The following is a 143,789-nucleotide window of genomic DNA, read 5'->3' on the forward strand; positions in this document are numbered from 1 at the left end:
TGTACTCTCCAGTGGCAGATCTGGTGCTGGGGCCCAGGCCTCCCAATCACCCACCATTATTCTTTGCTTTGGAAATAGAGTGGAGAGATACTAGGAAGATTTTCCATGGCTAGCTAAGTAATAACACTGTGACGGAGGGTACAAGTGGTCCCTCCTCTTCCATTCTACTGGGGAGAACTCTGCTGCCCTCTGGTTGCTTCCTGAAATAGTGTCCAGTGGATTTCTTAATCCCATGGTTCCCACATTGTGTGCTGAGGCACCCCAGGGCGCTGCAGAAAACCCACAGGAGCACTTCAGGGTATTTTACATTTTTGAAGGAAACACAGTAATATCTGACGTGCGTTGCACATGCATGAGCTATTAAAGGAAATCCCCACTTCCAACATTAGATTACATCCCATTCCTTCTGATGACATCCTATCTTTTGGAGTTGGATTTTGGGGGGATACTATGTTCAAAAGAAAATTGATGGAGAAAAGAAAACGTGGGTGGTTTGTGTGTAATCTGATTCCAAGGTTTGAGAAGTTGTGCAGTGTCCCATAGGTGCACACATTTTGTTGGAAAGTGACTGTAATTTAAAATCAAAACAAAAATGTAAATTTCTCTTAATGTAAGTGTATTCTTTTTGCAAACAACTACTACATTGTTAGGACTTAAATACTTATTTAATTATTTGGACCTAACTACTTGATAAACAGACCCTTTAGGTATTTCTTTTAGTCTAGGGTCTCTATGAACCTTTGCCTTAGGTGTAAGCCTAGAGGAGATCAGTTTGTTCAACTTAAAGCAGCAGCTCTAAGATGCTGTGTCAACTGAATGTTCAGCTGGTAGACCAGAGTCTAGGATGATTTTATTTAGATGAAGAAACTAAGTCTTAGAAAGTAACTTGGTAGAGGTTGTCCAGTCTGGGCAGATCCAGGTTTTATGGGGGCTGGAAGCTTATACAATTATTGGAACCCTCTTTAAAGACAATAATGCACAATTAGGGATTCAAAAGTCTTGCCAGGAGCCCATGCAAGTGAAGGGTCCTGAAGCTTAAGGTTCATAGCTTCAGGGCAAACCCACCTCTGCCCACCAGGTAGTAAATGGTAGAAATGGAATTCAAACCCAGCTTTGTCTGCCTCTCAAGACACAAAATGGGAATTTCCTCTCGTAAAGAAAACACTAGAAAACCAGGGATCTGAAAGCACTTCTACAAACATGAGCCTAGCTGTGTCATCTCCACACCTGACTCTCCCTAAGAAGGAACCTGAGAGTGGGAACACAAGCCTGTATCTTCTCATTGGAGAGTTGTGACAGAGGCCTGGAGGATAGGGCTTTGGGGGCAAAGCTGAGCTTGAATTCTGGCACCACCACTTCCTAGGTCTGGGACCTGGGAAAGTTACCATCTCTGAGTGTTACTGGAGCAACAATATCCATACCCCACAAGACAATGAGGATTAAATGAGATATCACAGATGAAAGTGCCTGGTCTACAGCAGGTACACAAACTGTCAATTTCTCTCTCCTTCCTCTGCTCCCACGCAGCTATCATGGGTATATGGAGATGAAATAAATATAGACAAGCTAGTTGGTAGAGTTTCTTTCATGTGTAGGTAAATTAAATAAATGTACATATATGGCAAGCAACTGTCTACAAAAGATGCAAATCAGACCAGGCTGGCAGATATTTGCCTGGTGTCTTGTCTTGGTTCAATGCCTAGCTCAGTGTCTTTTTTCAGGGCTTCTCCATTATCCACAGATTAAGGTTGAAACTCCACATCCTGGTATTTGAAATTTCCCTAAATTTGGCCTCAACTTAACCTTCTAACATTTTCTCCCACTAGGATCCAACCAAAATCCTGCTGGTTTCCTCACTGACCCTTCAATTAAGCCCACCACAGCCTCAGTAGAAAGCCACTTCCCCTTCCAGGAATTCTCTCTCCTTTCCACAGTCCTGAATCCTACCCATCTTTCAGGACCAGTTTAAGCCCTCTCTGGCAGTGAGCATTTTCTGGGTGATCCCAGACCCTGGGGATTCCTGTTCTCTCAACTCCTACCACTCATCCCATTTGTACCGTGTACTCAGGTCTTACTTAACCACACACTGCCTTATTTTGTTCTGTAGCTTTTAGGGAGTTTGTTTTTCCTTCCAATTGCTTTGTAAGTTCAGTGTGGTGTCATGGAAATAATATCAGACCGAAAGCAGAGACTTGGCTTCTGTTTCTAACTTGCTGTTTAACCCCCGGCAAATAGCTTCCTCTAACTCAGAAGAGTGGGGGTTGGATGCATAAAGATTCCTTTTCTTAAAATTGGGACCCTGTTCACAAGGCCCAGCTCAGTGATATGCATACATAATATCCTTTTAAAAACATTTAAACATTTGTTGATCACTTATTCCCAAAGCATTGAGTGAGGTGCTAAAGGATGAATCAAGGTAAATAAAACAGGGCTTTTTAGCCAGGAACTTATAGGAGAACTCTAGGTGCACATAATCACTGGTAGGGTTTATTGAGTGGGGTCAAGAGCTAAATGGTCAGGAACTGGCAGGGTGTCTGTCTGACATTCTGTCTGGTGGTTGCCTTTGTCTCCCCACTTTACTGTTTGGCCCAATGGATGACTTCATTCTTTGAATCCCCTCTTTCCCCCTCTTCCAGCACCCCTTACAAGGGCAGGAGAAGCTCCTTGCCTCTGTCCTCACTATGCCACACATCCTGTTCCCCTTGGCTGAGAAGTTAGCGGTGGTGCTGTCAACATGGGGATGCTCCAGCCGACATGGCTCCCCTGCTCTCTACCCTTCCATTTACCATCTGCTGCAACCTGGCCTGATAGATGAATCTGGCTGCAATATATAGTGGGAGGCATCAGAGAAGAGGGATAGAACATCAAGAAACCCAGCAACGTGGCTAGCCCGGCGTGATTTCTTTAATGGCTTTATTACATGCCAAGTGCTGTCCTGACTACTACCTCTATTAACTCATTTAACCCTCACAACATCTCTATGAGATAATTACTATTATTATCCTTGATTTACAAATGAGGAACCCAAAGCAGAAATAAGTCAAATGACTTGCCCAAGATGGCCAGTCGCTAGAAGAGATAGGACCGGAATATAGACAGTCTGACTTCACAGTCCGCTCCCCTAACCTCCAGATGAAACTGCTGCTCTCTGCAGTACTCTGTAAAGGTTTTCTTTTGGGCCAGCTATGATCTGTTTCCTGGAGCCACCTTGAGACAGACCAAAGGCAATGGGCAGATACATTTTCCCTGGGGAGAACACCTGAGCGATGTTAACTGGGTAACCATGACTGGAGTTAAGTGTCAGAGCAGTCAGTCTGACCCTGAAATGCAGGGAGGGGTCGGTAGAGAGAAGGCCCTGACAACAGGAGGTCTGAGTTCCGCTCTTGGTTCTGAGCAAGGAAATCTTTTCACCTTTCTTAACCCAAGTTTCCCCACCTTTCAAGCAAGAGAAAGGTTAAGGAAGTCGGGCTCGGGGAGCTCCCTGGGTCCCTCTGACGTTCCGGTAACCGAGAGGTAGGTAATGGGGAGGTGTGGGAAGACCGCACAATATAGGTCTGTGTGTGCTGGAGGACGTCTCTGTGGGTGGAGGCAGGAAGGGGTATGTTTATGAAGCCAGGGGCTTGTGAATATGTAGGTTTCGGTGGAGTCAGGCAGGAAACTTAAGGAAAGAAGCTCTGCCGAGTGTGGGCTTGGGGGAGAGGCGCTGCGGGCGAGGCCCGTGGCCCGGCTGCACGAGGTGGAGCAGCAACAGTGTCAAAGTCTTCCGGAGGCCTAGCGCGGCGCTCGCCGGGCGAGGGGCCAGAGCGGGGCCCCAGCCGGGCCGGAGGAGGGGCGGGGCGGGCGGGCCAGGAGGGCTCCCGCGAGTGTGGGAGGCGAGGCCCGGCCCGCCTCCCCAGCGGCCGCCAGCGGCTCGGCCTGCGCAGGCCCCGCCCACAACACGAGTCACGTGTGCGCCACGCACCCTCCCTCAGCATGGTTTGGGGGCGCGCAGGCGGGCGGGGAGCGGGGTCCCGAGGGAAGCGGCTCCAGGCGCGGGCTGGGGACTGGGCACCGAGCCGCGGCACCGCGCCGGGGCACCGCCAGGGCAGGCGGACGCCGCATGCGGGAGGGTGGGAGGCGAGGTGGGGTGTGGGGGCGGGGCCTGTCGTGAGGGGCGGGGCCTGTTGCTGGGGATGGCGCAGGAAACGGGGAGAAGGGGCCGGTCCTACAGGCTGCCTGTTTGGGCTGCTTGTTTACTCCTGGCGGGGGAGCTTTAACCCGAAGGGCGGGAGGGCGAGAGGGAAAACGTGGACCGGACTCCTCGAGCTTCTGGAGCAGGAGTGGGGCGGAGGAGGGGCGGAGAGGACTGCAACTGAGGTGCCAAGGCCGCTGCGTTCCTGGAAGGATCCAGCTAAAGACGCCCTGGATAGTTGTTTTTGTGGGTTTGTTTGTTGTTTTTTTGGTGTGTGTGTTTTTTAAGTTTCCTAGCCTGTGGAGTGCTCCCTCCTAGTCCTGTCTCCACCCTTCACACACACACACACACACACACACACACACACACACACACTCACACACTCACACACTCACACAAGTCGGTGAAGCGTCCGCGCATGCAATCCTCTCGGCCCTGGAATTCCTTAATCCTACAGTGGGCTGTGCGTACGTGCTCACAGGGATCTCTGCCTTATGAGGTGGTTGTCTGCTTGCGTGTTGTCCCTCCGTGGGGCTCTGACACTTTTCTTAATCCAGGAAATGATTCAATTGCAGTATCGTCATATATTTTTCGTGACTGCGTGTGGCTACAGTTACACAAATAAGTTCATTTTAGTCTATATTCTAGGCATTCCAGTTTCTTGAGCTTCGTTTTCTAACTTGTATGACAGACGAAAGAGCTCTCCCTAAAATGTAAAGTGTTCCGAGAATGTATTCGCATAAAAATAGAGGACCACGGGGACTTCTGCATCGCCTTCCGCAACGAAGTGAGTTTTTCATTATCTGAAAAATCACCTGGTACCTTACGAAGATACTGCAACATATAATTTAATATTGTACTCGTAACTATTACGTAACCATTTCATACATGAGGAATTGAGGCTCAGAAAGACACAGTGGCTTGTCAGAAGTCCCACAGCGAGTAAGGGAGAACAGGAACGCAAGTCCTTTGCTTCCTAAGGGTGTCCTTCCTCCCTCCCTCTCACTGCACAGTGGACATATGTAATTTTCTCTGTCCAGCATTCATTCCTTTGGGACATCAGTCCTCTATTCCCTGTGGTTTTATTTAGGTTCAAAACCGTAGAATCCCATCCTTCTGGCAACAGTGGTCCAAATGGGTGGGCATTTTAACTAAGCAGAATCAATTAGAGTCTTTCCCTGGAACTAATACATGAATACAAGAGAGAAAATTTTGTTTTCTGCTGGTGTTCCTAAATTGGGATGTCCTCGTTGGTAGTTGCCAGCAACAGTCTTCCCAAGTATACGGAAAAACTCTTGTTTTTGGAGGGGAAAACTCTTTTTGAAGTAGGAAACAATGGGAGTAATAAGAAGGGGCAAAAAGAATTGAGAGCTTTAGAGCACAAACCCTGACAACTTTGTTTAAACCTGGGGTCCGACTGTGTCTAAGGCTAGTACAAACTTCTGGATTTCCCAGTTAAGTGAGCCAAAAAGTTCATTTTTTTTGCTTAAGCTAGCATGAATTGAGTTCCTGTCACTTGTCTCCAAAGAGAGGCCTGACTAATAAGTTTGGCACAATATTACTTATTTATCCCTCAGAAAATAATGGAAGTTGGGTGCTAGCCACAACTATCACTTCTTAAGTGTTCTAGTTCCCATGAGTCATAACAAGTGTGAGTCCCATGGGTCTGGGTAGACAAAAGAAAATATAATCCTTCCTCACTATTATTGTATGATAAACAGGTCACAATTCAACAAACTCAAATTAGAAGTTGGCTAGATAACATTTCACTTTGGGATACTGTGACAGTCTGAGTCATGAAGAGGATAAGATCAAGGTTTTTCAGATGAAATTATTAGGGTTTTTTGTTTGTTTGTTTTCTGTGAAATCGTAAAGAAAGGGGACCAATAACAACCATTCTATCAGTTGGTTAATGCCAAAGGGTGGGAAGGTAAGTGGTCACTCTTAAAGTACAATTAGAAGGACAGGACATTGAACGACAAAGAGCAGGGGCATGTGGAGTCACAGAATCTTAGAGACAGAGGGAGTCCGTGAGAGATCATTCTTCTTCCTCCTGAACAATTCTGGTGATGGACAGCCAGGTGGGTCACCAGTGGTCCAAGGAGAGCTGAGAGGGACATCCTTCACATCCTGTCAGCTATTCTAAGAGTCTAGAGATAAAATGTGGAGGCCCTGTGTGTGTTCCTTGGGAAACGACCAGAGAGCCTGGAACTGGTCTGATACTAGTCATGAGAAGGAAAAAGCAAATAAAATTTAAATATATACGAGTACAATATCAATCCCTTGCCGCTCCCTGACTTCCAGGGGGAGGGCTCTTGACTGGCTCAGTGAGCTGCTAGATCTTTGACAAAGTAAGAGGCAGAAGTCAGGAGCAGGCCATATTTTTTCACTTGAGGGAGGAGGAGAGAGGGGGGAAGGGGGAAGTAATGAAGCAAGAAGAATAAGATTAAGGAGAGAGTGAGAGAGAGAGAAAGGAGAAGGGGAGAGAAATAGCTGTCGGTGGGGGTTAGGATTTTGGAGACGGAAATTTGAAAAGAGGATTTTTGGAAGCTTAATTGTGTGTGGTGAGATGAAATTCCTCCTTTAGGAGGAATCCTAAAGAGAATGTCAACGAAGACTTACATTATTGCGAAGGCTTTTTTGAATTGAGTTTGGTTTTCTCCTGGCTGTGTCACCCAGATCTCACAGATCTACCAGCATTTTATAACCCCATCCAGCTAACTGAAGGTGCTATAGAATCTCACCCCCTGTACCTTTTCCCAATACATAGAAGAAATCAGAGTGACAATGATACTTTCTACCTACCAGGTGGTGGGTGAGCATGTTGACAATGGGGCCGGTGTATGCTAACGTACACAATAGTCATTTTGGCTCTTCCAGTCATTTTGGCTCGTAGTATTCATATCAAAGAAGCCTGGGAGGTTATTGGCTGGTGAATTTCAAACATTCTCTTTAGGGTGATTATTTTGGATTAGGAGGTAAGCCATGAAGGAAGAAGAGAAATATTAGAGTAATGACAACATAGAGTGGTCTGGGAGTGGGTAGAAATCTGGTTCCTATGTATGGCGGATCTCACTCCCACGTTTTGGTGCTAAATTGACTGAAAATCCAGTTACTAGCTATTTCTCTTGCACTCAGGAATCATTGAAAGTTTCTCAGGGGCGATCTGAGAGGCAATCAATTATACTGTCAGATGGAGAAGGTTGGGTTTTGGTGATTCCACAGTTTATAAGTGAGAAGATTGTGAGACTGGCCATGTCTAAAACAAATATTGGAAAATCAGAGTGTTCCCAGGTGGTTAGTACAAAAGGGTAATTGAACAAGATTTGATTAATTCACAATTTCTACTCCCATGTATTTTAAGGGTTATTAAAGCAGGATGTGGCCTAAAGCTGGATAGATTGTAAGTTAAGAGAATAGTATGGTGACTGCATATATTATCAAGGTAAGATTGTGTGTTTCTTGGACAGGTGTTTGATTGACTCTCTCCAGAAAATCAAACAAAGATCAAAAAGGCCCATTCTTCTCATCCTTATTAATTTAGGCAGGTCTATGAAAAGGGGAGAAACTTTTTACTAGTAAGTGACTTAAACTTGGAAAAATTAAATTTGAAGGAGCCTCTAAATTTCAGACCTTGCTATCTATACTGAAATGCAAGAGGAACTCAATAGTATATGTCAACCCCCTTTTGCTTCTAGTGCCTTACAAACTCTTGTTGTGAAGTTGGTTATCCCGCTGGGTAGTGATGGAGGCCAACCTATGCTGGCTGTAAGAAACTGTGCTGACAGCAAACACAATAAGATGTCTGGCACAAATAGGGAACAGTACCTGCTATTCAATTCAGAAGAGCCAGACATTGTCATAAAATGATTGGCAGCATTTAAAAAGCTTTTAGAAACAGGCTTTTATATTTGGGGTTTTGTCTGATTGGTTTATGGGTTTGTGGAGACTTAATTTTTTTTTTTCCATTTTGTTTGTCAAGAAGTCATTCAGTTGATCAACCTCAAATCCTCGGCAATGGTTAGTTGTCGCAATACTGGTGTGGCCCTGTGGAAGTTGTTAGCATTTGCCAATGCTCTACGATGCTGCTATTCCACAGTATGTATAGTGGGTGGAGAGCATCCTGTGCCCTTTGCTTCACTTGTCAAGAACTATAGCTTTCGCACCTGACCGTTCCCTGTGCTAGGGAGCTCTCCTACCGTGTTTCCCTGAAAATAAGACCTAACTGGAAAATAAGCCCTGGCATGATTTTTCAGGATGACATCCCCTGAGCATAAGCCCTAATGCATCTTTTGGAGCAAACCTTAATATAAGACCCAGTCTTATTTTTGGGGAAACACGGGATAGGGTCTGGGCCATTCTTGATGATCTGGCTGGTCTGGATTGTGGCAGGCACACCTGCCTTGGGCAGGAATTTGGTCCTGCAGAAGAATAAGGAAGTATGGTAGAATGCTTATGTGGGGCTGGTGAACAAATGGAATGTGTTTGAAGGGATGATGTTTAACAGCTGGGCAAAAATGAAACTGGTAAATTTACTAGAGAAAAGACCACCAGGGCCTTCTCTGGGGGGGATAGGGGATTCCACTGCTATGGGGAAGAATGTAAGAATAGAAACCTTAAGAGCAAAGTCACATGCAGAAAAGTAATAATTATGTGTTGATTGGAACCCAAGAAACAAAATAGGGGGTGGCATGGGTGGGCATTCACAATGTACGCTTTTCAGCCAATGCTTTGCTTCTTACTGGTTGTTTTGCCTTTACTAGATCTCTCCTCTCTCTATTTTCATAGCCCCTAACCTGTTTTTATAGTAACATCCGTTATCTAGGAAGTGAAATGATTTCAGGCTCCCCAATCCCACCCTGGATGTATAACCCAGTCCTCTCTTTACTTCCATAGCCTAAGTTTCCCTGTCTGGTTCCACCTTATTTAATGTTGCTTATCTCTTAAACAGCTCTGTGTTACCTCACTTATGGGTGGGGAAAGCTGTCAGTTCAGCCCATTTTAAGGACTTTCTATGAGCAGACTGTTTTTACAGAGAGTATAAGGAGAGTATAACGGAGGAGAGCTGCCAGAGAGATTGTGAGCTGCTCCCATCGTATTTGTTGAGATGAGCTGAATTGGTCTTTTCCCCACATGGTATTTTCTGTACCTGGTATGCTTCAGAGTGAGAGTCATGTCTAGATAGTCTTAAGCCTGTGCAGAAAATTTTTTCTTGGCTTTCCACTCCTCTGGTCTCAGTTACTTGCACCTCCCCTGGGGCACAATGTAGGGAGAAGCTGGAGTTGGTCCATCATCAAAATGGTACTGGATTTTATCTTCCTGCCTTGAACAGTGAGATAAACATGCTTTTAATCCCCACTTTTTTATGCGCTCACTAGAAAGCAGACAGGGTTGTTCCAGAGTGGATTTCCTGTGTCATAGAAATCACAGATGCATAAAAGGAAAAACCAGATGTGCACAGAAAGCCTGCCTGGGCTTACACATTCTTTCATACCGAGAGTCATAGGGCTTTATGGTCCATGCTCCCAAAGCCAGCTCATTTTTTCCTCTTTTTGAATATGTCCTCTTGCTCATATTCTGAGTTCCAGAGCTAGGAGGAAGTAGGCACAGATCTGGGTGTTTACGCACTGGGGTGTTTCTCTGCATATCTTCACACGTGTGGAAGCTTGTTTGCATGAAAGTGTGGCTGTGCACATCTAAGAAGGCTGCTCCAGGGATACCCTGAAGCTTCGAATACCGAAGTTGCAACCTCCCCGTCCTTTCTCCTCCATGAAATGCAAAGCCCACCTTCTCCAGGAAAGCCTTACAGACTGTATAGATCAGAGAGGGTGCATTTGTCCCAGGCATACCTACAAACTACTTTCTCTTAGAATTTCTGGATCTTGTGCCTTCTAGAGTGAAAATGCTTAAAATTGGTGCTGGGCCTGTTTTTGTGCACTAGGATACATTGTGATTTTTCTCAGTCAAAAGAAAAAAAGATGTTACAAATGCACAATTACCAGTATTATCATTTTCATTTGAAACTCATAGCCTGTTTTGAGGTTGTGGTGTGGAAGCTGTGTTTAGAACTGTGTATCATAGAGGTTATACACGTCTCTAGTCTAAGTGGACTGCTGGTATCTTGATGTCCTACTAGGAGAAAGCTAAATTCTGGAGGGATTAGTTGGGATGAAAGCAGTAGATAAACACCTGGGTAACTTTTTGGTAGTCTAACCTGACCCTTGATTTATGATTGCTTCTGAATGCCTACTGTATGCTAGATAGACACTATTGCAGAAGCTGTGGATACAGCAGTAAAAAGAAATATATAGTCTCTACTATCCTTGAACTTACAGTTGAGTGGATGGAGACAGACTGTTAGGTGGTGATAAGCGCTAAGAAGAAAAGTAATGCAGGGCCGAGGTATGGCTGGGTGGTGCTGTATTAGATAGGTCAGCAAGGGAATGTCTTTTCCGTAAGGATGCATTTGAGCAGGGACCTGCATCAAGGGATGGAGCTCGTCATGTGGATATCTGGAGGAAGGTCATTCTAGCCCAAAGGAACAGCTTTGGAAAGGCTGAGTTGGAAGTGGATCTAAGGAACAGCGAGGGGACCAATGTGGCCAGTGCTGGGTGAGCCACAGAAGAGTGGCGGGTGGTGGGGCCAGAGAGTTGCCTGGGGGCAGGACGAGGTAGGGCCTTGTAGTGAGAGAGGTGGGACGCAGTTGAAGGCTTTGAGCAAAATAGTGATATGACTTAGGTTTCAAAAGGACCACTCTGGCTGCCATGGTATTGAATATAGTACAGGGAGGCAACAGAAAAAGTGGGGAGAACACTGAGGAGCCTCTTGTGGAAGTCCCGCTTAGAGAGGTGATGGCCTGGCTAGGGAAGCGGGGCTGGAAATGGAGGGACACAACTGGATTCTGGATATATGTCATAGACGGAAGCACCAGAATTTTCTGATGGATTGGATGCAGAATATGAGACAAAGAAGGGAATGAAGGATGACTCCAAGCTTTTTGTCTGTCTGCTTGGTTCTTGTTTGTTTGTTTGTTTTTGTTTTTTGAGTAACTAGAAAAATGGACTTTCCATTTGTTGAGATGGGGAGAAGCAGATTTTGGAGGAAAATCAAAAGTGTGGTTTTGGATGTGTACACTTGAGATCTGATTTGGGACATAGTGTTGGACACAGTAGACTTGAGATCTGATTAGACATCCAAGTGGAGGTGTCAAGTAGCTACTCGGTGACAAGAATCTGGAGTTCAGGAAGACAGGTTAGGGATAACATGATGCTCTAGTGGGACCTGAGGACTTACTTCATTCCACAGGCCTCATCCTGTTCTAAATAAATGGTTAGAAAGTCTTCACCAGCCCTGGAATCCACTGAGCATCTGAGGCATGCTGGGAACCAGAGATTGCCCTGACCGTGGATGGAATAACTCTAGTCAGTCCCCTGGGTCCAACTAACAATTTATTATTAACCAGTGTTTATCAAGTGCCAACTACATGCCGGGCACTGTGCCAAATGTTGGGTGTTCAATGGAGAACGAGATATGCTCCTTGTCTGCATAGAATGTTTAGTCCTGCAGGGAGGGGAGTAAGACAAGAGAATGGGGATAGAAATCCCCAGTGGGGATTAGTGTAGTGCAGCGCAGCGGCCTAAGTGTAGAGCGCTATCGGACATAAAGGAAAGGCACCTAATCCAGTCCTGGAAGGCAGAGAAAGTGCCATCTAAGCTGACTCCTGAAGGATGAGTAGGGATAGCCAGGTAAAGAGGCGAGAGAAAGGGGTAGAGTGTTCTAGGCAGAGAAAAGAGCATGTTATCAAGCAAAGAAAAGGTCCGTGCAGGCAAAGGACGGTTCAGTTTAGCATGTCTGGAGTGCAGTGTGAAGGGGGTAGAGGCAAGCAGTGGTTGGAGAAGTAATTAGGAAGGAGATATGAAGGAGCTTAATGAGCAATGAATGCTAGGGCTTTGTTACAAAAGCCACAGGAAGTGTGTGAGGAGTTTTAAGCAGAGGAAAGGGGGATTGGAAGGAGACAAGGCTGGAAGCAGTTACACGAGGCGATTGGAGATAGTGGCCATCTCACACTCATAGTGCACCTAGAAATGTGTCTGTATAATATAAGGCAGGGCCTGGGTCTGCTTTGCTTCACCTCAAGCTGATGGGAAATGCTCTCCAAGAAGCTAATTACTTTGATGGAAAAGAAGAACAAGATGTCTATATTTTAATAGGGAGCCAGGGTGTGGGAGGAAGCAAGGTGAAGTCAAGTTCTAGGATGGAACAGCCGCCAGGGAGGGCAAACTCTTATGGGGGTGGGGGGTCATCAGGGAGCCAAGATTGGAAACCAACAAATTATAGTCTTTCTACGTACATCTTGCATTGTGTAATGTGTAGTGCTGTGCAGTGTGTGTTTGGGACAGAGCCTGGATTCTGTGTGAAGGTGCAGAGGGCTGGGTGTGTGTTTGGGAATGGATGTTTGCGGTGGGAAGTTCTCTCTGAGCCTGTGTTAATGTGCAAAACTCTGGAATGCATGCTGTGCAAGTACATACCTGCAGTAAAAAGCGATCTACGTGCAGTCTATGCTGTGAGAGAGCACATGCCTTTTGATGGCCTATGTTCTCAAGACAGTCTCAAACAGAACAAGCTATGGGTTCGGTTCAAATCTAGAGACTCTTTTGGTTCACTTTGCACACAGCAAGCACTCATGTATCTGTCAAATGAATGATTGTTTCAGTTTTATTAAAATACAATCATTTTTGGAAATCTATAGGTTTGGTTATAAGTTTAAACTAGATGTTTTAAGAAAAATAAACTTACAGCCAGACACCAACATTCATTTACAAAAGCTAGCAGTTTAAATACTGTGATGTAGTTTATACACTAGCTTGAGTCCTAGCTTGTGTAAAAACCATTCACTATTTCATTCAACAAACATTTACTGAACCCCTCAGCCACATAGGCAGCCCTGGGCTGTCGCTGTGGGAACTCACTGACCTCTTCTCTGAGCCACTGTAGCCTGAGCATTGCAATTAAAGCTTAATTATATGCTATCTTGTATTGTTTCTTAATTGTTGCGTGTGCATTAATCTACGTCCAAGGAGGCTGTATGTTCCTTGGGGGCAGAGAGACTACATTGTAAACTTCAGGATAGGTGAGGAAATTGGGAACTTAGCAGAGAACATACCGACGTGAGTAAGCACCCACTGTTTGAGGAAAAAGGGAAACAAGAACATAAAGCTATTTATGAACTGTAGTAATATACAACATATGATAAGATACCTTAAGAAAAAGGGAGCATACATTGTTGCTGAGTAAAATATTCATTGAATGATGAAAATACGAGCCTGCATTTTCATGTTAAGGGATTCACATAATTGCTTTGATCCCCACAATGCTTTCATTCTGTTGATTTTTTCAGGGCAGAACAAGAATGTTTTCTTGAGGATGAGAGTTAAAATCTTCGGTGAATTATTTGACAGCAGAGTTATCCTATAGCTGGATTTCTCAACAATGGCACTTATTGACATTTCAGACCAGGTAATTCTGTGTTGAGGGAGAGGGGGACTGTCCTGTGCATTGCAGGATATTAAGCAGCATAGTGAGCCTATACTTACTAGATGTTAGTAGCCTCCCTTAGCCCCTTTGTGACAATCAAAAATGTCACCAGACATTACCCCCAGTTGAGAACCAATGTCCTATAGAAATTTGGTTCTTTTTTGCTATTTTCTTATTAACAGATGGTGTGAGATAGGGGAAGGGAAATACTATTTATTGCTTACTTGTTCTGAGCTAGGCACTATACCTGTGCTGTTTTTTTTTTTTAATTTTAATTTTTATTTCATCTTACAGATAAAGAAGCCGAGGCTCTGAAAGATAAAAGAACCTGCTGAAGGAAGGTCATAAAGCTTGTTCAGCAGCTAAATCAGGATTGCACGCCAGGCTTGTCTACAGGCAACGCCTTTGGTCCTTTCCAGCACACTCCCCACTGTCTCGCTGCAAGAAAAACAGCATAACTGCAAATGCAACAAGTATGCCCCAAATATTTAAAAACTTTTATGGGGAGGGGAATTCTTCCAGTCATTATTTTTAAAAATATAAATATATATACACCCACACAAATAGACACGGGGGCCCCTCACGACCGTTCTGCCTCTGGTCTTATCTCTGAAAAACATAGAGCAACACAATGGAACAGCTTCAATTCTCCTTGTTACAAATTATACACAAGCCAGAGTCTAACGGTGCCAAAAGCAACTGGTATTGTTTACATAAGAGCTGAAAGCTAATAGTTAACTTTCTCCCATTCCAGAAAGAGTAAATAATGCCTCACTTTACAACTACATATAAGTAAAATGTCATAAAATGAGGAAGAAAACAAATCAAAAGGAAAATGGAAATGTGGATTCCAATGCTCCCTCTCCCGCTTTTGCTCGCGCTCTCGGCAGGTCCCAGCTGCACGGCCTGGGTCCCTATCGCCCCGCCAAGCACTGATCGGCGGCGCCGGGGGGCTTTCTGGCTTCCTTTCCCGCCCTAGGGGGAGCTGGGCCTCTCGGAGAAGCCTGTCCCATTGCTAGGCCTGGAAAAACAAGAGATAGACACTTTGGTTCGGTTGGCGGTTCAGTGAAAAAAGGTGAACACTCAAGTTTGATTCTGGGCTTGCAGCCTAGGTTCCGATTTTGGGGTGGGGGTGGGGGTGGGTCACAACTCGGTCAGGTTCAAGTGCGCATGTGCGCGAGGAGTCGCTCGGGCACTTATTAATCGCCCACTGTCTACAAGCGGTCGGCGGTGTGTATCCGGGCGCGCGGTGGGTGTGTGGGGAGAATGGGGGCGCGCGTGGCCGATGAGAGGCCAGGCCGCGTGCGCGCGCGGCTCCTGGGGCTGGGGGCGGAGAAAGGGGGGCGGGGGCGGGGGGAGGGCGGCGAGGGGGTGTGTCTCCGAGTCTCGTTCGTTCACTCGCTAGCTGGCGCGCTCCACCGCTCCCTTCCCGGGAGGGAATCCGGGCCGGGTTGTGGCCGCGGCCGCGTACGTGAGCGCAGTGTCCCGGAGAGGGAGGGTAGGCCGGCCAGGTGGGCGCGAACCGATCCTCGGCGGGCGGGCGGGAGGCCGGAGCGGAGCCGGGCGGTGGGCCGAGCCTGGTGGGCGGGTAGGGGCGGAGGCAGCTGCAGCTCCGAGTCCAGCTGTCCGAGCGGGAGCTCCCCGGCCCGCGCTACTGCTGCTGGCGAGGCGAGGTGAGCTGCGCGGGGATCTCGCGGCGCTGCAGCCGGGGGACTGGGGCTGCTCGGGAACTTCCCACGCTCCGTACGGGGGTCGGGCCGGCGGCCTGAGGGTTCGGGAGGCCGGTGCGCCGGGGCAGCGGCGGGTCGGGGCGCAGGGGCGCTGCGGCAGTGCCCGCGCTGGCTGGGTGGGGGTGGCCTGGCCATCCGCTCTCCCGTGCGCCGCCTTGTTTATCTCGCTCGCCGCCAGTGCTAGCTAAGGCACCCCCTCCCCAACTTTGAGTGGTTGTCCGGAGTCGCCTCTCCTACGGAGACTGACCTGCCCCCTCCCCGACCCTTTCCGGCTGGGCCGCTAGTCCAGCCCTCCCGGCGCCCCGCGCGTTCCTGCCCACTCCAACGAGCGGGCGGGCGAGCGCTGGGCTCTGAGACGCGCGGCACGACACACCCTCCACCTCGGGGGTTGGCCCCAACCCTTTCTGTCCTCTTCTGTCCACCCCCACTTCCTTCCGCGCCGTTTAACCCTGCCGTTCCTCAGCGGCGGCCCCTGGCCCTTCTTGGAGCTGGCACTTTGGGCATGTGGGGTGCCTGGTGGGGGCCTTGACAGGGAGTTTGTCATGTGCAAACAATTTCAAAGGCAACATTTTCTTCCCTGCCTTGGAGTTCAGGACGCAGCGCCTTCACTTTAGGATTGACTCAGAAATCTATAAAGAAGCCCACCTGCTAGGTGGTGTGGGGGTGCTGCTGCCTCCGTGATTTTAGGCAGCCCTGGCCAATTCTTGGTGGCTTTGGAACATTTCCACCAGGCAGGCGTTCTCATGGTGCCAGACTGCCAGGTGCAGGGGTTGCCTATAGGCCACCACTACGTTCTTTACACCCCTCTTTCCAGAAAAGTGTATCTGGTGTAGTGTGCCTGAAAGTGAGTGATCAACAGGTATTGAAGGCTTTTTTGACACCCTCCCAAGGTGTTGTGTAAACAGTGGTTCAGGTCTCAAGAAACTTGAAACACAAGAAAACATAGCAATTAAGTTCAACTCCACAGGTGCTTTTGAGGGGCTGCTGTGTTCTTAGCACCATGCCAGGCTCTCTGGGAGGTAAGAGGAACATGAGAAATCTAGGGCCTTAGAAAGGCTACTGATCACTTGGAAGTAAGTGATTTGAGAGCTCAAATTCAAGTTCATGTGCTATGGCTGCCTAAATTATTGTAGATTCCCGGTGACAGGGGGAATATCAAAGGAAAGGTTAGAATTGGGGAATGGACTTAGAGTACTAAGTTCTGAAATAAGTTATGCACTGGAGAACAACTCACTGGTGAAGGTCCAAAGGCAGGAGAGGAAGAAGTAACAGGTGCAAGAGGTGGCATAGTAACTAGCAGAGAGGAGAGAGATTCCAATAGTGATCTCAGTGAGGGAAGATACAAAAGATACACATAAGATGATGCTCTCCAGGGTTTATTAATCTCATGGTAGATACAGAAAGATTTGAGCATGTGAAATAAAACTCAAGATAGGACACAATTAAATGTTAAAATGCAAGATGTAGAGTAGGTGTTCTTGGAGTTCTGAGAATGGAGCTATGGGCAGGAATCTCCAGGACTATATTCCTGAAGGGTGAGACCCTTGAGATGGGCCATGAGCTGCAAGTGAACTTGGCTTTTCCAAGAGACGAGATGGTCTTGGTCAGACCAGGGACTGTTTCCTGAACAGTAGTAGATAAAGATGGAGAGGAACAGTGGTTGAGATTGTGAAAGTCCTAGAAAGCCAGACTGGGAAATTGTACTTTACCCCATGTGTACTGGGGAGACATTAAAGGTTTGTGAGCCAGGGAGTGACATCATGAAAGGGTATTTGGAAAGGTTTTAAAAACTAACGTTAGGAGACAAATCAGTTAGATAGGCTGTTACAGTTTCGGAGTGCCTAGGGTTTGGACTGGGATAACTGGAAATGGAAAAGGGGGTGGATTTTAGAAACATTACTGTTGAAATAATCTGTTGACGGGGCAGGGCGAAAGGAAGAGATGAATGGAAATTAATTCCTTGTGGAAATTGATTGCATGCCAGGGCCTTGGAGCTGCTGTAGTTGGTAACTCGAGAAATCGGAAATGTGTGTTTTGGAGAGAAGTAATTGACACTCTTGCTGCAGAGAAGTTTTGTGTTTGCCATAGGTCTTGCAAGCCACTGCAACCCTGAGATTGGGGGGGGGGAACCAGGGTGTGTAGTGTGGGAAAGGCTTCCAAAGGGTCTGAGGGTCTGAATTAGAAGGCTCTGTCCTGTATTGCTATTCAAATGCATCACATGAACCTGAACCTGAAGTTGGCAAAACAATTCTGGAAAATTGAGGCTCCAAGGAGAATTGGCCATATTCTCCTAACCATGAGGGTGTTTGGAGGGGAGTAGAATGGAATTTGCTAAAGAAATAAATTGTTGGGTTTTGCAACAAGGAGAATTTTGCTCTGCATTGAGACTTTTAGGCTAGTCCTGGTGTTCTATTCATGGGTGGGGGTGGGGAGAAGCTAGATGATCTAAAGGAGCAAGGAGGAAATGTTGGGCCTAGGGATATTGCCTTTTCCAGGGCCAGGTCTGTCCCAACCTGCACCGTTGTCAGTTCCAGGGATCCAGTGACCTGCCGGCAGAGGTTTTTCCTGAGCTCTGAATTCTGCTTGCTTGTTGCTAGGGTGACTTAGGGTGATAGTGCTGAACAAATTCCCCAAAGCCTCAACTTGCAACATCTGAGGGCTGGTGTATTTGAAGGATGATTGCAAAAAGTTAAAAAGTTACAGAATGAGTAGCGATTTTAATTGCAGTTCCTTAGCTCCCTGCCAGCCTCTCCCTACCCCCCCTTCTCTGAGATGCAGGATATGTGAACTAGGAGGGGAAGCTGACTTAAGGTGGGGAAAGGTGTCCATCAGATATTTTTTCTTTATTGGGAATATATGACGGTCAAAAAAATATTGCATGGAATAGTGGTTGAGCTAATTTACTCTTTATAGGACAGTGTTTTCTGCACTGCTTTGACCGTGACCTACATTAAGAAATGAAATTTACATCACAGTCTAGTTCACTCAGTCATGTATGTAAAAATGGAATTCAAGTTCATGAAGTGCAACGTTCCTTGGCTTGGTGCAGTCTCCTCTGATACTTATTTTCTATTCTATTTTTTATTTAAAAATAGTTATTGTCTCCCACTAAATTGATTTAACCCCTCTGTAATGGATCATAACCCACAGTTTGAAAAACACAGTTATACAGAGAACTTTCACTTCTAGAAAGTATTAAGCGCTCCTGTGCAGAGCTACCCATATGATTGCTGTAGGTAGGAGGGAGTATGAGGAAGAGGTTGACGTTTTAGGCTAATTGGAGAGTTCGGATGTACCTATGATTAAGGAGAAAGGCAAGATGACTAAAAGCCCAAATGAAAAATAAGTACCCGTACAGTTCAGAGGAAGGGGTGTACAGCCTATGCTGGAGTGGCGTGGAAAAACGGTTTGGAATAAAGAAGGAAGTTGGGGGTGAACCTGTTGGGGTGTCTCATGGTTCTGCACAGGTGGGAGGTGGAGCATGGGGAGTGCTTGGAGTTGGGGATGTACACGGTGTGTGTAAGAGTGAAGCACGGAGGGTTCTTGTAAGAGAATAGGGAGAAATCAGGTTGGCAAGGTGGGTTAGGATCAAAATGTAGTGTAGGGGTTGTAAACGGGTGGCCCAAAGAATGTGTTCAGCCCTCAGGTGTGTTAGAATTTGGACTGTCCAAAGGTTTTAAAAACTTGGGAGCAATCCAGAAAACCTCTGGCTTTAGGACTCTCTTAAAGAATCAGAACAGGCAGGTCTCTAGGGCCCAGTGAGTGGTGGTTGCCCCCTGTGGATAAGAGACAGGCCTTATGGTCCCCAGTCTGTCTCTCCGTCATCATCCCAGGGCTCTTGTGGCCTCAGTCCAGTCGCTTTACATTCCCTCCTTAGTCCTGCAGGTCTTTGGGTTTGCAACCTGAGTTTTCAAGAGACTTGATGCCAAACTAGGGCATTTGGGATCACTGTCGGGGCTCTGGGTGGCCAGCGGAGGATTCAGGTAGGAAGAGTCTGACATTTTGGAATCCAAGATATTTGCATGCAAATGATTTGTTTTAGGCAAATCAACAGCATTTTCTGAGTTGCTGCTGGCGGGAACTTCGCAATCTTTTTCTGATGATTGGAATGGTAGTAATTAGGGAGGGCTTTGAGCTGTGTTTTCTATAGTAAGGCAGATTTCTAGTGACCCCAAGATCTGTCAAGCCTTCCCATTTTCCCCTTCTGGCTGCCATGGTTAGATCGTGGCTCCAGGCATGTCTCCTCTGAGAACCATGTCGGGGTAATAACTTGGTGAGATGTGAGTCATGGCTGCCAAATGCTGTATGACATTAGAGTCTCAGAAGCTTTGGGTCTGTGAGTCAATAATCAAGGAATAGCAAGGAGAGGAGCTGTGTCATTTCTTATATCCTTACTCCTAGGATGGCCCCAGGGGGTAGGCCTCCGGTCCAGAGATTCATAATGAATATGGAAGAACTGGTTCAAGTCCAGGTATTAATGCAAATGACTCCTGGAAAACGGCTGCTCTTGGGACCAGCTGAGTGAATAAGTTCAGGTCTCTGTGGTCCTTAGACAGTTGGGTTTACCCTGGGAGTCCATAACCACCTGTTAGGCTTCCCCAAGTGAGCTACAGGTGAGAAGGACTGAGTAAAAGTCACCGTCTTTCACAGCGTGCACAATCTGATTATTTTAAACTACTGCTTTTGTAACATTTTTTAAAAAGTGAAAACTGAAGTGCTTTTTGCTTAAAAATGTGTGGCCTGAGGATGCAGGGATAACCAGAAGTCTGCTGAATTGGATGAAATGAACCCCGTTTTCTGTTTTAGAGGGTGGGTCGATTGGTTACTAGATTAGAGAAATGATGTAGCAGCTTTGGTGTACTTTGGCTTCATAGGAAAGTATTTCACATAAGATGTGAGGGATGGTCCATATTAAGTAAGTGGTAGAATGTGGGCTGGATGGTGTTATTAATTTAATTTCATGGTGTTATTAATAGGCAAAAGCTGTTAATTAGTGGCACTGAGTCAGCCTGGAAGGGGGTCTGAAAATGAGTGCCATAGGGTTCTATTCTTGGCTTTGAGCTGTTCATTTTTTTTCCAGTGTTGTGGGTGAAGATACAGAAGGTATGTTTGTCAGCTTTGTTGATGGCCCAGAGGTGGGAGGGATTGCTTATTTAGTAGATAAATCAAGGTTCAAAATCATCCAGAATGAGGGCCTAAATTTTAAAAAATAAATTTAGTAAGAGATAATGTAAAGTTTGATGTAGTTTTTAAAATGTGAATTGTAATTGTAATGTATTGAGATGTTTGTACATTCTGGTCAGGTAACTCCACTTCTGGAGATATACCTGAGACCGTACCAAGATATAGATGATGTTTTATGCACAGAGATTATTCAGAGTTCAAAAAAAAAAAAAAAGCTAGAGTGAAAAATTGGAAACAACTTAAATATCCCGTGGTGTGAGTGGACTGGAAATAATCCATAAGTGATTCTGATGGATGTGTCTTTATAATGGAATAATGTGGTCATTAAAAATAATGTTTAGGAATGGTTTTAAGATAACATGGGCAAATGTTTCTATTAAAAGTTAAGGTACATCTACATGACTTCAAATCTTAAAAAAACAAAGTACATAGAAAATGACCAGAGGAAATATACTAATAATTTTAATCAGAATACTAATTTGGTTGCTTTTAGATGGATTGAATTGAGTGACTTTCTTTTTTTCTTACATTTTTAATTTATCAGTATTTTCTATAATGTGTTTGTATATCATGGTGGGGAAAACACTGCTTTATGCATTTTTAAAATAGACTTTATTTTTTAGAGCAGTTTTAGGCTCACAGCAAAATTAAGAGGAAGGAACAGAGATTTCCCATATCCCCCTCCCCCACACACGCCCAGCTTCCCCCACCATGACCCCCCACCAGAATGGTGCATTTCTTATAACTGATGAACTCACATTGACACGTCATTATCACCCAGAGTCCATAGTTCACATTAGGGTCACTCTTGGTGTTGTCCATTCTATGAGTTTAGACTAACGTATAACGACATATACCTATCATTATTATTTCATATAGAGTACTGTCACTGCCCTAAAAGTCCTCTGTGCGCTGCCTATTTATCCCTCCCTCCCCACAACCCCTGGCAACCACTGATCTTTTTGCTGCTTCCACAGTTTTGCTGTTTCCACAGTGTTACACAGTTGGAATCATCCAGTAGTAGCCTTTTCAGATTGGTTTTTTTCACTTAGGAATACGCATTTAAGGTTCTTCCATGGCTTTTCATGACTTGATGCTTTACTTCTTTTTAGTGCTGCATAATATTCTATTGTTTGTATGGACCACGGTTTGTTTATCCATTTACCTACTGCAGGGTATCTTGGTTACTTCCAAGTGTTGGTGGTTATTATGATAAAGGTGCTGTAAACATCTGTGTGCAGATTTTTGTGTGGACATAAGTTTTCAGCTCCTTTGGGTAGATACCAGGGAGTGCTATTGTTGGCAAGAGTGTGTTTAGTTTTGTAAGAACCTGCTTAATATGTCTTCCAAAGTGGCTGCTCCATTTTGCATTCCCACCAGCAATGAATGAGAGTTCTTGTAACTTCACATCCTCGCCAGCATTTGGAGCTGTCAGTGTTCTGGATTTTGGCCATTCTAATTGGTGTATAGTGGTGTCTCATTGTTGTAGTTTGCATTTCCCTAAACATGGGATGACATCTTTTCATGTGCTTTTTTTGCCATCTGTATGTTTTCTTTGGTGAAGTGTCTGTTAAGGTCTTTGGCCCATTTTTTTAATCAGGTTATTTTCTTATTGTTGAGTTTTAAGAGTTCTTTGTATACGAGGTGTGATCACAAAATACGGTGTATGTTTAAATAAAAAAAAATTTTTATTACAGTAAAAGACACATTGCCATGAATCCCCTAAAAATATTCCTCCTTGTTTTGAACACACTATCCCATTGTTCTTGCCACTTTCTGAAGCAGTTGTGGAAGTCCTCTTTCGTGAGTGTCTTTAGTTGTGCAGTCGTGGCTGCCTCGATGTCCTGAATGGATTCAAGACATTCACCTTTCATGATCATTTTGACTTTGGGGAAGAGTCAAAACTCACATCGTGCCAGATCTGGTAAATGCGGTGGATAAAAACACACTGCAGTCTTTTTAATTGACAGAAATTGCCGTAACAGAAGCGATATGTGACACGGAGCGTTTCCATTGTGATCACAAAATACAGCTAATGTTGCTGCCGAGTGCCATCCAATGGAAAGTCAGGGATCTTCAATATGTGAAGTGGCTTATTGAACCTTAGTAACAGTGTGTGACAAGTTTCAACTTATTTGGAGCAGTCAATTGGGTGTGAGCTACGGTTGAGAGAAGGTGTGTTTTAAGGTGTGCCGTTAATCATCCTCCATCATCACAACGCTCTGTGTCGCACATTGCTTCTGGTATATGGCAATTTCTGTCAAGTAAAAACATGGTGTGCCCTCATCCACCTTATTCACCGGATCTGGTACCATGTGACTTCTGGCTCTTCCCCAAAGTCAAAATGACTCAGGACATCGAGGCAGCCACGATAGCACAGGTAAAGACATTCATGAAAGAGGACTTCCAGAACTGCTTCAGAAAGTGGCAAGAATGATGGGATACGTGTGTTTGAAGCGAGGGGGAGTATCTTGAGGGGGATTAATGGCAATGTGTCTTTTACTGTAGTACATTTTTTAAAATTTAAACATTCCCCATATTGTTTGATCACACCGTATGTTATGGATAATAGTCCTTTATCAGATGTGCAAACATCTTCTCTCAGTCTGTGGTTTGTCTTTTCATTTCTCTTGAACACTGCTATTTTAAAAACATTTTATTGTTCAAGGACAGGATGGGGTAAAGGTAGATGGTTTATTCAGTGACTAATCTTGAGTACCTACCTGCTATGTGTCAAGCACTGTATTAGGCACTGAAGTCACAAAATAAAACTCAGCTCCTCACCTGAAGTTGATCCAGTTGAAAGGGGCAGACGACAGGTGAACACACAAGCATGGTGGTATTCCAGGCACGCTGAGAAGGGGGGGCAGATCATGTAGGAAAAAAGTTTTGAGATTGTTCTATTGTTCGTGAGTTTAATGTGAGCTCTGTTAGGATGAGGCTTTTTAACAAATTGAATCCAGTTCATAACTGGATCAGAAATGCATTAATCCAAACCAGGATCTCGTTTTAATGACCTCTGCTGGTCAGGTGACATTTGGACCACTGCGGGGCCAAAAAAGAAACATGAATAGCAAGACCACCTCCAGGAAAGAGACCAGGGTGATGTAGAAACAGGAATGACTGGAGCACATTGAAGGGGTGGGTACACCCTGGTGCTTTCAAACATTCTCTTTTTTTTTTTTTGAGAGCCATTGATTTAGGCCTTTTTTTTTTTCTTTTCTTTTTTTAAGATTTTATTGGGGAAAGAGAACAGGACTTTATTGGGAAACAGTGTGTAGTTCCAGGCCTTTTTTCCAAGTCAAGTTGTTGTCCTTTCAATCTTAGTTGTGGAGGGTGCAGCTCAGCTCCATGTCCAGTTGCCATTTCTAGTTGCAGGGGCGCTGCCCACCATCCCTTGCGGGAGTCAAACCGGCAACCTTGTGGTTGAGAGGATGCGCTCCAACCAACTGAGTCATCTGGGAGCTCAGCGGCAGCTCAGCTCAAGGTGCCACATTCAATCTTAGTTGCAAGGGGTGCTGCCCACCATCCCTTGCGGGACTCGAGGAGTTGAACCAGCAACCTTGTGGTTGAGAGCCCACTGGCCCATGTGGGAATCGAACCGGCAGCCTTCGGAGTTAGGACCATGGAGCTCTACCAGCCTGAGCCACCGGGCCGGCCCTCAAACATTTTCATAGTTATCAAGCGTAGGAAAGAGTGGACTTGTTCCTTGTTGCTCCTGGTATGGAGTATACCAGTGGATGGGACAATTGCTTTGTCCTCTTTAGCTTCAGATTCCTCACCTGTAAGATGATTACACTGAAGCTGATGACTTTTAAGGTTCTTTTGAACCCTAAAGACCAGGAGAGCAGATTTAGTTGAATACGAAAAAGGATTTTCTAGCTGGCAGAGCTGTCCAGTGGAAATGTTTGCTCATGGAGTAGTGAGCTTCCAATTGCTGGAGGTATTCAAGTTGGGCTGAATGCTATTGATTAGGGATACTGTAGAAGGACAGGAATGAGGCTGACCTCCAATCCAAAGTCCTTTCCAATTCTTAGAGTCAGGTTATTAGGTGATTTGAAAACTGAAAGGTAATGTTGAGTAGGGGATATACCTCTAGTTGCATAGTATTTGAGTCAACATCGTCACGTAAGCTCTCTCAAACATGTTTATAAATGAGTCCCAACATCTTCAAGGGACCCTTCTGGGGTCATTTTAGAAAGGATGAAGAGAACTATTCCAAGGTGTGTCAGGACTCAATTTGCAGCCCCAGGGCTATTGAAAATTGAATTTGGTCTTTAGGAAAAGCGAGAAGGTGGGGGTTAGGTGGAAATGTCAAATAACAGTAAATAAAATAGATTGACACATAGAAGACTGATGTGTGTATTAGCCAATTCTAGTCAGGATAATGAGTGAATCAAGATGGGGACCTTTTAATTGAATGGTGGGTCCTCTGCTTAGCTGCGGAGGACCTGGGAGTGCCCTTGACCTTTCCTTCCTACTTCATGACCCTCACTGCAAGTTTGCATCACCGTGTATAGCATGGTACATGCCAGCCTGACACCGGGGATGATAGTGAGCCTTGCGATTGCTCTGTAGTTTTAGTGATAAAGAGAACGAGGGATGGATCAATTTAAAGAAACTTTCTTTTTTAATTTAATTTTTTTAAGTGGGGGAATATTGGGGAACAGTATTTTTCTCCATTGCCCACGAGCTCCAAGTTGTTCTTCAGTCTAGTTGTGGAGGGCGCAGCTCAGCTCCAAGTCCATTCGCTGTTTTCAATCTTAGTTGCAGGGGGTGCAGCCCACCATCCCATGTGGGAATGGAACCAGCAACCTTGTTGTTGAGAGCTTATGCTCTAACCAACTGAGCCATCTGGCTGCCCCTCCGGCAGCTTAGTGACAGCTCATTGTCTTCAATCTAGTTGTGGAGGGCGCAGCTCACTGGCCCATGTGGGAATCAAACTGGCAACCCTGTTGTTCAGAGCTCGCACTCTAACCAACTTTGCCATCCGGCTGCCCCAAGAAACTTTTGACTGGGATTTTCCAGGAACGCATATATTCACTTTACACTGGACAATAAATTTGTGGTTTGAGTTTAAAATTTTTCATTTTTGTTATTTTTAGCTTACATGTAGAAAATTAGATTGAGTTTAATTTTGCCTAAAGTGTACTTACATATATGGTTTATTTAGACTCCACTCTGATTAGTTAAACTTTTTAGATTTTCTTCCTGATATTTTTGGATGACTTTTTTTTACTGTTGAGGACACTGCTAGGGCTAAATCACGTAGCAAATGTTTCTTAGAGAGCTCTGCAAAGAGAATAGAGGTTTATCTCATCTTCAGGAGACATCGTAACATGATTTCTGTCTCTGTGTGATTCAGACTCACATTTTGGCATTTGAAAAATCAGCATTAGGCAAGAAAGTGCTTGCTCTTCACATAGAGTAAAGCAGTTTTGGGGTTCACGACCTAGGGAATGAAGTATGTCAAAATATAAATATAAATCTAGTTTTAGAAGTATGTCAAAAATATAGGCAGAACTTTATAGTTCTAAATACAGTTATTTAGAACTAGAGTTGGAAATCTTTGTGCACCAGTGATAAAGGGCCCAGTTCTCTTTTAGCGCCCAGTAAAAGGGCCCAGTAAACCTGGGACCCACACAGTGTGTATATGGCACATCAGCTCTGCTTGTTGAATTGCTAATCGGTTCCCTGAGCCACATAGAGTGGGTATGGGAAAAACTTAGGCTACCCTGTGCTTTTTATTTTTATTTTCTTTTAAAGCAAAATACAATAAGAAGTAACACTTTTCAGCCTTTTTTGTCCTTGGAGTATTGGGAAGTCATAAAACACTTTTAGTAAAAACAGCCACATTCAGTGGCTGTTTTTCAAAGTGCAGGGGGAATGAAAAACTCCCTCTCTCTCCTCTTTCTCTTTTTCTGCTGCTGCTAGAAATGAATTGCTCTTGGTGTGCCGTTCTTAAATTCATGTGTCCTCTATCCATTTTAATCTTGTTATCTATTTTTATGGTGACTGTCGCCATGGTACTCTGTGCTCTTTACATAGCACAACAGAGATTTCAGATGTCTGATAGGACAGCTCAAAGTTCTGCTGCAGCCAGCAGAGAAACTGTGTTTGAGTAGTTCTTTTTTTAAATTGAGTATAATTTGCATACAATGGAATGCTCAGATCTTAAGGGCGCTGGTTAATCAGTTTTGACAAATGCATTTGGGACAGAACATTTCCATCACCCCAGAAATGTTCCTCGTGACCGTTTCCAGATTATCCTCCCCCTAACCAGAAGGACCAGAGTTCTGATTTCTAATATCCTAGGCTAGTTTTGCCTACTAGTTAGGTTCTTAACATTAGAGTTTTGTGTTTCTGAGGACTTTATCCATAGCGCTTTGAAGAGATGGAGGGGGTGTGTGTTTAAAAATCAGCATTCTATGTGGTTAGGTGGTCCCACGGAGTCAGTGATATTTTGGAGCCTGTCTAATGGGGCATTCAGATTCTTCCTTCTCAGTAGTCCACGGGACCCTGATTAATGTTGGGAATCCCCATCTCCAGAAGGGAGAGCCTGAGGCACAGACAGCTAGGCCTGGTGTGGAATGAGTGTGATTGGGCAAGAGCTGCCATTATTGGCACGCGCGCGTGTGTGTTGTGTGTTTGTGTGTGTGTGTGTGTGTGTTGGAGAGCTGGAATCCTCAGCTAGAAGAACTGAAATGGCTCTGGGACATCCCTTTGGATTACCCAGAAGCCCCCTGACATACTTTCTCTTTTTTCCTGCCTCTCCCTTGAACTAGCATATAAATTTAACAATCCACAGAGTTACAGAGTTGGGCTTGTACTGTTGAAACAAGATCCGTGTTGCAAAGCCCAGTGCTTTGCACTGCTGAGCTCTCAGCCTCCTGGGAAGCATGTGTCAGATTTGGGTAGAAATTGCCCCCAGACACATTACTGAAATGTACTGAACAGAGTCAGTTTCTTTCTTCTTTCCTTTTCTTTTTTCTTCCTTTCCCTCTCTCTCTCTCTCTGCCTGCCTTCCCTCCTTCCTTTAAAAAATTAAATGGTTAAATCAAATTTTCATTACATAGGTAGTACATGAACACATTCTGTGCAGGGGGAAAAAATACAAACCTTTTAGAGCAAACAAAATCTTCCCTGACAACCACTCCTAATCCAGTCCTTCCCCAGAGGTTAACCACTGTTACAAGTTTGTTGGTATTCTTTAAAAATGCTTCGCATACTTGCGTTTATACTTATAGAACTTTAAAAAAGCGAAGTGTATTGCATTGCAAGTATTGTTGTCCTTACTCCCCCCACCCCACCAATGATATATCTTGGTGATCGTTAGCTATCCGTACGTATAGGTCTTCTTGACTTTTGTTTAACTCCTGAATGGCCTTTCTTAGAATCAGAAGGCTAAACTGTTTAGCCTTCCCCCTAATTGGTGGACGTTTATTTCCAAGTCCTGTACTATTACAAATGTTGTTACAATAAACTTGGCTGCACTTGCCTCTTTATAACACAGGTGAGTATTTCTCTAAGGTAGATACTGAGAAAGGGGAGTTGCTGGGTAATAGGGCACAGTACTTTACTTTGAAATCCTAATGAAGACACATGACAAGGTCAGTTCCTAGCTTGGACTTCATGGAGGCCAGGGCATATTTGAAGCCTGCTCAGATATGACGTGATTGTTTTCTTAGCCTGGGGTGGGATGTGGGGTGTGCTCACTGTGTGCCCCCCCACGAGTCAGCACTTGTTACATAGAAGGGTTGGCGTTGGGAAGGGTTCCTCTGAGCCCCGTAGTTCATTCTGTCTGGTCCCTGTGAGGACGTCGGCCTGCATGCTGATCGCCATGGTATGTGGAGAAGTTATAGCATGGACGAGCAGCACGTTGTGGACTGGATGGCAGATTCCTTTTTTTTTCACTTTTATTTATCGAGCAGCACGTTGTGGACTGGATGGCAGATTCCTTTTTTTTCCACTTTATTTTAAGTGTGTTTTGCCAGGACCCATCTGCTCCAAGACAAGTAGTTGTTTCAATCTAGTTGTGGAGGGTGCAGCTCACAGAGGCCCATGTGGGGATCAAGCCGGCAACCTTGTTAAGTGCACCGCGCTCTAACCCACTGAGCTAACCGGCTGCCCCTGGGTGGCAAGCTCTAAACTCAGTTCATTCCCTTACTGGAGACCAGTTACACACCTGTGATTCTTCTCCGTCCCATCTTGAGAAAACAGAGTCCATAACCCTTAAATGCTTAAGCCCAGGGTGAGGTATTCGAAAGCACTTTAGTGTTCTTAAAAAAAAACCACCTAGAACACTGTCATGTACTTTTATTAACAGTTTCATTTTATGTGGAGAAGGATCGCGTGTGTCTCTTATTTACAGTTCTTGACATCATCTCTAGATCTCTGAAAACTCTTGGAAACCAAGAAAATTCACCGTTGTATCAGGCCAGACTCATGCCTTTCGGAGCCAGTGTGACAAGGGAAGACTTGGCTCGTCTCTCTTGAAGGGCTCGCGCTGGTGTCACTGGTCACCCGGCTGGTGAGAGGCAGATCCCGTTTGCAGCCTTAATTATTTCACATGCATTTGCCTTCAGATCCCTTGAGCAGATGTTCATGAAAACAGTTCTGGTTCTGACCCCAGGGAAACCCCACTGTTGCATTCAAGCAAGTGCCCAAACCCAGTAATGCATTTATGTTGCCTTCTTTTGGGGTACTGAGGTGTCTCCCCCTCTGGTCTCCCGTGAATGTTAGCAGGCGCTCCCTCTTCTGTTATTGCAGGGTTTGCTGATGAAGTTGGGGCCTCACCTTATCTCTCCCGTTTGCTAGATTCTCTCCGGGCCCTCCTGGCCTTGATCTTTCTGGCCGCTTGGGCCTGCCCTCCCCCTCACACAGCCCTTTTAGGAGACTGAGTGACTGTCTTCTGTGTTTACAAGTTATCGTTTTTCGTTGGGCAGCAACCAGTGTTCCCATCCTCTGATTTTATAGGGAGTAGGTGGCAGTGTGTTTCTTTTTGTTTTTAGTACTTTTGCAGTGGTGCTGGACAAAAGGATTTTGTGTGTGTTTGTTTTGGCCTTTGTGACCACAGTAGGATGACAGTCTGATCTGCAGTGATCAGAGGTCCCTTTACTCGGTCCTGGCTGTTAGCCACAGAGCTCTTACATGATTTTGATTTTTTTCCCCCTTAAATGTGTTGCCCTGTCCTTGTCAATGTTAAAATTTACTGGCTGCTTCCCTGTAATCGTTCCCTACGTTTGACTCGGCACTACCCAGTTTGGTGTCTTTTTTTTTTTTTTTTTTTTTAAGGCTAACATTTACTGAGCACTCTGTGCCACTCACAGTGCTTAGTACTCGAGGTACATATTTTTTCCTTCCTTCCTAAGCTCCTCTTTCAGAGGAATCAGAATCTCTAGGAAGCAGAACTTGACGACTCTTAAGAAACGAAGGCACTATTGAAAAAAATTGCATCACCTCATCAAATCCTCAGATTATCCTGTGGAGTGGGAGCTGATGTTTTCCTCATTTGAGAGGTGAGGAAACTGAGGCACAGAGAGGTGAGGCAATTTGCCCAAAATCACATAATTGGGAATTCAGAGGTTGTTTGTAACCCTGACTGTTTCTGGGGATATTTGTAAAAGTATGAAATAAGAATAATTGTAGCCTTGATCGTGGGGGGAGCCCCCTGCTTGATACTTGGCTGTTGTGATGTCCGTTTCATTTCCCTTCCATGCCCAAACCACTGACACCACAGTAACCTCGTGGTGACTTAAGTTTTTCACTAAACAGGAGTCTTTAAGAGGTCATTAGTCTAGCCTCTTACTCCTCTTCCTTGATGCATAATTTTCCTGTAGAATATAGAAGAAAGGGTATATATTTGGGAATCAGAGGTATTTGAACTCACGTCTCAGTTGTGTCACTTTCTGGCTCTGTGGTCTTGGGAACATTACTCACCTCCCTGAGTCTCGGTTTCCTTGTCTGTACAGTAGAGAAGAAGGTGATGATGATGATGAGAATAAAGTTCCTCTGAGGGATGAAATGGGATGCAGTCTCTGCAGTGCTTCTGGCACTTAGGTCTCTGATAAATGATTATCAGACATTAGAACATTCCTGAAGGAACATCAGTCTTTGAAAGGCTGCAGACTGCACAGGGTTCCGGTTTTCCTCTTGCCCATTGTCTCTGTCAGTTATAATGAAGTAATGTGATGCGACTTTGTGGCCTGTGAACGTCCCACTGCCTTTTCCCTCAGAAGACTCTAGTCTGCTGACTAGAATGCACGTGGCCCTGAAATGAGTACAGGCTACCTGCCGGCCTGATGCAGGTGAGAAGCCCTGTGGTGCCACCCTCCTCGACTGTCCTCGCGTGGGCAGGGACTCGCCAGCTCTGTGTAACCATGGCCTGTGCGTCTTGGCCTAAGGAGCGCCCGTTTCATCCTTCATGCCTCTCAAAACTCAGGCACCTGGGCCATCTGGTCTCTGCGATTGATCCGCAGTTATTTTGTCACTTTGGCTGAGAACGGACATCCTCACCAGTGAGTGCTCTGATCAGTGCTGCCACCCTGTCCATTTGACGAGAAACAGCCAAGAGTGGACACCCCAATATCTTGAGCTCAGACCGGGATGACCACTCATTCAGTCTGTTTCCCCACCCCTGTTCCGTCTTTGAACTCATCCCCAGTCCCACAATTATTGGGGCGTGAAGCTTCCTTAAGTGGCCTCCTTTCAGAAAGGTGCTTCCTTCGTGGGTCATGCCTTGGGCAAGCCTCCCTCCCCCACTAGGCTCATTTTTCACTGTGCATTTAAAAGATCTTCCCTTTATGGTGTCTATAGTCTTAACTTTGGCTGACTTTGTGTTTCCTGGGGGAAACGTGTCTGTCTCCGTCACCTTCCAGTCACTCAGCAGATTTTTTTATGTTTTTATTTATTTTTTAGATTCGTAACACATTTTACTTCAACTTATGTCAAACACTTAAAATTTTAGCAGTGCACACTGAGATATGTGACTTCATGAGATTAACCCTGAAAACCATCTTTTTTTTAATTTTTTTTTTTTATATAAGGATTCCATGTCAGATTGCTGGCTGTTTTTTGCATTTTCCTGAAAGAAGCGAATTCTGATTCATTCACATAATTATACAGCACAAAAACATGAGTGTAGCTCTGGAGCATATGCAGTGCTTTTATAAATAAGTGCTGGATGTGGGATCCAGGTGGGAGCTCAGTTAGGCCTCCAGTTCTTTAAAGGCAGGGCCCGAAGCTTAGGCTTCGTAATTATTCTCTTCAGTTCATTGGCAAGAGCCAGACACATGTGTTAAATATCAGCCGATTTCTAAGAACGCGGGTGTTTGTGTTCTGTGATGCCCCTTTCCCTGGGTTTCTGGTGAGTCGGTGTGGAATTGTTTCCTGTGTGGGTCTCCACTGGTGTGAGCCGGATTCACATACAGGACAGCTGGGACCAAGGACCGAAGCGTCTGCACTGGAGGTAGCTCACAGAGGCTGGCCCGGCTCCACGTCAGGGAGGTTTGGCTGCAGCCCTTGAACCACCCTGGGCAGGGCACCAAGCCTGAGATGTGGGCTCAGGGGAGGAGAGCAGGATTGGGAGGCTCTGCTGAGAGGGAGGTGAGGGGCCAGGTCACGTGGGAGGCTGCAGCGGCCGTGTCCTGGCTTTGTGCTTGGTGTCGAGCTCTCGGCCCTGAAGCCGGGGGTTGGTTCACTGTGGCCAGGCCTCCAAGTGGGATGCGTTGGATCTCTCAGTCCCCCTCTCTGGTGGCATTCAGTTTTGTTGTGATTTCAGGGAACTAGTGGCTCACCCGTGGTCGGCTTCTTGATTTCCTTCCTGGTCGGTAGTTGTATTACTGGTTAAATGTCCTTTGACCACCTCAGTTCCCAGATGCCAGCTTGACAGTGGCTACTGGGCATTCGGAGTGACCTGTTGTGTTATATAGCGCTCTAGCCCCCCGTCTAAAATTGGGGAGCAGGGGAAGGAAACACGTCTGTTGAGATCCTTCCAGATACTGAGCACGGTTCTCATCTTTCCCAGGAGAGGTGGGAACTTGACGCTCTCACCTAGTGGCTGCTCTTTCCCTGCAGAATCCCCCTCTGCGGTGGGCCTTGGCCTAGCTTCTCCTGCACAGGCTGGGTGTCCATTTTGCTGGGCCGGTTTTAGTACTTCAGTGGCACCCAGCCTTTCTTTCCCTCAGCCACAGCACTCCTGGGGGTGGGAAGCATTCCCATTGGTGTAGGAGGGAGTGCTCCCCTAACAGATAGGCTGAGGAGCTGCCCCTCATCCTGAAACAGAAAAGATGAGTAGTCAGTTGGGGAACGAGAATAAAGGGGAAAGTTGGGTTACACGTTGATCTGCAGAAGCCTGGTTACCTCCCTTCTGGCCAGAAAGATCTGTTCCCATTGGCCAGTCAACCCTCCTGGTCTTGGAACAAATTCTGGTTGGTATCCAGCTCTTATGTCAGGTTTTCAAATGTTATCAGTCACTAGAATGTTCTGTCATCCCAACAGCACCTGTTGTAGTTCTTGTGCCTTCTATCCAAGATGACGGCGTATTTCCCATCAGCTTACACTTTGGACAGTGGGTCCCGGGTGAGGCTTGGATTCCTGAGGGGGCATCTGAGCCCCTCACTCTGTTCCCTTCCCTGTTTATCTTTCCTGGCTAGCTGTCTCTGGAGGACAGATCTTGTCTGCGTGCGCATGCTTTCTCGCCTTTAATTTTGGATCTCATCCCCATGGCCTGGCTCCCAGACCAGGTGACATCTTTCTTGGGCACCTGCTGCCCTGTGTGCTCTGATTATCCACCACGGGAGAGGGCCGCTGCCTTTCTGTTACCTACTGATTCCAGCCAGGCCAGTTACCAGGTGGTTCTCACCCTCCCTACAAGCCCTGCTGCCTGTTTATTTAGTGCCATCAGGGAATGTCATTATTCATTCAAATGACTGTTGAGTTCCAAGTAGTTTTTCTATTTTTAACCACTTAAATGAAAACATATAAAAATCGAGTCTGCATTTCTCTGCCTTCTTAAAGGAGTGAGACCATAAGAAACCCTTTTCCTTACGTCTGACGATTGGCACCTTGGGCATCATTGCCGCAAAGGCTTCCCTTTCCGGCCTGTGCACCACTCAGGGCCTTGTGCTCATGGGTTAGCTAATGTTAGGCTTTTTAAATTCTCACCTCCGTGTTTTACCTTTTTGGGATGGTTCTTTCATTGCTAGCTTTTGCTTTTCTTTCCTGTAAGTGCCTCTAGATCTCTTCTGCCCAGTGAAACACACACTTTTTTCCTCACAGCATTGTGAAGATCAGAGAAGGCAATGTAAAGGCATCAGGGCCCCCAAGCCTTCCATCCTATACCCCTGTCCTGAGCCCTGGTCCTGAGGCCTCGTCCTGCTGCTGGTTCTCCACTTGTGGGGAAGAGAGAACTGTACCAGGGAGCAGCCAGGAAAGCCGCAAATACCACTGCTTGCAAGCTTGGGCAAATAAGTGACCTTCTTGAGGAACCTCAGTTTCCTGAGCTGTGAAATGGGGATTATATTGTTCCTCCATATTTTCTGGAGTTTCTGGGAGGTCAGGAAAAAAAAAAGGAAGCCCCCAAAGGTGTGTATCAAAGTGGGTGTAAGCCCAAGTGCCATTCAAGCATTCATTCATTGGTGGTTTGAGTTAATATGCGGGTCTCTTACATGCTTACTCTGAAAACAGAGAGAACTGTGAATTCCTTGAGGCTTGTCCTCCTGGAGGTACTCAGCTTCTGGTTCCCTCCTTCCCGCAGGCGCTGGGTAAAATGCTGTGTCAGCAGTCATCCATCTCCCCGCCTCCTTCTGCAACTCGCACATAGTTTTAGCACAGTGTAAATCAGGTTTAACCACTGCACGCACCCGCACGTACACATGTGCATTCGTGCTCTCCCTCCCCCCATGCATGGATACAACAATGCCGAACAACCTCACTGCTTCCCACGGCACATTTTCAGTGTGGGTTTACTTAGGCCTGCGTCCTTATATAGTATGCTCTACCAGTTTTCATGACAACACTACTGTCTTAGAACCGAGTTTGAACACTGAAACTCTCCCCTTGCTTTTGATACCTGTCTTCATTTTGGGCAAGCAGCAGGTATGATATCTTAGAACACATTATTTTTTAATTTGGGGCTCTCCCACCCACGGGACTCTCATCTACTTAAAATCATAAACCTGGTGGGAGTAAACAAGATATGGCTTCTGCCCTCAAAGGGATCCGCCAGGCTAAGCGAGATGCGGTCCTATTGTCTCTAGTAGAAATAGTTACAGTTTACTAAGCCCTAACTATGTGCCAGGCACTGTGCTAAGAACTGTCTTGTGTAATACAGAGTAATGTACATATGACAGCGAGGAACAAAGGGCACTGGCAGTGGTGGTTTTGAAAGCAAACGGGAGCTAGGTGTGAAGGAAGAGGAAGTGGGCTCATTCCTGGGTAGAACTGTGAAAATGCATTCCTCCCGCCGACGTGCAAACAGAACATTCTCTTTCATTTGATTGAATGGCTGTTGTGCATTTGGGCCAACAAAAGTATTTGTCGATCAGGGTCATTTATTATTTGCTGGAGAAAATTCAGAGTAACCAGGTCAGATGACCTATTTCTATGGCCCAGCTGGTAGAATATGGAAATAGCACTGCTATTTGGGACTCTGATTTTTCCCCTTCCATTAGTCTATTATATCTATTACAGTAAATGGGAAGGCTGGATGCTCACTTACAGGGGATGCTGTGACCAGGATTCCAGCCCTGGATGGGAGATGGGGGACCTTTAAGGTCCCTGTCAATCCTGATACTCCATGCCTTTAATTTTGTGGGTACTCTCAACTGTTACCCATTGTTGCAGTGTAATTCGGTTTTTAAAAATCGTCAGAAAAATACGGTAATTTGTGTGCTCTGAAAAATCAAATGGTCATTCTCTGAACAGCTGATTTAGGAATGTTGGCATTGAGTCAGTCACTAATATGCTCAGTGCTGTGTATCTTAAGCTTGTGTTGTGAAAATCTAAAATGCACACCCCGCGTTTGAAAAATGGTATAACGGCCTGTTTAAATAACTTGAGAGATCTGGACCTTTTAGCTCAGACCCTTGGCTCCTCTCAGAGCAGTTTCTGTCCAAAGTCAGGCTGGGCAGATTCCTTTGGGAAGAAAAGGTCAATATATGCTCAGTGAAGTGAGTAGTTTTTTTACTTTTTATGGAGAAGGCACCCCAGAACAAAAAAATAAGACAGGAAACCACTGGGCGACATTTGCATGGTGATGCTGGGATATGCCAACTTGTATCTGCCACGTTCAAATATACTGACCTTGCACACTAAGGACCCTAAACATATCTGCATATAATTATAAATATGCTGCAGATGTACTTGGCATCTCTCAACAGAGATTGTCCCTGGCTAAGAATTGCTGAACAATAATTGGGAATTCTATTCTCCACTGGGTTATGTTGTAAACGAAGAGATGTGATTTGTTACATTTTGACCTTTGGATGAGCTTACAACATCACACTGAAAAAAAATTGAGTTAAAACTTTACAGATTTAAAAGTAAAACAATGAGCAACTTTCTGATAAAAGATGAAGGATGATATGCAAATTATTAGCCAAAGAACTAAAAAAATCAAACCGTTGTTCTGTGCAGTGGTTACCCAGTAGTGATCATAAAATAGAAAACTGAGGTTTAGTAGAGAACCTGAAACAGTTGGCAGAGGGTTGCCGTCCCTCACCTTGACCTATAAATTGTTCATTAGAGAGGTTGTAGGCACCCAAGATTTAGCAAATGGGACTCTTACTCCACTTTTTACTCTCCTTAAAACAAAACAAAACCCAAAACTATTAGTCATGTAATGAATCATTTTGACTTATGACCTGTGTCCTAGAAGTGCCGCTAGGTGATGTCATGGCTTGCTGCAGTGTCCCCGGGTGGTAGGAGAGAGCAACCATTGTGTGTGAGTGCGTGTGCACACGTACGTGTGCAAAGACATGTGGTTGTCTGGCAACAGTCACATGTCAAATAGCAATTTGCAACTCAGAACCACAGAGAGAGTTTGTTTTCCTCTTCTGTCTGTTCCAGTTATTTAACTGATGGCAGATGTCCTCATTAAGAGCTATTAGCACATCAGAATATGTTTGCTGAGCCTGGGAAGGGGCTAACCCCTTTTGGACATTGACCAAAATACATATTCTAGGGTAGCCACCCTCTCCTGTTGGTGACAACAGTAGGAGTGAGAAGTAGGAGGGCCCTGGATCCCCTTAAAACTTGACATCGGTGACGAATCTCTTTTTAGCAGGAGTTTATGTTTCAGTCAAGGAATTTCATAGTTGAGAATGTAACATTCATAAAGCGAGATCTGACTACATGTGGAAATGTTGTTATTGTTATATCCTGAAAAGGGTGTTTCTTGATTTCTCTTTGCTGTATCAGAACCAAATGGCAAATTAGGGGGTGGCTCGTTTATGTGGACCTTCAATAGCTCCCAAGAAAGAAACTCGATAAGGAAGTAACTAGAAGTAGAGATCAGGGAAGAGAGGTTTGAAGGTGGCTCCAGTTAGTTTGAGAGAAGCATGCTAGGAGAGAGGGTGGGACCCTTGATCCAGGGTGTAAAGTAGCAGGCGATCCTGGAAAGTCCCGCTAAGGTCCAGAGTTCACCTGGCTCCTCGACCCACCTGCATGGCAGACCTCTGGAGGTGCTCTGACCCACTGCTGGGTGCTTGAAGGACACTGTTGATGGTGCCCTCTGTAGAACCCTGTAATATCCTGAGTGTCCTGATAAACAGCACGGAGAGCGGCATTGATGCTGTGCCACCTACATTTAGTCTAGATTTGTATTTTTCACTCCCATGCTATCAGTGCTAAGTATAAACTTGGCTAAAATCTTCCTTAACTTTTGAGACTGATTATGTTATCTCTCTGCACCCTCTCTGAGGGCAGTGTGTGTATAAAGGTCTTCCCAAACCACTGAATGATTAACAGTGACTTGGACGTTGAACAAGGTCAGACTAAAGCATTGACCTCTGTTTTGAAGGTGAGAGGCTAAGATGCCAGTGGAGAAGAGATTTTCAAGGAAAGAAAGCGCACAGGAAAGGGAAGACTTGCAGGATGGGAGTTGGTTTTTCCTATCAAGGTTCACTGAGATAGAAAAAAAAATACCATGTAGATAAAAAGCAACTTAATCGGTGTCTGATTTTGAGAGATCCCATACCTCCTGGAATAATGGCAGGAGCGTGACCTTTGACATCAGATAGATGTGAGTTTAACCCCCAGGGCCGCTGGTTCCGAGTTGTGTGGCCCCAGCAGCCAAGTTCTCTGTGGCTCAGTTTTCTCATCAGAAAAATAAGACCATATGTTCATCTCACGTTGTTCTGAGGATTAAATTAGATGCAATGTTGAAAGCTAGGGCCTGTTAGGCACTTACCAAGGGCAGTTTCCCTTCCTTCTTTCTCTTCTGCTTTTAAAAGTGAAGATTTGGACTTACTATAAATGAATAAAATAAAGCGTATTTCAGTGTGGAATTTGGGCCAATTGAAGGAGAAAGACCAGAGAACGAGAGCAAACACACATGGGAGCAAACCGGAAGTGGGCAGGTTCACCAACTTTATGCACATCCAGCAGGCTTTGGAAGGTATGGGTTCACAAACCCAAATAAAAAGTATTTTTTTAAATTAAAAAAAAAAAAGAAAAGAAAAGAAAATGCTTACAAAAACATCGTCAGTCTGTTAGCCAAATAGTTCAGGCTTGGTCTGGAGACTGGAAGCCCAGGAATTTTGGAAATACTACTTTCTTCATGTTCAGTGGTAGAAACCTCAAACTTCCTGCTGTGGAAAGTGGGGGTGGCCACTGCGTTCTCTGGTCAAGAGAAGGGTTGTTTTTCCTCTGGATCGATGCTGCCATCTGATGTCTCTGAGTGGCACTGCGGCTTCACCTCTAGCTCTTAGGGGCTCAAGTGGAATTAAATCGAAGGGTCGGAGGTTCTTGTTTCTGGCTTGAGGATTTAAGGATGCAGGTAGGTAGACGAGTGAGTTTTCAAAACCGAGTTTGCTTGGAGATACACTTTTTTCTTTCTTTTTTCTTTTTTTCTTTTTTTTTTTTTTTGTAGTGGTCAAGAATTTACTCCTTACATTTTCCTTCCTTTTTATTGTTACAGTCAAGTTTTCCAAGAAATGTTATGGAATGTGAGGTCACCAGACACCTGAAACAGGAGCTCTGTAGGACGCTGTGACTCTGACCTTTTCCTTACCTTTGCTCTGCTTTTTAGGGAATTCATAGTGGAGATACCATGCTATCTGGTTCCAGCCCTGGAAGCTCTGAGTAAAAGACTTATAAAAACCCTTCTCCTATCACATTTCACAGGGTGTGAAGAGCTTCTACGGGAACCTTCTCATTTGCTCCCCCCAAGGTATCGGAGAGGTGAGCATTAGCATTGGGGTGTATAGATGAGGAAAGAGATTCTGAGTGGGGCCTGACCCAGTGGTCTGAGGGCACATCTGTGTTTTTCACTGAATCTCACGTGGGGAGACTGTGGGTCAGTGGAGGGATTTCTCAAGAATCAGCTCGTTGACCAATGCGGATCCCTGAGGGACCTGGAAGGTAAGGGTTCTTCATTTTTGGAACGATGTCGGTGCCTGAAGGTCAAGGAGTGGCCCAGAGAACCCCTGACGGCCCCACCCAGCCCTGGTACTCACGGAGTGCCAGGGTGGTTGGAACCCCTCATCTCAGGCAGGAAGACTTTGACTCATGAAACATTAGACTAGGGTTTCTAGTTTGGATCTTCTCCCTAGCTTTCCCCCTCTATAAAATGTGGAGGGTGGCGTTACCCAATTCTCTGCTTTCCAGAGTAGGAATAATGGGGGTGGGGTACAGGGACGCCTCAGAGCATGTGAAATGATGCGTGCCGTTTTCAGAACAGTTCCTGTTCGCCTAGGCTGGTCCTCCTTTTGCATCACCCCATTGCATGGGTAGCTGCACCACATGCTGTTGGCGGCAGGCGTGCAGGCAGCTCCGAGGCCATTAGGGCCCCTGGATCTGGAGTCAGGAGACCAGATCTCGTTCAGGCTCCGGCACCAGCTTTATCACTGTGGACAAGTCACTGAAGCCTTCAGGGTTAGTTAGTGTCCTCAAGTATAAAACAAGGAGAGGAGAGTCGGCATGGCTCGTGTCTGTGGCTCTTGGTAGTTGTGGAGCCAGCCAAGCTTGAGCGTCTGCAAGTATCTGACAGATGTCCTCATGCTCTGACTTATCAGTGCTGTCATGTGCCACGTAACGGTGGACCGCATGTGTACGACCGTGGTTCTGTGAGATTATAATGGAGCTGACAAATTCCTGTGGCAGCCATCCAAGCATCGTAGCCATCGTAATGTGGTAGCACAATGCATCACTCCTGTGTTTGTGGGGACCCTGGTGTAAACAAACCCACCGCACTGCCAGTTGTCTGAAAGGATAGCACATACCATTATGTATAGCACGTAATACTCAGTAATTATAACAAATGCCTATGTTACTGGTTTATGTATTTACTATACTATGCTTTTTATCCTTATTTTCGAGTGCACTCTTTCTCCTTACAAGAAAAGTTTGCTGTAAAACAGTACGCTGGGTTACACTGGCAGCAACCTCGTACGTCTCATGTTTACCGTATCTCTGAATCGCATCATTTTCTCTTGTGCTTGATTTAATCTCGTGTTGTTTTGTACAGTAACATGCTGTACAGGCTTGTAGACAGGGAGCCACAGGCTATGCCACACAGGCGTGTAGTAGGTGTTACCATCTAGGTTTATGTAAGTGCACTCTGTGATGTTCACATAACAACGAAATCGCCTAATAACGCATTTCTCAGAATGTATCCCCGTGTTAGGCCGCACGTGACTGTGTCATATATAGGAATCCGACCTAAGGAAGCGGTCGTGGGGGGTGTGTGTGTGCTGAGGTTGGGCTCAGAGGATGCTCCCTACAGGCAGAGCAGGTCAAACCGCACAATCCCGGATATAGCCCCGACGTACAATAATCAAGGGTTTGTTAAATTAGCAATGATTGCATCCGCCTAAGAAAATAGTGTGTGGCTTCTAAAAGTGATTTTCTAGAATGACATTTCATGACGTAGTGAAACCTGCACAAGATAGTAAGTGAAAATTCAGTGTCCCAAACTGTGATCCCATTTTGTAGAAATAAAAGTACGGAAATACATGTATAGGGGAAAGCATGGAATGCTACATAGGCAAGATGGGTATCTCTGGGAGGCAGCTTTTTGAGTGATCTGTTGTCCTTTGTGGTTCTCAGTATTTTCTAAGTGTCCTATGAGGAATGGGTGTTACTTTTGTACAAAGGAAAACATGGTAAAAGTTACTTTACAATGTTTCATCCATTTTCATGGACACTCACGGCTCCTGCTGCGTGTAGGGTTCTGTACTAAAAGCTGCCTGATTCTTCCCGAAAATGGATAAAGGACTCTGTGTCCCCTTTGTCTCCACAGGAAAGGCAGCAGCATGGCCAGTGTATTGTCCCGGCGCCTTGGTAAGCGGTCCCTCCTGGGAGCCCGGGTGTTGGGGCCCCCCGGGGCCGCCCCACCTTCGGAGCCTCAGGCGGAGCTGCTGGAGGGGGTGGCTCCCCAGCCCTTCCTTGCCTCTAAGGACACTTCCTGCCAGGAGCAGCCCAAGGAAGTCCTCAAGGCTCCCAGCACCTTAGGTCTCCAGCAGGTGGCCTTTCAGCCTGGGCAGAAGGTAAGTTGATCCCCACGTGGACAGGTGTCTGTCTGATCTTCCCAGGTTCGGGGCTGGCAGGCCAGTGGTGCCCTGAGTGATAGGCTGGAACCTCTCTGGGCACAAGTGTGTGCACAGACCTTTTCCTTGTAGCCCCGTGGGCCCATGGACAGCAGGCTTCCCGAGAGAGTGCCCCATCAGCAGCAGACCCGGGGCTCCTCCACAGCAGCGCTGCTTGGAGGAAAAGCTGGCAAGACCTGACATCTGACATCCTGGGCTTACACTTACTCAAAACCTCAGTTCCAAGCATGGCCAGAGTTCCTCTTAGTGCCCCTCAGTTTGCAACTTTACAAAACAAAGGGAAGAGTCTCAGGTTGCAAAGAGAAGATGTGTCTCTGAATTACCTTGACATGTTTTTAAGAGAGGGAGGTGTTTGTTTAGTCAGAATACCACTTGAATTTTTTTCCCAGTGTTTTCTCCCCTTGTGACAGGGCCCAGCTATCACCTGTATCTGATATTATCACTAGATCCAGGTACGTGGGCTTCCCTTTCATCGCCGTCTCAAGGGCCCATAAGTAGAGACTCTATCTTCTGTCTCCCTGCTAAGGCTTCTGTTGTCCAGGCCTCGATTCCCAGTGGTAAGGCAACCAACTGTAGGCAGCCCTTGAGAGAGGTCAGCCTACCTGTCCACCCACCCCTACCATCTTGTCCCCAGGTAGACCCAGAAGTCTGTGAAGGGCAAAATGCAGGGTGAGCAATTCAAGGCAATAGTTGGGAGCCAGCAGATGTATAGGGCTTCAAAGGCAAGGCAGGGCCAGAAATCAGGACGATGGACACAGATTCCAAAATGATTTGATTGGAGAATTTAATCCATTTACATTTAAAATAATTATCGATATATAATGACCTACTATTGCTGTTTTCTTCGTTGTTTTCGGACTGTTTAGTAGTTCCTTTGTTTCTTCCTCTCTTGGTACCTTCCTTTACGTTTTGTTGATTTTTTTGTAATCTATGTTTTGATTAGTTTCTCTTTATCTTTTGCATATCAGCCATTGGTTTTTATCTTTGTGGTTACCACAAGGCTTACAGAAAACATAGTTATAATAGTCTATTTTAAGAGGATAGCACCTTAGCTTCAATTTCAGATTCCAAGTTCAGAAAAAAAAAAAAAAAAATCCCAGAAACTGACATGTTCACTCTCTCCATATAGAGAGTTTATAAGGATCTGTTTTGGAAAGAACTGACCCACTGTGTCTTGTCTGGGTGTTCAGGTGGGAAGCAGACACCTGGGGGCATCTGCTTGAGTTGAAGATGAGTCAGAGCATGCAATGTGTTTGTGGATTTGGCTTCCAGAACGTGGGACGAGAACTACCGAGTGCTGATCACAGGTTGCTGTTTTTCTCCCTCCCCCACCCCCAGGTATATGTGTGGTACGGGGGTCAGGAGTGCCCAGCATTGGTGGAGCAGCATGGTGGGGCAGAGGAGAAGGTGACTGTCTGGCTGTTGGACCAGAAGTTACAAATCTGCTGCAAAGCGGAGGAGGTGTGGCTGGCCGAGCTGCAGGGCCCCATTGCCCAAGTGCCACCTCTAGAGCAGGGAGCCCAGGTGCCAGCCTACAGACCTGTCTCCAGGAACATTGACGTCCCAAAGAGGTTTGTGTGGGAGAACCTGGGCTCTGGAAGTCACGTGGGTAGTGAGGCAGGGGGTTGTGGGAGGTCTTGTGATGGGGAAGGAATGTGGAAGTCCTAGGTGTCCGATTGTCAATATGTTGGACAGATGGGACACAGAGAGAGGAGAGGGCATCCTTTAGAAAAACCCAGCGTGGTATCTTTTCTTCCTCATAACTCCACGATGGGTAACATATCTTTGGTTTGGCTAAGGGCTGTTTTTTTCCTCCCTTTATAATTCAACTAAAATTAGTTCTTAGTTTTTCACGATGAGATGAGGGAGAAAATGGCTTAGATCAAGAGTCAGCAAACTTGTTCTGATTGAGCCAGATAGTCAATAATACAGGCTTTGTGGGCCAAGCAGTTTCTGTCACAGCGACTCAGCTCTGCTGTGGTGGTGTGAAAGCAGCCACAGACTGTACGGAGACAAATAGGCAAGGCTGCACGCCAATAAAACTTTGCTTATGGACACTCATATTTCAACTTTATACAATCTTCGTGTGTCACTTGCCAAGAAATAATATCCTTCTTTTGATTTTTAGAACCATTTGCAAATTATAAAACCATTCTTTGGTCACGAGCCATGCAGGAAACAGGCAGCCGACCATGTTTGCCCCGCAGCCCAGAGATTGCAGGCCTCTGGCTTAGATATTGTTCCAAATCATTGATGTTGACTGGAGAATGTAGATCTCGCTTTAGAATTTTATGATACGATTTTTCCCCGAGAACATTTATATATATCCTGATTTCTATGTTATATATACTCTATGTACATTGAGCTTTTAAGATTAGAAAAGACAATCTGTCGATGGAGATTGTCTTCTATACAGGATGTGGAAGCAATAAGCCCCGTCCCACCTCTCTTTCTGTGTCTGCGGGCACTGCTGCGATGGATAGTGCACCCAGTGTATTGAGACCAGAACGACATTTGTGATGGTGAACTCAGTGGAATGTTGGCAGATAACTTGTTTTCCTATTCTGTGGACATAAAAATACAAAGATCATGTAAAAAAGGGGGCGTGGGGATTCTAATATGTTTAATATATTAGCTGCTTGAAACCCAGTCACATATTTTGGTGGATCTGAATTGTACAGAATGGATTAATACAGTCCTTTGGAGTAGATGAGCCACCTATACTTATACTAATACTTGAGCCTTAACTTATAGACAGCTCTAAATTTACTTCCACATTATGTAACTTTATATGGATTTTTAAAAAATTACACGTAAAGTTTTATAGACCTCTGCTGTGTAAAGCATTGATATTTGCATCAGGAGATTTATTTTCGTGTTTCTGGTTTACTTGCTCGTTGGCCTATTTACCAGGTTTTGTTGATACTCAGAAGCTCACAGAATACCTAATCATTTTTCCTGGGGGGAGAAGGGGAAGGAATTGGTTAGTATAATTGTTCCCACTTAAATTTGAATGTAATTTGGGGAAATGAAGGCAATTTCAGGCGTCTGAATTCCAGCAGGCGTCTTTTATACCCAGTCTTCATTTCATGGCTTTGACTCTTCTCCCTTCCCCCAAATAAAATTCTCTATTTTAAGCTGCAGAGTTAGAGTTAGGACGTGAATTCAGGGGAGAATGGAGCTGCATCTGGGTGTTAGCTGATACTGTAAACGTAATTCAGAATGAGTATGTTTCATGAAGAATGAGGAGAGACCTTCATGCTTTATATAACATATACACACTGGCTGATAGGAATAAGGGTGTGTGTGGGGGGCAGTCCAGAAATATAAGACGATCACGTGACCAGCAGTCTCAGGAAGTAACCTCTGGCACTCACCCTCTTGAATCCAGGAAGTCGGATGCAGTGGAAATGGATGAAATGATGGCTGCCATGGTGCTGACGTCCCTGTCCTGCAGCCCAGTCGTACAGAGTCCTCCTGGGGCCGAGGCCAACTTCTCTGGTAAGGAGGGGGCCCACGCGGGTTCTGGGTGCAGCAGAGGCCCATGACTGACTTCCTCTGGTGTGAGCAGCTAATCGCCAAAGGACTGGCCTGGTGATAGGATTTTGGAGTTTCTTCTCACATGCATCCCAGGCTGGCAGAGTGACATTGAGTTAGATGCTTCCATTCCTTTTCCTCAGTTTCCTCATGTGGGGAGAAGTTTCCTGGTGCAGTGTGAAGATGATTGAGTAGGGGGCGGAGCCACACTGGCCACTTGAGTAAGTTCTGTGGGAGTAAGTCCGTGAGGCACTTTGGTGGAGGCCTGAACAAGGCCAGAAGAGGAATATTTAGTTCACAAAGGTAGAATCCTACTAAATGGTCCACTAGTGGCCTCAGAAGATTCATGCCTCTGTTCCAAGTGCTGAATTCAGCCTTGTAAATTAGTGTGCGCCTACAGGCCGATGACCTGGAATAAATGAGCCGAAGTCTAAAATAAATCTAATTGCTTAATACAAAACAATAACATGACTTCACAGCAAATTTGTAAATGAAAGGAAAATTCTTCCAGTGCGACCCCGAAAATACAGAGGGTGCCAAAAAAATGTATACATATTTTAAGAAAGGAAAGCTGTATTAAAATTGTAATGCTCAATATATACCGATAACAAAAGATGAATATGAGTCACGTTTGACTTCTGCAATTACAAGAGGTGCTCAAAGTGGTTACCATCAGTGTCCGGACACTTCTGATTACGGCGAACTACTGCTTGAGCAACATTGACCAAAGTGTCCACTTGTATCCATTTTTTTGGCACCCCCGGTACATTATCAGTAACACAAGAGGAAGAAAGGTTGCTGGATATTAGTAGTCTGATGAGACTGGTCATGAACCTGAACTTTTTTGTTTGAAATTCGTTACAGGACTGCCTAACTTCCTCCCAGGGAATAACTTTTTCATTGGTGAGATCTAACTGAATTGCAAGCTACTTAGAAGCTTATAGGAAAATATGCCGTTAACTCTGAACATACACCATAAGGAAAGTGGCCTTTGCAAGTATCCCTCATAAGCAATCTTCCTAGATAGAAAGTCAATTTAAAGGAGAGATAAAAGCATATTTGCTTATGGCACCCAAAGCCCGTCATCAGTGATGAGACTGCGAGAGTAAGTGCTTGTGTCAGAGGGCCCCTGGAGGTGAAGCGTAGCATTGTGCACCTGCTCTGTCAGTACTTGGTGCTATGCAAGCAAAATGGGGAGGAAAGGAGTCAATTTTAAGCTCTGAAATTCTATGAGTGTAGCAGATCCAGGAGGTTGGTCAATAGGAGGAAGACTCAGGAAAGTGTCATAAAGGCAAAAAAAATCACTGACTCCAATTCCCATCAGGTTGTTTGTGTATATATGTGTAGAGTATATACGTACGTGTACACACACACACACACACACACACACACACACACACCAACACCAGTATATACACATCTAACTGGTAATATGCCGTGATCCTGGTATCTGCAGTCCCTTTTGGACACAATTTTTAATTATTTTATTAAAGATTTTTTTCCCTATTATATTTCTGATCTTCTGGTTGAAGTTAATGGAAAAATAAGGCTTCCTTGGCAGCTAATGATGTTGAAATATTTTGCAAGGTGAGGTCTACACAACAAACAAACCCTTGCTCTAATCGTGGATACTGTTTGCACAGAATCCACAATTCCCTTTGGTCTCTGTACAGTTAGGGTGGCTCTGTGTGTGTGTTTGTGCGGAGAATAGAGGGAATGACAAATATTTCAGAGAGGCTCGCCGTCAAGTCTCACTGCTCTGCATTTGCAGAGGAGCACTTTGTTTTCATGGTGCAGAAGAATACCTGTTACCCTGCCCCGGAAAATCTTATGATCCAAGGTGCATTTATGTTCCTCTTACAAGGCATAGATTCATTTACGATATGAACTTTTTGCTTTGTTCTCTATTTTTCTTCCTTTGTATGCCAGTTTGCCAGTTTCCGTGTTGGAACCACTTGAATGGTTCTCTGTGGAAAGCTGCTGTGTGGTAGGGTTTCCGCTCTTTGCCTGCCCTTTGTCTCCAGAGCCCTGGTCACACTAGATGTAGCATTCTGCTCCCTTGCCCTTCTCTCCCTGAGTGGATGTGTGGGGGCCCTTGACCTAGTGCCGTGCTGGTGGGTCCTGAGATCGTCCCTGAATGCTTACCCTGTTTTAAGCCCCGTGTGTAGATGTCATAAATGCTTGGTTTCCAGGAAGTCATAGCTCTGAGACTTGGTAGTGATATTGACGGAGGGAAGAGTTCGTCCATCCCATTCTGTGTCGGTGAGCTTCTCCCAGCATGTGAGGTCTCATGAAGGAGAGCCTGAATGGGGGACCTGGAATGCTGGAAGTCTATTTCAGGTGTCTAGATTAGCCCAGAAGCGGAATATGGAACAAGATGAGCAAAACGCAGTAGGACTTTTATCTTGGCCACAGGGGATGTGGCCGTCGATCTCAGAACCCAGGGTCAGGAGACTCTGTTGAACGCCTGCCCGTGGTGGGTGTTGGGGCTTTTGGGTACATGGCCACCATACCTGTATGTGTGATAGTTTGTGGTTTTCTTCCCTGTGTATCAGAATTTCAGATTTTTCTGTACTGTAGATGAATCTGGATTTATGGAAGAGTCTGGGTTGGGCCTAAAGCAGCCTGAAGACAGGCAGTTTAAAAACTGAAACATTCATCTGTTTGACTGTGATCTTCCTGTTGAGACACCCTGCAGGGAGCAGGGCAGCAGGTTCAGGGCCGTATGGGGCATGAGGGCCTCCTGTCATCTCTGATGGCGCTGGATTGCTCACGGAGCTTATCTTTCCTTCTCTAAACATGTGACTTCTGGATAAAAGCAGGAACGACCTGAGCTGTAACTACCTCTGCTATTGGCCGAATGGTTTTTTCTTACATGCAGCTTTTGATGAACTTGCCTGGGTTTAAAGGATCGGAAAGCATTTTTCAAGAAAGCCTGGTCAACAAACTCTTAACTTGGCCTTTCTATCCTACTCTGCTGTGGGGAAGGCTTCCCATGAGGTGTGTGTGTGCGTGTGTTCTCACCCACCCTTTTAGGCCTAGAGGCAGGAGAGGCTTTTCCCCTCCCCCTCCCCACTCTCCCTTTTTTTTTTTTTTAACATATAAAGTGAGAAACACATTTTAATTAGGCTCTCTTTCTGTTAATAACATACAAAACGAAGTTGCTGTGTGTGTTGTTGGTCAGTGATGATCAGCTTGGCTGTGGCAGGAAATGTCCACTGGAGCAGACAGAGCAGGGCTACCCAGCATTTCTGTGATGTATGGACCCGGTCTTCATTTTTACCGAAGCTCATAAAGGGGAGGTTTGGGTTTTTTTTCGTCCTCCTGGAGTGGCAAAGCCAGGCACAGCCAGAGCCAGGAATTGGATTCAGGAACACAGACTCCAAACTAGAATTTCCTGGTCCCTGCCCTGGGCTGTCTGTGAGGAATCTGGTGTAGACAGGGCCCTGCCGGAAGCCCTGCTTGGGACAGGCCTGTGAGCGTCCTCTGTCTTCCCTCCGCCAGCTTCCCGCCAAGCCTGCGACCCGTGGAAGGAGAGTGGCGATGTGTCCGACAGCGGCAGCAGCACCACCAGTGGGCACTGGAGCACGAGCAGTGGCGTTTCCACCCCCTCGCCTCCCCACCCCCAGGCCAGCCCCAAATATCTGGGGGATGCCTTCGGTTCTCCCCAAACTGATAATGGATTTGAGACCGATCCAGATGCTTTCCTGTTGGATGAACCAGCGCCACGTAAAAGAAAGGTACGTGGCACAGTGTGAGCATGCGCTTAGGCTGGTGGGGCTGACGGGCTGACACCTACGTGGGGCCGTCTGGGGAGGAGGTGGGGCCCCACAGGTACCTGGGCATTCTCAGGCTCCATCCCGTTCCAGCTTTCCTTTGCTGCTTCTGTTCCCTCATGATGTTCCCAGGAGCCCTACTTAATGCCAGTTCTTTCCCCTTTCCACCTCGGCCCCAATTCCAGCCTTCTTCGCTGCTCTCCTTCAGAGGCCTGTGCACGCGAGGTTTGGCCGTCCGGTGGGTTTGACCCACGGCACCAAGCACTGCTGCTGGCCACCAGGCCCCTCTCCCCGGTCCGGGCTGTCTGTCCCTACTCGTCAGTTTCCTTGGCCCCAGACAGCCCCTTCCCTAGAGCGTTTCTGGGTTCTGTTGGAAGACAGCTGAAGTCTCCACTGGGTGAGGATGAGAGGGGGCTGAGGGAGAGGAGTATATCCCGATGACCCCATCTTCCTTTCCCCTAGAACTCGGTGAAGGTGATGTACAAGTGCCTGTGGCCAAACTGTGGCAAAGTGCTGCGCTCAATTGTGGGCATCAAGCGACACGTGAAGGCCCTCCACCTGGGGTAGGTATGGAGCCCAGGGCCTCTGCCTAAGGTGCCACTCAGGTCTCCTCCACCTGCTGATTCCCGGGGACCCACACCCGGACCTCTTGTCCAAGAAAATCCGTTGCTGAGAGCGCCCCCTGGTGCCTGTTTCTGGCCCGTGTGCCCAGTAAAACAGCCTGTGGGAACGAGATCTTGGCTGGGAAGGAAGGACCCTCCCATCGTGGTGAATATTGATGCTGTTTATGGGAAGGGAGCTGTGTCCTTCTTGTGTGTGCATCTTCTTACCTCACTGTAGGAAGCGAGAGGTTTTAGTTCTGGGTAGAAATAGGGTATTTTGGTGAGACCCCCTTCGCGAGGTCCGTCCCTGCTTTCCTTCGGGGAACTGAGGCTTGCTCCATTAGCACTGCCGCCCTGGAGCCCACACTGCTCGTAGCCCAGGACCTGGCTGACAGCCCTTTCCCTTGAGGAGAGAACATGACCACAAGTAGGTGTGGCCCACGCATGTCCCGTGGCGGAGCTCCAAGTCAGATGACTCCCAGGGGAAGAGAGGGTCGCACACATTCTGGGAGAGAAACCTTTGGTGCCAGGGGACACAGTTCCTGTTGATGTGAAAGCATGTCCTCCCCTGAGACACTGCATTGGGAGCAGACTCCTGGGTGTTCTCTCGGGCTCCTTCCCTGACTTGCTGGGAGGCCCTGAGCAAGCACGCCCTCTTATGCCTTGGTTTCCCCTGTGTTTGAAGTGAGGCCACTTGTCCCTGATCATCAGTGCGTCCCCCTTCCTCACAGGGACACTGTGGACTCTGACCAGTTCAAGCGGGAGGAGGATTTCTACTACACAGAAGTGCAGATGAAGGAGGAAGCTGCTGCTGCTGCTGCTGCTGGCACCCCCACAGCTGACCCGGCCTCCACCCCCAGTGTGACCAGCTCGCCCCTTGCCATTCTTTCACCGCCTCCTCCCAAAGCCCAGACCTCAGGCCCAGAACACCCTGGCCTGGAATCTTACCTGCCCTCTGGTGCTCTCAGCAAGTCAGCTCCTGGCTCCTTCTGGCACATTCAGGCTGACCATGCATACCAGGTATGGGGCTGGGGCATGCTGGGAACTCTGCTTTGCTGCCGTGAGGACGTTCCGTGTCTGACCTGTCGCTAGCTAGTCCCGTCACAGGATGCTCAGCACCCTGATTGAAGGCTGAGCCCTTTAGCTGAATCGCTCGTCTCTAACTTCTACTGAGAAGAAAAGGAAAATGACTTCACACTCAATAAATGTGGGAATTCCCAAGTTCTTCATCCGTGGTTATTAGAAATAATCGGTGTCTTGAGTGATGATTGGAAATCTGGCTGAGGGGCATCCCAATTTCAGGTATCCCCTCTCATCAAGGAGCTGTTCTTTTGCTTTAATAAAAATCTTTGCTCCTCCAAAAAAAAAACACAGAAAAACAGAAATTTGGCTGAATCTCTGAGGAACCAGGTCTACAGATTGCATGGGGAAATCTCTGGTTGCTGGAATTGTGTTACTTTAACAAATAGTCGGCACCCATTGTTTTGAATACCGACTATGTGTCAAGCAGCAGGTGAAGCTTTTCAGGTAGAAGAGTAAGACGTAGCCCCTGAGCTTGTGAAGTGTGTGCTTTAACTAGAGAGAAAAATGAATATGTAACTATGATTAATTATAATAAATAGTCAATGTACCTCACTAGAGGGATTGTTGTGGGTACAGGAAGGATCAAGCTATTATTCCTGTGTGGCTGGGAAAGTTGTCATGGAGGGGGTGACATTTGGGACGGTCCTCACTGCCCGTAGTAGTTATTCAGTGAACGTACAGCTTGCTGTGTGCCACTGTTTCTTAAAATCCTTTTATGCCTAGAGCTTGATTTTATCAGACTCTAGGCTGATTTGCAAGTTCGTCATTAGAAAGCAATGCTTTCAATCAGAAAGCCTTTACAAAATGAGTCAACTCTCCTTCTCATGAGAATGAGTGTTTACTTATGTGTTTCCCCGAAAATAAGACCTAGCTGGCCAATCAGTTCTCATGCGTCTTTTGGAGCAAAAAATAATATAAGACCGGGACCCGGTCTTATATTATTTTTTGACCCGGTCTTATATTATTTTTTGCTCCAAAAGACGCATGAGAACTGATTGGCCAGCTAGGTCTTATTTTCGGGGAAACACATAAGTAAACACATAAGTAACTCTTATATTTCTCTTGGGAAGTATTATCCTGGTGTGTAATACCGGTAGTTTTCGGTTAGAGATGTACCTTCTGCCACAGACCATGATGTTACAGGGCGGATGGGTGGACTCGGAAAGCTTCCTGAGCTGGGACCTAGGCTGACTCTCTGTGGTCTCTGCCAGGCCCTGCCATCCTTTCAGATCCCCGTCTCACCACATATCTACACCAGTATTAGCTGGGCTGCTGCCCCGTCCACGGCCTCTTCCCTCTCTCCGGTGAGTATGTCCCTCTCTGAGCCTGTCAGCATTTTGGGGCCCTGGAACAAGCCGAGGACCCTTCCACACATACCCAGTACTAGAGGCCGTCTCCCCACACTTGCCTCTAGCACCCAGACTTCTCCAAGGTCTCTATGGTACCTGCCCCCTTACCTAGCACTCCTCTGCTGGTCACAGCCCCTCTTAGAAGGTGGAAGGAGGGTACTTGCAGAGGAGTATCCAGATCAATCAAGTTTACTGCCAAGAAAAATCACGATGTGAGACTGGGTCAGTGCCCTGTTTAGCCATGCATGTCTGTGGATGCTTGTTAAGAAGCGAGAGAATATGGGAAAGCTGGAGAGGAAGAGGGGGGAACAAGGAAGAAGGGAAGCATTTGTAGGGGGCTGTGTAGGGTAGATCAGAAATCTCGAGGCCACTGTGGACCAGTGCCTTAGGTTGTTTGCCTCGGAACTAAAATTGGAAGTCATTTGAGCCCTACGTGATAGGTTCTAGTCTTAAGTATCTCCTACAGGAAGGTATCACACCTTGTAAAGCCTAAATGTCCAAAGGTGCCACTGAGGCAGTGTAATCCCTCCTTTTTTGTCACATACAGTGACTACATTTAAATCTGCAGGGAGCAGTCCCCGAGGTAGCCAGGGCAAGTGGCTCCCCTGCCTGTGGCTCCTGCTGTATCACAAGCGTAGCTTAAAAGCCTACTTCTCAGTCTCCAGGCTCCCCTCCCTACCTGGCCCCGGCTCACCACTGCCTGGAATGTCCTTCTAGAGAAGGCATCCTGGCCTGGCACAAGGAGGGGCTCTGCAGGTGTGGCTGCCTGCCCTGTAGGATGGTTCTCTCACCTTTCTCCTGTGTTTATGGCCCTTCTCCCTGTGCCCAGGTCCGGAGCCGGTCGCTAAGCTTCAGCGAACCCCAGCAGCTGCCACCTGCAATGAAATCTCACCTGATTGTCACTTCTCCACCCCGGGCCCAAAGCAGTGCCAGGTGAGACCATTGGCTCCCGTGGCCTCCCTCTGGCTTCCATCCTTGCCATCTCCTCTGCAAGTGTGGACTCCGAGTCCACCTGCCCCTGGTCTCCAGGGTTAGTCCCCCAGGCAGGGACGGGGTGTGTGCAGTCTGGCTGGAGGACACGCTAGATGCTGGGGAGGCCTTCCGATGGTGTCCACCCCTTCCAGCCTCAGCTTATTTGCTCAGCCTCACACCTGGCCACACGCCAAGTCTAAGCACCAGTGCGTGACTGTACCCTCATTACTCTCTTGGCAGGAAGGCCCGCGGGGAAGCTAAGAAGTGCCGCAAAGTATACGGCATTGAGCACCGGGACCAGTGGTGCACAGCCTGCCGCTGGAAGAAGGCCTGCCAGCGCTTCCTGGACTGAACCCGTCGAACCTGAACCTAGCAAACCGGCTCCTCTTCTATGCTCCTGGCCTGAGGGCAGCCAGATGACAAAAGGCAGACTCTCAGCTGCGAGTATGGACCCTCAGCAGATACCTGAAGCTAAAGAGTGGACACTGGGAGTTTGGGCTCTATTGACTAAGGTTTAATACTTAAAACATTTCCCCCTGTCCCCCTTGTGGGAACATTTTATTTTTCATTTTTTAAAGAAACATTTTTTCCCCTCAAATAGGAGAGAGCCAAAACTGACCAAGAGTATTCTGCATCAAACCAGAGACCAAAGAATTACCCTCCCTTTCCCACAACCCCTCTCTAGGGGATTATTTTGTATGCGTCAAAAGGAGGAACAGCTCATTCTGTTTCCTGCTGAGTTGGTGAATTCTTTGCTTTTTCAACTCTTCCAGAAGGGACTATGAGCAAGATGAATTCACTTTTCTTAAAAAAAAGCAAAAAAACAAAACAAAAAAAAAACTGAAAAAAATGTTCTGGCTAACGATTCAGAGAGCAGTTAGGACCTGCGTGGATGGGGTAGGATGAGTTGGGGTATCTGGGTGGTTTTTAAGGTGCAGCCGGCCGTTCTTCTCCACCTGAATCATGGAGAAGGAAAAGCTGGTCCTCACCAAGCAGCTTCCATGGAAGTAAAAGGAAAACCCTGTCTTAGGGACAGCTTTTTGAATCTGGGTCTCCTCAGATGTTGGGTGGCATCCCAACAAATAATGTATGGCTTCTTCTCAAAGCCCATACTAACAGGTTTTTTAAAGACTGTACCCAAATTGCTGAGCCAAAAGGCTAATATGAATTCACTTTTTTAAATGTGGCGGTTAAACACTACCTTGATACTCTTTCCTCTTTCCTTGAGGAAAAACGAGAGGGTTTTAGTCTCTGTGAAAGCTCTCTGCTATCACCTGAGTGCATAAACTTTCTCTTGAGTTTCGTCCCTCCAGTGATAGAGATGACACCTCTAAAACGCTTGGTTTTCTTTTGATGTTGTGTTCAGAAGCTGTTATCTGCTTAAAGTTCTCTTTTATTTGGAAGGTAGTTTCCTCTTTGTCTCTAGTCTCACCAGGGATTTCCCCATTTCCCTCCCAAAGCTGCAGGCAGGGCTGGCCTAGGGAAGGAGAGAGAAGAACACAGGTAGAAAAGTGAGTGGCAGCTTGCCCCATGATGGAAAAGGAGTTGACAGGTCCCCCATTTATTTGATGAGCTTACCTGCCCCTCTGGGAGCAATCTGGTCTTCTTCTTAGGTGGCAAGTAGGACAGGAGTCTTCAGTCAAGGCAGGAGTCTTCTGGAGTTTTTATCAGTCTTGATGGAGTCCAGGCAGTGGATCAAGGTGTGACCTTCCCAGATACGTACTGAGCCCTGTCTCTTGTCTGAAGGCGGGATAGCGAAGGTGAAAGAGAGTCCTGAGAAAATTACGTGAGGAGGACCTGGGGTTGGATTCTAGCTCCTGGTGCTTCAGCCTCTGGTGTTTCTGGAGGCCTCAGATACTGAGGGGAGACTGGAGAGCATTGCTAGGGAGGTAAATAGGCAAAGCTGTTGTTGTGGAGAAGGAGCAGAGATGTGGGGAGTTCAGTGCCATACCAATCAGTGGTTGGTTAAGACAGGGCAGCTGAGCCCTCAGGGTGGGCACGTGTTTCTTTTGGAGTGTTTGGAGGGCACGTGTTTCTCCTCTTTCTTTGGAGTGTGACTGTGGAGCCTCCTTGGGCCTGCTTGAATGGGGACCACTGGTGCCCAGTGCCTTGGACCTATGTCCCAGATGTCAGGGGCTCAGGGAACCCCACTAAGACAGTTCTCTGGGAAGGGAACATCTGTATGCTCCCTTTGACTGTTATTGAGGTCATCCTCTTGGTCCCAGGTGAAAATACCTGGCTCGGGAAGCCCCTCTTGCCACTTCATGTGGGAAATATGCATATGCTTCTTAATTTGAGATACGCTGAGTGTTAGAAAATCTGCCAACCTAAGAATAGGGTCTTGATATTGTGAACGGTGACGGTGACCTGGGTTTGGTGACAGAAGGGAAAGACAGTTATGCACAGGAGTCTGTGATGGTGATGGGTATATTTTTATAACTTAGTTAAAAAAAAAAAAAAAAAAAAAAAAAGGATCTGGAATCTGTCCCTTGGTAAAGCTGGAAACCAGGCCAGCCAGAGGTGGCCCAGGGTTCTTCTTCCCGTTCCTTCAGCTTCCCTGAGAATTAAAAGCTGCCAGCAGGTTGTTGCTTGTCTTGGCTCTGCTCACTTCCCGTGCTATCCATTTTCAGGTCGTCTTGCGGAGGGGAGGGGACATACGAGACATGGGGTCTCTGTCCAACAGCGTCTGCTCTTCCCTTCTTAATCAGAGCTCTTGCTGAGTCTCATCTTTAGAAAAGCTTGTTTCATTCCCTCCTATAACTGGATATAAAGATTTTCTCTAAGGACAGTATCTTCTCTTGTCATTGGTACCCAGTCAAGGAAGAGAGAAAGAAGAAGCTGATGAAACAATTTAAAAATGGAGGTGGTTTTATTATTTTTTTTATGTTTCGTTTTAGTGCGGCTTTTCCTGTCTGCATTTGCTCCTCTCCTTTCACGTAGCGGCGGCTCCTCTGGCCTCCCTCCTCCTATACCTCCATCTGTGGCTGTTGTTTTGGTTCTTGACATGTGGTCTGTCCTTGGAGTTGCCCCATTTGTTTCTCCTCAGAGTGTGGTGGTGAACTGATCCAGCATTCATGCCTGTTTCTCTCTCTCTCTCTCTCCTCTCTCTCTCTCTCTCTCTCTCTCTCTCTCTCTGTCCCCCCCCCCCCTTCCCAGCCCATCTGGGCAGCAGAATCTGATACAAGGTGAGATTGCCGTAGGAGCGCATTTGAAACTAACAGGACTACTGGTCCAAAGCAGTTATCTTGGGAAACTTTCTTCCCAAGTGATGTTACGCTTATTCAAAATATTTCTTGGGATTACCTTGGGAGTCTGTGATGCTTGCTCTGACCAGCCTTGATGATACTAAATCTGCACTTGTGCTTATCCAGTGCAGAGAAAGCCCATCAAGTGAGGCCTGAGCTGCAAAGTACACGGGCTGACTGAAATAGCTTGGGTTTAATTATGTGATGGTTAGCTGGCTGTAATATCAGAGAGCATTTTGAGCTACGTCTATATTGTCACAGTAAGCCCATAGCTTGATTCCTTGGAGGACATTATTCATTTGGCTGTGGAAACTGATTTGTTTGAAGAAGTCCTGTTACTTTCCTCCCAGGTTTTGACTTTACCGGGGGCAAACAAACAAACAAAAGAAGAGGGAACTAAATCCCATTTGTGAATTTGTATTATTGGCGCCTTTTCCCGCAGCTGTCTTCCAAGTATTATTTTTACTGTTAAAAAGTTTTTTTTTAAATGTGAAATGTTTTTACAGCTACAATATGAAATATATTTTATAAGGAATAAAATGGTACATTGTTTGATTTAATGTGTTCCTGTCCCTCTGCCCCTTCCCCTTGCAAAGGATGGTTGTCATTGTCCTTGGTGTGAAACCAATGATAGCATGTCACACTGTGGGCAAAGCACACACATTCATTTCCTTATAATAACCATAGGTAACGTGACCAGAGACCAGGCCAAGTGTTTACAAGGATTGCCTCAATAGTCCTATGAAGCAGTTACTATTATCCCCATTGTACAGATGAAGAGAGTGAGGCAGAGAGGTTAAATAACTCACCCAAGGTCACACACTGGGAAGTAATGGTACTAGGATTGTAATCCAGGCGGTATTCACTGTGTTCTATACGTCTTAGATTGACAATGGGGAGCATGTTGTTGGCCATGTTCCTGAGTTTATTGGGGAGCGAGAAGGTAACTTAGGAGAAAATAAGTCGCACTCTACTTACGGAACAAGATGTGACTTGTTCCATAGGGAGCAACATGGGCCACGCCCTGAATTCATGGGTTCTGTGTGCTGTGCAGGTCCAAGGGGCCAGCTAAAGGTGAGCTAGGTGGGGAGGGTTGGGAGCAGAGAGCAGCACCCCAGCTTTGCAGCACTGGGACTGACTATGCAATTTCAGTTTCTGGGACCATCAACTGTCTCTGGGAGTGGGCTCTAGGGATCCTGAACAGGGCCAGACGGTAAGGATGATGCCACTCAGAAAATCCAGGGACTTGATTATAGTTGGACAAGCCCAGAAGCCAGTGAAGCTGGTGTGGGAGGTTGTCTTTTGGCCTTTTGCATTCAGGTAGAATAGAGGACTTCTTTTTCCCCTTTCCCTGGGTCCCTCCCCACCTCATCTCTCTCAGAAAGTCCGAAAGGGAATTCGCTGCTCCACTGCAGTTTGTCCAAGCCCCCAGAGTCAGCTCGCTGTCTTTAAACCAGACATGCTGTTTGCAGCCCTGATCCCTCCCAGGCTGACCTTTATTGCTGCAAACACGGACCCCTAACTTTCTGGCTTCTGGTTATGTTTGACCAATAAGAGACACTGGGCTGAAGGCCTGAAGGAGAGAGGAGTTGGGGTATTGCCTCTCCCAGCCCTTCCTGCTCACTGTGTGAAGGGGCATGTTTTCCTGCTGAGAGCTGTTGCTCAGTCCCAGTAACTCCCCCTTACCAGGGCGCCCCATCTCCTCAACTGAGCGCCTTACCCTCCCTTACTGATCTCCAGAGCCCTGTCTCCACTGTAGATGTTTGACTCCTCAATTCCTCTGTCAGAGTGCATCAGATATTTCTTGGCTGGGCTCTGATAGTCACACACCTCAACGTGTTTCATGTTAAATCAGATAGCAGTGACCCTGGCAGGTTCGTCGTCCAGGCGCTGCCCCTTATCTCCGGTCCCAATCTGGTGGTCCCAAACCAGCAGGATCTGCGTCACCTGGACTTGTTGAAAATGCAAATTTCTACTGAGTCAGAAACGGAGCGGGGAGGATGGGGGTGGGGCAGAACCCACCAACTTGCCACTCAATGACGTCGCACAGGGAGGTTCCGAGGAGAACCCTGCTGCCTCTCCCCTGCCCATCCATCCCCACACTTGCATCTGGGAACATAGCTCAGTCGGGTGTTTATGCTCACGTTTCTTGCCTGTCATACTTTACATAAAGCAGAGCCATGCGCATTTTTTCGCCTCTGCCTCCCAAGAGAGACAGCTCTGATGATGTGTTTGGCGTGTGTGCTTCTCAGTGACTTCACTTCAAAAGAGCCAACCAATTTATGAACCATTTGCTCAGTAGAAGTTTAATGGAGAAATAGCTGTTTAAAACAATCAGAAAGAACAGCTCTTTTACAAACAAGTTATGGCAGTGACCAGTCAAAACCCCAGGCTGATGTCCTTCCTGTTCCTTTAACCCACCCCTAGAAGAGGGAAGAGGCGGGTAAGAAGGAAAGATGGGGCTGTTTAAATGTTAGCTGGAGGAATTACAAAAATACACTCTGATGTAGCAACAATGTTGTCATGAAACATGCCATGGGGGGTGTGGGGGGGAGGGAAAGACAACCAGAGGGCGTGGTTCTGCACCCTCGGGGGTGGAGATGAGGCAAAGCATGCCTCAGTGCCGTGGGGAGGAAGGAATCCTGAGGCCCAGCCGGCAGGTCTGGGGCTGCAGACATGCTGTTTTGGGGATCACCCGGACACCTGGGGAGACAGAAATGAGCAAAATGGCAAACCGGATAGTTTTATTGATCCTTCAGTCCTATTTGTCCTAGTGACTGAGCAAAGGGAAGGAGGCAAAGAAAAGCTACCAACTAAATAAACAGCACCTAAAGAAACAAGAAGTGTTCCCTAAATCGCTCTGCACACCTGCTTGCCCTTGCCCGATTATATGCACCGGGGGCGCCAAAAAAATGTATACAAGTCGGTACTGGTCAGTGTTGCCCAAGCAGTAGTTCGCTGTAATCAGAAGAGTCTGGACGCTGACGGTAACCACTTTGAGCACCTCTTGTAACTGCAGAAGTCAAATGTGACTTGTATTCATTCTTTGTTATTGGTATATATTGAGTATTACAATTTCCATAGTTTGTTCCTTTCTCAAAATGTGTATACATTTTTTTGGCTCTCGGTCTCTGTGTGTGTGTATACACACATGTGTGTATACACACATATATGTGCACACACATACATGTGTACACATGTGTACACACGTGTATACACATGCATGTGTACACACACTATTATATAAACAGACCTATTATATAGTAGACTATTACACAATCTACTGGCATGAGTGACAGAATAAAGGGGAGGTGTGTGGGTTTGGACTTGAAAGGCTCAGGATCGGCCCTCTGCCCAGAAACACTTCTCTTATCCCTGGTCTTTGGAATCCATGCATAGTAATTCATTTGTCGAGGCTAAATCATGCCCTCACTTATGGCTCTCATATTGCAAGTGCTCTTTGAGCCTGATTTCACTAATTCCTCACCATGAGTGAATCTGCTCGCTTTCCACTGTCTAGAAGGGTCAAGGGCTGGGGCAGCAGAAGAGAGGAGGCAGTGCAGGGCCAGGGAAAGGGACCGCAGACCCCGGACCAGTTGTGCCGTTCTCACCTTTCTGTCTAGGACTGGCCCTGCACCAGTGTCCCTGCTTTCTAGCACATCGTGACACTTTCCAAATAGGTTTATTTAGCCTATTTCAACGTTAGGCAGCCCCATTTTTTCCCAGTCGTATCAGCCCAGATTTGTATTGGACAGCTCAGAACAGCTCTGGCAACAGGATTCCCCCAAGATGGAGAAAACTTAAGCATGTGTAGGCTGGTTAGGGTGTGTGCAGGTGACTAAAGAGAAGGTTCAAGCCACCTGTCACGGACTCCTAAGTACACATCCATATTGGAACTTAGCAACCATGAATATGTGGCAAAAGAAATAGAGAGATGGCGCAGAAGGAGAAACGAGAACAATCAGTAAAACCCAAATGAGCTGGTTAATGTTTCCATCAAGTTTACCTCTTGAGCAAAGCAGCAGACAAAACCTAGTTACCAGTTTTGTTTCAGTGCCTCTCAGTTGGAAGCTTGGTAGAAAATGAGAAAAACCGATTGCCTGAATGGAGGCTCGAACAGTTTTCTTTTTCTTTCTTTTTTTTTTTTTTTTAAATTGATTCCTGCTAATGTGACGGATTTTAAACTGTCTTTAGGTCAAGAAAACGGATGTAGTTCAGAATTAGACATGAATTTCAGTGTCCCTGAAGAGCCACCATAAAGAGGAATGTCTTTAAGATTTGAAAGAATTCAATCTGTGCTACTTCTGAAAGATTTATTGTTGGGTACTTTGCTGATAAGGTGTAGGAAGAAATAGAATGCTTGTTAAGGACCCAAGAGTATGACTTTAAAAACAGTGCAGGTTAATTCAGGGCCTCCAGAGATTACTCATTTCACTGAAATAAACACAGCAGCCTTCTGACAACTTAAAGCACATATTCATATTTGGCAATGGACCTCTTGCAAACAAGCCAGCCTACCTGCAAAGAGCTAACGTGGGCTGCCTGCATGCTGAAGGGTGAGTGTCAAAGATTAACACATGTACTCGTGTACTTTGAAGGAAGATTATTAACGAGATGGCTACCTTTGACATACAGGATGCAAAATAAAACAGCACATGTAAGCTTTTTTCTTTCATGCCTCTTAGAGGAAAGCCCCACTTGGGTGAGGTTTGGGGGATGTTTTCAACCAACTGATTAGTTGTTTCTGTTAAGGCACATTTCTAGACTGTTTAAGAAGAGGCATGAGACTCTACAGTCAATCTGATTCCCATGTATGAATTAAGACACATAGGCTTGATGGATTTTTCTGAGATATTCAGAAAATTCCACTGTGTTATCTCCCCGTGCCACTCAAAGTTATACACAGGTTGATGGGCTGAGGAAAGGTGAGTTTGTAATGACTGGGCAATAAATAAATTAAGGTCTTGGGTCAACTATAAGTTACTATATGTATATAGTCACAGGATGTATCGTACAGCATAGGGAATAGAATCAATGGTATTGTAACAGCTACATATGATGTCAGAGGGGTAATAGATTGGGGGAGAGGGGTCAGCACTTTGTGAGGGGTATAAATGTCTAACTAGTACGTTGTTTTTTACACCTGAAACTAATAAAAAAACAGATTAGGGTCTTTGATGTTTATTCTCTGGTATGTATTATAGGTACATGTATAAGCATGGTTGTGGGGGTAAGAATGGACCAGAAGGGAGAGAGGAATAAGGGCAAACATGCAAACAAACAACAGAATAAAATGGCCACCGGAAAGAAGTGAAAAGTGAGGAAAGGTGATGATCCCTTAGTCCCTATTCTAAAAGCTACTGGGCCAGTTTGACCAAATTCTCAGTGCCTTGCTCAGTAACAATGGCATTGACCTCAAGGAATCTGCCCATCTGGCAAGGTGGTTGGATGTACACATGATGAGTGGAAGAAAGAAGAGCAGAAAGTGTGGTTCCTGGTCCTAACAAGAACTCCTTGACTGGGGGAGAGTGGGATGGTTTCATGGTTTCCGTGGAATCCAGTCACCTTGAGATATAGGGGGAGAGAAGAGGATAGCGAAGCTGTCTTTGAAGGTGAAATAGTAATATCACAGCTACAGAAATCAGATTCTTTGGGAACGACGAAGGGTAGGTCCAGCAAACTGTTCTTAGAGATAAAGTCTCTGAAGAAAGGAGAACTGAATGGTTGCCAAGGCAATTGTATAGGATTGGTGTACTTAACTGTCCCCATAGTAACTAAGCTCCTGGAGAGCTATAGAGGAATTAGTTTTCTTAACCTACTACTATTATCCCCATGGTAACCAGTCTCTAAATGGCAGTGGGCAGCCTTAAGGAGCCATCCTAAAAAATCCTTTGCTCCCTAGAGAAAGGGTGGGCAGAAGGCAAGGAGGCAGGGGTGTGAATTTACCTCCCAGGCCTGCCAGGGTGCCTAGAAGCTAAACACCTTAAGCTGGTGTGGTGTGTGTGTGTGTATGGGGGTGGGGGTGGGGGTGGTGGTGGTTAATGTACTAAGACAGTTGGGTATATGCGGTTTCTTCTTGCCCCCAGCTCATTCCTGCCCAACTCACTCATGGGTTGAAGTGGACGGTGCAGCTGGGAGGGGCTCCCCTTCCGGCTACACATTACCATTCTGCTGCAGAGTGCGCCGGCGCTGGCTGGACTGCAGGCTCAGGACCAGGTATTGCCTCATAAACTCACTGAACCGCTTCTGGTTGGCTAACTTGCGGGCCGACTTGCGGGCCCCGGTGAAGCCCCCGAACCTCTTCTGCAGCTGCTTCTGCTCCATCTCTCCAGCCTCATCCATGCCGGGCTCTGTCTCTTTCTGTGCTTGGAATAGGCTCCTGATGCGGGGCATTCTCTTCAGATGCGTCTCAGAGGCCCTTGGCTGGTAAAGAGCGGGAGCCGAGTGCTCTGGGTCAGCAGGGCTGAGTGGCCAGGAGCCCCTGGCCATGACCTTGGTGCACAGAGTCCAGAGAGGGCTGGCTAAGACCTTCCCTTCACACTCGAGGATGCACACCTGCGAAGATAGAGGTGGGAAGAGGGGAGAAGACTCAGGGGGGACGTCTATTAGTCCAAGGCAATGAGGAGATAAAGTCCCTCTATCGTCTATGTCTTTACTAATGAGACATCTCTTTATTGAGTACCGTGCAGCAGTGTTACATGTAGTTATTTAGGTTCATAAAATTTCAGAGTTGGAAAGAAACAGAAAATTATCTGGCCCAGTTTTACCATTTTACAAATGAAGAAACTTGGGTCTCAGAGAGGTCAGGTTAACTTACCCCAGACGACACATAAGTTAATACAGAATACGTGCACTGAAACTGCACCCTGTTAGAGCCTTGGTTGAGTTTTTGGATCCAGACACAGCTCATGATGGTCACCGATAAAGAAGAATTTTATTTTCTTCTTTTATCAGGTTTGGGGGAGGTCAGATTGGTTTAGGAAATTGGGGATGTCAAAGCATGTAGTTAAACCTGCATGGATGATTATTTTTAAGGTCATCAGGTAAAGATCAATCCTGGTGTTAATTTTTCATCCCACATACCCTAGTCATGACTGTCAGTGCATCATTTATAGAAAATGAAGTTCAAAGCCCTGTGGGATGTAGGTAGTTTGGGCAATCTGGTTCCAGGTAGGGAAGAGGGACCATCAGATAAAATCCAGCAGACCTGCCAGGCTCCTGAGAACTTCTCCTATTGCTCTGCCTCTCCAGGGGTTTCTCACATCTCATCTGGATCACCAGCCTAAGCGTGACGTTTCCTGGACCCCTCCTGACTGTTGCTGGCCTTTGCCCCACCCTCCCATGTTCTTATCTCTGGGTCCCTTGCAAGCCTCTGCCTCCAACTTTTCTTCTTATTTGCTGTTTTGACTTCACCCCAATTTCTCTCTCTGTGTTTCTGGCCTTAGCCAGTTGGAAATCTCACTTCAACCTGACCTTACCATCACGCAGTGGGAAGCCACAGCATCTTTATCAAACCTCGAACTTTTTGTCTGGCTTAGAGGGCACCAAGAGTTACTGCTCTGTCTGGGGAGGCGTGGACATCAGAAGTTTGGTGTATGTGCTTGTTAGCCTCCATCTGGGGAGCAAAAACGCTCACCCAGGTGTTCAGAGTGGCACAGGTGCCTCTGCGGGCAAGGTTTGCCACCTGATCCATAATCAAGGAATGAGGTGTGCAGATAGCTTAGAGCACACACCTCCCAGGCTATTCTACCAAGCCCTAAAAAACCTTTCGTTCAATCCTACTTCTCCTGGCAAGCCTTTGCCACCCCTGACCCTCACCTTACTCCCTTTTGTCACTGCCAAGCTTCTCCTAGATTATGGTCTATACTTCTTCCTCCATCTCAGCATCTTCCACTTACTCCTCAAGTCCTTGAAATCTGCATCCCACCCTCATCCACTCCACTAACTTTACTTCTTGAGGACCACCAGTGACTTCTCACTCACCAGGTCCAATGGTCCTACGTGGCCCTCATTCCCCTTGACCTTGTAGCATTCGGCAATGTGGACCGCCTGAAAATTCTTCCTGATATTGCACTCACCTCTCACACTATTTGTGCTCAGACTACTTTTAAACTTTTTTCATCTTTCTTATCACTCTGCCCCTCGGTGACTCTGTTCATTTCTGTGATTTTGGCCACCACTCCTTTCAGGGCATCCCAGGTCTATATATCCAGCACCTAATATCTCCTGGGCTCCAGACACTGCTCTGATCCCTCTCTAGTATCTCCAGCAAAATGTCTGACCTGCATTTTAAGTGCAATTTGTCAATTGCTCCATTCTGGGGCAGAGGCTGCCAGTTGCCCACTCTGTACCTATCTCCCCTCTTCCTTACTAACAAACCCTACTTTTCTTCCTGAAGGCAACATGTATGGTTCCCAATCGCCTTTGGAGCCAGAGGTGGCTGATGACATATCAATGGAAGTGACCAGGTGGACCTTCCGGGAAAGGGATGGAATTAGCTGGGCAAAAACATCCTTCTATCCTTCTTCCTTTCGTTCCTCCAGCTTCCTAATGTTTAGAATGCAGACATTTTGACTCGTGCCCTTTTGAATTCATGAAGTGACTCAGAGGATGGAAATCACATGCTGGAACCAGATGAGGCTGGTGAAACAGAGAGGAATCTGGGCCGTTGGTGGTGAGGTAGAGCTGCCATACCAACCCTGGACGGCCTACCTCCTGCCTTCTTCATGAGGAATCAGATCTCTGTTTTATTTAAGCCGCTGCTACTTTAGGTCTTTGTTACTAGTGGGCGAATTTAATTCTTTTTTTTTAAATTTAATTTAAAAAACATTTTCAATTACAATTGATATACAATATTATATAATATAGTATAATTATATAATATAATACAATATTATATTATATAATTATACTATATTATATAATTATATAATTCTGATACACTTTCCCCATCCCAAGGGTGTCCTTTTGCTTGGTCTCTCTGTCTCTCTGTGTCTCTCTCTGAATGGCACCTTATTCCCCGCGTGACTCAGGTTTAGGGAGATCTGTATACATTCCAGGCATCAAATACCCGGGATGAAAAGTGGAGTTCCTCGTGAGGATGAAAAACGGAGAGAATGAACAGAAGAAAGGAAGGAATCTGCAGCTGAAATTGCCCAGTGGCCACACCGGGAAGTGGCCCCAACGCTTGTGAATCAGCCAAGCCCTCCCTAGCATACTAGCACCAGCAGGGACCTTAGGTGACACCTGGTCCAATGAGTCCCATACCTGGGTGTGAATCCAAATCATCAGCAGAACTTTAAAAGAAACATGGAATTTCAAAACCCAGTTAAATCCCTGAAGAATAGAACTAGGGCTTAGAACTTACTTTTACAAAACTCAGTTAATTCTGAAATTTGCTCAGGTTTGGAAACCACTGATGTAGTCCGTGTTCACAGGTCACAGTGAGATTCAGTAACGTGTCCAAAATGACACTGTTAGATAACAGTATAACCTGAACAAGAACTCAAATGTCTCGAATCCCATTCCAGGACGTCTCCTACTCAACGACCTCTGTGTGCTTGCAATGGGAATTGATGGAAATTAATGGGAGAATAGGATCCTATAAGACCAAACGGTAAGGTTCTGATAGGAAAATTGCTCATTTTCAAAATTGCTGGGCCAGAGAGGAGAAAGAGCCAGAATCCAGTGGGAGAGCTGCTCTCCTTCCCTGGTAAGGAGTCCAAGGAACACCCTTTGCCAAGCCCACCTGCTAGCCAGAGGTGGTGATGTTGTCAACTGATACTCAAGCTGTGGTTTTTCTGAGCATGCCCTTTCCATTTAGATTTTCCTCAGAGAAGCAGGCAGAAGTAATACATGGTCAGTGCCAACTCAGCAGAGATACATAGAGAAACGACTTTTTCCACAACTGCAGTGTCACTGGATATGAAAGAATGATAGACAGCTTCCATAGATGGGGAGGGCAGACTTTAGAACGTCAGCTGCAAACTTGAGTGTTCTTTAAGAATCGTACTAGAGTTTGTTGGGATGCAAATTCTTAGCATACACTCCTGGAGATTTTGATTCAGTAAGCCAAGGGTGGGGCCCAGGAATGTGCATTTTTAGCAAGCACCCCAGGTGATTCTCAGGCTGGACTATGAGAAATCCTGCTTTGGAACTTGTTCTGAGGAGGAAGAAGCCATCAGGTAACGCGTTGGTCAGAGAATTGGTCAGAAAACGGTCACATGGGTCTGTATTTAACCTGCTCCTGAAACACTTTGAAGAAAACTGGGTAGAACCGATTTGTAACATGTTCTTTCAGATCATAATCCTCTTGGGTTATTACTTGACAGCAGTGGGTCTCAATTGAAGGCGATTTTGTCCCCCAGGGGACATTTGGCAATGTCTAGAGACATTTTTGGTAGTCACATGGCGGATGAGTAGAGGGGATGCTACTGCTAGCTAGTGAGTAGAGGCCAGGAATGCTACTAAACATTCTACAATGCACAGGACGTCTCCACAACAAATGATTATCCAGCCTAAAATGTCCGCAGTGGTGAGTCTGAGAAGCCGTTCGCTATATAGCCCAGGGGAAAGCAGGAAAGCATGGATAGCACTAGGAAAGCCAGTAGGACTATAGAATTTTAGAGATGAAATGGACCTTTGAGTACACCTGGTCCAATCCTTGCAGAATAGGAGCTCCGAAATGCTTGTCGAATTGTTTCAGTCCTTCAATTTACAGAAACAGGTGGAAGTTGTTAAACCTAAGACTATTGGATCTTCTGTGAGCCCTTGGGTTTCTAAGCCCAGATGGTAATTAGATTGTGTGTCAATCAGAGAAAATGAAATTCAATGATCAAACCAGATGCATAGCCCATACCAAGACTTGACATACTGTTAGATGAATTAGGTACTAACAAAATCATCTCAACTCGTGATTTAGGAGAGGTTTTGGGGAAATATGAGGAATCCAAATTCACAGCAGCATTTGTAGCACCAGATGGGCATATGAGCTTAATGCCAAACCCTCTGGTCTGAGGGACCCACCAGCCTCTTTTCGGAGATGGGTTAATAACCTACTAAGTGAGCTGGACACATTTCCACAGCCCTTACTGATGACATGGCTATATTAAGCCCGAGTGTGGCTGAGCATCTGGAAAGTCTCAGATTGATGCCAAATTGATCTGTAAAGCTGTGATTGTGGGGAAACTGAGCAAAGGACCATTTGGATGTCTGGAATCAAAGATTAGGGAACAGGCACTTGAGCCCATTGGAAGGAAAAGAAGCTCATTGAGGTTGTCAAGTTTCTACTACTGAAGAATAAAACCACTTCTGACTAAGAGACATTTGGAAGCTATTTGCTTTAGGAGGTTCTGCTAGAATATCTGAGGGCCGACTTTAGTAGGCCAGCACACGAATAGTGCAAAAGAAAAACACATAGAAAAAACTTCTACTACAAATCAACTACTAAGGGTTTTGATGTAATGAAGATAAAAAGCACTTATCAGAAGGCAGTTTCTTTTGCTATTAATAGAGTTTTAGGAAGTTTTAAATAAGTTCCCCCAGATCTTTTTGGGGGGGTTACTTTCTTTATCTCTAAAACAACTTGGTGAATCTAGTTTTTTTCTACTTGAGCTGATGGGGTAAGTACCACTCACAATTAGGTGAAAGCCCAGGACATTGCAATGGGTTTGGTGTGTGTCATTTACCGACCAAAATTATAGCCTAATAAAAAGCCATCCATACTTGGATCATTGACTTGGAGTGAGGATAAAGGAATTTTTGATGAAGCCACGGGTCCAAGGGGTTCTGGGAATTGCTCAGCATTATATAATTTGGTGGAGGGGTTGGGAAGGTGACCCTTGATGAAATATCTGAGTCCCCCCATCATTTACAGAGTGGACACACTCAAGGGTTACAAGATTTGGAAATGAGATGTGGTTGTCTACATTCGAGGCATTTCATACAATTAAAAAAAAACACACGGTTTAAAGTGAATACAAACTAGAAACCAAACAACTAGGCAGCCAGATCCTCTGGGGGGTTAGTAGGCACTGAGAAGGGTTTAGCCCTCACTGTGAGGCTAAAACTGGCCATTTCCTAACTTGTTTCAAACAAGTAACTAACAGTGTCGTCTGGATCCCAGAGATTAAGACATGGAAACATGCTCCAAATTCTTGACCTGCTTTGAAAGACACCAATGTAAAACTCCTGCAGCATCTGCAGTGGATGTACCTATTAGGAGACTAAAAGTCTTACAACTTTACAACTCCCTTGGGACATGTTTGTTGAGTGCTGCTCTGTACCACACACTGGGCTACGTGCGGGGATCCCCAGAACCATCAGCAAAGGAAGCACACCCCTTATAGTGAGAGACTAGCAGAAACAAGGAACTGCCAGATTACAAAGGAGGGAGGGGCTGGCTTTATTGGGGGCAGGTGGAGAATCAGCAAAGTGTTCCCATAACAGGTGAAACTTAATCAGGATTTTGAAGTAGGGAGGAGGAAGGGGCATGCGCAAGATGGCAAAGCAAACTCCTGGAGCAGTGGGAAGGCCAGGATGGGAAGGCGGGATTTACGGGAACTGTGGGAGGTGGTTGGAGCCCAGCAGGGAGCGTGTGCAGAGTGTACCTTTGGGAGTTACCTGCAGCCTGGTGAGAGCTGAAGGCCTGGATACGGGGATGGCATCTCAGAGGGAGAGAGTACATGAAGGTAAGACGCAGGAAATCTTGGTAGTCACTATATTTAGGGGTTGGGGAGAAGAACAGGAGCCCAACGGAGGCAGAAAAACAAGAGTCATCAGGGAAGAGCGCCAGGCAAGTTCACCAAGACAGGACAAGGAGAAGGGAGCCTGCAAACCCACCTGGGGATGCAGTGGTTAGGCGCTGCTGGGGATGTCCGAGAGAGAGCAGCTAAGCAGCAGCAAGCGGGTGAAAGTCGAAATTGTTCTAGAAACATGACAATGAAGGGAAGAAAAGAGCAAGTGGGAGAGGAGAAAAATGAAGGAGAATGTCCCGAAGGAAAATCAGAGGTTCAATGGAAGGCAGAAGAGAAGGGGCAGGAGCATAGGTGGGAGGCAAGTGGGGAGACTGAAGACAGATCCTGGAGAGAATTTGTATTTGCTGGCTGCCGTCTTCTCAGTGCAGTGCAAGCTAAGCTCATGATGTATAAGGGGGCGGGAAGGCTCACCAGTGCTTCACAATCAAATGTGATGTTTGTTGCAAAGAGATGACTAAATCCATGAATGATTTACTTTGAAAAAAATTCATTAAGGCAGACTCAGGGTTATCCTTACAATTAAGTTCCTCATGCTTTTTTTTAAATTGAAAAATACACATAACATCAAACTCACCATTTTAACCATGTTAAGTGTACTGTTCTGTGGTAGTAAGTACATACACAACGTTGTGCAACCACCACCACCACCACCATCCATCTCCACTTTTCTATCTTCCCAAACTGAAACTCCATACCTGTGAAATACCAGCTGCCCTTTCCCCCCACCCCCAGCCCCTGACAACCATCACTCTACTTCTTTCTCTCTGACTTTGATTCTTCCAAGTACCTCATATAAGTGGAATCATACAGTATTTGTCCATTTGTGTCTGACTTATTGCACTTAGCATGATGTCTTCATTCATCTTGTTACATGCGTTAGAATTTCCTTCCTTACGGAGGTTGAATAACATCCCATGGTGTGTACATACCACATTTTGTTTATCCATTCATTGTTGATGGATACTTGGGCTGTTTCCACCTTTTGGAGGTTGTGAATAATGCTGCTATGGACATGGTGTCCAAACATCTGTTCGAGTCCTAATGCTTATTTGAGTGGGAGAGAAAGGGTTGCAGTTAAAGCTAGTGCTTCTGGAATTGTGCAGGACCTTCAGTCTGGTCTAGGCTGCAACCTGAGAACATTCACAGTGTGGCAATTATGAGATTATTGCTTAATCGACTCCTTCACTGATTTACATGTAAACTAGTTGCCTGCTCTGTTTACTAAGCCCAAGGGAAAGTGTTTTTGGATGAACTTTTATACCTCTCTGGGATGCACAGAGAAGACATGAGGGCTTTCAGTGCTCTAGCCAAACTCAGCTTTTCTCAGTTCCTTAAACGCCACTCCCCTCCCTCCTATAGGCATTTTTGAACACGTGCTCTCCCCTCACCACCTATCCCCATGCCTCTCTCCACTATCTGGGGTACCTGGAACTCACACCCTTCCTCTTAACTCCCACTCATCTTTAGATCTCCTTAGAGACTTCATTTCCTCCAAAAGCCCTCTCTCCCCCTCTAGACTAGGTTGGGGTTCACGGCTCTGTGCTTCCCAAATGCCCGTAATTATTCTCTCATGGAATGATTGTGGGTTCTTCTCTCCCACTAGTTGCAAGCTCCATCCATCTGCTCACCTTTGGATCCCTTGCCCTAGCTCAGTGCTTAGCACATAGTAGGTGCTCAGAAAAACCACAAAAGATGAATGAGAGGGACGGATTAACTTTGAATGGGTTATCTGGAGATGTTTTTCATGATGCAATAGTTATTACTGTTCAGAAAACAGGCTTAAAAACCATGTTTTCAAGGGGCTGGAAAAGCTTGATGTTTGGGCCTGTGGGGCTGTGTCTGTTGATCGCAAGTACATTAGCCCAACTCAAATACTTGGTTTTTATATTTGTACACTTGCCTTAAGGAACAGTAGTTACTTCTGGTTGTTTTTAAAGGTCGAGTTTGAAACATGGCATCTTTTGAAAGAAGCTTATTTGACTGCAAAGAAAAAAATTAATTGAGTTACATTGGATTTAATAGGAGAGGAATTTCGACTGAGATAAAAACAGCTTGAAAAAGCAGCTTTTTAAATGAAAAGGAATTTAATGTCGGATTTGCACCTCAAATTCAAAATTTTAAATATAAAAGAGCATTTAGGTGCTCATTATTGAATTATCTGTAATGTTAAAAATAAAGGGCAGCATCCATGTTCAGCAGGCAGGAGAATGGTTAACAAATTATACTGTATTCATAGAGAGAAATAACTTAAAATAATGTTTAATAACATGGGGAAATTATCCTGGTGTGATATAGCAAGTGAAAAACCTAGAATTCTTTCTCTGACTGGTGGGATTGAGTGTGAATTCTTTCTCTGACTGGTGGGATTTAATGTTCTTTTTTTATACTTCTTTAATTTGCCAAGTTCTCTAAAATGAGTATGCACTATTTTAATTATGGGAGCAAAATGGCAGCACGGGGAGATCTTTATTTGAGCATGGTAAAGTGGAAAGATGACAGGGTTTGCATTTCAGAAGATGCTCAAATCTGAATCTGTTTCCTATGGACTGTGTGACCCTGGGTGAGTCATGTGACCTCTGGGTGAGCCCTGAGTTTCTCATTCTGGGGCTGCTGTAGAGGAGGGAGGAAGGAGAAGACCTGGACGCTCCTGGACCTACCTCAAGGTTGAAGCTGTCAAGAGCTGGGTGGAGCTTCTCTCTGCAGGTCAGGCAATCCTTCTGACAGGTGCTGGACACGCTGGAGAAGAGGCTGAGCAACAGGAGGTCAGAAAGCAGGATTTTCATGGTGCAGGAACGGGAAGCAAGATGCTAAAACACAAGGAAGGGTGTGTGGCAATTAGAACAGCCATTGTGTGGCGGCCAGTAAGCGCTGGAGACCTCACACAGGGGATGCAAGAGAGACACTCTTTGGAAGGGACAGTTCCAGGGCCTGAGATTCACCTCGCAAGAGGGAGTGGATTGTCAAGGCCACAGGGGGCCCGCTTCTGTCAGCCAGGCCTGTTGTTCGGGGGTGGGGGTGGGGGGGGTGGGGGGGGTAGTGTCTGTGCTCCTGGGGAGAGCGCTCTCGTGATCCTGCCACTCAGCTGGCCTCGATATGCATGAGCACTTTCGGGGAGCAAGAGGTCTCACTTTGCAACTCAGCAGTGTGTGACCTTCAGACAACCTCCCAAGCCTCAGTTTTCATAGCTATAAAAGGGGAATGTAGTCCTACATGGCATAGCGATGTTTCAGTCAACGGCCAACAATGTATATGAACGATGGTCCCATAAGATAATGGAACTGACAAATTCCTGTTGCCTGGTGATGTCATAATACCATCATAGTACAGCAGATTACTCCTGTGTTTGTGGTGGTGCTGGTGGAAACAAACCTGCATTGCCAGTCATATAAAAGGGTAGCACATCCAATTATGTACAGTATGTAATACTTGGTGATGATAATAAAAATGGTTACTGGTTTATTTTCTTAGTATATTATACTTTTAGTCACTATCTTAGAGTGCACGCTTTCTACTTATAAAAAAAGTTTGCTACAAAACAGTATGCAGTGTTGGGCCGGCAGCAGCCTCGTACATCTCGTATTTACTGTGTCTCTTGATGGCATTATTTTCTCTTGTGCTTAATTTAGTCTCGTGTTGTTTTGTACAGTGACATGCTGTACAGGCTTGTAGCCTAGGAGCAACAGACTATACTGTACAACCTAGATGTTGTACCATCTAGGTTTGTGTAAGTGCACTCTTTGGTGTTCACACAACCATAAACTCCCCAAATGATGCATTTCTCAGAACATATCCCTGGCGTTCAGCAGTGCATGGCTTTAGTGGTTGGTACCTGTCTTGTCACAGGGCTTTGGCGAAGATAAGGGAAGTTTTGCAAAGTGACATGCAAGAGTGAGATGTCTAAAATATGAGATTTATGAATGACTCATGTACTTCATCTTATCCTCCCCAGCCCTCCCTGCCTTGGCTAAGAATGCCACCTATCCCAGCACGAGCTCTTGTCTGTTTCCCCTGCGAGACGTCAAGCTAGCTTCCTGAGCACAGAGCCAACATGGTCGTTCACCTTGCTGTTCTATGCGAAGCACAGGCCCAGGTACCTCGAGTTATTTATTGAAATTTGAACAAAGAAACTATTCTAAGATAATAGCAACAGTGATTATTAGTTAGAGCAGTAGTTTATGTTCTTGATGTAGGATTGCCTGAAAGGTGTGCAGTTTTCCCTGTTCCTCTTTAAATATATCCTGTGATCAAGTCTCCTGAATCAAAAAGCTATTTCTTTGGACTGCGTCATATGGGGCCCCTTTAGAACCGTCTTTACTTGGAGGATTAAATGGGAAGGGAAAGAAGGGAGCTTTCTGGAAATGTTGTGAATGTTCTTGATTGAGGTGTAGGTCACAGGGGTGTATACATTTGCCAAAACTCATTGAATTTAAGTTTAATTCTGCGCATTTCACTGTATGTAAATTTTACCTTAAGAGTTCAACAAACAAATAAGATAAACAAACAAAAACTCATAGGCATAGACAACAGTTCAGTGGTTACCAGAGGGTAAGGGGGTGAGGGGGGTGGTAGATGAGGGTGAAGGGGATCAAATATATGGTGATGGAAGGAGAACTGACTCTGGGTGGTGAACACACAATGCACTATAGATGATGTATTATAGAATTGTACACTTGAAACCTATGTAATTTTATTAACCAATGTCATCCCAATATATTTAATAGAAAAATTTAAAGAGTTCAGTGTAGAAAAACAAAATTAATTGCCTTTATTGGTTATTCATCAGATTATACTGAGAAAACATATAAGACTTGCTGCTCAAATGCAGTCTGCAGACCAGCAGTACCTGGGACCTTGTTAGAAATTCAGATTCTCAGGCCCTCTCCCAGAGCCACTGAATCTGGACTTGCATTTTTAGCAAGATTCTCGGGTGACTCATCTACACACTCAAGTGTGAGAAGTCCTGGTAGAATATGGATGTGACATGGAGCAAGTCTATAGAAGGAAGGGATCCCACCATTGAAGTCACCCCATGGCCACATTGGGGGACCACCCCAATGTTCTTGTGCATCATCCAAGCTTTTCATACCAAGAGGATGTGAACTGAAGGATGCTCAATCAGTGTTTAAGTCAAAGAGATGGCACTTGAGATGAGTTTTAAGTGATGAGTAAGAGTTTGCTAAGAGCACCAAGTAGAGGGCATCTGACAGACACAGGAAACAGCCTTTTCACGGGCAGAGAGGAGTCAGGCCCACAGACTGTGAGGGGATGGTGAGCAGATGGGGTATGGGGGCCACCTTCCCACACTCCCTAGGGAAGCACCTGCTGGGAGAGAAGCTCAGTCCAGGTGGAACAGGGTCTTGTTTGCCATCCTACTGGGTTTGGTCTGGCTTTACCCTGCAGATGATGGGATGTCCCAGGCTAATGAATAATGAGCACAAACATCTATAAAAATGAATATATCTCAGATGCATTTTTTCTTCTCTATCCCGAGGGTCAGTGCTTTAGTTGAGATTTATTGCCTTGGCTATTGTGATAGGCTCCTAATTAGTCCACTTAATGATCTGGGCTCTAACCAAACCATCTCCCCGAATCTGATGACGTCACTTCATACTTAAGATAATTCTGTAGCTCCCATTGGGACTTGGCACCGCTGCTGTCCACTTCTCAAGCATCATCTCCTGTCACTCACCTTTGTATCTCCTCTAGTCCTAGTGAAGCATGTATAGTTCCCAACTCTATCAGGTCCTTAATGGCTGTAGGTCTTGGATCTTTCACTCCCTTCTGTCTAGAATATGCCTCTCCAACTCATATATATATACATCATTTACATCTCAAGAATTATCCTCTCGGGGAAGCCATCTCTCTCCCCTGGTTTGAGTTACATGCATCTCTGCTGTGATGGCCTGGCGAAGCAGCCCATCTGAGTGGGGAGCAAGGAAGACTCAGGGGCCTGTCTGTCAAGCAGGCACAACAAACCTGCAGAGTGGTTGTGAGTGGCCTTTTCCCATCTGCTCATCACGACAGACTGCCTGGGTTCAGATCCTAGGTCTCCCACTCCACCTCTCAGTTTCTCGTGTAAAAATGGGAGATGAGAGTACTTATCTCCTACGACGATTAACAGGTTCATGTGTGTAAGCAGGTAAAATAGGACCTGGCACCTACCAAGGATGATATAAACCCTGATAAAAGAAAGAGCCCAGCACAAAGCCTTCGCGCCATAATACTATCGTTGTCTCTCGCAGGGCATTTATCACGCTATACTGTATGTCTGGACTGATGTGTCTCTTTCTCTCACTGGACTGTGACTTTCTGAAGGGCAGAGATCATGTTCTATGGTTCTTTGGATCTCCAGCACCCAGCACAGGGCTAGGCACACAGAAAGTGCTCAAAACAGCTTGATAAATGGCAGTGGAGTATCTCAGGAGCCGTGTTCCTTTACCTTATCAAAGGTAGAGTTCAGGAATGTCAGGAGGATCTGCCTCACTGGGGGCCCGGGGTGCTCATGGCCCAGGAGCCACTTTAGGACACATGTCACTGGCAAAGTATCTGTGAGCTAATTGTTCAGTTAGAGTTGGGAGAGATAGGAACTAGTTTTGTTCCAGAGCACGGCAAGAGGCTACCCTAAGCTGGAAGCCCATGCATGTTCTGGTAGAAGAAGACAGGTTACAAACGGGCATGGGGGCATGGTTTGGAATAGCGTTTTTATGCTAAGTTTGTACGGGTCCTATAGGTGTTGGGAGACAAGCGATGGGAGCCCATCACTCCTTGCAGGTCCTTTTAAAGACAAAATATGTCTTGAGTTCTAAACAGCCACCGTATACACAAATGTCTTAAATTGAGGAATGCCTGACAATGTCTTTGTTTAATTTGAGAATAGTCTTTATATTTCTTAGTCTTCTAAATTTCAATCTTTCTAATCCGGAGACATTTTTTTTGTAGAATTTGTCCAGAATGGTATGGCTGTGCTCTCTATGGCCACATGATGGCAGCACCTGTATGTCACAGAAGGAAGGGAAACCGAAGCGAACAGGGACCAGTGTCTTTCCTTCCTAACACAACATTGCCAACACATAATATCTGCATAGGCTGAGCTGATAAATTGTGACAGATGTTAATGAAATGTCCTCCGGCTGAGGCTTTTCATGAACTGCATTAACCGTGGCAACTTGCACGTTCAGGAAATGTTCGGTGGATTGGCGGATATTTGTTATCTCAAATTCTCTGTAAATGAGTTTTTAGGGAGAGGTGAAGAAAGATGAGCTCCTAGGACGTGGAGTACATGGTCCATTTGGTAGCCTGCCTGCATGTAAAATGTGGGCCTTCTGTGGTTTGGCACTGGGTAATCTTGTCAAATTTACTTGGTGTTGGCCCGGCCCTCCCTGCTGGTCCCACCCTTCCCTGTTCACAAGTGACTCCACCTATTATTACTCAAAAACCATCCCTACTCAACACTAGTCATTCTCTTCGGAAATTCATAGAATCCTTAAAATGGGCATAAACCACACAGTCCTATCTCACAGGTAGTTTGTGATATTTAAATGAGATTAATATAAGCGAACACTCACAATATATGTAACTATCCTTATACAAGGGGCAACATTTTGTATTTTTTGGTATTCTCATAATACCTAGGACAAGTGTGTTTGAGGTTAAGTTAGGTTTTGAACTTTAGTAAAAATGCAATAGACGTTTTTCATCTTCAAGAAGGCTTGACAATAGCTATGTGTTTTTTATTTGTCTGTATATAAGTTAATGCCAATTAAAATGAAGGCAAATAATTAGTTCATGAGTGATTTTTATATTTAGTTTTTTTACACTCTGTGACGTGGGGCAAGTTATTTCACCTCTTTGAGCTTCAGTCTTCTCAACTGCGAAGTGAAGGTAACAACAGGTTTTTTGTTGCTGTTGATGGTGTTTTATTGGACAATAGTGACCATCAGTAAATCAAACCTACTGATGTTTGAATTTTTTCATGGCTTGTATGCTTGTATTTTCCATGGCTTGTATTTCACTTGGTGAACCAAACTCAGTTAACACTTCTATGTGCCGATACTAGTATAATTAGAGCTCTGGACATCTCATATTGAATAAAGAAATGTTTCGTTACCTTTTAGCTCAGTAATGACACCTCACAAATTTAATTGTGCCTCACTGTTTATAAAGATAAAATACCACTGTGTTTTAGCCTTAATCTATTTGCATGTAATCTTGCTTCCAAGGACAGTATAATTAGTTGCTTATCTGTTTAGAGGATTACATATGAAGCTTTAGCCGAAGCTAAAAGTCAATTGAGTTTTGTCTTATGACCTATGAGAAAGGCTATAATTTCGGTGCTTTTAGTGGAGAAGAGAAGAGGGGCAGCCTGCCTGCTAGAAGACATAGAGGTCCCCCTCCTTCTCATCAACGACATGGGCAGATATTGTTTTTTACAAGTTACAAAAGATTTTCATATTCATATACAGCCCCACAATCTAGGGTTAATATTACCCTCCTTTTTTGAGATGACTGTAAGTTCACAGAGGTTAAGTGACTTGCCTAACGACATCCGTCTCTGCTTATAAATAGCAGAGCCGGAAGGACTTACACTCAGGTGTTTCGACTTCAAAGCGTGTGTTCTTAGAAACCATGGACTCCATACACTGGGTCTGCTTTGGGAAGGTTGGTAAATTCTGGTGGAATCTCATTGGGATGGTCTCTTAATTTGTACTTGGTAGAAATCACATTTATTACATATAGAGGACTATGTGCCAGGCATTGTCCTATTTCCTTTATAAGCATCCACCCCATAGGGTAAATGTTGTCCCCATTTTATGGTTGAGAAGACTGAGGCTTGAAGAGGAGAAATAACTTGGAGTAGCAGAGCTGAGACTCAAACCCATCTGATTTCCAAGCTCGTGCTCTCGCCAGACCTCTCAATGATGTCTGTAACTATCTATGTGCCTTCGTGTAGGTGAATTCATTCTAAGGACCTCATTTATTCTGAGGAACTCCGTTTGTCTGGAACTCTGCCCCCCCCCCTTAATTGTTGCCTCTGCCCAGTTCATGGAGGAATTTTTCATTGCCCACTAGCACGGGGGTTTGTCTCCCACACGCCCCACTTCCTTGACCCATTGCAGACAGGACGCCTACACTTAGCTTGTTCACCAGCTATTACCAAGGGAGGCCTCTTTAGTTTCTTTTCCTCCTCTGACTAATGCACTTATATTCAGAAAGGTCTCTTTTCTGCTCTAAATTTCCATTTGGAAGCAGGGGATGGGTATAGAGGAGGTGGAGGGCAAAGCAAGTCCCCCACCCTACACAGACCAAGTGTGCCCCCTGCTGGTGGGCAGTGAATGAGCAGGAGCCCTGTGTGTGGAAATCAGTCCTGGGTTCGACCTCTGGCTCCGACGATAAGTGTGGGGTCTTGAGAAAGGCCCTTTCTTTCTCTGGGCCTCAGTTTCCCCTTCTCCGGAAAGAGGCAGTTGGATTAGATGGTTAATATTTTTGATTTTATAAGTGGCCAGATGTTTTAGCTCTCCCGGTAAGGGGAAGCACGAAGGAAGGAGGGAGAGAAGATGAGGGCTTCATGAAGAAGCAACTTCAACGCAGCACAGGACTGAGGCCGTAATAGCAGCCCAGCTGTGGGCTCAGGAGAGGGTGTGGAGGGGCCAACAGACACATTTTGTATCAGGGCCTCCACAAAGTTGGGAAAGAATCCCTCTTAACTTTCGTCTTCCTGATTCTGGCCCACAGGTCCAACTATACTGTCAACATAATTCAAATAAATATTGTAAATCATTTGCTTCCTTTTATAATGAAATCAGTATTTTTTCCCAAAAGATGAGAAAATACGGCCAAGCAGAAGAGCAGTGGCTCTAGACCGACAATCTTCAAACTTCTTTGGCTTTATACCACTAGCAATCAGTTTTGGAGCACGCATTCCCCATTGATTTATTAGGTGGGTGCAAAAGTCAATGGCGGTTTTTGTAATTTAACCTTTTAAACTGCAATTACTTTTGCACCAACCTAATAGTTATACGTTGTACACATGATAAAACAGGCTAATGTGAAAATTAAGACCGATACGAAAAAGATAAAGCCTCCATGTTCTGAAGCCCAGTGGGTTGTCGGACACTCACACCCCTGTGTAGACCCCTGGTCCACAGTAGGTGACATTGCCTGTGAGTTCTGAGGAAGCTGAGGACAGGCTGATGGGTCTGTTTTGCAGGCACCAGGAGCTGCAAGGCTCCCGGTAGGAATGCCACACACACTTCTTGGCTACATGAATGAAAGGCTGAATGGGAGCCAGGTGGAGACAGGACCCGGGACAAGTGTGAGGAGAGGGGAGATTGGCTCTGAGCCATGGTGGGAAGGCTACGTGGCCATCCACTGACTTTTTCACAGACTCCTTGGAGGGAAGCTCTACACTTCACCCGCCAAGCCAGGCCCTTCAGAGCTGGTGATGCTGAGGCAGCTTCCAGTATTTGAAAAACCAGAATACCATGGAAAGTCAGACTGAGTGTGATCATAGCCTATGAAGGGAGATGCCCAGAAAATTGACGTGGCCCCCACACTGGTGTGCCCCAACTCTCACAGCTAGTTTGTGGTTAGAAGGAAACCTTCATGTTAGATTGTGGGAGCACCGTTAGGCATTAAAATAAAAGGGTTTAGAAAAACTCAGTTTTCCTAATGAGTTCCCAGCCATTCAAGCCACTGCCACTGTTGTCATGATGACTCCTGTTTTGAGAGAAGGACCCAGTCAGTCCCCCACCCCGAGGATATCTGACGAGTAGCTCCACCCAGACCCAGAACAGGTAGATTTCAAAGGTTCCTTTTCTGGCTTCGGCAGCTGGGGGGCTGGGGGTGAGGCTCACTGAATCATATTGATAAAAGTGTAGAACACCCTAAACCTCACATCCCTGTGGTATGTGTGCGTGCATGTGTGTCTTAGCATGAAATAAGCATATAGGCAAGTTCAGCTCACTACATGCCACAGCGTAGGTTTCAATCAATGTTAATTCCTTTGCCCTCCTTTAGTGCCTTTGTTCCGGCTGCCGCCTTTCTCTCCAAACCCTTTGACCCATCCATATTCTACCTCCTTCCCTGCCCAGCTCGAATGGCTGGGGCAAGTGCTCCTTTCTGGGAGTCCTTCCAGCACTTGCTGTCTGAACCAGGCAATTTAGGACTCCAGCATGGCATTGTCCTCTAATTGTTTCCCTGTGTTTGTTTTGCCCCATCCCTAACCCCATTAGTTTGTAAGCACCCCTGGTCCGAAGCAGGAGATGCACGGGAGCCAGGAAGGCTGGATTCAGTCTTCTCTCTGACACGTCCTGAACAAATTATTTAACCTCTCGGCTTCAGTTTTCAACAGCAACATGGAGATAATGACACTACCTCGCAGGGCTGTTACTGGGGATAATAGGTGTGAAAGCGTTTAATATGTAAATCATTGTATGAAAGTAAAGGGCTGTTATTATCACCTCTGCTGAATCCACTGGAGCCACACATCCCCCATGCCTCCCCTGCCTGGTGGAGTGGAGAAGATAAATACCTGATTGATTGAATATGTAATGGCTTTGTGACAGCTCCTGTTATAGGCCCCAGAGAGCACGGGTTTAAGCCTAATCTTGCAATTACTCCCTTCATTGACAATGAAAAATCTCCAGCTTTCTCTAGAGACCTGAGTACTCTCAGCCTTCAGCTGATAAAGCAAGGGCTGCTGCCCCACACACAAACCGCACCCCCAGAACGACCCCAGGCTGCACCATAGCACCCTCGATGGGCAGCATATGGAACAGGGGAAGCTGCTCCTTTGACTAAGGTGGTGGTTTGGGGACAGGCATTCCAGGGACCCTGCAGAAGACTCAGCAAGCACACAGGAACACTAATCCTTTTTGTTAAAGGTATCACAGCATCTGTAGAGGCATATAGACTATTTCCCTGCCATACTTTATAAATGCAAGAAAGGAGTGTGCGTGCAGCAGCCACCCACAGGCAGTGAGAAAGAGCCGCAATTTCTTTGGGAGGTTTTGATAAGAAACCAGGCAGTTACTTTTCCCCTCTATGTTGAAAACTCTGGTTTAGGCTTGCTGGCAAAAGCCGTGGAAAGCTCATCTTTTGTTAGTCTCATGAACAATGTTATTGGTTATAATTGGGGCAATTATGGGCTGCTCGAGGCAGCGAAACACAGATGTTGAAGCCCAGGATCAGGGTATTTGAGTCCAAAGCAGTTGCTTTAAATAGTCCGTTTCCCGAATCATCCTGCCTTGCTTGAAATTCCCCCGCAACTTGCCCATGTTCCGAGTGAGGTGGGGGAGGAGAGGCTGTGTGGTGGAGGAAGGGGAAGCGAGACACGCAGGGAGAGAGATGCACAAAGGAAGAAGGAGAAAGAAAAGGAGGCTGAGAAAGAGCGAGAGAGAGTTTGGATGACTTCTGCATGTCGTATTCCACAGGACCCCAGCAGAGACCTTTAGGTGGGAGAGATGGGCAGGAGAAGAAAAATGCAAAGAAAGAGGAGACCCCAAAACGACTCAGGGTCCGGGAGTCCAAGGTCAGCCCTGTAGAAATCTATGTGAAAGTCACACAGGGCGGCCGCAATCAGCCATGTACTACAACCGTGTTTCCCCGAAAATAAGACCTAGCCAGACAATCAGCTCGAATGCATCTTTTGGAGCAAAGTTAATGTAAGATCCGGTATTATATATATTATATTATATTATATTATATTATATTATATTATATTATATTATATTATATTATATTATATTATATTATATTATATTATATTATATTATATTATATCCGGCCTTATAGTAAAATAAGACTGGGTCTTATATTAATTTTTGCTCCAAAAGACGCATTAGAACTGATGGTCCAGCTATGTCTTATTTTCGGGGAAACACGGTACTGGTCCGGCACGACACCCCACATCTGATTTTCCCACATCATTCCTAACAATTTTTGTTTGGTGCATATGGGAGAAGGAGTCGCTCAGGATTAAAACCCAAATCCAAATCAAGTTTAGTGATCCGTGAACCAGCCTGAACACACTATGAGGGAAGGAAAGAAAGGAAATCAGCCACACAGAGAAATCACTCACAAGGAGACAAGGGGGGCTTCCCAGGGCTGCACTGAGGAAGGCTCCCCCACCCAAGCCTGCCCCTTCCCTAACCTCACTCCTACGGCCACCTTTTCTCAACAGACAGCAATGACAAAGTAGGGGCCACATCTGGGAAATCAAAACTTTTTCTCATCTCCAAGTTCGGCTCTTTCTTCTTCTGCATCTGTCTTCAGAATAAAAACCTCAAGCCTCCCCTCCCCTCCATCCAAGCATTGAAAATAAGATGAATGAAGAAATCATCTCACAGGAGGCCTGCAGCATTCATACTGGACAAAGGAGAGAGGCTGAGGAGAGAGCCCCCCCTTGCCCTGCTCCCAGAGGCTCCCAGCAGATTGTCTAGGGCTGGGGTTCGCATGCATTGCCTACCTGAGAACTGTCAGTGGCCCGGCTCCCTCGGATGTGAGGCTCGGTTCTGAGATCTCAGCCACACCAGCATATATATCCTCCCCCCACACGCACAGCCCTCCCTTTCCCTGCCCACCTCGATGACACATACACACGCTGACCCCCTTAAGCAAGTGAACAGAACCTACAATCCTTCCTGGCTTGCCCCCCCCCCCCCCCCCCCCGCCTCTGTGCTCAGACCTGTGACATCCCAACCTCCCCATCAGTCCATTCATTCTCAAGCCTGCTTTACCTGGACTCTGTTCAGCCAGGATCCCACAGCTGCCTTCCCCTCGCTTCCAGAAGCACGGCGAACACTGACGGGGAGCCCTGGCAAGTCAGTCAGAAAAAAAGACTCCTGGTGACTGTGATGAGCAGACCCCAAGCCCCGAGTCTCCTTGAACAACCTTTTAGCCTGAGAAGTAAAGAAAAGGAAGCGGGCAGAATGAGGGGGAAGCACACGTCAAGCTCCCACTGGCTCAGCAAAGCCCAGAGCTAAGCTAAGCCAAGCCCCCTCCAGCTGTCACTGCCCCACAGGCAGCAACAACTATGTCACTCTAGGCAGTGGCTCTACCTGCCATGGGCCATGTCAGGTGGCGTTTCACAGGTACCCACAGCATGGCACAACGTAAAACGCTGAGACTTTCAACTCAGACTGAATTGTCTGAAATTCTCGCTCTGCTATCAGAGCAATGTACTTCTGTTTGCGAACCTCAGGTCCTCTTTCTGTAAAATGGGTATAACACCTCCCAGGATGGTTGTGAGTAGAAAAATGATATTCTGTTTGTATTTGGAACACATGAGACCTTTAATAAAAGTGAATTCAGCATCCCCTCTATCCTTTTCATATTAAACAATGCCAGCTGGATCTAAAAAGCCAACATCTGTCAACATCTAGTGTCACAACAGAGTGCTTTGAAAGCTGCTGCTGTACTTCCGGATATCACCACCAAGTGCCTTGGAGTCTTGGAAGCTGTTGAAGATGCCCCCAGCACTTGGTATGGGGCCTCCTTCCCTTCCCTGTGGGAAGGTAGCTCAGAGGCAGCCCAGGCAGGGAGCGTTTAGATTCTGCAGTGTCCTTGTGGAGCCCGAGGTGACTCACACCATGACCTCCTCCTTGGCTCTCCCAAGAAAATTCATAAATATTCCAGAATCCCAGGGTGTGAGCCTGTTCTCCAAGGAGCGTAAGCACCCTGTCCTGCGACAAGTCAGGCTCTGGCATCAACCTGAGACTGGGTGGAGAAGGATTAAAGAAGGCATCTGCTCTGCCTGCAGATGGGTACGGGGGTTCTTTTAGGGGTGATGGGAATGTTTTGGAATTAGATGGTGCTGATGGTTGCACAGCATAGTGAATATACTGAAAACCACTGAATTGTATGCTTTAAAGTGGTGAATTTTATGTTATATGAATTATATCTCAATAAAAAATATATAGGAAGAAAGAAAATAAAGAAACAAAGAAATCAGTCAGTCAATCAATCAATCATCTGCCCTAGGTTAAGAGCAACAACTTCTCAGAATAAAACATCTCCTCCGTCTATATTCACAGCAAATGGTCCCAGGAGACCAGCAAACTCATGATATTACACTTACATCTCTATTGTGCGAATCTTGCATTCTGTTACTACAGGTCAAAGCCACCACTATGAAATCTGAGAAATCGGCCTGATATGTGGTCAGTTTTGCATCCTGATGTACCGTGGGGTCCCTTGAGCTTGATTTCACACGTGCAGTGGCAGATGTTGCTGATTGCCTACCCAATACCCGTTTCCTTGTTCTTCCTTACTAAACAGTACCCTTGATTTTATGTTAAGTGGCAATGTGCTCTGTCTGCTAAAAGACTACTTTCCCAGGGTTCCTTGCAGCCAAGGATAGTCAGTGAGAATCAAGCTGCTAGTCCATAGGTGGGGTTTCCAGGAAAGCTCTTTAAAAAGGCCTCTCTTTGCCCTCCTTCCTTCCTGAACAGAACACAAATGCAATGGCTGGAGCTCTAGCAGTTATCTTCGATCATGAGACAATTTTGAGGATAAAAGCCATGGACTAAAGATGATGGAGCATAAAGATAGAAGAATTCTGGGTCTCTGATGACTATGGTGTTGCCATGCCGATCATGGAGTTCGAACCTCCAACTTTGTTTAGGAGAAAAAACTCAACTATTTCAAATATCAGTCAGGGTTCAGTTAGCTGTTGCTGTGTAACAAGCCACACCAATTCAGAGGCTTAAGCAACAAACTGCTTATTTGGCTTGTGATACTGCAAATTGGCAGTTTTTGGTGGGGTCAGCAGGGCAGTTGTTCCTGTCTCAGTTTGGGTGTCTCATGAATCTGCAGTCAGCTGGTGGTGGCTTCAAGAGGTTGGCTGGCAGTTAGCTGGGGACACTGTGGTTCCCCTCTGTGTCTCCCTACCTTTATGTGTCTCTACTATCCCTTCTGGTCTGGTGTGGTCTCATAGCAAGACTGAAGTTCAAGCACAAGCAAGTACAAGCAAGCAAGCGAACAAACAGAAGAATGCAGAATCCCTGAGGCCTGACCTTGGAGCTGGCACTCCACTGCTTTTGCTGCATTTATTGGCTAAAGGCAGTCAGAATGCCAGCCCAGAGCCAGATTGGGCGGAGACTACAAAGTCACAGGACGGGGTGAGTGGGGAGGGGTAGACAGAGGCTGTTCACTGATACCGTTAATCTACCATGTTTTGTTTAATTAAGCCACTTCTTTGGATTTTCTCTCACGTGCACTGGAAAATCTTCTGAAACGATAAACCTTCCTTTGAGCACCTAGTCATTTCCAGGGTGTTGGATACCCAAGTTTTTTTTTCTTCCCTTGCAATTGAGGGAAAGAGAAAGCAAGCGTGAAAATCACTATACTTCGCTTTCCTTATTTACCAAATGAAAGTGTTGAACCCAACGACCCAGCAGTTCTCTTTGGGTTGAATGAGGCTGCATTTTGTGGTAGGCTGTCTTCTATCGCATGTGGAGGACAGGAGGGAACCCAGGGAAGGAGTTTATAACAACTGCCGTGTGGGGGTATAAGAACCTCGCCTCTCCAAAAAGCAAGAGAGGACTAGAAAAGGTGCAAATTGTGCGGTGCTCAAATTACGTAAAGGCTTTTTCCTCGGGGCTTTGCCCCTGTATCTGCTGCCTTATGTTCACGGGCCTCCCTCAGGCGTCAGAACTGGTCACCAGGCAGCATCTGCATTGTTCTTCTGGATGACAGTATACGTTTTATTAAAATCATTGTAGGGGAAAGGTCACACAGTCTTATTTCTAGTGACTCTGAGGCAATCAGTGCAAGTTCCCTTCTGCCCAGGCCAGCTTGCCATCGAGAGGCCCAAGCCAGGGTGGCTGCAAGAATTAGACCCCACTCAGTTCTGACAGGTAGGTTAGGAGGCAGACTTAGAGACTCTTAAAACAGCCACCAGAAATTTCAGTAGAGGGAGTACAAAGGGAAGAAGTCCTCCATAGCTGGGCTGCTGCTTTGGACATCGAACACCTGCCCCCACCCCCAGCCATTTCCCCCTCTCAACGTAGAAGAGACGCTCACCTCTAGGTATTTGGCTGCTCAAAATGTACTCACTAATTACGGCACCTACAGCCAATTGGTCTCCTTAGTAACCACACTAGCAGGGTCCCAGCAGGAAAAACGGCTTATTTTCAAAGAGGTCAAACCCTCTCCACATTTTGAAACACCTTAAATTGGATCACAAGTGGATATTTAAGATCGACGAAAGTTAAGTTTCTCCATAACTTTGGGCCTTTGGGTTATTGAGGGAAAGCTGAATTTTAGCAATCAGTTAAAGCTAGGTTTTAGACAAAGAGGTAGGCAGATACAATTTCAGGACGAAGAGCCAATGATTGATTACCCTTGCACTTGTCGGCTTTCCTACCCACACATTCCAGCCAAGTGCTGTGCCAGGTGGTGTGAGTGCAAGAGGGAGATGGACTCAGGTGTCCTTTCCCTCAAGAAGGAGCCTGGGGGACAAGACGTATGCTAATGAAGGGTGGCCAGGATAGCACATATAATCGTGGCTCAGGCAATTAGAGAATCAGAGAGCACATAATGTGCTCATTGAAAATCAAACTGCAAGAAAAGTTCATATGAGCGATGGCATGATGTTTATCCTAGTTTTTAAATGAAAGTCAAGATGCTGAGGATCATATTGCAGGTTCTGAGAGGGCAGAAAGGTGGCAGCTGGGCTTTAATATGGGAAAAGATAAGGTTTAGGAGGTAGGCTAGTCTGCTAGGGACTGCCGTAGCAAAGTGCTACCGCCTGGGTGGCTTCAACAGCAGACACCTGTTTTGTTCACAGTTCCAGAGGTTGGAAGTCTGAGACCAAGGATGTCGGCAGGGCTGGGTTCTCCTGAGGCCTCGCTCCTTGGCTTGTAGATGGTTGTCTGCTCCCTGTGTCCTCACATGGGTCTTCCCTCTGTGTGTGTCTGCATCCTCATCTCCTCTTCTGATAAGGACACCAGTCAGATTGGATTAGGGCCCATCTCAATGCACTCCTTTAACCACAGTCACCTCTGGAAAGACCCTATCTCTAAATATAGTCTCATTCTGAGGTATTTGGGAGTTAGGACTGCAATATACAAAAATTGTTTTGTGGGGGTGGGGGGTATAATTCAGCCTATAGCCGCTGGAATATGATACTGTGTCCATCAGATAATGGGGATAAAACCCTAGAAAGGGAACTGAAGTTCACTGTGGGACACTGGGCCGCAGTGGGTTCCTTCTACCCTCGGGCTCCCAGACCCAGCATTGGTTTCCCCAGGCACCGAGCTGACAATGTATGTCCTTCTTTGCCACATCACAGTTTGCCTTCAACGTGCACGCAGTTCTGCTGGCTGTGTCTTAAGAGACCCATAACCAGTAGTATCCTGAAACTTGGAATGTGAGGAGCATATGTACTTAAGAAATGCCATGCTCAGAATAAGGAGACAGTCATTTCAGACTCTTCAGATCATGGTACCCTGAGAAGTTTTGTAGGACGGTGTAGTGTTTCTCTGGGGTCAATAGCTGAATGCGGGGGACAGGGGTGGTGCCAATATCCTTATGTTCTACGAGTATAACTTCCCACAAATAAATGAGTGTTCCACGTTGTGGAGGCAAACCCCTCTTCAGCTTGTCCCCCTGTTAGATTAAGCTCCAATTTCATGTGCAAGCTCATTTCCTTTCACAACTCCACCCCTTGGGAGGACTCTGAAGTCTCCTTCCAGCTCAAATCTCCATATTTCCAGTGCCTTCAGGGGGTCCTCACTCAGCTGTCGCCTCGATGCCCACAAGGACGTTGTCATATCCCCTTTAACAAACCCCAATCCAAATCTCCACTGTTGGTAATACTGTGTTGCCCCAAAAATAAGACAGGGTCTTATATTAATTTTTGCTCCAAAAGACGCATTAGGGCTTATGTGCAGAGGATGTCATCCTGAAAAATCATGCGAGGGCTGATTTCCAGGTTAGGTCTTATTTTTGGGGAAACACGATAGCATTCTCACAGCCACTCAGTTCTATAACCTGAGTCATTTTGCTTCTCGCCCTTTCCCTGTCCTTTATATTCGGGATGTTACCAAGTGTAATCATTTCATGTTGATTGTCAGTTGTCAGAGATCCCAGCTCTCCCCCTACCTTTCTCTCCAATCTATCCTATATACAGCAGTTCGCCTAATATTTTTTAATGGCATTTTTGTTTTGCTTCAATACCTTGCTCCAAAATTCTAATTTAAAGGCAAAGAATGATAGAGTTGGAAAGGACTGGGGGTGCACTACATAGCCCATTGGACTTACACTCTAAAGACCTGAGTCCCAGCTTAGCCCTTTCCCTGCCATGTGACTTTGGCCAAATAACTCCTGCTTCCAGAACCTTGCACTCTTATTATTATTATTTTTAATGGTCATAGTAATACCTACCAACCTAGTGGTATGAAATTTATTCAGTTAATGTCAACAAAGGGGCTTTGAAAACTCTAAGGTACCACATAGACACAAAATACAATGATTATCCATCCAGATCATCTCAAGTACAACCTCCTTTTATAACGACTTACAAGTTGGCCTTGTCCTTTCCTGAACTCGCAGAGCACTTTTCTGGACAATTGCTTGTATTCAGATTTGCAGTTTGCATTACATAGTGTGCCCCCTGTTGCTGTCTGCTGGTTTTACATCTTGCCTGTCCAGGAGGATGGTAAACCACCTGAGGGAAGCAACGTATAATATATTCTATTCCTCTCCCAGGCACGCTGTCAACCAATCCCATGTGCACTGATTGATCACCAAAGATATGTTGATTTGCACAAGGCACATATTAATAGGCAATTACGTTTCAATGAAATATAATAATAATCCTTGCACTCCAATCCTTGCAGTTCACAGTCTGGCTTGGAAGAACTAAAATGTATAAGGCAGTTTCTATGTTAGCAAAGGATGCATAAGCATTTAAAGGTGATGAATCCCCTCTGGGCAGGGATGCTAGGAAAGGACTGTTGGACAGGGAAGATTTGAGCTGGGTCTTGAAGGAGGGGGGAGGTCTGGATAGGTGGAGATGGGGGGATGCAGGAATCAGTGAACAGGCTGGGTGAGCGGGAGCAGAAGCTCCACAGAAGTGAGCAGTAAGAGCAGGGGATGAGACCATAGGAGCTCTGAGAGGTGGCCTGAATGATGTGTACTCTACCTTGGCAATCAGATGACATTGAAAGTTTTTGCACAGGGGGTGATAAGGCTCAAGGCAATCTTTTGGGAGCGTTAAGCTAGGACTGACAATAAATACTTATTGACTGGAGAAAGCAGGAGATTGTGTAGGTGTTCATCTGTCTCTAGGTAGCTTGTTCTCTATGGGCGACTGCAGCCTTAAAATCCTGCCAGAAATAGACATTCAAATAGCCAAGCAACAGCACTGAAAGCTTTCTATTTTTCAGCAAATAGTGTCACAGGAAAATCTCCTAATCTCTTGACATTTCCTGTTTCCACATCAACTTGTGTCTCTCCTTTCCCACCATCATCAGAGAGGCCTGATAGCCAGACACAGGCTGAGCTGGTCTAGCAGAGAAGGGCCCCCTTTTCCTCCCTCTCCCCAAATAGTTGCTGACTTAAAGCTAGTAGAATGCCATTTCATGTAATTGTGTTGTTCACGCAAGATGACTATCTTCCCAAAGCTATTTCGTGGTTCAGGAAGAGGAAAATATGAAACGGATTTTTTTTTTTTTGAGAAAGAAAATTGTTTTAGTTCCTTACAACATAAAATAATTGATCTCTAAGTCCAACTTTTCCGCATCAATTAAAACACATTTTCTAAGAACCTCGTGGCCTTCTTCCTCCCTCACACCCTCTCTTCACCCTGGGCCTCTGCCGGCCACACACATACACAGCTGGTACTTCCAGCTCTGTCTACCGTCATTACAATCAAAGAGCTTTTACCAAGCACCCACATGAGCTGGCACTGTTAGAATTACTTACAAAATGGATCTTGTAGAATCACGAGAGCACAGTGCCTAAAAAAACCCAAAAGCCACATGGTCAGTTAAGATAATGGAATTGTTTCTCTGAGGGGAAGGTAGGTGATTAACCTCTTGGGTCATATATAACAAAACTGAGTGCAGACCTCCTAGAGAGGAACTTTTTCCGAGACACTCGAGTGCTTGCCAGGACTTTGCTCCACCTTTTTTGGTCGCTTTGCCACCAATGTGGAAGAGTTCCCCAGGCCTGGCCCCAGGAGTTCAGGCTTATAGCCTAATGACAGATAAGACTAAATGAGAATGGGACTCCCTTCTGAGGCAGCACATCTGTATTCCCAGCTGCCACACAGCCTCCATGGGGCTGCATCTAGGACCTGAATGTTTTATTGAACCATTAATAGTGAATTTTCTGCTTGAATTCCCTGCTGCTTGGAGACAAAAGGCACCAGAGGCCTCGGAGTCAGGGCTCAGGGTTGGGGTGGAAACATTCTAATTTGCATTCCATAGCTGCTGGTGTGTGGCGTAGTATGAACACACACACAGACCATTCCCTCTCCACTAAACATAAATGGACATATTCTTGTTCATTCAGTCAACAAACATGGGCTGAGGGCATCCAGGGTGGCAGACACAGTGTTAGGGGCCAGGCATACAGACCAGAATGAGACAGGCTTGCGTCTGCCACACATCGCAGCCCTGGAAGCTTGAAAAACGCATTTAGGTTCAACACAAAGCAGTACATGTCCCAAATATGAATCGATTCCAACGGGTTTTAAATTAATGAGCAGTAGATTCAGAGGAGAGAAGTAAAAGAAGGCCAGATGATTACAATCAGGTAAAATGATATGGCACAGATTGGTAGGGAACAAGAAAGAAAGAAATCATTGACATGTGATTTTTCTTTCATTTCAAAATTTTATTTCATGTTGTTACAGTAATATTTATATAGTGAAGCAGAAAAAAACTTATGGTTAGAGGACCTTCCAGATACAGCCAGAGTCTTTGCAAGCAATATAATATTCTCTCACAAATATTCCAGAAATATTTGCTAAATGAATAAATGTTTCATCACACAAACATTTATCCCAATAATTGCCAGGGATAGAAAGACCACTTATAGGACAGAAAATGATATTTTTCCCAGAATGAAAATCGTGTTTTTTTTTCCCCCCGACTATATGAGCAGTGCATGTTCATTGTAACAAGAATATTTAGACTATATATAAAAAAAAATGTAAAAAAGAAAGTAAAACTTCACCTGGTGACCTACATAGATACAATCACTGATTTTTGACAAAGGAATAGAAAAAACACAACGGAGCAAAGATAGTTTTTTCAACAAATAGTGCTAGAGCAACTGGACATCCACATGCAAAAAAATGAATCTAGACGCAGGCCTTACACCCTTCACAAAAATTAACTCAAAATCCATCTATATCTAAATGTAAAACACAAAACTATGAAACTCCACGAAGATAACATAGGAAAAAACTTAGATGACCTTGAATATGCAGCTGGTGTTTTAGATATGATACCAAAGGAACAATCCATGAAGAGACTTGATAAATTGGGCTTCATTAATATTAAAAACTTCTTTTTTGTGTGAAAGACAGTATCAAGAGAATGCTGACAACAAGCCATAGATTGGAAGAAAATGTTTGCGAAAGACAAATGTGATAAAGGACTATTATCTGTAATATACAAAGAACTCTTAAAACTCAACAATAAGAAAACAATCTAATTAAAAAATGGGCCAAAGACTAACAGACACCTCACCAAAGAAGACATACAGATGGCAAAAAAATACGTGAAAAGACGTTCCACATCGTAAGTCATCAGGGAAACGCACATGAAAACAATGAGATACCACTACCTACCTATTAGAATGGCCAAAATCTGGGACACTGACAGCACCAAAGGATGTGGAGCAACAGAAATTCTTATTCGTTGCTGGTGGGAATGCAAAATGGTGTGGCCCCTTCGGAAGACAGTTTGGTGGTTACTTAAAAAACTAAACATACTTTTACTATATGATCTAGGAGTCAGGCTTCTTAGTATTTACTCAAAGAAATTGAAAACTTACGTTCATGCAACAATCTGCACACAGATGTTTATAGCATCTTTATTCATAATTGCCAAAGCCTAAGCAACCAACATGTCCTTCAGGAGGTGAGTGAGTAAATAAAACTGTGGTCCATGCAGATAATGGAATATTATTTAGCACTAAAAGGAAATGAACTATCAAAAGACATGCAGGAAGCTTAAATGCATATAACTAAGTGAAAACAGCCAGTCTGAAAAGGCTGCTTACTGTATGAGTCCAACTACATGACATTCTGGAAAAGGAAAAACTATGGAGACAGTAAAAAGATCAGTGGTTGTCAGGGGTTGGGGAGGAGGAGGGCTGAACACGTGGAGCACAGAGGATTTTGGGGGCAGAGATAATACTCTGTATGCTACTCTCATAATGAATATATGTCATTATACGTTTGTCCAAACCCACAGAATGTACAACACCAAGAACGAACCTTAAAGTAAACTATGGATTTTGGGTGATAATGATGTGTCAGTGTAGGTTCATCAATTATAACAAATGTCCCACTCTGGTGTGGAATGTTGATAATGGGAGAGGCTGTGCATGTGTGGTGCAGGGGCTCTATGGGAAATCTGTAACTTCCCCATTTTTCTGTGAACATAAAAACTGCTATTAAAAAAATAAAATCTTTCACAAAAACTTATCTCTAATTCCATCTCTCGGGGATAAATCCTATTCATATTTGGTTGTATAGACCACCCAACTTTTCTTTATGCACGTATCTTTAAAACTCTACCACTCTGTTCACAGCAGCATTGTTCACAATAGCTAAAAGGTGGAAACAACCCAAGAGTCCATCAACAACGAATAGATAAACAAAATGTGTGTATACATACAATGGAATATTATTTGACCTTAGAAAGGAAGGAAATTCTGACCCGTGCTACAAAATGGATGAACCTTGAAGACATCATAGTAAGTGAAATAAGTCAGTCACAAAAGGACAAATACTGTAGGATTCCACTTATGTGAGGTACGTAGAGAATTCAAATTCATAGCAACAGAAAGTAGAAGATGGTTGCCAGAGGCTGGTGGGAGGGAAGAATGTGGAGTGATTAATGTGTGCAGACTCAGTTGGGGAAGACAAAAAAGTTCTGGAGATGGATGGGGGTGAAGGTTGCACAACAAGGTGAGTGTACTTCATGCCACTGAACTGGACACTTAAAACGGTCCAATTTATGTTATGTATATTTTACCACAATAAAAAATGTTCAATTAAAATGAAACTCTACCAACACACACACACACACACACACACTCACACTCCTTGGTTAAAAGTATGAAAAAACTCAAATTCATTTCAGCAAAAAAGGAAGACTTTAAATACAGAAACATCTCCTAGAACCCAATGGCATGCTGCTGGTAGCATTTTAGGGGACGGGAACCAAGAGGAAAGCTTTAGAACCAGGGAGCCTCTCTCTTGGGCCCTCTGTCTGGTCTGTCTTTGGGTTGCATGGTCTCTTCTCTGCATCTTTCTGGACATCTGTTTCTTTCATCTCTCAATCTGGGCTGGTTTTCTCTGCTTTTTCCAAGCATATGGTAGAAAGTAGCTGCCCTCAGCTTCAGGGTTTACGTGTCCTTTTATAAATTTGTGTTTCTTAAGAAAAAAAAAATCACTCAATTTTTAGGTTTGCGTGACCAACTTAAATGGCTTAATATTTCTAAATCCCAGCTGCAAAATCCTAGGAAAGAGATGATTTACTCCCAAGTCTCTCTTGAAAAATTTCAAGCCCATAAAAAAGTCGAAAGAATAGAAAAATAAACCTTCCATTAAATTCATCATTGTTAACATTTTACTATGTTCATGTGCTTTCTCTCTCTCTCCACACGTGCTGGTTTTTTTGTTTGTTTGTCTTGCTGAACCATTTGAAAGTAACTAAGATATTATGATGCTTCTCCCCTGAATTCTTATGCTTGATCTCCTAAAGATGTTCTTTTTGTAAACAAATATACTTTTATCACACCTATGAAAATTAACCACAATTCAACAATATTATCTCACGTCTAGTATACATTCAAAATTTCCCAAGTGTCCCAAATTCTCCTTTGTAATTTTTTAAAAATCAACCATCCAATTAAGGTTTTTATATCGTATATTTTTAGTCACTTTAAAATCTAGAGTAGTCACTCTGCCTTCTTTCATGTTTCTTGAAATTGACTGTTTTGAAGCATTCTGGCCAGTTGCTTATAGAATGTCCTTCATTCTAGATTTGTCTCTCATTTCTTCATGATTAGATTCAGACTTAATGTGTGTGTATATATATATATATATATATATATATATATATATATATATATATATACACATACATACATATAAAATAAAGTTATATATATATATATATAATTTTTTATTATTTATTTATTTTCACTGGGGAATATTGGGGAACAGTGTGTTTCTCCAGGGCCCATCAGCTCCAAGTCATTGTCCTTCAATCTAGTTGTGGAGGGCACAGCTCAGCTCCAAGCCCAGTGGCTGAACTGGAAACCTTGTTGTTGAGAGCTCATGCTCTAACCAGCTGAGCCATCCGGCCGCCCCTCCAGAAGCTCAGTGGCAGCTTGTTTTCTTCAGTCTAGTTGTGGAGGGCGCAGCTCACTGGCCCATGTGGGAATCAAACTGGCAACCCTATTGTTCAGAGCTCGGGCTCTAACCAACTGAGCCATCTGGCAGCCCCAAACATATATTTCTTTTGTAAAACAATTACTTAGGTAATGTCATGTATTTCTTATTTCATCACATCAGGATGCAACTTCGGGTGATAATAAGCTTGATTACTTAGTTAATATAGTAACCACCAATTCTTTCCATGGTAATGATACATCTTGCCTTTTCAATCAATAAGAAATCTATGGGGTGATATTTTTGAGACTGTATGAATATCCTATTTCTCTATAACTTTTACCCAGTATTTTTCCAGTTTTATTGAAAAATAATTGACATCTGTCACTGTATAAGGCAAACAGCATGATGATTTGATTTATATATATTGTGATATGATTATCACAATAGGTTCAGCTAATATCCATTTTCTCATATAGATACAATAAAAAGAAAAGAAAAAATGAAATAAAAATTTTTTCCTTGTGATGGGAACTCATAAGATGTACTCTCTTAACAACTCTCCTATACATTATACAGGGGTATTAGTTATAGTCACCATGTTACATTACACCCCTAGTACTTATTTATCTTCCGACTGCAAGTTTGTACCTTTTGATCACCTTCCTCCAATTGCCCCTCCTGCAACCCTCTGCCTCTGGTAACCACAAGTCTAATCTCTTTTTTCTGAGTTTGGGTTTTAAAAAATATATGTAAATTCCACATATGAGTGAGATATTACAGTATTTGTTTCCCTGCCTGACTTATTTCACTTAGTATATACCTTCAAGTTTCATCCCTATTGTCTCAAATTATCCAATAGTTTTTAAATGATATTTCTCTGAATCAATTGTTATGTTGGAGGTTACAAAGTCATAATCTTCTATCATTTCTTCTTTATTTTTAAATGACATTATTGTAAAGGAGAGCTTTCCCCCACTTGCCTTCTTTTCCTCCTCTTTAGGAGCACTATAGAATGTATATCTTTAAAAAAAAATCTTTAATGTATTATAAATACTTACTGTGATTATTATAAATTATTATTATTATTGATATTCGAGTTGCCCCAAATTTGCCCAGTGAGAGTCCTTTAAGTAGGTTTCTGTGTCCTGAGCTATTGTGCCTTGTATTTTCTAGCACAATATCTTCCAGAATTATTGTACACTGCTTTGCCCTGGATCTGGAATCAACCAAAAGAGAGAACCTGAATGGCTTAACATGAATCTGTTACCTCTTACCTACCACGCCAGTGGGTTTTTGTTTTTTTGGGGGGGCTATGGGGTAAGGGCCATATAGAACAAACCTTCCTGCTTGTGTCTTTGTGTGTGTGTGTGTGTGTGTGTGTGTGTGTGTGTGTGTGCGGGGGAAGAGGGAGGAAGTGCTCTTTGGTGCTGGAAAAATCTGGAAGGTTTAATATTCCCGGACACCAAGACGAGCACCAAGTACCTAGCCAAGCCTTACCCATCTTACCTTTTTGGGACATCTCCATCCCATCTTTCCACTTCAAACTTACCCACATGTTCATTCGAATCCTGTTTTACTGGTGTGAAAATGCTGGTGGGGGCACAACAGTTTTATTTATTTGGGCCCCTCACCTCCCTAGAGATCCATATTCAGACAAATTCTCATAAATTCAGCTAATATTTTCTGATTTCCCACCATGTGTCAGGATAGTTGATTTCACAGACATTATCTCATTTAGACTTCAAAACAACCATGCAACATAAATACTATTATTCCCATTTTACAGAGGAGGACAGAAGGGTCAGGTTAAGTAACATGTTCTTGGTCACAAGCCAGTAGGTGACAGAGTCCAGACTCGAGCCAGTTCTTCAGACCCCAAGTGTGGCACATTCTCTCCTGTTCCTTATAACCCTGCGTGTGAAAACAGCCTGGTACCCTGACACAGTCAGTCACCAAGTATGGCCTGAGTACCTACTACGTGTTCACCATTGTATCAGGCATGTTTAAGGAGACATTTATTAAGCACTGACTGTGTGAGAGTATTAAATTTGCTAATGTAGCAAATGATTGGAAGACATGATTCCCATGGTTCAGGACGGCATGCTCTCACGACTCATAGGAAAATAGGTGCAGGTTAGCTTGAAGAATGTGAAAACGTGCAATAAAAATGTCTAAGGAATAGATTCTGTAACAACCGTGATATGTGATGTCAACTTGTTTGAAGAACTTTGCGAAAAAGGTATTGAGCCAGGAGCCAAAAGACTTTAATGATAATTAGACACTTTTAAATTGAGTGTTTTAGAGGACACAGCTCTGAAACTGTGCACCAGGTATCTCACATATGGTATATACTCTCATCCTTAAGACACCCTGTTTCAGAGCTTTGCCCTCTAAAAATCCCTATGTTGAAGCCCTAACCCCCAATGTGACTGAGTTTGGGGATAGAGCCTTTCAAGAGGTAATTAAAGTTAAATGAGGTCATAAGTGTGGGGCCCTAATCCAATATGACCTACGTCCCTATATGAAGAGGATGAGACACCTACAGAGGAAAGGCCATGTGAGGACACAGTAAGAAGGTGGCCATTTGCAAGGCAAAGAGAGAGGCAGCAGGAAAACCCAACCCTGCGGCCACCTTGATCTTGTACTTCCAGCCTCCAGAACGCCGAGAAAAATAACTTCTGTTTTTTAAGTCACCCAGTCTGTGGTATTTTGTTATAGTAGCCCTAGCATAATAATACACAGCTGTTCAGGAAGGAAGTAGGACCGCCACTTCTCAGATAAAGAGAACAAGGTTCAGAAAGGCAAAGAAAGCTTCCCCAAGTTCCTGCAGAAAGGAAGTGGTGATACCAGAATCCAAATCCAGGTCTGTCTCACACCAAAGCTATTACTTTTTTTTCACTGTACCCTCCTTTGATCAATTTCTGGCACTGTCACAGCTGACATAAGTGCCACAAAGGCAAGGATGATGTCTAATTGTCCTACTGTTGTATCCCTATGGCCTGCTATAATACTGGTCACAGCACTCAAATGTTTGTTGACTGAATATCTTTGCCCTAAAGAGCTATATGATTTGGTTTAGGTAAGAAACCAGGTAAATATATAATCCCCATCACACCATTGTTAGGGTGGGGAATTTTGGAATAGTAATTCTGGGAAGAAAAAGTTCAGGGTGGGCTGAAATAGAAGGGAAGTTTCCAGAAGGTATATGGAACTCCTGCAGGACCTGAACTCTCAGGACACCAGGAAAAATGGTCACCATCAGGTTTGAATGGCTTATTTATTTATCTTTTATATTTTAAGTTATTCTATGAATACATTACAGAGGTGAAAATAGAGGGATAGTGAAAACTTTATTAAAAATTTTAATAAGAATTCAAACGTAGCAAAGCTCTTTGTATCAAATGCATTTTGAGGCACTAACATCATCAAAAATGAAAACAATACTATCACATGTCCTTTTAGCAAAATGGGATGGTCTAGGTTTTTGGTCACAAAATACTGCGTGAGGAAGGTTTTCCTTTGCCTGATGAACTGGATGAAAATATCGTATCCTCTTTTTGTCCTTAAAAATACGTTGTTCACAAAATGATTTTTAAATTTGAGAAAAATCGTTAGGATAATATCACCTGAGGACGCATTGTCTTAGATTTCACTTACAGGATACATTTTACCATCATTTTAGAGTCTAGAGTGCTGCTGTCTGTCTCATTTCATCTTCTAGTTTGTCTAATACTTTGAAATGTCTTCCTCTGTTCATTTTCTTTTCTCTGCCTTTCAGGGTAGAAAATGAAAAAAATTGAATTATCATTGGTACTCAGTGCAGGCTAAAAGCAAGCTAAATAAACGGTGTCTACTGCCTTCTATTATACCTTCTTGAGAGATGATGTATTTTTTTTGGCAATAAGAAAACTGAAGAACAATGATTTCTTCATTTTTGCATCCTCTTTCTAGACAATTCCATCATTCTTCCATTTTAAAATTATTGTTGTCTTTTTTAGTGTAGTTGAGAACAATTGATGAGTGATGATGAGGAAGAAGATTAACAATAATTCCCAGGTAGAAGAACGACGTGTTTCAAGGTAAACGAGAAACAAGATTGTTAAGACCCCGCATTGTATCGTGGACACATGGCCCTTAAGTAGAAGGGTCCACATGGTAATTGCAAGATAGAATAAGTTTTATCCAATTAAAAATATGTGCATTCTCTTTTTTTAAAAATAGGAAAATAGCTTTTTATTATGACGTTTTGAAGATAAGTAGCATTGTAGAATGAGATAAAAAAGTGAGTGTTTTTAGTAAACAATAAAATGTATTAAAATAACAAAATAAAGTATATATATATTTTTATTAGTTTCAGGTATACAGAACAATGTAATAGTTAGACATTTACACCCCTCACAAAGTGATAACCCCCATCCCGCAATCTACTACCCCTCTGACATAGTATATAGCAGTTACAGTTCCATTGACTCTATTCCCTATGCTGTACTCCACTGTAAATTCTCTTTTTGTTCTTTGGAAGACTGCTAAGAAAGAAGAAAGTAATAAAATAGCAATCCTTATGAATAGTTAGAACTCAAAGAAGAAATGCAAAAGGGGACTTGGGAAAGCAGGTAAGAACGGACAAGCATGCCAGCTGTGTGGGACAGAGTTGGCAAATGGGTGCAACAGAGAGAGGCAATGTAGCACTGTGCATATGGGAGTTAGTGAGCAGATCAGATGGATCACAGGTGATATTTTGTTGGGAAGTAGGGGGCATCAGGTTGGAAGTCTGTTGATGGCCCCGTTGAGCAATGTGGACTCTATTCTGGAAGGCCCGTCACAGTCACTCGGAAAGGTTTTGAGCATACTGTGTGCAAACATTTCCTGGCTGTTTTCTGCTATGATTGTAACACTTCATTCCCAAGGGAAAAAATTTTAGCTTTTAACATGTAATAAAAATCCTACATAAGAATTTGAACATTCAGTTCAGAGCATTATGCATTTATTTTTAAGTACTTCAATATGTATTACGTTCTTTTGCACAAATTAAGAACCCACATGCTGTCTTCAAAGACAATTAAAACCATACACATATTAACCAATAAACTATTTTGTTAAACCCCATTTCATTGGGAATTTGCACTGACTCCACAGGCCTTGAATGTTTCAGGCACCACACTGGTTTGCTAGTGAGGGATGTAATGAAAAATGCTGGACTTCTCAGTCTGGAAAGGTGAAGTTTAAGAGTGAATGTGATTGTAAGTTCTGAAATGGTAAGTGCAGTAGATAAATTGGAATGCCTTTGTTTTTCAAATTCTGGAAGACTCTCATAGGTAAGAAGCTTATGGGACCATTATCCCAAGAGGTGGCAGTGCCTGCAAAAGTAATTTCACAGAGTAAGATAGATGTGGGGATGACAGTCAGAACTGGTTATTAAAGAAAACTGAGTGTTTTGGGTGGCCTTCCCCTAGAGCCTATAGTCTAGGCCGTACATTTCCAGCTGCTTAGGCAGAGTCACACCTAGTGTGGCCCTTCTTACATCCTCAGGAGACAGTCTGCACCAAGTTGAACATCTGGTTTTCAGAACACTTGCCCATTCACTTTTTTTAAATGAAATATAATTGATATATAACATTATATTTGTTTCAGGTGTACAACATGATGATTCAATATTTACATACACTGCAAAATGATCACCACAATATTGGTTTCTTTTTTTTTTAAACAAAACAATCATTTATTGTTGACTGGGCGTAAGAGGTGGTTCTCACTTGTGGTCTCTCATGAGATTGCCATCAGATAGTGACTGGAGCTGGAGTCATCTCAAAGGCTGTTTGTTAGGACCCTGAATGGAGCTGAGGGCTGGGAATCCTTCATTAGCCTCTCCATTGTCGCCTGGGCTTCCTCACATCATGGCGGCTGGGATTGAAGAGCAAGCAGCCCAAGAGAGGAGGAGCACCTTTTATGACCTGGCCTTGGAAGTCACACAGTGTCACTTGTGCTGCATTTGGGTCCCTAAGCGCAGCTCAATTCAAGGACAGGGAATTAGACTCTATCTCTTAATGGGAGGCATGTTGACTTAAAAAAGAATTCTGGTTATCATTGCCAGATATTCATATTGGTGATCATTATACCTAACATCTCTCCCTTGTCCATCAGTCAACCAGCAAATATTTACTGTTGGGAATTTTTTCCATATTTGACATCTGAATAGAGATTTATATTTTCAAAGCACCTTCATATCCATGATTTTACTTGATTTTCTCAACAACCATGTGTAAAGGGCTGGGTATATTTTATTACAGCCTTTTTTCTTTCCCAGATAAAGCAAGAAGGTGACTAGGGAACTCCCTGACCTGGTGTCTGGTCCAGAGGTCATTCAAACCCCAGTCTGTCCTGGTACCATGTTCTTTTCACTCCTTACCCAGAGCACCACCACCTCTCTCTCTCTCTCTCTCAGCATGTCCAAGATTGGGGACGGGGGTAGACAGCCAGTCAGGGTCTCTCTGAAGTCACATGTGCTGTGTACACCCACATGGCAGTGACCACATTATCACCAAAATGGAACACTTAAGAGTAAAAGGTGGGGCCAGCTGGGTAGCTCAGGAGGTTGGAGCTCCATGCTCCTAGCTCTGAGGGCTGCCTGTTGGATTCCTTTGTGGGCTGGTGGGCTCTTAACCACATGGTTGCTGGTTCCATTCCTCGAGTCCCCCGGGGGATGGTGAGCTCCGCCCCCTGCAACTGAGGTTGAGCGCAGCGCCTTGAGCTGAGCTGCCTCCTGGATAGCTCAGTTGTTGGTTGGAGTGCGGGCTCTCAACCATTAAGGTTGCCAGTTCGGTTCCTCGAGTCCCGCAAGGGATAGTGGGCAGCACCCCCTGCAACTAGGATTGAGCATAGCACCTTGAGCTGAGCTGCCCCTGAGCTCCCAGATGGCTCAGTTGGTTGGTGCGCGTCCTCTCAACCACAAGGCTGCTGGTTGGACTCCAGCAAGGGATGGTGGGCTGTGCCCCCTGTGCTGGCAGCGGTGGCTGGACCTGGAGCTGGACTGTGCCCTCCACGGCTGGGACTGGAGGGACAGCAACTTGACTTGGAAGGGAGTCCTGGAAGTACACACTGTTCCCCCCCCCCCCCCCCCCCACACACACACAAAAAAAAGAGTGAAAGGTGGTGCTACTAATAGTTATACTGGGACGAGAGGCAGAAACCATAACTGTTCCAGGTTACCCTACCCACAAGTAGTCCAACTTCACTGGAACCCAAGGGTCCTTTCATTTCCCCCCAAATCCTGCTTTAATTTTTAAACCTTCCATCTCTCTTAAAGCAAAACCAGCAAGTGCTAAGGGAGCCATCCGTATATGATAAGGACGAGGGCATCTACACACTGACATGCAACTGTTGGACCAGCTCCCAGAAGCTGGCTCATCCCAGGTGAGCTGCGGCCCCAACACAGGTTTGGGTTGATGGATGATGGCCCAGCTGTCCTAGGCTTCTCTCTGGCTGTGCTGCATCATTGGTTGGGCAGACAGGAAGGCCACACTAGAGGGCTGCAGTTGAGGGTCAGAGGGCGAGACTTGGGGAACACGGTGAGAAAAGAAAGGCTGCCCTGAGTCGGTGGCCGACTGCTCAAGCCTAGCACTAGGGAGGGGAAGTCAGGGATGAGCACAGGCGAGGACAACGCGGTTGCCAATTGAGTGTAAGTGTGGCGCAGCCTGGGATGGGGCGGGGTGGCGGGGTGGGCTTTTTAGAAGCAGATGCTGAGAAGGAGTCTGGAGTGGGAGTTTATTAGCCATTAGCATCTGTGAAAGAAAGGGGAAGGAAACAAGACTGAGCAGAGGAAGAAGTCACAGTATGATGCAAGGGATGAAACTCTGGCTAGCCCAGTCGGGGGCGCTCTGGAGCGAGCATTGTCCGTTAACATTGCCTCTCTTGGGCAGAAACGGTTGGGTCTTTATACCCTGCCTCACTTAGTCAGGGACTGCAGGCTGCCCTGGGAAAGGTGTGACCTTGGGCGGTGTAGATTTCTGCAGTGGAGGCAGACCCTGAGGGAGCTGAGAGCTGGCGGCTGTGTGTTGACCAGGCTTCCTAAATCTGGGCCACAGTCCTGCCTGAAAGGGGGTCTGGGTAGTGCATCGCCATATCTCCTTCAGGCTATTATATTTCTATTTTAAATTAGGTGTGGTCCCAGATTTAAGGGACCCAGACCTGGTACCGATTCTGCTTCTCATTAGTGGTGTGATCCCTGGCATGTCTTTCACCCTCCCCTGGACTCACCACTCTCTCCTGCAAAAGGAAGAGAGTGGAATTAGAGTTGGAGCCAGACTCCAAGGCACTTTCTGGCTCACAAAGTTACCTGGTCTGGGCAGACTTTTTTGCCTCTTAGAGTTGAATTAGGCATTTTTGTTCTTGGTTGGGGATATTTGTCACAGGCTGTTCAAAGTAAACTAGAATACCCCCTGGAGAATAATGTTTTAAGTGGAACTACAGAAGAATTTATTGTGACTGTTAAGTGGCTAAAGAACAGAGAATCCCTAGGGAGTGATCGGATGTCACTTGTCACACTTGGAAAAGATTTAGCCTTTCCATTAATGGGAAAGAGTGCATAGATTTGTGGTTAATAATTGCAGTGTGCGTCCTTAGCCTTTGTGGAAAACGTTTTGTGTCTTTGCTTTTTTTGGGGGATTTTACCTCCTTCCTGAAAACCCTTCACTGGTCTCTTTTTGTGTGACTTGTAAACATCAACTTAAAATTGCACATTTGACATGGAAGGTTGTTTGAAACTAATGGGTTATTGGTGGCTTTCAATTTTTCTTATCTCCTGTTCCGAAGATAATTAAAAGATGGTCAACTGATTGAGTGATTTCAGGCACTTCATCTAGTTATCTATAGTAATTTATCTTTCTCTGTGTTGCTGAATATCCTCTTTTCTCTAGGTGAAGAAATCTTGGCACCTTCACTGTTTTTGGCAGGTTGCTGGTAGGAAGGATGGCAGGTCATCCTGGGACGGTGAGTCCTCCAGGCAGTCAGGTTTCAATGAGGTTGAATTGGAAACCCTAGACAGTATCTTAGAGCATTCCACCCTGACTTCTCTGAGAACAGGTGGAGGAGAGAAGGGAAACCAAGGACTTTGGGAAGTACAAGTCTCTGCAGCAGGCACAGTTCTGTTGCGGAGAGATTCAGGAAGCCATGATTCCTGCCAGGTGGGGGAGAGCAGAATGGGTTCCTTTGGGCAGAAAAAGGACCACATCTAGTGCTACCACCTTTTAGCAGTGAGAGGGTGATAGGGAACCAAACTGCGGAGCGTATCCAATTGGTCATCTGTGTGCTAATGCCAGGTTTCCTAGATGTGAGTTCCCCACCTCTAGGTGAGGATATAGACAGACGGAGAGGAGTGGGACAAATGACATAAGGAAACGCCAGCAACAGGGCTCACCACTCTGTTTTCTGCTGGAAAACAGACGTTGGCTGGCACCAGGGTTCAAGTAGGGGATAGATTGTGGATGAACTAGGACAACTGTTAGTAATCAGAAGTCCTTCCTCTCCGTTTTCTGCCTGGCATCTGCGGGGTTGAACTGGGAACCACTTCAGTTCTTGAGCCAGTGGGAAAATGCATTTAGAATGTGACTCTAGTAGCCTCTGGAAATGAATCACAGTGTGGAAAAGGGAGCCTTGTGTAGCTCAGGTATGAGGGAGGGGAGGGAAAGTGGTATGGAAACTCAAAAGTGCTATACAAACATATCCTCTCTTGCTCAATGCCATCAATACCTGGACCTCAAACCATGTAGCATCCCAAAGAACTCCACCATTTCTAGTTTCCCTGCCCTGCCCTTCACTGAGCATTTTAATAATGTGAAGCTGGTCAATTTTAAGTTTCCTACCTTGGCTTCCTGCCTCAATCTCTCCTTCTTCTGATTACTTCTTCAGGGGAGCAGTCTTATTAAAATAGCTACGATCCTCTCCTCTGGCTAAAAACTCTGTGACCACTCCCCCTCCCCCCGCCACCGTCAACCCCTCCAACTGTGGCTGATTTCCTTAGCAAGCATTAAGCCATTCAGCTTGCTTTCTTATCCTATGTACTGTAGCCCCACTCCCCCTGATCTTATAGGAAGTCACAATTAAAATTTTTCTTTTTCTTTATTTTTTAAATTTTTATTGGGGAATATTGGGGAACTGTGTGTTTTTCCAGGACCCATCAACTCCATGCCAAGTCGTTGTTTTCAATCTAGTTGTGGGGGGCGCAGCTCAGCTCCAAGTCAAATCGTTGTTTTCAGTGTAGTTGTGGAGTCGTTTTGTTCAATCTAGTTATGGAGGGAGCAGCTCAGTTCCAAGTCAAGTTGTTGTCTTCAGTCTAGTTGTGGAGGGTGCAGCTCACTGGCCCATGTGGGAATTGAACTGGTAACTTGAGTGTTAAGAGCACCGTGCTCTAACCAACTGAGCCAACCGGCTGCCCAGTTTTGCTGCTTCTGTGTGTTTATAACTTGTGGTCCTGATTAGAACCCCCTCCTTTTTCCTCCTCTCCCCCAACCTCATCTGTAGAACTCTCACCGTCCCTAAGGCCTTGTTCTGATACTACTTCATTCAAAAAGCTTACCAAGACTTCTCTGAACAGAATCCATCTTTTTCTCTTCTCTGCTGCCATGGCACTATTATTGCATGTAACCCAGTTTGCCTTGCTTATTGGTTCTTCTTCTGTCTTTCCCATGAACTGCTGGTAATTGAGGGCAGGGATGGTGTCTGATTGATCTGTGCATGCCACGTGGTACCTCGGTGCTCAGAGACAGATTGTTATAGCTGTTACTCCTCTGTCCCTCGAACCTTGGGCAGCTTTTCTTCTCTTCCTACATGCTATTTCTCATGGGTACCTATATCCCTTCCCCGAAGTCCTGATTTTGATTTGATGCAGTGCCAATTGCAGCCCCTTTCCAGGGGCAAAAGCTATGATCTCACATGAGGTTCATGTTTACTGTTCTGAAACCCACCATGGTAACCCACCAGGATCAGAAGGACCAAATCACTGGGTAAAGCCCATATGCCCATTTGCAAATGTTGAAAAATGGAATTCAATAACTACTTCTCAAGGGGTAGTAAGAGTAAAAATAAAATCGCTGGCAAATGAGTACTTTATAAAAAAGAAAAGATTAAACCTCAAGATGAAACATTTAGATGATCCTTTGCCCATTATCTGGTTTTTGGATGTTGTTGAAAATACCAGTTTGCCTCCATTTGTTTATCATCTATAATGTTAGAACTAAAGGTCCCCAGAAATATTTGGCTGACCCCATAGAGAGTGTGAGGGGTAGACAGAAGTTCAGTGACTAGGCCAAGGTCACACAGCAAGTGGGTGCCCTATTGTATATATAACACAGCGGAAAACAAATATAGTGAGACAAGGAAGCTCTGCTTGAAGATAGGGATGCTGAGGGCACGGAGGTTTCCTTCCTGAGCAGAAGGACTTGGCCTCTTCTCAACACATTGTTCAGTTGATTGCCAGGGCCATTGCTATTGACAAAATGAGTCACCTGACTCAGTCACCCTTATCTCTTTCCAAAGCAACACCCATAACTATCTTAGATGCTGCCTCTTGGGTGCCATGCTGCAGCCAGCTGACAAACACTGCCACATGGAAAAGAGCTGCGGGAAGAGGCACGAACAGGAGGGCACAAATTCTCCTGTTGGGCCAGCTTGAAGAGTTGTTGCAAAGGTTATGAGATAATGGCTGCAAAATGCACTCCACGGCTCCTGACACAGAGCAAGCATTTAATGGCTATCACCCACTGTTGTTATGTGTATTCATGCTCATCCGAGAATGGTGTTATGAATTACTTTTATATAATCTCAGAATCTGTAGCTGGAAGAAACTTTCGAGATCTTCTGGTGTAACCTCTTCAAGGAGGAATTCCTGACAGGTGGTCTAGATTAGGGTCTTGCTACCCATTGAATCAGACCTATTGCATTTTTAAGGGATTAAAGAAAAACAACAGGACATCTTGTTAAAATAATCTAGATACCAGCTAAGTATCCTTCAGGTAGGGGTGCTAACTCCTCCCCTGTTGGTTGGCTTCGTCAGTTCTTCCTGATGCTGAGCACAAGTCCTCCTCTAGTGACGTATGCACCCCTTAATTGCGGTTTGTTTTTCGGTGCAGCACCGAACAAGTCATTCTTGCTTTCTCAAGGGCAATCATTCAGTTATTTGGAGAAAACCACTATCTCTCCCCTGAGTCATCTTTCTGCCTAAAGAGCCTGATTCCTTCTGCCGGTCTTTGTGACCCATACTTCCTAAGCCCACCCAACCTGGCCTCATTGCCTTTTGAAACTTTTTAGGTTCATAATTCATGCAGAACCTCCTTCCAAAAAAAAGTAGAGGTGACTTATGACAACAACGACAAAATGTAGCAAGCTGAGGCTCTATTCCTAATAGAAAAGGGAAATTAGGGTCAGGAGAAATGAGGAAACAAGTGTAATTCTAAGGGTTAATGATGTTGATATAATCCAGCATAGAATTTGGCTCTGAGCCTCTACACAGCAAAAGAAGAAAAGGACAATAAGACATGGGTTCTTATTTTTCAGAAAATAAAAACACATACAGAATTCTCTTGGGAGATTTTTTTTTCCCTTTCCTTGACTCTAAGCTTCTCATGTAAGCTCTTTTTTCCCCTAAATAAAGTTATTTTGCAATAATTTTAGATGTATAGAAAAGTTGCAAAGATAGTACGGTATTCCTGTAGATGCCTCAATCAATTTCCCTAATGTTAACATCTTACATAACTATGGTACATTGACCAAAACTAAGGAATTAACATTGGTACATGACTATTAATCAAAGTCCAGACTTTATTCAAATTTCACCTGTTTTCCCACTAATATCCTTTTTCTGTTCCAAGATTCAATCCTGACACCACATTGAATTTGGTCGTCTGGTGTCTCTGGTCTCCCTGGTCCCCCTCTGCTGTGTGAGTTTCTTAGACTTTCCTTCACACAGGATTTGTATTGTAGTGATCCTTGTTATCAGGAATGTGGAATAATCTCCTTAATAACAAGATTTTTAACAAAAGCAGAAACACACATATCATCTCTTGTACTGATGCTCAATAAAATTGACGTGAAAGCATTTAAGAGCACTTCAGGGAAGATGATTCTGTAGCTCAGGCTAATGGGGGCCAAGGAGGAAACCTTTTGGTGCTTTAACCTGAGCAATAGATAGGAATGAAGTTAGGAGTGGATGACTCTAGGTCCTCCTTCAATATCACATCTCTTAGCAAGGCTTTCTAAAAGAGCCCGAGTGGGTGGTTCAAGGTTATACTCTCTTGACAATGCCCTGCAGTGGTGGTGTCTACATTGCCGATTAAGGACAAACCCTCATCCTTTGGGAAACTAGGTGATCCAACTAAACTTTTGTCATGCTGACATAAAATCTATTTTCTTGGTTAAGTTTTAAAATTTACTCTATGTAGCTGTTTCCCCCCGCCCTCTGTCCCTCCCTTCCTTTCTCTCCTTTCCTTCAAACTTAAAAAAATGGGTGTTCTCTTCAAAAGTTTTGTTTTCTCTCAAGCTGCTTTCAGCATGAGTGTACAGTGAGACTTGATGCCAAGTCTAATACCCTACAGGAAGTCACGGAAATTCTATGGTGGTGATGTGTCAGTTGTTAATCAGGCTGGATAAAAAGGGGTTGTGTGAAGAATGGTAATGGACTGGAAAGTGTGGAATATTCAGACAGAAACCAACACTGGTCTGGTTGAACGAATCCTTCTGGCAAAGCAGCCACGTCTTTTGCCAGCATGAGAATCACTCACTATTGATAGCACACGTTAGCCTACTTTACATGGTTTATTATAGATCTTTGTGACCTTGGAAAGATGAATGAATTCTTCTGGTCTTGAAGCAAAAAGTTCTTCTTGTCAAGTATCAGATAAGCAGCATGGTATCATTTTGGCAAAAATCCTAACCTCAGATGGCTCTTGAAATCCAATATTACATGTAAAATAATGGAAAATTCTTTGTTATCATGTGAATTGTACATTAAATACTTTGATTTCATTCATTAAGTAATTTTTGTTAGTGTTTTGGGGCTGCTATCATAGAATACCACAGACTGGGTGGGGAGGGCGGCTTATAAACAACAGAAATTTATTTCTCATAGTTCTAGAGGCTGGAAGTCCAAGTTCAAGGCCCCAGCAGGTTCAGTGTCTGGGGAGAGCATGCTTCTGGGTTTATAGGTGACCATCTTGTTGCTGTGTCTTCACATGGCAGAAAGGGAAAGGGGGCTCTGTTGAGTCTCTTTTATGAGGACACCAAGCCCATTCATGAGAGCGCCACCCTCATGACCTAGTTACCTTCCAAACGCCCAACCTCCTAATACCATCACATTTGGGATCAGGTTTCAAATATATGAATTTGGGGGGGTGGTACAAATATTCAATCTATAAAAGTAACCACGGTACATTTGTGGGTGGATTGTAAAAACTGTAGAAAGTTTAGTCTAGTTGGACACTGTGACATATATTTAATTTAACTCAACAAATAGTGTGTGGACATGGACATGCCATGGGCTGGCACTATGCCAAGCAATGGGGATATGTAAATGAACAAGGAATTTATCATCACCTTGAAGAACTAACAGCTTAGAAAGAGACAACACAACAGAAGTTCAATAGAATGTATGGTAAACATTATGAAAGAGGCATTCACATAGTGCCGTGGGAATACCAAGAGGGAATATTCAACCCAGCCTGAGGGTTTAGGGATGGATGGCATCTCACAGAGGATGACACCTGAGCTAGCTAATCTTGAGATAAAGGAACACTCGGAAGTGAGATGAAGCAGCATCAGCAAGAGCACACTGGTTTGCAGCAATGATGTTGGAGCTACAAACGGTCCTACTGTATTCAGGTGTAAAATGTGCATCCATGAGAGGTAGAATAAAACGAAACCAGGCTCTAGAACTTCATTTTGTTTATGACTAATGGAGAATCATGAAGCATTCCCATCAGGGTGTGATGTTTTTATGTTTTAGATAAATTTCTCCAGAGATCATTTGAAGGTTGACTAGAACAGATGGACGCTTGGGGAAGCTGGAAAGACGTTGACTGGAGCACACTTTAATGACCTCCATCCCCGTCTCTCTGCTGGCATCATCAACTAGTAAGAAAAGTGTGGTTCACTGCTGGGGCCTGGAGGGAAATCCCAAACACATTTGGAGCTTTGAGTGTGAGATAAATGTGTGTATGGGCCAGTAAAGGGTTGGATTTGTGCACCATTATTTGCAATACTGAAGGAAAGCCCTTCAATGTCGTTGTAAAGTTTGCACATTCTCTCCATGTCTGTGTGGGTTTTCTCCAGGTACTCTGGTTCCCTCCCACATCCCAAAGATGTGTACATTAGGTGATTGGCAGGTCTACATTGTCCCAGTCTGAGTAATTGTGGGTGTGTGAGTGGCCCTGAGATGGAAGGGTGTCCTGGCCAAGGTGGGGGTCCCACCTTGCACCCTGCTTGGAGCTGCTCGGAGAGGCTCGGGCCCCCTATGATTCTGAACTGGTGTAAGCAGGATAGAAAATCATTCTCTTTGTTTTTATTTGTTTTTCTTAGATGTATGGATACCTCATATTCATTCACATGTTTAATATTAGGAATGTTTGGGGTCTTTACTTAGAAGTTTGGTGATGTTTCTGTAACCAGATATATGCTGCAGGAATTGAATTCTTGTTTATATCAATTAGCCTATGGTAAAATTGGTTTTGTTATATGTGGTTTCGCTTAAAGTTGCAGTTTCTAAGACCCTATTAACGCTGTTAAGTAAGGACTTACTGTATTCTCCTAGTTTCCAAAAAAGGATAATGGCTTTGAAGTTGTTCTATGAAGCATAAAAATACAGAGGGTGCCAAAAAAATGTACACACATTTTTAAGAAAGGAAAAAACTGTATTAAAATTACGCTGATGGTAACCACTTTGAGCACCTCTTATAATTGCAGAAGTCAAAGGTGACTTGTATTCATCTTTTGTTATCGGTATATATTGAGCATTACAATTTTAATACAGTTTTTCTCCTTTCTTAAAATGTGTATCCATTTTTGTGGCCCCCTCCTTAGAAGTGGAAACAATCATGTGAACACTACAACTCAAATGTAGAATGAACAAAAATGTAGAAGGTGAGTCTATAGACTGGAACAAATAAAATTGCACAATTTGTGAAAAGAGGAGTGCAAATCAGAAGTAGGATGATAATTAGAAATTGAATTTTGTTGGCCAGGTAATTCATTTTCCCTCTAGTCCCTAACATGATGTCTGCTATAAAACTTTGTCAAATAGCGATACAGAACCATCAAAGTTCTTGCAAATGAAGCACAGAAACCTCTTTAGTAAAAATAAACCTGCAGCTGATTAATTTTGTTGCTAAAGGCAGAAGGGGGACCAAAACTAGAGGTGTCATTCAGAATTGCAATTTTCATAACAAAAAGAGGTATTAGTTACATTATTGATGGGAGGCTGGTAAAACCAGCCGAAGGCTGATGATATATATGCTTGGGAAGAAAGCATAACAAATTATTGAAAATTTCTTTAAAAAAAATAGCGCTGTTGGGCATCACAGGTAATATGCAAGAACAATTACCATCATGTATGTTTGGATGAAACTACTGATGTATAGAGTATGAAATAGCGCTTAGTACGTGCGATACATACCTGAGGGGAATTGCTTAGAGACTTTTGTCTTGTTTATCACTAAAAAAAAGTACATGATGCTGAAGATCTTTTTTATTTAGTTGTTAATTAGTTCATGAGTGATGGTGTAGCCTGGAAAATATAATAAGTGTTGGGCTCTTCTCTGAACATACCTAGCTGTGTGTAAAGCAAGGGGGTGGCAGGGGGGTAGGGGGACGTTCATTGTTCTGCAGAGAAAAGAGCTTGCTCTGTAATGTCGATCCACACACTGCTCTGTTCACTGAGAACAATTGGTGGCTAAGAGTAGCCACCTACATTAACGATGTAGATGTACGTAATTTCTAGAGATAGTAAATGAAAACCACCTGAATTGCCTTTAATATGCAAACCAACCCATCTAGAGCCCATAACCTTACCAACCTCCTTTATCAGCTCCCAACCCCCGGCCACTCTCCATCTGCCCTAATCACTCCAGGACCAGATCGAAGACAAATAGGGACAGCCCCCGTTCCCTGGAGCCTGTGGAAATTATCCTAACTAGCCAATCCTAAACCAGTTGACCCTGCCTCCCCTGCTCCTTCTCATGGAAACCACCATAATGGCTCTTGCACACAGTTCTTCCCTTTTCCCTATGTCTCCTGACCAACACTGGTACTACCTCACGTGGCCCCTTCATGGTATGGGCATGCCCTCACCTCTGGGGATCTGTGTAACTAGCTTTTCTCTTTTTTTTTTTTAAGATTTTTTTTTTAATTATTATTATTGGGGAAGGGGAACAGGATTTTATTGGGGAACAGTGTATACTTCCAGGATTTTTTTCCAAGTCAAGTTGTTGTCCTTTCAATCTTAGTTGTGGAGGGTGCCATTCAGCTTCAAGTTTTTGTCCTTTCAGTCTTAGTTGTGGAGGGCGCGGCTCAGCTCCAGGTCCAGTTGCCTTTGCTAGTTGCAGGGGGCACAGCCCACCATCCCTTGCAGGAGTCAAACCAGCAACCTTGTGGTTGAGAGGACGCACTCCAACCAACTGAGCCATCCAGGAGCTCAGCGGCAGCTCAGCTCAAGGTGCCGTGTTCAATCTTAGTTGCAGGGGGCGCTGCCCACCATCCCTTGCGGGAGTCGAGGAATCGAACTGGCAACCTTGTGGTTGAGAGCCCGCTGGCCCATGTGGGAATCGAACAGGCAGCCTTCGGAGTTAGGAGCATGGAGCTCTAACCGGCCAGGCCCCATAACTATCTTTCCAATAGCAGTTTTCTCCTGATCTGCTGGTCACATTGTATCTGAATAATAATAATAAAGTAAAAACTTTCAAACATATCTTGATCCTGGTTCAAGGTTACTAGAAAGAGTGAAAATTGTGAATCCATCCAAATTATACCCACTGGCGGTATATCTTTTAAATGTGCTATTTTAAGACAAGGTCACCTAGTACAAGACGGTTTCCACACTGAAGTACCCCCGCTGTCAGAAAGAAAGCAGCTCTCAAGAGTTTTTGAAATCAGGAATGAAACAGAAACATTTCTTCATGACATTGATGATGTCATAAACGCCATTCCTAAGACTTCAAGTGTTTTTGCTCAACTCTGTATCTCTCAGCAACGTGTTTATTGTCTTTAGAGCCTGAGCCTATTGCCTCAGGGCTGAATGATCATGAATTTTAATATGAAGGATAAAATACCAGAATTTCTCCATGATGCAAATAGCTCAGTTGCAAAAACTTTGTCTTTTTTTCCAGCACTTGCAGATTTTCTTCTCAGGGAGAAAGAAATCAATGAAGTATTATTGGGCATATTTTAAAATTACCTTCAAGGGCTGCAGTGGAGCGTGAAAAGCTACTTTCGAAAGAGTAGATTAAGAATCCATTCAGCACCGATTCCCAAGCTGAGTCATCCCTCCAGCTTTGGAGTGTGATATACTCATTGACTTGCATCTGACGGAGAGCTGGAAGAAGTCTCCAGCGAGTTCTCTCTCCATGATTTCTGTGTCCCTGTTTAGCACTATGTGACAGAGCCAAACTCTTGCTGCCACACTCTATAACTTATCATTGAGATTTAGAATTTTATGATTAGGAGGAACGAGAGAAACCATTCGATGTGGACTCTGGTGACATGAACGGTGTCATTAGGTCAATGAGTGAAAGATTTCAAACTATCACCCCTTTCAATTGATCCGAAATAAACCGTATTGATTTTCAATGTTTTTATCATTAAAATTATGATGACTTTCTTAAGAATTGACCTAAAATTTGGCCCATTATGTGGTCTGTGGAGGACCAGAGTCAGAGAAATCCTCCTGGTTTAATGGAACAGTTCTTCTCAAAGAATTGCCCTTCCTTTCCTTACTGGGTCATTTCTTTCTTCCTCTAAGAACATTTCTCTCCTAAGAGTGTTTGCATTAGTCGGGGTTCTCCAGAGAAACAGAACAAATAAAGGATACACACACACACACACACACACACACACACACAAATATACATATATACACACACATATATAAAGAGGGGGCCACAAAAATGTATACACATTTTAAGAAAGGAAAAAAACTGTATTAAAATTATAATACTCAATATATACCAATAACAAAAGGTGAATACAAATCACATTTGCCTTATGCAATTACAAGAGGTGCTCAAAGTGGTTACCATCGGTGTCCAGACTCTTCTGATTACGGTGAACTACTGCTTGAGCAATATTGACCAAAGTGTCCACTTGTACACATTTTTTGGCCCCTGGATATACATACATATACATATATATATGCATATATATATATGTATATATATATATATATATATTAGTATTATATATATTATATTAGTATATATACATGTATATATTAGTATATATATAATATATATATTAGTATCCAGCCATAAAAAGGAAGTGCTGCCATTTGAGACAATCTTAGATAGACTGTGAGGGCATTATGCTAAGTAAAGTAAGTCAGACAGAGCAAGATAAATACTGTATGATCTCACTTGTATGTAGAATCTGAAAAATAAACAAAACAGAACTCATAGATGCAGAGAGCAGATCAGTGGTTGCCACAGTGGGGGTGAGGTGTACAAAGTTCTGGTTGTAAGATAAATAAGCCCTGGGAATGTAATGGTGACTGTCATTAGCAAAACTGTGTTGTATACTCGAAAGTTGCTAAGAAAGTAGACCTTAAAAGTTCTCATCAAAAGGAAAAAAATTGTAACTATGTGAGGTGATAGGTGTTAACTAAGTTTATCATGGTGATCATTTCACAATACATACATGTGTCAAATATCGCTTCTCGGCCTTTTGACTAAAATCAAGTGTGTCAAATAATTATGTTGCACACTTAAAATGAATACAATGTTATATATCAATTATAGCTCAATTAAAAAAAAGATTCTAAACTTAGATTCCTTTGTCACAGTCTGCATTCCATCCCGGGATTCCCTGACCTGGTTGATGTTTAAAAAATTTGTATCCATTAAAGTTCTCTTTTATAAAGTTCTGTGGGTTTCAACAAATGCAGAGTCGTGTATCCACCACCCTAGGGTCACCTAGAATAGTCCCATCACCCTAGAAATTCCTCTTTGTGTTTCTTTGTGATCAATCAACCACTTTCTCCTACCCCAACCTCTGGAAACTACTCTTCTGTTTTCATGTCTATAGTTTGGCCTTTTCCAAAATGTCATATGAATAAAATTATACAAGATATAGTCTTTTGGGTTTGGCTTCTTTCACTCAGCCAAATGCACTTAAGATTCATTTATGTTGTTATGTGACTCAACACTGTTCCTTTTTAATTGCTAAATATTATTCCATTGTATGGATATAGCACAGATTGTTTATCCATTCACTTGTTTGAAGGATACCTTGGTTGCTTCCCATTTTTTGAGGTTATAAATAAAGCTGCTATAAACCTCCCTGCATGGGTTTTTGTGTGCTCGTAAGTGTTCAAACCAGGTGGGTAAACACCTAGGAGTACAATTGCTGAATCGTGTGATAAGATTGTTTACTTTTGTAAGATACTGCCAAATTGTCTTCCAAGTCCGTGCCATTTTGCATTCCCACTAGTAATGAATGAGAGTTCCTGTTGTTCCACATCTTCTCCAGCATTTTGGGTTGTGAGTGTATCAGGTTTTAGTCATCCTAATGGGTGTGCAGTGGTATCTCATTGTTGTTTTAGTTTGCATTTCCCTGATAACATATGGTATGGAGTATATTTTCACATGCTTATTTGCATTTGCATATCTTCTTTCGTGAAGTGTCTGTAAGGTCTTCGGCTCATTTTTAAATTGGGTTGTGTGTTCTTATTGTTGAGTTGTAAGAGTTCATTGTATATTTTGGATACAAGTCCTTTATCAGGTATGTGTTTTGCAGATATATTCTCCCAGTCTATGGCTTGTCTTTTCATCCTCTTAACATTTTGCAGAGCAAAATTTTATATTTTGATAAAGTTCAGTCCATCTTTTCGTTTTTCATTTGTCATGTACTTGTTGTATCTAAAAACTCATTGCCAAATCCAAGGTCACATAGATATTTTTCCCCTATGTTTTCTTCTAGCAGTTTTATAGTTTTGTGTTTTATATTTAGATCTCTGATACGTTTTCAGTTTAGTGTAAAGAGTGAGGTATGTGTCCAATGAGCTATGTGGATATGTGACAAAAGAAGTTGGCATTTTCAAAGTAGGATGGATTAGATTGTTCTAACACTGCTGCTGAAAATAATAGAAAAGGTTGGACTAAATTTATAAACACCACCATAAAAGAATCAAAGTGCTGTTAAGGTTGTTAAAAATTTTCAAGCAAAAAGTTAGAGGACAGCAGAATTCCAGAAAAGTTAAGTGAAGAACAGAAGCTAGTGAAGGGATTTACTGATCAATCTGGACAAATTTGGGCTTTGACTTTGAAGGCTTTGCAGTGCTTGGGAAAAGTAAAATCTGAGGCTCCCCCAGTTGAGGAGTCTAAGAGGAGACCCTCCCCACATTAAAAGGCTATCCCGTCAGAATAAGGATGCAGCAGAAGTAAACCTGTCCGTTCTCTATCCAAAAAGGACTAGGTACTGAGCAGAGCAGAAGTGGGAAATAATTCCTGAGGAGGTATGATCTTAAAATGATTCTCATACAAATTTGTAGCCAAAATTTCTATAAGCAAAGTAAGTCCAAAAAACCCAAAACCCCTTAAACCATGACTCTGAAGTAGTTCTGTATTAGTTGTGTCCCTAAGAATCTGGAAAAAGTAAATGCATATCTTTGGAGGAAGGTAACTTTATCCTCAAAGAATCCCCACAAATAAGTTGATTGGAACAAGGAGCAGTCTGCAGTTAAAAAAATATATGGAGGAAGAGCATTCCCCATATAACAATCAAGGACAGAGGTAGGACCGTGCCAGGGTTGATTTAACCACGTGTGGTCCATTCTTTTCATCTTTTTGTTCTGCCATCCTTGGCATCAGGTGTCTCTGTGTTGGGCTTCCCTTGGTCTCTCAGATGGCAGCAGTTGTTCTAGGCATCACATGCAGGCAACAATCTGCAGAGCAGAAAAGAGCCTCTTTATTTATGATATTTATATATCAGGGTATATGCATCTCCTCATTTTTTTCAGCAAATATATATTGCGTGTCTACCACATGCCCAGTGCTTTCTCTCTCTCTCTCTCTCTCTTTCTCTCTCTCTCTCTCTCTCTCTCTCTCTCTGTGTAAACTTTCTACAAAAGTATAACATATGTACAGAGAAGTACACTGCATTAGTTTCCTATTGCTATAGTATCAAATTACCATACACTTAATGACTTAATCAACACCAACTTATATTTCTGGAGGTCAGAAAGCTGCAATGGGTTTTACAGGGCTAAAATCAAGGTGTTGGCAGGACTGGTACCTTCTAGGGACTCTAGGGGAGAATCTACTCCTTGCCTCTTTCAGCGTCTAGGGGTCTCCTGTGTTCTTTGGCTTATAGCTCCTTCCTTCATTGCTGAAGCTAGCAGTGTAGCATTTTCAAATGTCTTTACTCTGCTTCTATCATGACCTCTCCTTCTCTGACTCTGTCTCTCTTATACTGATCTGTGTGGTTATAGCAGACCCACTCAGATAATCAAGGAAAATCTGCCATCTCGAGGTCCTTAATTTAATCACATCTGCAAACTCTCTGTTCACGTAAGGTAATATATTCACAGGTTTCAGGGATTAGGATGGGGACATCTTTAGGCAAGAACAAGAAATAAAAATCATCGAAGTAGGAAGTAAAGAAGTAAAATTTTCTTCTTGTTATGTACTGAAGGGGGAATATGGCTTTGCGCTACAACTTTGGGGCTTCTGCCTGAAGTTCTCCTTGGGCTTGTGGTGGTCCCCACAGGGCGTCTCAGCTGGGCACAGGCACATGGAGCAGCGGCAGATGTGCTGGCTCATGAGGCCGGCCACGTGGCATTGCTGCTTCCAATGAAATGCAGGCAGCATTTCCTCTCAGCACTGGAGCTCTCATATTGAAGCAAATAGTGGGAGAAATTCAGGGCACCACCTCGTGTGAGTTAGCTTGCATGTAGATTTCAGCAAAGTCCTACAACACAGGGACGAACTTAGAGGGGAGAGAGAGAGAGAAGAAAACATGACCCTTTAAAGAGAGATATTTGCTTCCGGCAGTCTGCAATGTAAGTTAACTGAAATTTCTATACTCTGGAGCCTTGAGGGATTGGCAAAGCCAGCTTCCCTAGGCCAAGCTGAAGCTAATATTAGCATCAGCCTTACCAGTTAGTGGCAAGACTGAAAGTTACTTATCCCAAAATTTGTTTGTCCCTTCCTCTGTAGTAACATGTTGTAGAGCTTGTTGCCTTCTGGAATAAAGGACTACATTTCTCAGCCTCCTTTTGTGGGTATGGACTTAGGATTTAGGTTTTGTCATATGAGCTATGAGGATTTCTGGAAAGGCTATTTCAAGGGGGAGCTAATTCAGTTTTATAGGTTCCTTTTTGTTCTTTTTTCTTTCTTCCTCTTCTGTCTGTATTTAGATGTGATGGCTGGCACTCCAGTACCCATCTTGGATCATGAGGTGACCTTGGGTTAAAAGTTACGTGGGGTAGCACAGAACAGTAGGAGCTCAGATCCCCAACGAACACAATACAGCTACCATATCGTACCTCTGGACTTGTTTTATGTGGGGGAGATGTAAACTACTGTTTAAGCCATTGTTAATTCTTGGTTTTTAGTCGTTAGCAGCTGAGGCCATTTTCTTACTAATACAAGACCTCATATTCCAATAATCATTAGTCAGAGCCATGCTAGAGCGAGCATGCTTATCAAACTGCAGCATCACCTGGAGGGCTTGTTAAAATCCAAATTGCTGGACCCCCCGCACACAGTTTCAGGCTCAGCAGTCTGGGTGGGGTAGGGCCTGAGAATATGCATTTCTAACAGGTTCCCTGATGCTGCTGAGGACCAACATTGGGAACCCTGGGCCAGGGAAATGGGGAGAACATAGAAGGTGTTATGTAAAAGACATGACTTTTCAGGCTTAAGGATTCTGTTTAGACAAAATCTTTGATAGTGGTTACTTACATGTAGAATTGATCAGAAGCCTCCAAGTTTAAAAAAATGAATTTATTAAGAGATAATTCACAAACCACACAATTCACCCATTTACAGTGTACAAGTCAATGACTTTTAGTATGGCCTACCAATTTAAAAAAGTTTTTTATTGCAGTAAAATATACGTAAAATTGGCCATTTTAACCATTTTTAAACGTGCAGTTCCATGGTATTAAGAACATTCACATTGTTGTGTAACCATCACTGCCATTCACTTTCATCTTCTCCATCTGGAACTCTGCATCCAGTAAATAACAACTTTCCATTCCCCCTCCGCCCATTCCCTGGTGACCCCTGCTCTGCTTTCTATCTCCATGAATTTGACTCCTCCAGATACCTCATAGAAGTGGAATCCTACAGTATTTGGCCTTTCGTGGTGGCCTTATGTCACTTAACATAATGTCTTTAAGGTTCATCCATGTTGTCACATATGTCAGAATTTCCTTCCTGTTGAAGGTTGAATAATATCCTATTGTGTGTATATGCCACATTGTTTATATTCATTCATTTGGACATTTGGGTAATTTTTACCTTTTGGTAGTTGTGAATGATGCTGCTATAAACATTGGCCTACCAAGTTTTCAATTTAGAATTTTAAATAGCTAATACATTTATATGGCTCAAATACAAAAGAGTGGGTACTCAGAGAAAAGTCTTACTCCCATCCATGTTCCGAGCCACTCAGTTCCCTTCCCCACTGGCAACCTTTATTATCAGTTTCTTGTGTGCCCTGAAGATATGAGTTCCCTTTCTTTCTGACACAGATCTTCCTGTCTTCTACTCACTGTCTGCACCTATTTGTAAAATTCAACAATGTTTCTTGGAGACCTCAGTTGTTTTCTCATTCTTTTTTTATAGCAGTATAGGATGTCCTTGAACGGGTGTATCATACTGCATTTAATCATCCTTTATTAATTGTCATTTAGGTGGTTTCCAATTCTGTGCTTTAGAAACACAGCTGCAATGAATAGTCTTACAGAAATGCCATTTTATGTGTATGAATACATTTGTATGATAAATTCCTAGAAATGGAATTAGTCAGAAGATATTGCATGAGTCATGTATACGTATATAGTCAAATGTATATAGATAGATATCTATATATATCTCAAAATTACTCATATGTGTATATGAGTAATATATTTAGTCAAATGGCCCTCCATGGAAGTAGTCCTAATTTGTGCTCCTGTCAGCATATATATGAGAGAGTCTGCCTAGACAGCTTTGCCAACACAGTGCATTGTCAAAGTTTTTGATCTTTTCCAACTAGTTGGTGGAAGATAGTTTCTGACATCCACAGAAAGACTTGTACGGGAATGTACATAGTTATGTTACTCATAATATCATAGTAAAAATTTGTCTCAATAAAAAAGACTGTTGAAAGCCATGCGTTTCCCAGAAGGCCATCTTCCTCAGTGCCTTCCTCAGAGGGAGCCATGGGAGACAATGGGCAAGGAAGTTTCTCCCAGAGGCCAGTGAACAAAGAAGACCATTCCAAGAGCAGAAGCAGGGATTCTGGGTTATTTGACCAAGAAACGCACTCTTCTGCCAACTAGAGTATTTATTCATCCTTATAAACCAGTGACTGCCTTGTGTTTTCCATTCTTCTCTTTTCTGGAAAATGTTGATTCACTGATCTTTTTCCTTCCTTATCACTGTTTATTGGGAGAATTCAACTGGTTGAATTAAATAATGTGTTTTTTAGTTTATAGGTCACTGGACATTGAAAAGTCACAGTTGTGTGTAAGATCCTGAACTTTGAGCTGGATATGGTAACCGGATCAGATATTGGAATGTTGGCTGGTCATGGGTAGACTGTGGCGGATATTGTTGGATCCTTGACAAACTATTACCCCACTTTTCTTTGGTCTTTCCTTTGCTTAAAAAAAAAAATTAATTAAAAAAAATGAACTGTTCACCCATTTCTTCCATCACCACCACCTCTGGCAACAACTAATCTATTCTCTTGTAGCTATGACCTTAATTATATATATATATTTATTGTATATTTTTAGGTTCCATATATAAGAGAAATCATATAGTATTTCATGTACCTGTATGTCATCTTTATGTATTCTTTGGAAAAATGTCTGACCATTTTTAAATTGGATTGTTTGTTTGTTTGTTTATTTGCTATTGAGTTATATGAGTTCTTTATATATTTTTAATATTAGCCCCTTATTAGATTTATGATTTACAAATATTTTCTTCATTCAGTAGGTTGCCTTTTTATTTTGTTGATGGTTTCCTTCACTGTGCAGAAGGTTTTCCGTTTGATGTAGTCCCACTTGTTTATTTTTGCTTTGGTTGCTTTTGGTTTTGGTGTCAGATTAAAAAAATCATTGCCAAGACCTATGTCAAGGAGCTTACCGCCTATGTTTTCTTCTAGGGGTTTTATGGTTTAATCAATTTTGAGTTAATTTTTGGGTATGGTGTAAGATAGTGGTCCAGTTTCATTCTTTTGCATGTGGCTCTCCAATATTCCCATCATTTATTGAAGAGACTGTCTTTTCCCCATTGTATATTCGTGGCCCTTTGTTGTAAATCTGACCATATATGCATGAGTTTATTTCTGGGCTCTCTAGTCTGTTCCTTTGATCTGTATGTCCATTTTTTATGCGAGTACGGTGCTGTTTTGGGAGATCCATGGATAATTGTTTCCCAGCATCAGTCTGCATTCTTAGTTACAGGTTGACTCTGGCTAGCTTAGGCAAAAGAATAAACTTGTTGAGATGGTATAAGATACAGCCACTTTAGAAGACTAGATATATGACAATATCTAGTAGGCTTGGAAATGCTAATATGGTAGACACAGCAATTCTACTTCTAGAAATATATCCTCCAGGCACCGTTGCACATGTGCACCAGGAGACATGTAGAAGAGGGTCTGTAGCAGTATTATTTATGTTAGCATAAAATTAGAATAACTTAAATGTCTGTCCACAGGGGAATGCATAAATTGTGGTACATTCATTCAATGGAATTCTATAGAATCGCAGCAGTAAAAATGAATTAATAGCCACATATTTCCTGGAAGAATTCCATAATCATAATGTTGAGTGAAAAAAACGCCGGTTGTAAAAGGATACATACAATATGACATCTTTTATATGAAGTTAAAGAATATACAAGATGGTTACCATCTAGTGCTATACATATGTATTAAAGCATTAATGAGGCATGAGAATGATAATACCCATTTAGAGCAGTGTGGTTGACTCACTAGAGAGAGGCAAGTGGAATGTAGTTGATTTGTCAAAGTTTTACTTTATGGTTTATTATCTTTATGCACTTTATGTCTTCCATTTTGCTCACTAAATCAAAAATTTATAAGAAATGATATTGGCTAGCCCACTGGAGTGGTAGAGGCATAGAGAGGCTGGCTCAGAGGCTGCTGGGCCAGGATCAAGGGGAAAAAAATCCTAGTACATCCCAATATGGAGCTGGCCTGGGGAGGACACCATGGCTGTCCTGCTGAGCACTGGGCCTTCTCTTGCAGGAGCAGGACTACAGACTCTGGACGCAGGATCCTGCCACTAGCACTGCACCAGCTTTACTCTAGAACCTCAGCCTTATTTAACTTCCAGCCAGGATCATCTGTGGTCCTTCTTTGCCTCATTTGATCCTTTCAGTGTCTAGGGAGAGTGTGTCTGATTGGCAGAGCTTGGGCCGTGTGGCCATGTTCTGCAAGGGAGGCTGGGAAGGTGACCAGTCAGCGTTGTCAGCCTCTGTAATGGGAGCTGTGCTCTGCCTCTCACTAAAGTTCATAAGGTTGGGAACATCCCAAATGTTAGACAGAGGTTAGGATTCTGGGTGATCCAAAAGTGAAAATGTCCGTGACAAACCTTTAATACACATGGTGATGTAGAGTCAGTAAAGAAAGCATCTTAAGTAGAGAAAATAGAAGTAATGGAAACATGGAAGTGATGTTTTTCTAGAATATAGAAAAAAACAGCAGGAAACAAAATTTAATGGGCTAAACTTTACCTGTTTATAAGGAGTACTAAAATCTCAATCATTCTGTATTTATTTTCTAATTAGTCATTTTATTTTTTATTAAACCAAACAATCTTCCTTATTAGACCATAAGCTCCTCAAATTAAAGACTAGTCCTTACCTTGGAGAGACGCCATGTTGTTTTAGAAAGTCCACGGACATTTAGGTCAGATGAAACTGAGTTTGACTCCTGGGTCTATTACTGATAAGGTAAATGATAATGGTTATGTAAAGCAGCTTCTCTGAGACTTGGTATCTTTATGAATAAAATGGAGATTGCACCTACTTTTCTGTGTGGTAAATATTAAACCCAACATAAATAAGACTACAGGGTAGACATTCAGTAAATATTTCCTTCCTTCCCTGATCATTTATTTAGCCCTTGCTGTTCCTCCTCTGGTCCTGCTCTGGGCTTAGAAAGCACTTGGCCAGTGTTTGCTGACTGAATGAACTCGGCTTCGTCACATCTGGAGATGTGCTTCTGTCCCTTCCTGTGTGTAGGTGCCATATTTCAGCTTACTCTGTAGAAAATTTGGTAGCTTGATATAATTCTTTTTTTTTTTTTTTTTCATGGACAGCCTCTAGGAGGCTTTTACCTGCCAAGGTAAAAGTGTTGCTACTTTTCATTCACTAAACAGTTCATTTGATAACTGGAACACTAGATTTGTGCCAGGCTCCAAGGACGAATTACATGAATCTCACCATTATGGAATCTGCAGCTGCAATAGAAGAGGTGAGCTTGTAAATAACTATCATATAATGGTGAGTGCTACAGTAGGGTAAGCACAGATAATGAGCAGCAATCATGACCATCTATCCCAGGAGTTCAACACATGCCATTTTATTCCATTGTTATGCCATATAATTTCTAGGGTTTTTCCCAAAAGATGAGTATTCACATAATAATTATTTAGCTTAATTCTTTTATAGAATATTTTTAGAAAATGGCATCCCTACACGTGCTTCCCCCAGCATGCCCAAACCACAAGTTTTACTTTACTTTTATTAACTTAACCTAAGTAGCCTTGTTGAGTAGGAATTAGATCCCATTTCGAATTTCCTGTTTCACATAGTTTCGAAAAGCGCTGTTCCCAGAATTTTATCTCAACTTCTTCCTACTGAGAAGAATCATGATTATAACAGTTTCCACTGAGAACTAATTATGAAGATGGCAGTGAAATTACTGTATCAACAGTCTCATTAATCCAATCACTCAGGATAAACCCCTGTGGAAATTAGTAAAGGCTGTAAACGTAGCAGGAGATTGGCCCACCGGAAGCACAGGAGGGACGGCTGAGCCCATCTGGCTCCAAATTCTGACACTCCATCCTGAGGAGGAAGGGTGGAAAGAAGGGAAACATTGGACTGTTAGTGAGTCTTGTGGCTGTTGAAAGGAGATGAGGCCATGGGATACTAATAACAGTTTAAATGAATCAATTAGAGTTAATATATGAGCAAAGCTTGAAACCATTGTGAAAAGAAGCAAGTTGTGGAATAATATAAAAGATTTTGACATCTGCAAAACAATGATTTATGATATTTATGCGTATAGACCCAAGTAATAAAACTATCAAATATACAATGACAATGACAAATTCTTATTTCAGGAGAATAGTTAACTCTAGGGAGGGAAGAAGGATAATGGGGTTTAGGTGGGGACTCAAGAATTATAAAGCTTTAAAAACAACAAAGGTCTGAAGGGAAAATGAGGACAGAAGTTCTGTCATTCCATGGATATAGCCCAGGCCATACAGTGGGAAGTGAATGGAACTGGAAGAGGATAATAAATCTGTCTTGTTTCTGCCGGGGTTGGGTTGGGAGACCTTGGATGAGTTTCTTCAATGAGTTTCTTTTGAGCTTCCTTTTGGAGAATGGAGAAAATCATTTTTGTCTCACTGTCCTTAAAGTGTTTCTGTGAAAATCCTTTACTCAATGTTTATAAATAGAGTGCAAAGACTATTAACTCTTCTACCAGTGAGGGATCATTAGCAGCCAGTTAGAGCTTTAGATGTACAGTCGTCCCCCCTTATCTGTGGAGGATGTGCTCCAAGACCCTTAGTGCATACACTGAACCCTCTTTATACTATGTTTTTTCCTATACGTACATACCTATGATAAAGTTCAATTTATAGATTAGGCACAGTAAGAGGTTGACAACAATAACTAACAATAGAATAACAACAATATACTATAATAAAACTTATGTGAAGGTGGCCTCTCACCCTCTCTTTTTGATAACTGATCTGATAACCACAATGGCTACCAAATGACGAATGGGCAAGAACTATATATAGTGTGGAGATGCTGGATAAAGGGATGATTCATGTTTTGAGCAGGATGAAGCAGGACAGCATTAGATTTCATTATGCTACTCAGAATCGTGCACAATTTAAAACTTATGGATTGTTTACCTCTGGAATTTTCCACTTAATATTTTTGGACCATGGTTAGCTGGGTAACTGAGACCATGGAAAGTGAAACCACAGATGAGGGAGGGGGACTACTGTATGTATGATTAAGCCAGGAAAAGATTGAGGATTGAGCAACCAACTCTATGCAAGTTACGTCTATATTTATCAGCAATACAGAGCTTAGATATAGAACATAAAATGTTTTAAAAAATATGGGGAAATACCTGACATACATTGAGGAAAATGTCCCTAAAGCTTTGCCCATGTTCCACATTTCTACCACATGCCCCCTTTAGGGTTGTCACATTTCCATCCCTGATAGTTAGTGCCCATTGGAACCTTCCAGAGGGTGCTGTACACAGGCTCACTGGATATGAAGGGAAGAAGATGGGGGGGAAAGAGCATCTGATGTCACCTTGAAATGATGTTGCCTGTAGCTAATCACCTGCTCTTCCTTGAGGGCATAAATATTTGTGCAAGATTCACTTGGAAGCATGAGTCCAAGCATTCTGTAGCCAGGCTTTTCCACTGGGGGGTAACTTACTGGGGACACAGGGTGGATGAAATTATACCTTGGGGACTCTCACCTTCAGTCTTCTCTTAAAGGATGGTCCCTTCAATGACATACTTGTCACCAAGTGTTTTGACTAATAGGTTTGGGTTATTTTAAGAGAAAGACAAAGGACTTTTGTGAGTGGTTGCTTTGTCCGTGGGTTTTTGTGTGTTTTTTGCGTGTCCCTGCATGTCTGTGTCTAGTTCCTATCTCTGGCTAATTCTTACCTTGTCTGTTTATTTTTCTCCAAGACTTATCTGTCATTTATTCTCCCCTTATTTCTCCTTCCAGCCTTTTGCTGCTGCCGTCCACACAATCTCTTACTTTCTTGGATGTCTTCTCTCTTTTCTTTTTCCCTTTTTCTTACATTTGTGACTCTTTCTCCCTTTCTCTATTTTGTATTTACCTAATGCTATCTGATGCCTCTTTGTTGGGAACCCCAACCCACTGTTTAAATTCAATAGCCTGGAAATCTCTCTCTGTTGGGATGGTTATACATACTCAAACTAATGTATACTTCTTCCCTATTGTTCTGCAAGAACAAATGTTGTCTTGAGTAGAGAGTGCCAGGAGAAAGCCAACATGAGTCACTATTCCTTTTCTTCTGCATGCAGCATGGTTCTTCTAACATCTACAAGACACCTAGAGTGAGAGAAGGCTGCTGCCTTGCTGATTATCCTTGCCCCTGAGATTATGCTGGGCCATGGTTGAGAGTTACTTTCAGAGAAGCAGCTCCCAAGAAAGAGTTGCTGTCCATATATGATTATCTTTTGGGAATTCAGAGAGCAGTTCAGTAGAGAGGAGAATCCTCATTTCAGGCAGTCATAACTCTCCACTGTAGCATGTCCCTGCAGATGGTATCAGAAAGAAAAAGAAGCAGCAGGAAGTGGTGGTTTAATATTTTCTAAGGTCTGTGTGGTCACTTTTCCAGCCCATGCTCACCACCTTGAGATCATGACACGAGGATTGAATTTACTTGGGCTTGTGGAACCAATCAGCTCCCCCAACATGACAAAGGTATGGGCTAAGGCACTGGAGAATGAAATAGAGGTGTCTCAAGGTAGCTTTCAGTGAGCAGAGTGTGGAATTCAAGGGAGCAGGGAAGAGCTCCTGCCTTCATCTGGGTTTCAAATTCTTTTTGTCAGTGATGACAAAGACCGTTGGCTCAAGGCTCAGAGGCTTCAGCTGCCGATTCACAACTAGATGTTTCTCTACTTAGGTTTTAACATTAGAGTAGTGTCTAAGGCAGCTCTAAACTTTATTCTGATCAGATTGTGCAATAATCCACACACACACACACACACACACACACACACACACACACACACCATATGCATTATGTAGACATAAGCATAGACGCTGTCCAGAGTGTAGACAGGGTTCCCTTCCCTCTTAAATGGTCTTGCCCTCATGCCGCATCCTACAGGCTTTGATGTGATGCTTGATGCTTCTTGCCAACAAGCCTAGTGCTGCCAAGTGTCCAGGTCACACCTCTTCCTGCCATTCTGCAGAGGTGTGGTAGAGTCTTGATGTGCCACATGCTAGCCTTGGGCTAATGTGTGGGCTGTACCTTACTTGTTCTGTCCATCAGTCTATGAAGGGGGACCACGTGGCATGGGGTCAGAGCACTGGCTCTGAGCCCAGACCTCAAGTGTCAAATGTTGGCTCTGAATTTTCTGGCTGTACATCCTTGGACAAAACACATAACCTCTCTGTGTCTGTCTTCTCATTCCTTCCAAAGGGATAATAGGACCTACCTAGTAGGTAGGGATTACCTTGTAGTGAGGATTAAATGTAAGCACTTAGAACAGGACCTGGAAATTCAAAGAATTATAATTGTCAGAGGACCAGGTTAGTTCAATTCTACTTTGTTCTTCCTTCATTGATCGTCTCTTGTTTGGCCTCAGGACTCTGACAGAAGCAGACCTGGAGCTTCAGTAGGGGTAGAAAGCTGAACCAAGGTAAGAGAGGTTTCGGGAGTTTCTCAGCTCTCTAGGCAGAAGGCTCCAGGGGTCTGCCTGCATCTCCTCGTCCTGCATATCTCTTTCTGAGCCCCTTGGTCCTCAAGTACCCTCTCCACGCTAGCATAGGGATCTACAGTGACATGTCAAGTTTCATTTTAGATCAGAATGAAACCTCTAAAGAAGTTCATCATTCATTTAATGGCCCCAGGAAGTAGAATCTGAAGATAGGGTGCCAGATTTCACCATGTCAAAAGGAAAAATTTCCAGCAGAGCTATCCAAAGGTAGGGTGGCTACACTGGGAGAGGCTGATGACCTCAATGGCTGAAAGTTTATTGGGGACGCTGTTGGAAGGACTCTGGCATTAGGTAAACAATAGAACAAGGTATTTTCAAGATTACATTCTATTCTAAGGCTCCATAATTCTGCGAAGTCATATGGCCCACTGGGCCATCATTTTTCGTTTGTTGGTTAGTTTGTTTTACACTTTTAAATACATTGCAATTCTCTTTTCTTATCTTAGAGCATGTTTGAGTTCCATGGTGGCAAAGCCAAGGGAGGACACTGATTCTTCATCCCTCCCTTCTGCTTAAGCATCACCTCCTTCCTCACTGCCTTAGCTTTTCTTCTGAATGGCCCATCATTCATTCAGCAAATTCTAATTGTCCTCTGTGAGCTAGGGCAGGGCTCAACTTGGAGAAGAAAATAATCTGGATGAGGTATGATTCCTGTCTTCAAGAAAGTTTCATTCTGGGGTAGGCAGACAGACATATAAGTTTCATTAAAAGTACATAATAGAAGTCACCTGATCCATCCACTCTGAGATAACGACCTTTATGCATCAGTTATATATAATATGAAAAGTTTGTATATTACAAATGTAAAATGATGAAATGACGTTATAGATACCAAAAGCAGATAATTCTATTGACTATGGTAAGTGTAACGATACATGAATGTACAGGGTATTATGGGAGCCCAGAATTGGGTTGTGGGTGGGATCAAGAAAGGCTTTCTTGGAAGAGGTCCTGAAAATATTCAGATTCTTTTAGTGTCCCTCTTCCCTGCAGCCCTAGTTCTGTGGCTTCCAGCCTAAATCCCTTGGTTCCCTCACTGCTATTTCTTATTGTCCCCACTTAGAAAAATGAACTTGTCTCTTCTCGCTTAAATCAAAGAGCAACTTTATTATTTTAAATGTAGATATATGAATAGAGAATAATATAATGAAAACCCACATACCCGTTATTCGGCTTCACCAAATCTTAATATTAAGCCATACTTGCTGGAGAATTCTTTAACAGAAATTACACATTAACATATAATGGAAGCCTCCTGTGTACCCTTCTCAGATCTTTTCCTCCCCCTCCTTCTCTCTATCTCCAGAGGGGATCATACTCATGAATTTAGCCTTTATCATTTCCATCCACATTTTTATATTTTTGCCACATATGCTATGTATCCATAAAATATTATAAAGCATTGTTTTGCCTTCAAAAAGTTTATGTAAATGTTATCTTATTGTAAATATTCTGCTGCATCTTGGTTCATTTCTGGGATATATTCAAAGTTGATCGATGTAGCTCTAGTGCTTTCATTTTTAAATGCCATATGGTGTTGCAATATCTGAATATAACACAATGTACTTATCCATTCTCCTGTGGATGAACATTAGGTTATTTCCATTTTTGGGACTTGTTTTATTTCTATTCTATACAATCAACATTCTTGCACATGTCCTATTGTGCACATATGTAAGAGTTTCTTTAGGGCATTTATAGATTTAAAACTTGCAGATCAAAGAGTATGCACATTTTCAGCTGTGCTGGATGTGGCTGAATAGCTCTGCAAAGGCATAAGAATTTATACTCCTCTGTGTAGTATACGAAGTTTCCTGTCTCTCCTTATTGTTGCCAACATTTCTGTCATCAGATTTTACATGTTTTCCTGACATGATGACTGTGAGTGCATCTCACTGTGATTTTACTTTGTCTTCTCATTGCGGCAGACGTTGTGCACCTTTTCATGTATCTATTGGCGACTGTTGGGTTTTCTCTACTAGAAACTGCCCTTCCGCTCTCTGGCCATATTTCCTACTGGCTGTCATTATCATCTTCCCTGTTAGAAAGAGAAAAGCAGTCCCTGACATCCAGCAGGTGGCCTGGTAGTAGCAGCGAGGCCTGGGTGTTGAACCTACAAATTTCATACAATATCAACTTCAGACAAGGCCACTCTGAGACCATGATGATCAAGACAAAAAGAAGAACTCTCCGTCATCACGTCTGAGCACAGGCAATACCTGGACATTGTCCCCCCACCCGCCCCACGATAGGCAGAACTCTAGGCTGCCCCACCCTGCAATTTTCCTGAACCCTAGCACGCGCGCACCTTCCAGCAGTTATTTAACTGCTGTGAAGGGATTTTACAAATGTGATTAAAGTCACAAATCAGTTGACATTAAGATAGAGAAATTATCCAGTCATCCTGACCTAACCATTGAGACTTAAATGTACACACTGTTCTCTGGCTGATTGTGTTAGGTTGATGCAAAAGTCATTACAGTTTAAAAGACTAAAAATAATTGCAAAAACCGCAATGACTTTTGCACCAGCTATGAGAAGAGGAAGCCAAAAGGGCGTACGCGCTGGCTGGCCGGGAAGAAAGCAAACATCCAGGGAACTGCCTATGAAAACTGCAGGGAAACAGCTAGAAGGAAAATGGGGACCTCAGGGCCTTTAGCTGCAGGGAATGAATTCTGCCAACATCCAGGGATCTTAACGGAGGACCCCAAGCTCTAGGAGAGAACTGCCCCTCACCCAGGGAGACCCTGAGCTGTGTCACACCCAGATTCTGACCTACAGATACTGCGAGATCATAAACTCGTGTTGTTTTACACACTAAGGTTGTGGTAATTTGTTACAAAGCAATAGAAGACCAACACCCTCATCTTCCAGCTGACAATGAGTGTCTGCTGCTTTCTTACCCAGTCATTGGATCACCCCTGCTTCCTAAAGCGTTCAGTCCAGAGCAAGCCTTGCTTGCTTATACCTTCCCCCAAATCACCCAGCACAAATTCTCTCTCTTAGCCCTTCTTATACCTTGTTAATGGGATGCCCCCCAGTTCCCCATGGTGTGTATTCTCCCATGAACCCGTCCAAATCGAAGGCCCACCTCCAAACACTACCACACTGGAGACTAGGGCTTCAACCTGTGAATTTTGGGAGGACACAAACATTGAGCCCATAGCAGCAGGTGAGACCTTCCTGGGGAGGAGTCCGAAAGGAAGCGTATAAAGAACAAGCAGGGGCATCGTCTTTGCAGAGCTGAGAAGGAGCTGAATCCTGCAAGGTCCTGGAGGTCAAGGTGCTTGGATTTCATTCCAGTTATTGATCTGAGGCAATGTAAGTACGTGGACTGATTTTGTCACAGTTAGAGAAAAGGCTGGGCTGGTGTAACAAAGCAGCCCAAGAATATTGAGTGGCTTTAAGAACATAGGAGTTTATTCTTCTTTCACTTTTTTTGTCCAAGGCAGGTAGGTGGCCTCTTGCACTATGGCCTCATTCAGGAGCCCAGACCAGGAGGTGCCATTCTCCCCAAGTGACATGAAAGTTGAGCACGTCACTTTCAACGACAACTCTTGGGCTAGAACACGGGAAGCTGGGAGATCTTGTTTCTAATTATTCAACCCGGTGTGCAGGAAATGGGAGAGTAAAAATCAGAGGCACAACTGGTCTGGTCTGGTGGAGTCTACCACATCTATTCTTTAGTGATGCTAGAGAAAAGTGCACCTCTGTTAAGTTTTATGTGATTTCTCTGTTAAGTTATTAAATTCTGTGTTTGCTCCAGGAGTCATCTGTGAAAGCAAGATGTGTTCCATTCTTTGAGTGAAGCCTTGGGTTGAGATTGGGGCTATGGAGGGGGCTTGTGAGACGACTAGAGATCAGAACTCTGGCTCCTACCCAGGGCTGTAAGTTAATTGAGTGAAAACAATGACTTAGTCACTTGTCATTCGAATCAGACCACATGTCTGACACACTGTATCATCAAAGCCAAGGCATTCTGGGCGAGGATGATTATCCCCATTCATTATGCACAGAGACTTTAGACACTTCGAAACTGCTAGATTACAAAGTTGCTCGGGCAGAACCTGCAAAAGATAAAGTTATAATTGAAAGCTACTTACGTGATATATTTTAAATGAGTTTAACTTTCTTCTTCTAGGCATTTTAAGAAATCTCAAATAATTATTTTTGGCCAGAGCTAAATTTAGGACCCCTAAGATGGATGATTCTGTCATGCTCTTGCTCAAGTGATGTTAATGGTTTCCTGTTGTTTAATACGCGCTACCACTGAGTGCCTGCTGTATACATGCCACTGACAGGCCCTTGTTATCATTTTGTTTAATCCTCACCCTGGATGGGTTCCCGGATTAAGCAAGTAAGATACAGGATGCCCAGTTAAATTTGAATTATGGCTAAATAATAAATAATTTTTATAGTAAAAGTCTGTCCTTTTACTATAAAATGTTGCCTAGAACATACTTATACTAAATATGCTTAATGTTAATATTTATTAATACTTATACTTAATATTAATAAATTAATATATTGCACAGGACGTAATTACACTGAAAAAATTTGTTATTTACCTGGAATTCAAATTTCACTGGGTATCCTGCATGTTATCCGGCAACCCTACCTAGGAAGTAGGTGGTACCTACATTGTTCAGAGAAGGAAATGGAGATTCAGGGAGGCTTAAGTGACTTTTGGGGGGTTCATATAGCCAGTAAAGACTAGTGCAGGATTTAAGCAATAGTCTTTTGGGTTTGACACTTCATAGTCTTGCCGGTGCATTGTGTTTATTCCATGCTATACTGTCTTGAACTGGCCTTAACTTACCTTTCCTCTACTGCACTCAGCTCCAATGGGACCCTGTGCTGGGGGCTGGGAGGCATCCTTCCATCTTGATCTCTTTCTTTAAGAGAGTCTAAAGTTGTCCTAAATTAAAATAACATCTTAACTCCTCAATCTAGCATAAAAATCCTTCCTCAACACCTGGTCCAGTGTGCGCTTCAAGAAGCTTCCATCCAGCAGAAGCCAGATAAGAATCCAGCTAATTATAGTACAGTGATAAGTGTGGGGGACCAGTTGAGGAAATAATTTATTCTGTCTGATAATATACCATAGACTAGGTGGCTTAAACAACAGAAATTTTTGTTTGTTTGTTTTGTTTTCAATTCTGGAGGCTGGGAAGTTCAAGATCAAGGTGCCAGCAAGGTGGATTTCATTCTGAGGCATCTTCTCTTAGCTTGCAGGCAGCCACCATCTCATTATGACCAATTCTTTGTGCACATGTGGAGACAGAAAGAGAGCGCGCTCTCTGGGACCTCTTCCTATAAGGACACCAATCCTATCCGGTCAGGGTCTCACCCTTGTGATGTCGTCTAACCTTAATTACTTCCTTAGAGGTCCCATCTTTAAATACAGACATGCTGGGGGTTAGGGCTTCAATGTATGAATTTGGGGGTGGGGGGAACACAGACATTCAGTCCATAGCAGAAGGCTAGTGAAGGCTTCATGGGGCAGGGGACATTTGAGCCAGTTCTAGAAAAAATCAACTAGCATCAACAAAGGAGAAGAGAGAGTGATTCAGGCAGAGTGTACAAAACCTGCATGCTATGTTGGAGGAATCATTAGCAGTCTGGTGGCTCTGGAGCAGTGGGCCAGAATGTTCTGTGGACCAGAATACCACCTAGGAGCTTGTTTTCAATTCTGTATCAGCAGGTGGGCTCAGGAGTCTGCATTTTAACCAGCACGTAGGTGACTGATGCAGCTGCCCTGCCAGCCATATGACTACCTGGTTCCAGCAATTACTTACAGATGAAGCCCAAAGGGCACAGGACCAGGTGTTGGGGAAGGATTTTTATGCTACATTGAGGAGTTAAGATGTTATTTTAATTTAAGACAACTTTAGACTCTTTTAAGGAAAGCGATCAAGATGAAGTCTCCCAAAATAAGAACAGAGGTGTTTCTTGAAGTTTAATTTGGAAAATATTTCAAATAATGAAATTAGAGCCATTTGATAATTCATCTGGATGGCATGTGTTGGGAGAACTTCCCCCATAAATCTGGGGCTGAGATGAAATCCCAGGGGTCAGCTGGAGACAGGGAAGCTGGCCAGCGAGGCAGGAGGGTTGACGAGATTTTAGATGCTTGGTTTCTGTCTGTCAGTGAGCGGGACCAAATATAACCTTTCTTTCTTTGAGGGAATATTCAGCTGATAAAGTCAGAGAACTGGAGAACGATTTTTTTTAGGCTGAAGAAACAAGTATATCTGCCTTAATATCATTTTGAAAAATAGCATCCAGGGAACTAGACATAAATAATAATATGATTTGTGTTTTCTGATTTACTCATTTAAAAGTTAATTTTTATAATAAATATGAAAACACTGAAAAGTAGAAGAAAAGATTACTCCTATTCTTACTTCCCAGACAAAATCCAGGACTCTTTTCGTTTAAAAATATAAAATAATTTTTATATTTTAAATAATATATTATTTGATGCCTCCAGTTTGGACTGACTCATTGTGCAAATGTCCCCAGCTTATCTCAGCAAATATACTTTTTTAAAAAAAAAATGGCCCTAAATTGATGGCTTGGTTTAAATTACATTGAAATCAATTAATATCTATTGAATGCCTGCCATGGTACTGAGTTACGTCCTGTGGTGTTTACCGAGATTAGTAAGATACAGCACTTTGACGTAAGCAGGTTATAAACTAGTGAGGTTGCCAGCCTGTGTAGAATATGATGGAAGGATAATATAGGGTCAAATAAAGAAAGATGCTAACTCTAGCTGGTATGTTTACGTGGGGGAGGGAGAGAAGTGCATGGAAAGAAGGTTTTGAGAAGTGGCGTTTGAGCTGGAGCTGAAAGGACGCCTTGGCATTCTGCTCTGGAATCTGCAAACAAGAGAGCAAGTATGTGAAAATGCCTGCTACTGGTCTTGGCAAGGGGGCCACCCGGACTTGAGTTAGTAATGAAGTGGAGAATGGGTTCAACCGAAGTCCAAGTGGCTGCTCCCCATAGAAGAGGAGTCAGAGAAGAAGTTATGCTTCCCAGAGGCTTTGGAAAACTGTGAGGGTCACTGGCCACAGAGATGACAAGCAGTGACAGAGGAGGAAGTGCATGGAGAGTGATGAGGAAGGGAGGTGGGGAATTGTGTGTGTGTGCATGTGTGTGTGCCTGCATGCATGTACATGCATGTATGTACACACGTGTGCATATGTATGGGTGTGCACGTGTGTGTGTGTGTGAGGAGAGAGAGGGAGAAAGATGAATTTTGGGCAGTTGCAATTAGTGAAAACATTTGATAGAGATTCTAAAGAGGATACTAGGAAGCTTCCTGTATGCTATACCTTGTAAAATCCATAAGACCCCTTTTCACACTTTTAAGATTATCCTTCAAGAATTTGATGTCAGATTTTGCTTTTTTTTTTGGATTAGTCGACAGGCAGAGTCAGATGGCTCAGTTATGGTCTGACTTCATGTATACTTTCTATGATTGGGCCCTGAAAACTTTCAATGAATTGAGGTATATTTTCATTTTCTTGTTCTGTCACCCTGGGTCAGCTGTCCATTGCTATGTAGCAAAGCACCCCAGAGCCCTGTGGATAAAAACAATCATTTTGTTGCTTATGAACCTAGCTCAGGAATTTGGGCAGAGCTCACCTCTGCTCCGTGTGGTGTGAGGAGATGCCTCACATGGAAGGAGCCTCAGTGCGCCTGTCAGCTGGGAGTCCTGGGGTCTCTTTCATGGAACCTCTCTCTCCCCAAGGTCTCTCATCCTTTAGGGTCTCTCGCACCATGTGGCCTCGATGGAATGCTTTACATTGTGGTTGGGTAAAAAGAAAGTGGAAGCCACTGCCACTGGCCTCTTAAGTTCTGGGACTCACTTTTGCTACATTCACTTGACCACAGCAAATATCAAGGCCAGCCGAGTCAAGGGCAGGGAGACAGACACCACCTCTTGGTGGGAGAGGCTGAAAAAGGCTGTGGCCATGATTTGTAATCTACCAAACATCCCAATTGCATTCTCAGGGTGCTTTTATCAACCCTGGCCCTGCCCTCCCTGCAGAAGTCACAGGCTCTAAAGCATGCAGCTATATTATACTGGACAAGAAGCAAACCTGACTGTGCCCTGGGGGGGAGGCACTCCAGGACCATCCAAGGCTGTTCACTAAACAAACATCCTTCAAAGAACCGTCCAGAACAACAACCCATCAGTTTGACATACAACAGACGTGCAAAAATGTGAGACACCCATGGACAAGTCTCCCCACAGGAATTTTCCAGCCAACAAGACAGCAAGACCTCTGTGCTCAGAGCTGACATTTTAGTGGGGGAGATAGGACACCAGTAAACAAACTAAACAGATTGTGTTTAGTGCTCTAAAGGCAGTAAACAAAATATGGAGTAGGGACTCACACGGGGAGAGGCTATTTAGATGGCATGATCAGGTAAGGGCTCTCTCAGGATGAAACATCTAGGCTGAGCAGTGAAAGATGCCGGCGGTGGGAAGCACACTGCAGGCAGAGGGAACAGCCTGCACAGGGGCTCAGAGGCAGGAAGGAGCTTGGTGGGGCACAGTGACTGAGCCAGTCAGTGAGCCTGGAGAACAGCGAGCCTAAGGCCTTGAAGCCATGGTGAGAGCTTGGATTTCATTGTAAGCTCACATGGAAGGGTTTCAAGCAGAGGTGTGAGTGGGTCTGATTTGCATTTTTACTAGGCTCACTTGGTGGCTGTCTCAGAAGGGATTAGAGGGGCTTCTTCGATCATTGACAGTCCTTACTAGTTCTGATTGAATTTTTAATCTATTAGCTCAATCTGACATCACATGGACTTTGACTTTCATATCCTCAGAATTAAAACTGACTTTCAGATTTAATCACAGATGTTTTCTGCTGCTTCTGGTATAAGCGCGTCACTTTTACTTATCTCTGTTCCATTCTCCGCTCGGGCACCTGTGTGTGCTCATTCCAGCCCGGCTCAAGAATCCCAGTGTAGGGCTGCAAATTCCTTTTGGAAGGAAAGGAAAAGAAATGCCACATGAGCAAGTCAGACTTCTTCACAGGCACTCAGGCCTTTAACCCCAAGAAAGGCTAGATGACATTCCACTTGAGAGCTGTATCAAGCAGGTATCTATAGGGAAAACTGCAAGTGACTTAGTGCTGTAAAATAACGCATATTGGAAAGAAAGAAAGACAAGAAGGAAAGCATATTGAAGTTAGTAAGCTTGAATCCTAGACCTTTGCTTTGAGGGCTTGGTTTGGATTAAGTCTGTAGGATCTACGACCCCAACAGTATGGACGAGATGAACAGGTATGCACAGGGGCCAGTTCCAAACTAGGGATTTATTCGAAGGCTCACATTGAATTCAAAACCTGTACTGATTTTCACACTTTCAGCCACAACATGTCCTTGTGTGGTTTTAACCTGGGCCTCTAGAGTAAGTAAAACTGACCCTGTTAGCCTTTGTGTACCTGGCCCACCACATGGATGCTGTGAGGTGTTCATGCCTCAACGTGAACTTGTTTCTGCTTTTCGGAGGTGCCATACTCCCCGCCCCCCCCCCCCCCCTTTTTAACCTCAGGGCCATCCTCTGTGTCCTTCCTTTAGCCTGGAATTCAAATTTACCCTTCTCCCACCTTAACTTTGTCTACGGATAACACCCTAATCGTCTTTCAGTTCTCAGCTTAATCTCACTTCTTCCCAGAAGCCTTTACTTCACCCCAACCCACTCCTGCCTATTGCATGTTCCCGTAACATCCTGCCTTTCTCCTTTGTAAGACATAACACATTTGTGCTTGTTTAATGTCTGTCTTAAGGTCCATGCAGGTGGGATGTTTTGTTCATTCTTGATCATTCTCTGAGAGTATCCTTTTATATATAAAAAAAAAAAAGTTTACCTGTTGATTGTTGTCTGTGTAAGTCTTAGGGCCTTGTCTATCTCTTTTATCATTGTTCCCCAGCACCTAATACACTCCCAGAGCAGAGCAGGACTTTACAATGTTGTGAATGAGGACACAGGTGAGGAAAGGGGGCAGGTGCAGAGTCACACGTGCCTGTGTGTGGGTCCCAGCTCCCCTCTTACAATCTCACTTTAGCCAAGTCTCCACTCTTGGAGCCTTCTTTATCTGTACAAGAAAAAAAAAAAGATAATCTAATTATGCTTCAGAGGATCATGCTGAGAAGCAAATGAATTAATAATTGTAAAGTGGCTTGTTGTTGTTATTATCTTGGAGACTGCTGAATTCCCCCTCCCTTCCTATTAAAGATATGGGGTTCCTAGTTTGGGGGGTGCTACAGCAACAGGCCTGTCCCAACCCTGCTGAGATGCTTCACCTGACAGAACTCAATTACCTCTTTCTCGGGAGCTTCACTGTCACTCACCATCTCTTGGCCAATCTTTTCCTTCAGGGGTCTACTCTTGGGGATATGAAAATGAGCTCCTTCTCACAGTTCTGGGGACCCCTCCATTGGGCCCCATGTAGTCACAGCCGACAGGATTGTTTCCCTTGTGAAATGTCCTAGGAGTTGTCAGCAAATACTGTCGAATAATAGTGAGTGGCTGGTTTCAGGTTCTAGTCATATAATATGTCCGTCGGCCAGTACGTTGATAATTATCTTCATTTTTCAAATGAGATCACGGGGTTTCCCTTGTCCCTTCTCAAGGCCAGAAAGTTATGGAACCAGGTCCTCTGGCTCTGGAGCCCTCGCTCCTGCCCTAAACTACGTGGTTCATAGTGAAGCATTTAACTGGTGGTTTCTGATGCTCGGTCCTAGGAAGGACCATGGAGATCTCTCTGAAAGGGTCTTGTGCTCACAACATATCAAGGTGACTTGGCCTCATTCCCAAGATCACCTAATCGAGTCACAAAAAATGTCCATGGTTTCATTCTGAATTTTTGAATTATGTGTGATTTTTGCTGATAGTCTCCTTGGGCAGTGATTCTGAATTAACGGGTCTTATTTCTAAAAACTTGTGTCCAGCACCATCCAATAACCTCAGAAGCTTCTTTCTGCCTTTGGAAAAGTGACCTATCGATGGAGCTAACTGGAGTTTTGGCCATAGATTTTTTTCATTCGTTGCAGCTTCTCCGCTATCCAGACCCCTCTTTGTACAACTTGTTCCCATCTTGGATCCACTGGTGCTTGAAGAGTGTATTAGTCTGATCTCCAGAGAAACAGAACAAATGCAATTCCCTTTTCTTTTCTTTTCTTTTTTCTTTTCTTTTCTTTTCTTTTCTTTTCTTTTCTTTTCTTTTCTTTTCTTTTCTTTTCTTTTCTTTCTTTCTTTCTTTCTTTCTTTCTTTCTTTCTTTCTTTCTCTATCTATTTATATCTATCTTTTCTATCTATCTATCTATCTATCTATCTATCTATCTATCTATCTATCTATCTATCTCTATCTATCCATCCATCTTCTCTCTATCTATCCATCCATCCATCTATCCGTCCATCCATCCATCTAGATTTACTTTAAGGAATTGGCTCCTGTGATCATCAGGGCTGACAAGTCTCAAATCTGCAGGCCAGGTCAGCAGGCTGGAGATTCAGATGAGAACTGATGCTGCAGTCTTGAATCTGAATTCTGCAGGGAAGCTTGCTGGAACCTCAGGCAATATTAAGGAGAATTAAAGACTGGGAAACCTCAGTCTTTCCTCTTAAGTCCTTCAACTGATTGGATGAGGCCATCCACACTATGGTGGGTAATCTGCTTTACTTAGTCTACTGTTTTAAATGTAATTGCATCCAAGAAATAACTTCACAGAAACATCTAGACTAGTGTTTAACCAAAAAACTGAGCACCAGAACCCAGCCAAATTGACATATAAAATTAACCACCACCAAGAGAATGTGGGACACTATCACCCCAGTATCTCTTGCTGCCATCCGTATTCATCCTCCTCTTCCCTACCTACCACCAAAAATTTCACTAAAGCTTGGATGAGTCCTGGCTTTCTTTTCTCCTTCCAAAATAATAATTACAGAGCAGTCTCTTTGGCTTTTCCACTTTGCCTGCCATCTCCACCTGCTTAGTTCACACCTTACAAAGCTCTGAGGTCCCTCCAAGATTCACCAGATCATTTTGAATACTTCCATTTGCCATCTCTGTTCAAAGTTTACCAATGAACAGTTTACGAAATCTGGAGCATCCAAATCATTCTCTCAGAACTTGTCCAAATACCAAGAAGCAAGGAAAGTTAGTATTCATTCAATATTTACAAGGATTACAACTAGTATGTTAGTTGCAGATAAAAATTTATTATGCAGTAGAATTGTACATTCATGTGTTGAGTGGAACTTATGTGTGTGTCACGTAACCTCTATTTTATCAACATGTATAAGATATTTATGATATATTGATGCCAATTCTTACATAATTTTTTCTCATAATTAGAGAACTATTTTATACATGGTACATCTTTTCTTTTATGGTATACAAGGTCGGATAATTAAATTTGCGAACTTATCTTAGAAAAAGTGCTATACAACTCATTGGTGAATATCACTACGGTCACCTCTGAAGCACTCCCTTTGGGAAGCGATGCACCAACACCAGAGCCTAGTCTACCTTTCAAGCAATTTTGGAACTCTTTTTCTGGAATGATCATCAGAGCTGTCGCCGTATTACCCTTGATGTCCCGAATGTCATCAAAATGTCTTCCTTTCTATATTTCCTTGATCTCTGGGTAAAGAAAGAAGTCACTGGGGGCCAGATCAGGTGAGTAGGGAGGCTGTTCCAATACAGTTATTTGTTTAGTGGCTAAAAACTCCCTCACAGACAGTGTCGTGTGAGCTGGTGCATTGTCGTGGTGCAAGAGCCATGAATTGTTGGTGAAAAGTTCAGGTCGTCTAACTTTATCATGCAGCATTTCAGCACTTCCAAATAGCAAACTTGGTTAACTGTTTGTGCAGTTGGTACAAATTCATAATGAATAATCCCTCTGATATCAAAAAAAGGTTAGCAACAAGTATTAATGGTGCTCAATCAACATCCAGTTCTAATATGGTTTCCACAAGGAAAATATCCGCCTTATGATGATCTTTATGAAGTAGTTTTCCAGAATTCATTTTAGCCAGTGTGTGGGTGTCTAGTGACCTTTCAGCTCTGACCTTTGACCTGCCCTGCTCACCCTCCCCGAGGCTCAGCAGTGTCCCAGCATTGCTGGGCACCATTGCCCAGTTACCACTGGTGTTAACTTAGGAGAGAGCAGTACAAACATCTTGTACTATGTACATGTCCTAAGGATCAGATTTATTCTACAAAAATGGAATGTTTGCTTTCAAAAAAGAAATTTGTATTTTTCTTGGTTTCACAAGGGAGCCTCAAATTAACATCCTTGGGTGGTATAAAATGAAAAGGAATCTTCAAACAAATCCTCTGATTCCTTTCAGGAAAAAGCCCCCAGTCCTTGTTTACTAATTTATTTTGAAAGAAGCTTTCCACGCCTGCCGCCAGCCGCCAGCCAGCAGAAGCTGTGTTTGTGAACATTCAGAGTCCTGTGGGTGGTGAGGCAGTCAGTCAAATGGTGACTTCTGAGCAAAGTCAATAATTGTTCAGTGAAATAGGGATCCAGGGTCTTTGAGGCATACAGAGCCAGGAAAGAGGGTGGTTGTAGTAATCTGGAAAGCTTTCAGAGAAGAATAAAATTAGCCCAGAATAGGCATGCTTGGTTTGCATGGAAAGAAGGAGAGGGGAAGAAAAGCAAGAATAAAGTCCTTTGGGGTGAGTGTGGCTGGAAAGGGAGAGCTGGGAAATGGGCCTCACAAACTGGAGAGGGCTCATGGAAACGGTTGGACAAGGAGAGTGAGGCCAGCCATGGAGCTTTGTGAAGGTCATATGGTAGAATTTCTTATAGAAACTAGGGGAGAGAAGTCAGAGAAAGTTCTGAGAAGAGATGGAATGAAGGGTGTGTTTTGGGAGAATGAGTCTGGATGAATTTGGGGAGCAGAGATATGTTAGAGTTAGGCTATTGGGATAATGAAGGTGATTGCCTCACTCGTGATCTGTCCACACTAGAACCAGGACTCACCTGCCCGGACTCCTGGGCCAGCCGCGTTCTCCTAGGTGAGGCGGTTGGTAGAGAGAGACCAGTCACCCAGTACTTGGCAGGCACCTCCTCTAGGCAGGCGTATGTGAGATGGAAAGGGTGCTCATTTATGTCTCACCTTATTCTGGGAAAGACTTGTTATTTGTTCTTTATTTTAGGATATGGCTTCCCTCATATAGGCTTTTAAAGAGTTAGAGACGTTTCCGGGAGGTAGCCATTTCCAGGTTCTTTCTCCCTTCAGTGCATCAAAAATATTTATTGAATGAAACACAGTTGAGGAGCTCAGTACTAAACACTAGATTAGGAACGGTGGAGCATAACAAGAGGAGAAGGGCTGGGGGGTGGGGGACAGGATTTATTGATTGTTTTTCCTCATGGTGACAAGTCTTGTACACATTTATACCCACACCACCCCATCAGGTTGATGGTGGTGTCCTCATTTTGCAGACAGAGAAATTGAGGCTTAAATAATTTGGTCCAGAGCCAACACAGAAATCTTGACCCTGGGTTAAGCCAAGTCAAAATTCAGACTCAAAATTCAGATTTTCAAGGTTCCCTTACCCCTACACAAGGAAAAAAAAAATACTTGGGAAAACTCTCACTTTTATAGTTGGGTATCCTACTTTTGTTTCTTTCTCTCAGATATTTTTTTGGGGGAGAAGAGGGTTTTGCAGAAAATAAGCAAGGGAGAGACACAGTCCAGAATTTTGGACTTTGGAGAAAAAAGTTGTGTTTGCTCAGGACTCCTGGGACAATGCCCACTGGAGCGTTTAGCCAGAAGACCTACAGAGAGAAGGCAGGATTCCAGAACCATCAAGAGGGAAAAGCAGAAAGCTTTACGAATGGAGTGTATGCCTCCTGCACCCTTGCCCATGTTCTGCTTATATGAAAATTGGTCAATTTCCTCCTCACAAGATGGTGAGGGACTCTATACCTACAGCTCTGGCGAAGAAGTCGTTAAAATAGTGGCCATCCCCCTGCGCGTGTTGGGAGAACTTCTCTGCTTTCCATTTTTAAAATTTAAGTGACTTTACAGATTAAAGAAGCTAATGAAGGAAACATTTTCTTACGATTGCTCCAGTTTCCCTGCGGGTCTGTCAGTGCTGGTTGATGGATGTTTGCATAGACGCAACCTCTGTGGGTGTCTTGCTTTGATCACTTGTTATGTTTTCAAACACGTTTCCATGTGTTCAAATCATTTATCTAGTTGACGTTATTTGTAGCTTCAGAATAACCCAGCACATTGATTTATTATCATTTCCTTTTACCATTTCCCTAATTGGGGGGTGGGGGGTGGGGGAGTGGTGGTACATGCTGAAGGGGCATTTGAGTTATTTCCAAAGTTTCAATTCTCTATATGAAACCACTGTGAATCTCTTTGTACAAAGTATCTGTTTTTCTTTGGGTTTTCTTGGAGGCTGTCCCCCAGAATAGAACTACTAGGTTATAGAATACACATGGAGGGCTCATGGATCCCGGGTCAGGAGTGACTGCAGAGTGGGGTCTGCCGTGCAGGTGTGTGAGGATCCAGGGTGCATGTGGTGTGACAGTGGCTGCAGGGTCCAGGGCATGGGTGCTCCCTCTGTGGTAGTGAGTCTATCCACGAAATTCTTTATTTAGTTATTTTATTTTTCAGTTCTAAAATTTCATTAGATTCTTCTTTATGTCTTTTATTTTTTGTTCCGACTTTCTAATTTTTTGTTTAATTATGTTTTTAATGGCTTACTGAAGCATTTTTATGCTGATTGTTTCAAAATCTCCGTCAGTTAATTCTCACATCTCTGTCATCTCAGTGTGGTTATCTGTTGATTTTTTTAAAAAAAAAATTTTCCTGGTTCTTGGTACAAGTGACTTTTGATTAAAACCTGGACATTTTGGGATTATGTGATAAGACTGGATCTTTTTAAGCCTTCTGTTTTAGTTGGCTTCTTCTGCCACCACTCCATTAGGAGAAGGGGAGATGCTGCCTCACTGTTGCAGGTGGACGTACACGTGCCGATTCCTCCCTCAGCTTCTGTTGATACCTCAGCGGGGGCTTCCTCAGTACGACCAGAGAGATGGAAGTGTTGCATCCACTAGGCTTTTACTGCTACCAACTTGTCTGGGAGGGTATGAATGCCTTGTTACTGCTCCCCATGTGGTTTCCACTGACACTTGTGGTGGGGGAATAGTTTTGTTACTTCTGTATGGTGGTGAAAACCCTGACTCTCCACTAGGCAACCTAGGTACCGCTGCAGAAGAGAGGGGAGTGGGGTCCCATTACTGCCTCCCACTGAGGTCCC

At 44.1% G+C, this 143,789-nt stretch overlaps 2 protein-coding genes across 8 annotated transcripts; one reads left to right on the top strand and one right to left on the bottom strand.

The window, feature by feature from the left end:
* Positions 1–3,316: 3,316 nt before the first annotated feature.
* On the top strand, positions 3,317–56,506 carry ZNF395 (zinc finger protein 395). Of its 5 annotated transcripts, XM_019733194.3 has the most exons (13): positions 4,403–4,417; positions 4,863–4,958; positions 13,569–13,687; positions 14,000–14,178; positions 41,081–41,327; positions 42,726–42,958; positions 44,779–44,888; positions 48,429–48,664; positions 49,163–49,263; positions 50,034–50,322; positions 51,597–51,689; positions 52,564–52,667; positions 52,947–56,506. In XM_019733194.3, the coding sequence occupies exons 5-13, from the start codon at positions 41,094–41,096 to the stop codon at positions 53,056–53,058; spliced, it is 1,512 nt and encodes a 503-aa protein (XP_019588753.3). In that variant the 5' UTR covers positions 4,403–4,417; positions 4,863–4,958; positions 13,569–13,687; positions 14,000–14,178; positions 41,081–41,093; the 3' UTR covers positions 53,059–56,506. The 5 variants fall into 5 exon arrangements, with proteins under 5 accessions (XP_074194454.2, XP_019588753.3, XP_074194455.2 ...); XM_074338353.2 differs by lacking the exons at positions 4,403–4,417; positions 4,863–4,958 and adding an exon at positions 3,317–3,513; XM_019733198.3 differs by lacking the exons at positions 4,403–4,417; positions 4,863–4,958; positions 13,569–13,687; positions 14,000–14,178 and adding exons at positions 15,273–15,378; positions 38,965–39,021.
* A 1,724-nt stretch (positions 56,507–58,230) lies between these two features.
* On the bottom strand, positions 58,231–82,667 carry PNOC (prepronociceptin). 3 transcript variants are annotated; one of them, XM_019733200.3, is made up of 4 exons: positions 82,443–82,667; positions 71,364–71,513; positions 62,116–62,506; positions 58,231–58,654 (listed from the first exon to the last, which is right to left on the bottom strand). In XM_019733200.3, exons 2-4 carry the CDS (start codon positions 71,487–71,489, stop codon positions 58,569–58,571), a joined length of 603 nt encoding a protein of 200 aa, XP_019588759.3. In that variant the 5' UTR covers positions 71,490–71,513; positions 82,443–82,667; the 3' UTR covers positions 58,231–58,568. The 3 variants fall into 3 exon arrangements, with proteins under 3 accessions (XP_019588759.3, XP_019588758.3, XP_019588760.3); XM_019733199.3 differs by lacking the exon at positions 82,443–82,667 and adding an exon at positions 82,172–82,277; XM_019733201.3 differs by lacking the exon at positions 82,443–82,667 and adding an exon at positions 82,172–82,277 and having other exon boundaries at positions 62,058–62,506.
* Between the last annotated feature and the right edge of the window lie 61,122 nt (positions 82,668–143,789).

Source organism: Rhinolophus sinicus, chromosome 15, assembly GCF_057876585.1.
Source record: "Rhinolophus sinicus isolate RSI-liver-muscle chromosome 15, RSI-T2T, whole genome shotgun sequence".
NCBI classification, from domain to species: Eukaryota; Metazoa; Chordata; class Mammalia; order Chiroptera; family Rhinolophidae; genus Rhinolophus; species Rhinolophus sinicus.

Excerpts from the sequence above, each read along its gene's own strand:
- ZNF395 (XM_074338353.2), top strand. The coding sequence starts at position 41,094 with ATGGCCAGTGTATTGTCCCGGCGCCTTGGTAAGCGGTCCCTCCTGGGA. Across the intron at positions 44,889-48,428 it reads GGCCGAGGCCAACTTCTCTG|CTTCCCGCCAAGCCTGCGAC; the intron begins GTAAGGAGGGGG and ends TCCCTCCGCCAG. Across the intron at positions 48,665-49,162 it reads CAGCGCCACGTAAAAGAAAG|AACTCGGTGAAGGTGATGTA; the intron begins GTACGTGGCACA and ends CCTTTCCCCTAG.
- PNOC (XM_019733200.3), bottom strand. The coding sequence starts at position 71,489 with ATGAAAATCCTGCTTTCTGACCTCCTGTTGCTCAGCCTCTTCTCCAGC. Across the intron at positions 62,507-71,363 it reads TTGACAGCTTCAACCTTGAG|GTGTGCATCCTCGAGTGTGA; the intron begins GTAGGTCCAGGA and ends CTATCTTCGCAG. Across the intron at positions 58,655-62,115 it reads GCGCACTCTGCAGCAGAATG|GTGTCCGGGTGATCCCCAAA; the intron begins GTAATGTGTAGC and ends CTGTCTCCCCAG.